Genomic DNA, 105,358 nt, shown 5'->3' with positions numbered 1-105,358 from the left:
TGTGATGTTGGTGGTGCATCTGGACCCATGGTAGTTCAACAGAGGTGCTGGGTGCAACTGGACCACTAATGTTGGACCCTCTGGTATCAGGGGACTGGCTGGAATGTAAGGGGGTTTCATTCTTGCCAAATTATTTTAGCCCTTCTCTAATGTGACAGATATGCAAAAAAAAATTGCATTAAAATATGAAGGTGACTCATGAATGAGACTTACTTAGAAATCATAAAAGCTGTAGTATTGCTGTGAACACATCCAGTCATACAGAATAATAAAAATATTGTTCTCCCAGCTGGAGCAAGCAGAGATAAATGTACACATCTCAGTGCATTCTAACAGGACCCTTCTGCATGATGGCTGCTGCCCTAGTTATGTGTCCTTTTCGGCCTGTGGAATAGCAAATCTTTTAGCCCAGACACCATCCTGTAGAACATCATGTGAGTCTGTCTTGAACTTCACTATTTGCATTTGAAAAAGTTAATAATTCTTCAGAATGTGTTAAATGTCTCCTTGAAAAATACACAGCAGCACTTTTATAAACAGGAGAAAGAGGGTTAGGGTGAAATAAGGAAGCATCTCCAAAATATGTGAGGCTTGGCAGTTACCGTGGGGGGAAAAAATCATAAAAATGTGGGAGGTAAGAAATATGTAGCATGTATAATACTTGCTAAATGCCTCTGGTCTATGGCTTTAGTTTCATGCTACAACACCTATGAGGTTAATAAATTAACAGTTACAGCATGTTGCTGCCAACAGCACTTTATTGAGCAGCAAAAGGGAAATGAGACCTTGCATTTGGTGCTATTCAACATAATGAGGAACATGAAGAAGGATTTTTAAATTTAATTTTATAGTATATAAGTTGACATCTGTAAGTTAATGAATTACCTTTTAAGACAGTGTTCCTTCTGCAAAAAGCAGGTCCCATGGAGTAATGGTATTCTCATGGGTTATACAAAACAGACTAAAACTGGGTTATTTTCTTCTTGGTGTCTAGTTGTTAATTTTTTTTTTTTCTCACCAGAACAATAATATTGAGTTTTGGATCCCAAATATTTTTTCCAAATCTTAATATTTACAGTCTGTTCATTTTAGTATTTCATGGCTTGGACAAGGCAGAAAAATATTTTCTCTCCTCCTACTTTGAAATGTCATGGTTTCATGAATCGTGAAGTTCACAGTTCACACGCGTTGCTTGTGTGACCTTCAAAGTACAGACCACTTGTGTGCTTTGCATTTCATTGGTAGAAACTAAGCAGGTTTTATATATATATATATATATTTATAGTTAAGATATTTTACATGGCATTACTAAGTCAGGTTTTGAAGGGGTTTCATGTCTGGGAATAGAAAGTTTTCTGCAGTGGACCTTGGGGTGTGTATTTCCTTATCACTGTAATGCTTCAGTATCATTCAGTTCAGCCTTGAACAATTCATCTTTGTTCTATGTTGTCTTAGATAGTTATTATTAAAAATAACAGAGTCAATGCCTGTGATAGCACAACAAAATCAAAATTCTATTGAAAATCTTAACATAGGTCTATATTTAAAACATAAATCTTCAAAAATGGGCATTATAATCATGTGTGTTTATATTGTCTGACAGACAACCTGGTGTCCTGTCTGCATTTTATTCTTCAGCAAGTTTGTAGTCTGTCAGTGCTGTGGCTGGCTATGAACATAACCCTATTTCAATACCCACTTGGTAACCTTGGCCTTGAAAAATGTTTTTTTTCTCTGCTATAGGCTGTAGGTGTTATCTCCCAGTGGCTAGTTCAGAGCTGTTACTTTGTCCAGTGTGGGCAGGAACCCTTAGCAACTGAGTAAGTGATTCTTTGTCATGCTGTCTTCATGTCTTTGGCTGTAATTTCCAGAATTTCAGAAGATGGAAGGAGAGCCAAGTTTATGTACAGTTACACTGAACCCTAAATAGCAATAGCCTTTCTTCTTCCTATCTTGGCAGCGTGTAGAAAAAAAGTTTAATTATTTACATGCCAAGTTTGACTGTGCAACCTTTGGGGAAGCATGAGTCCAAAATCCATTGGGATTGACACTAGACTGATGGGTAGCAAGGGCAGAGGTTAATTCTGGTTTTCCTGCTCAGGAGCTCCACATTCATTGCTGTCTGGCAGCTCACTATTCATGTTGGGTAGACTCTGTGAAATGCCCTCCTTTCCATGCTCTGTTACATTATTATTCATGTTAGCTGTTATTAGTAGTTCAGGGATTAGTAAACAGAGAAAAAAGGAGAGCAAGTGTATGATATTAGATACACATGGAGCCATTATTTATGATAATTATTTTTGTTGCTTCTATTACTATGCAGAAATGCTAAAGTTCTCCCAGCTAGTGTTTGAGTCTGAGTGCCCTGAAAGGGCTCAGTGTTAGCCAACAGCATGAGGCAGGCTCTGCCCCTAATCTGGTGTTATCCTGAGGCTCCCTCCTGCCCTCTCTCTTCTTCTTCCAGTGTGTGTATGTAAGGGAGGCACCTCAGCAGGGAGAACAACCAGCTTTCTCTGCAGAATATAAACTAGTGTTTGGTAGCTGCAAATGCTAAGGGAGAAGAAGGATTTTTCTATCCAAGGGTTTCCTATCAGGATGCAAAGCAGGTAGAGGTTGGCTGGGTAGGGGAGTTGTGCTGAGGGAATGCTGGGCCTGGCTCTTCAGTTTCCTCAATATGATACCCACACACTGGGTCATCTGCTGAGGCACCACTGCCTGCCTGTCCCACCACTGTATCCAACACCATGTACATTGACCTGTAATTCACCATAATGGTGCATTAAGCAGAGTAGGGGGTGGCTTCCCAGAGCATCATCAGTTCTAACAGGCCTATTGTCACTTTGGCTTCCATGAGTAAGGCTAAGGTGGGCAGAGAGTGTCCTGGCTCTGTCTGAATGTATGTTTCCTGGAACATTCTTCCCAAAATAACAGTAGTAACACATCTTTTCTTAGAACAACTGGAAGAACTAGCAAGCTTCCTGAACAACTGAGTAATACCTGTCCATTTGTGCTGAGAGAAAGGCTAAATGCTGTCATGTGCATCTGTGAATTTTCAGCAGTGCATATCATCAGCAATGCATTAGAAAAGTGGGTTTTTGGGCTCTCGGGCTGCATGTACTCAATGGCTGAGTGATCTCACTGTGTTTGCTAGGATACCATGGATTTTCACTGTGGTATTTATTTTTTAACAGAAATGTGTTGATTTGCTTTGCATGTTTATTTCTGTGTTGGTGATTTTTCAATAGTGAACCTTTACCTTTAGTTTTGCACTTGGCTGGTTCTTTGTGGGAGGAGTCTGTTGGGAATTTTACAGGCAGTAGTTTGGATGAAAGGACAAAGTAAAACATCTTTTTAAGCAAATAAACCCAGGCTGTCTGTGTTTAAAGAGGCAAATAAACAAATGTGAGCTTACCGAAATTAATCAAGAGTGGAGATGAGGTGCAAGTTCAATCAGGAGGTGAATTCAGCACAGCACGTTTTGGAGGTCTGTGAAAGAGAGATGCCTCTGGACTGTAAAGCTGTCTTTTCTCCATGGGTCTCAGCACTAAGTGGAAACATTGGTGATAGGACTCAGAGAAGCCAGGTTCCCTCAGTTTGCCCAGGCAGCAGCTTTGGCTACGGGCCTAACTGGCAATCGCTAACATTATGCAGCAGTTGCAAGTGTGTGGTTGGCAAATATGCCTGCTACATTTATATGGTTGCTGAAAAAAGTGGATATGGAAGATGAGTCCCTGGGGAATATAGCTTCCAGCTGAGAACATGCTGTCAAAACTGCCTGCCTGTTCATTATGTCCATTAGTAACCCCTGCATTTACATTTCCTGCTGCTTGTCAGAGTGAGGCTTCAGACATCAGAATCTGTGTGCTTGTGAGTTAAGTTAAATCTCTCTTCCAGTATTGTTTCAATGATTTACACTTTCATTTCCATTGCATTAAAGAAATTGCTCAAGTCCTCTGCAGCTGTCATGTGCTTTGGTAATGCCTCCATATATCCTTTTTCCTTGGCCTCTAATGGTCTGGCAGCCAGTGCTGTGATTCTCAGTATTGATTTCCTAGCAGATGTTAACTCTGAATAGTAAAAAAAACCAACCATGAGTGCTTACAGTTTGCTTAGAGTTAGCTCAGAGTACTATTGGCTTTCTGCTTTTCTTAAGAGGAATGTTTGTTAGTCCCTGGTTTTGAGAGCTGTTTTCCAGAGCCTCCTCCCAGTCTGAGGAGACTTTGGAGATCTTAAGTTCTCTCAAAGCTCTTCTCCTTTGGACAGAAACACGTGGATGCTGAGCTAGTTTCTTAAGGGTCTGCACTGCTGGTTACAGTATGTTTTGATATTCTGTTCTGCTCATTTGATCATGGAGGTGTTTCCTTGCTTTAAAACAGTATGAGGCCATTGCTGTGAGAGCTGGGGTTTGGACGCAGTTCTGAGGTCCTGCTAGGGGATTACTCTTGCATTTCTGCTGGCAGATCTCATAGATGAGACAGTATCTCAACTGCTTGTGCTGAAAGCAAAGGAAAAGTCTGGTTTGAAGGCACTGGAAAATTTCATATTCTCCAGAACAAAACCTCTGAAGGTGCTGCTTGGCTGGGAAGGCAGAGCTGTGCATTTGGAAACAAGCTGATAAACGTACAGCAGAAAAAGTTTTGTCTCCGAACTCTGATTTCATATCTGTTACAGAGTTGCCTCTCTTGCAACATTGAAGGTGCTTTGCAGAGCACTACGGGTTTTGCAGTTGTAGGTTGTGATTTGCTGCTTGTTTGGTATATTTTGCCTTGAGCTTGAGTACAGCTGGTGCAGGCTGCTTAATAAAAATACAGGGATTACCTTTTGTAATGAAGCAAATAATATATGACTGCAATGCAGTGCCAAAGTCTTTGAATGCTCTGGTGGTTTGCAGCTCAAATATTTATATTACTAAAGTAAATAATCTGCCAAAGGGGAAAACAAAACAAAACAAAACAAAAAACCAAGTGGTGCTTAAAATAAGAAAAAAGAGGTAGAAACTGTTCTGTGCTTTGCATGTGCCATGTGTTACGTATGCTTATAACTATGTATGCTTATTGCTGTTACATAGACTAGTAGCAATATGAAAATAGCTGATGATACCGATGGTTTCCAAGAGTGGTGTAGTGACTTAAGTCTGGTTTTGGCCTATAGGGATTATTATGGCTAATAAAAGCTGACTTGAAGCACTAATGCTGTCTTACCCTACCCATCTACCCAGGCCTCATGTACCTCGGTGTCACTGTATTAGGAGTTATGCAGTGGGTTAAGGAACTGGTAGATTTGGCTTAAGAGACACGCAGGTGCACACACAGAGATTCATACACGATTGCAAAAATATTGTTTGTTCAAGAAACAAGGCTAAAAATACTCACTAAGAAGCAAATCTTGTCCACATTGATTGCTTTTGAGCTTTTAACTTAAGATAGTTTTAAGAAACAAGATTTCCTGAAACAGGCATTTTCATAGAGTTGAAGGGATCTAAAATAAATACCAATAATATGATTTGTTGCTACCACACTCATCTGGGAGTGTAGATTAGGTTAGGTGGTAGCTGTGAACATTTTGACACTGTAATGTTTTCAGATCTTGATTTTAGGATTCCAAAATAACCATGTGCATGTAAGTGAGATCATAGAATCATAGAATCATTAAGGTTGGAAGGGTCCTTAAAGATCATCAAGTTCCAACCCCCCTGCCATGAGCAGGGAACCCTAGCACTAGACCAGGTTGCACAAAACCTCATCCAACCTGGCCTTAAAAACCTCCAGGGATGGAGCATCAACAGCCTCCCTGGGCAACGCATTCCAGTTCCTCACCACCCTTAGAGTGAAGAATTTCTTCCTAATATCTAACCTAAATCTCCCCTCTGATGCTTTAAAACCATTACCCTTTGTCCTATCACTGCCCTCTCAGGTGAAAAGTCCCTCCCCAGCTTTCCTGTAGCCCCTTCAGGTACTGGAAGGTGCTGTAAGGTCTCCCCGGAGCCTTCTCCTCTCCAGGCTGAACAGCCCCAACTCTCTCAGCCTGTCTTCATAGCAGAGCTGCTCCAGCCCTTTGATCATCTTCATGGCCCCTCTCTGGACCCTGTCCAACAGGTCTGTATCTTTCTTGTCCTGAGGGTGCCAGAACTGTACACAATACCAGATCACTGGTATAAGCATTATTCAGCCCTTGGGAGTCTAATTCATCTTTATATCACTAGTATCTTTAACATGCTGTTTTGTTAAGTTCAGCCTTATTTGCACAAGTAACCCTAACCACAGTGGCATTTTTGCTTCAGTACCTGGTGTGGTCCTGGGGCATCTGAATAAGCTGTAACTTGCTGTTGTGCAGTTCTCCATGTGTTTTGTATCTGATACATCCTCCCTACTCTAAAGAACACGAAGTAGGACTCCTTAAAGATGCTCACAGCTACTCCACCCTCTAAAAGAGAGATACTCAAGAATACTGTAGCTGGTTTCACTGTTGTTTTGCTGCACCTCACCCACAGTTTGTTTGTTATCACTGTCATGAATGATTTACTGTTCCCTTTCTATCATGTTACTTTTTTTGTTGTTGTCTCCAGCAGGAAAAAGCTTTCAAAGGGTCCTTTAGGGTTTAATGTATTGTTTGTCCTAGATATTGGGCATGACTTATTCAGAAATGTGTAATAAATACACAGCTCCTCTCCTTTCTGATTGTTTGCACAGTTGACAGATTAATAGGTGACTAGGTGATGGATGAATTCTCTGTTCTAGATGAAGTTAGGGAGGGTGTGTGGGTGCAGGTGGGATCTCAAAGGTCATGTGTAACTGTTCATAAGCTCATTCAAGTCCAAAGAGATGCACCATTTTATACCAGTGGATAATGTGCTGATTTAATTCAGAGACTTTTGTTCTGAGACATCTTTCCTGGTAGTCACTTTGTGCACTTACCCATGATTTTGCCAATGCTTTTATCTTCAAACATCTATGCTTATAAATGGTTATTTTAGTTTGTAGCTATGCAGTTCTTTTGATTAATAGCACCTACTGTGGCTAAAGAAGGCCCTTATTTTCCCTTCTTGCTTTTTTTTTTTCTGGTGCAGTGAGACAGGGAGTGCTGGGACAAGAGGTTTTGATAGTTTAGTCTCCCTGCTGCAGGGGTAAGTCTCTCAGTGAATCTCTGTGTTCCTGAGGGTGTTTACTCTTACACATTTGATAAAACTTTTTATTTTTTAATTAATTTTCAATTTATAGATAATGAATTATGAGTCTCAGTGCCACCCCTGCTCCCGCCTGCAGTGAACCTGCAGTGATCAGCTGAGTCATACCACTGAAGCTTGAAATGTCTCCTCTTGCAGATGTAAGGGAGGCTCATCACTTGCTCTGCACAGAGTCCTGGGCTGCTGCATTCTGCACCCTGCAAAACATTTGGGTAGGAAGGAGGGTGAATGACTTGGCTCCTACACCTGGCCCTGCAGCGTGCTAATTTTGGTGCAGGGGGAGGCATGTGCTGTGACGTGTGCAGGCAGATCGCTCGCAGCTTACTCAATTCCTGAAGCAGCAGGGAAACCAGCAAAGTAGTGGTGGGCTGCCAAGTCACAACCTGCTAGCTAGATTGCTTGAGAATCAGCACGAACCTCCTTATCCCCTGCTTTGGAGTAAACTGCTCAGTAATGTCTTCTCTTACCCCAGCAAAGGTCTTAAAGAGGCAGTTCTGTAGGTTCCTTCAGGTTGTGGCAGGTTTGCCTGATTTTTGCCTGTTTACTTCAGATCTGCAAACAGTGTTGGGGAGGTCCATCTTCCTACGTGCATGGACTCTACACAGAGCTATTGCACCAGAGGCTGTGCAATAGATTCTTCCAAAAAAACCTGCTAATGAGAACAAGTGAATCTAAGGAGAGTTATTAGTCATGGATTTCCCGTAGCAATCTCTTTCATGGAATGCTGACTAGTGTCTGCTTCTTAACAAATAAATAAAAATGTCAGACGAAATGAAGTCAAAATGTTAAGCCTTTGCTCCAGACCAGCTAAGCTTCAGCCATGTGCTCTGACCAGTTTTTAGCACTTTGCATGCATCACTTCACTGCATTGGAGAGATGTGCCAGAGCAGTGAAAGGCCCCTATATGCCTTAACTCTTGTCCTGTGTCCTACATCTTTCATATTTCTCATGCTAACTGTGCTTAAAGCTTTTTAGAGGGTCTGTCGTTGTGCACAGTCCATGCTAAGATATAAAGGACAGACAGGATTCTGTTCTTAAATCCTGCTTTGAAAATATCTTTGTAATATGTCCCTGGAAGAAACTCCTGGTTTGTTTATTTTGATTTGTCCTTTGGCTGTGGCTGAATGCCCAGTCATGGGCCTGAATCTCACTGGCCAAGTACCAGCACAGAGCAATTTGCAGTTCCATGTAAGTGACTTTAGCTCATTTTGGCTGTATCTCTGCAGCATTTCCCAGAGCCAGCCATCTGTGCTTCAGCTGATTGGGGTGCAAACTGAACTCTGGCTTGCCTGGCTGAGCGTGCCAAGAAAAGCATTAAGTAAGCAGAAACAGCTTGTAGCTGAGGGCAAAGGTGAGCATGCATTAAGTGTCCACATCTTGATACAGAGAGGATGCAGCTATAATCAAAACAGGGGAGAGGGGACCGGGCAGACAGACAGCCGCCTGAGGTGAGCCAGGAGTGCGTGCCACACTGCTTGCTGAGAAAGACCTCTTTGTCTCTCTGCATTATGCCTGCCTGTTTTGAACGAGATGCATAACAAATACAAGAAACCTACCTATGTGGCCTTGATGACATTTTTCTGTTTCTTGGCATTGGTTTGTTGTGCTCACAAGGGCCTTGGGTGTGTTGGACTGTTGTGTATGTCTCAGCCCCAGCCAAGAAGAGAGATTTGTGCAGCTGGCTTTGCAATTCCCCTCTCCCTAATGTGCAGGCTAGGGGATACAGAGGGTGTCTGAATGCTGGAGCACCTTTCTAAGAAAAGAATTCATTGCTGAATCACAGCTGGGAGACAGGAGAAAGAGACTGAAGTTCTTCCTCTGTGTCTAGAAAGTAATGAAGAGCAGAGACTGGGAGACCTCTAACCATCACCTATCTCTTTAGCACTGGCTAGTGTGTTTGCCTGATCCCCTGTCATACAGCATGATGCTATTTGCATTGCTCCCCTGTTCCCATTTAGATTAGAGATTGACCAGTGTGACTTTCATTTCTAGACCATATTTTCAACTCTGACAGAATCCCTGCTGTGTCCATGAGTATCCCTCAAAGAGACAGGACAGTGTTCCTCACCTGTTTTACAAGGAATGGTCTTATTAGACTTCCTGGACTTCACCTGGGTATGCACAGTCCTTTCTTGCCCTGACAAGGCTTTACTGCTTTGGTAAACTCTGTCATATCCCCCCACCATGGGCTATAGATAACATAATAAAATGGACTTGACTTCCAGTTACAATTGTGGTTTTTTTTTTCAGACTGTCTTTCATGCACTGTCAACATGGTTGGACTATGGGCTTTGGAGCTGTAAAACTGACCATGAGAGCTACCAGTCCTGTGTTGCCCTGAACTTTAGCAGCACTCAGAAGGCTAAATTTACAATTTGACCTCTGTATGTACCAAATGCCAGTTAGGCAAAATAGTGTTCTTGAATGGCTCTCCCTGATTCTGGATTCAGCTTGGTGCTGTTTGGTGGGGCTGTTTTACGGGAAGAGGTAACTTCTTCCTCCTGCAGTGGATTCAGGTGCAGCCAGGACCATGTGGGCTCAAAACCACTCCCAGTTTTGAGATAGGCCTGACGTCTGAAGTCCAATTCTGTGTCTTTCTGGAATCTTTCCCATTTCACATTAACTGTGGAGTTTTAGAAGTTGAACAGCAAGCTGCTTCTCTTCAAACCCTCTTTTTTGTTGCTCTCATGTTCATTCTGATTCTAGCTCCCAAAGGGGTCAACCAAATGCCATTTGCAGTTCCCTGCTGTGTGTTACTTTTATTGCCTTCGTCTTGCTCTCTCTCAGAGCATGAACCCAGCTGACCAACTTCTTATCAGTTTAACAGGCTGTCGCTGTTGTCCTGGCCACCAGTGTAGTTGCACTATCATTTTGTACAGAAGGTAGTGAAAGAGGTGCCTCGACCTGTGGGTGTAGCTGTGTGTGTGCATGATATGCCAGTAAGTCACTGGGGTACATGAAGATAAGATCCAAATCTTGGTCTGTATATGTGAAGGATAAAGCAAAAACAAAATGGAGAAGCATGGAAAATTAATAGCTATAAAAGAAGAAATGAGAATGTGTGTAGGAGTTGCAAATGCTCAGCTCTTCTCAGCATTTGATCCGTGTACCCATAATTTAGTGCATTTGTCTTCGAGAGATGCTTGCCTGCCAGCCGCTCTCTCTTTTTTTCTACTCACTCCATTTCTTCCATTTCTTACTTAGGTTTATGGACATGAGGAAGAATAATGCTAGTAACACTTCTGAGTCATGTTTTCCATCCAGACACACCATGCTTAACCCATTCATACACCTATCCCTGTACAACACTGAATACAATTCACTACTCATGTGAACTGATCAGACTGATTTTGTGGAGCCTGTCACAGATTATCTTCTAGGTGCTAACAGAAAGCCCTGCTTTGAACAGTGTACAATCCATGTGGGAGACAAGCAACACCAGATGGAAAGAGACGGGTAGGGGAGCACAAAGAAACTGTGAGACATCATTACTCAGCACATAGGCAATGGTGTCAGCACACCAGCTGCCTAACACTTGGGACAGCTTCTGCAGGCTATGCAGCATGTTCTTGTTTTAGCATTGGATGGTTCAGCCATCAAAGACAATGTGGGATGGGGTAACCAAGATAAAACCAGATCCTGGCTCGTACAGGCTATATGTTAGTTAGGGGATCAGAACATACTCAGGTCTTCTGCCTGTGAGGGGCTTGTAATAAGCCTGCCAGTTTCTGTGCTAAGCAGGGACAGTTTTAACCTGCTGGAATCCAAGTAAGGTGTGGTCTGGAGGCTCATGTGTCCTGTGTTACCTGTGTGGTGGCATGGTGGTGTAGCCATGGTTGCTATGGGGAGGAAGTGATTGGTTAATCCCCAAGCAAGATAATCTTCCATGCTGTTGAATGTGGTTGTTTTATGTAAAAGCTGGCCTTTCTGAACACATATGCCGCTTTACCTCCACAGACATGCACAGAGTCCTGCTCTAGACCCAAAATCATGGGAAGGTGTGTCTGATGTGCTTCTTGTCTTGTTTTGCTTATGTATCTGTGTCCTTAGCATTGGCCTTGCCTGTGTTTGCTTATCTGTGACCTCCAGAGGTCTTGCAGCAGATAGGATGCTCCGCTAGACCTGCCCACACTCTGCTCACATCTGTGTATCTCCAAACAGCCTGGGTCGGGCAGGAGTTCCGTGGGAAGCATTGGGAGGAGAGGCTGATGTGGGAAATTTTTCTCCCAGGAAGGTCTCTAAGGCGATGCATCAGGGCAGGCTGTTTCAGTGGTGGTGGGTAGGGAGGAGGGATATGCTTGTGAACAAGCCCTCACTACTCACCCCTCTCACCAAGGCTCCTGGTGGGAGATGCCACATCTCCTGGCTGCAGGATCGGAGCCCGGCTGCCTAACCAGGAGAGGTTTAAGGATGTTGTGGGATGGAGCTTCTGTCATGTAAAATTCATGGTGCTAGCAGGCCATCTTAAATAAAACATTACCCTCCCTGAAACAGGCAGAAAGTCTTCATTTAATGCTTGTAAAAAAAACACAGAGAAAGGGTGTTTAAAGAATGAGGGAACTCAGGACTGTCATGTGTGCCAGTCTGATGTGACCCTGAGTCTGTTCTTACAGGAGATTTGCATTGGAATGACACATGCACATTACCCTGGCCCAGGTGCAGGACCCTACACTTGGCCTTGTTGAACCTCATGAGGTTCACCTGGGCCCACTTCTCCAGCTTGTCCAGGTCCCTCTGGATGGCATCCTGTTCCTCTGGCATATTGGCTGCATTACCCAGCTTGGTGTCATCGGCAAACTTGCTGAGGGTGCTCTCAATGCCACTGTCAGTATAATTAATGGAGATATTAAACAACACTGGTTCCAGTATGGACCCCTGAGGGACACCATTTGTCACTGTTTCCCATCTGGACATTGAGCCATTGACCACTATGCTCTGGATGCAACCATCCAGACAATTCCTTATCCACTGAATAGTCCACCCATCAAACCCATATCTCTTCAACTTAGAGAGAAGGATGTTGTGGGGCACTGTGTCAAAGGCCTTTCTCAACTCTGAACAGCTTCAACTTCTGGGGTGACTCATGAGCTTCAGTGACACATGGCATTGTGCTGGTGGGCAACAGAGCAGACCTGCACCAGCTCTTCTGTTACAGGACAGCTGATAACCTGGCTCTCATTACACTTCTGCTTTTTGTTTGCCTGCCTGCCTGTGCCTGTTGTCCTGCACTCATCAGTACCTCTTCTGTTATCGAAATCAGACTGTTTTCCTTGGGCTGCTCATAACTCTCCTAGGTGTGTACACTGAAATTTCTACAGGACTTGTGAAAGTCCCATGTACCTTGAGCTAGTAAGGCACGATTATTTGGCCCTTCCTTTGTCACGTGATTTCTTCCTCATATGGGAAGCCTGATAAGTGAAGAAGAAGCTATTGTTTGCTGTTGTTACAAAGGGCTCTTGAGATAAATGGAAATCTGGCACCAACAACTGAGTAATTTCAGGAGGGTAACTGAAATGGCTGGAAAGCAGTTTTTGCTACTAATTAGTGCAGTGAATCATTGCTGCCTTTGGCTCTTTTTCAGGGCTTTATTAATCTGCTGGTTTTAACAATAAGAGAATGCAGTGTCAGTGACTGATAAAGTACGTTTTAAATTTGTATGAATTGGTCCCAAAAAGTATAGTTGTAGAAAATTCTGTGCAAAATCAGATGTGATGTTTTGCAGGTGATAGGTAGCAGAAGTGACCCATGTGCCAGTTATATGTGAGGGATGGAAAAAAAAGGGACAATTGGGGCTGTAAGAAGCCATCTTCCTGATGTTTACCCCAAACCACTGGTTTTCCTGGGAGCAATGTTAGAATCATGTGGCATAGAAGTGTTAGATGATGACACTGTGATGCATGGTTAACCTTCCAGCCTGCTTGTATCAACCAGGCCATTCCAGCAACTTTGCAGGATATGTCCCATGCTCTTAAAACATCCGTGAGCAACCCTGCATATGATTCTCACTTACTGCTCCTGAAACACAGAGCTGAGTTCCCGTGCTGTGCCACACGTAAGAGGGCATAGCTTTTCCTTGTTCATTTGTGCTGTTCCTGTTTGCAGGAAAACCTACAGTTGCCTGCCATGCATGGAGAATGTAGTTTGTGTAGCTTTATCTATAGTATGCACTGTGGCAGCACGGACTTTGCTAGAGAAAGAACTGTTTTTTGTAGTTTGGAAGCTGAGCTGGAGCTTGTCCAGTTGTCTTTGCCTACGTTGTTTCTTTTGAAGTTCTTGTTTCTTTCTGGGGGAGACACCTAGATGGTACCAACAGTGAGTTCAGGGAGGTAGGCCACCTGAGGTGAGAGCTTCAGGGCTTGAGATCAATTAAAAAGGACAGATGAAAACAGCTTTTCTGAATTTGAGTGTATGCAGAGTACTGCTGGATTGCGACAGAGGCAATTGGGACCCCAAAAGTACCCCAGTTCCTGGACCAGCAGTTGCTGGGCAGAGGCAGAAAAGGTGCAGCAAGTACCAGGCCCTCCTAGCCAGCTCAGTCCCTTCCCTTTTCCCACTCTTTCATCCTCTCAGCAGCAAAAGCCAATGTTGCTTGCACAGTTTTGAAGCCAAGATTCAGTGGTATCTCCCAGCCATGCAGAAGCTCTGGGCTAGTGGAGGTGTCCTGGGGATGTGGGCAAGCAGGGTTCCCATCTGGGTCTCCCCTCCTGCTGAGATGACTGATTGCCAGATGTGCAGCCCATAGAGGCATGTGATTCATCAGCCATACAGCTGACCCTGTGCCCTTGCAGATCACATACATCTGAATTTTTTCATGTGAGTGGAAAGTCAGAAGACCTGTGGGCCTGGAGGCTGTTTTCTGACACTTCTTGTGGTAAGTAATTTCTGGTAATTTAGGCTGTGGTTCATCTGCTCTGAAATACATACACTGATGTCTGAGCTACTCATTCTCAATTCCTTCTGCTATTGATGGATAGAATTAGGCAGTGCTGGTATGCTGCTTGACTGGCCTATTTTAGATGTCTGCATTCACTTGAGAGGAAGGGCACTGCCTGTGCCTTTTTTTCTGATTATAAAAGCAGTCTGGATTATCAGCAGAGATACAGCAACTCCCCTCTGAAGACAGGCTGAGGAAATTTGGGTTGTTCAGCCTGGAGAAGAGGAGGCTCCATGGTCACCTTATAGCAACTTTCCAATATCTGAAGGGGGCCTACAAGAAAGCTGGGGTAGGGCTTTTTACATGGGTGTATAGTGAGAAGACAAGGGCCAATGGCTTGAAGCTTAAAGAGGGGAGATTCAAGTTGGACATTAGGAAAAAGTTCTTTCCTGTGAGGGTGGTGAGATGCTGGAATGGGTTGCCCAGGGAGGTTGTGGAGGCCCCCTCCCTGCAGGTCTTCAAGACCAGGTTGGATGTGGCCTTGAGCAACCTGATCTAGCAGGAGGTGTCTCTGCCCATGCAGGGGGGTTGGAACTAGATGATCTGTAAGGTCCCTTCCAGACCAAATCATTCTATGATTTTATGATTCTATGTAGGCTTCATCACATTGGCCATAAAAGTTTAGTAAAAAGATTCACATTCCTAGCACCTGAATTGCCTGTTAACTCACATGCTGGGCAAAGACTCTGGATTCCCCAGACAGGCCAGATGAAAAGCAGGCAGCTGGAGACCTGCACACTGAGGGTTCCTGCTAGGTCTCTGCCATAGGCTCCCTCTCTCCCTCAAGGGAATCCACCCTGGCTTGTTTGTCTGATGGATATTTGTCAGGGTTGTGACCACTAACCTGCTGAATTAAAAGCTGGTACAGGATTTTGTTGCCTTGAGTTGTTTTGTTGGTGCCAAAGAGGTTAGAAGATGTGCTGACTTTTGTCTAGCTGCTGAGATTTTGTGTTTACTCTTTCAGAAGTTATGAAGATCTAAGTGGAGCGTCCTTCAAACTCAATTCCCCACGTCCTGTAACTCCTTGGTATCTTTTCTGCTCTGTATCCTTTTTCTTTGTTACCTGCATCACTGTCTTGTCTTTTCATAACCTTTCTGTACTCTTGTATGGCTTGGTTTGCTCACTGCTGCATGTGCTTTGTTTCACTGACTGCCAAGGCATGCAACCTGCAAAGTCTCGTGATTGAGTCTGACTTAGCCTTTTAAAAAGAGGCCTGAGATCTAAGAACTAAAAAAACAAACCACCCCAAACAAGACAGACAGGAAAATATACAGTGGATCTTTCTGTGCTCTCATAAATAAAAGTCAGACAATCACATGGTTTCCTAAAAATAACACCCATAGTGAGTGTTTCAGTAGGAATAATACTGACCTAGTTTCCATGTTGTCCATATGCAAAAAATAAGTTGGTGAGGAAAATCCAGTTGCCTGATGCAGTGTTTGCATTTGCTGAACAGGATGTGAATTGAGAAGTGGTTAGTTAGATCTTATATTCTCCTCTTGGAGGCCCCTCTGGAGGTTTCAGAGAAGAGGGTAAGGGGGAGTGCTTGCTGGCAGCATGGCCCACAGCAGTCACTTGCCTTCTGCCTGGGCTGGACGTGTGGGTTGTGCCTGTGTGGTGCAGTCAGTGAGGGTCCATATGAGCAGGACTCTTCTGTAGACTCAGCTCGGGATGTTCATGTCTGGAGAATGGGTAGAATATCTTTGTGATCAGAGGACCTGAATTTGTGTATGAGTTTAGCTTTCTGTCTCCAGCTGTGAAGCAGATCCAAACATTTTGGCATTGAAGGAAACCTCCCTTGACCGCCCAGCTCCTGCCTGCCCTAGGGACTGGGTCTGTGCCCCTGCCCTTGTCCTTGCAGCCAGCACTGCAGCATAGCCCTGGGGTGGGAGCTGAACCCTGGGGGCATGAGAATGTCTTACACTAGTCCCTGCCTGCCACCTCCTCAACCCACCCAAGGGGATGCTGCCCAGCTGCTGCCCAGCGTCAGTGACAGCAGTGACAGCAGCCATCAAAGGCATGCATCAAACTGGCATCTCTCACAGGAATACACAACCTCAGGGTCCCCTGATCACTGGTTTGGTGAGCACTATTGGTTAATATGAAAGGTTACTGGACCTGGCTTATGAAGAGGTCTGCTAGGATCTTGGGGAGATGAGAAATATGATTGTAGACAAAATAGATCTGTAGCAGAAACAGGAAAAAAAGGACTTGGAGGTCCTTACTTGAGGGCTGACCAGCCTTTCTGTCCCTCTGAGCCACAAATCACCGTCATTATGCTATGACTGCCATGGGATGTGCTTCCCATTTCCTGGAGAACTGGCATATGGAGAAGTGTCCTGTGTGGTTCACCAGTAGGACATGGCATTGCCTTGTCAAGGCCTCACCAGCTTCCCAGGAATGATGGATGTTCTCTGTGTCTGCAGCTGGACCCCATCACAACCTGGCAGTGTAGGGCTCAGCAGACCTTGCTGGCTCATTTCCTCTTGGCGTGAGGTGAACCAGCAGCCCTTGATCCAGCACAGCCTCACTGCTGGCAGCCCAGGGGCAGGAGCTGCCTCCAAGCTGCCGGAAAGCCACGGGTGGCTCCGGGAAGGCAAGCTGGCCACCCTGCTGTGGGGCTGTGTCCTCCACGGCTTTGGCACATCTCAGCCTCTCCATGGAGCAGTGGCTGGCTGGCCTGGGCATGTGCTGCAATGAGGGCTGGAGTCCTTTCCAGACTCTGAAATGAGAACAGAAACATGTCAGGGAGTGCTTTGTGTGGATGTGGATAAAGCTCTTTTATGACTAACAGATTCCATCACTTTCCCTTAAGATTGTACCCTCTTTCTTTTTTCTCCCCTCTCTCATAAGTGATACATGAATTTCTGACTCTCTGAAGAGCCTTGATTCTGGGAAGTGCTTTCATTCAGGCAGAGAATCTAGGTCAGCTGTTTGCAAGAATAGATCAAGCCTTCATTGAACGCCATGGACGGGCCTTTTTGGGTTTTTTCCTGGCTTGTTTTGTTCATACTAGGCTCTGAAAGTTGACAGGCGTTTTGTGGATGGCAGCTATAGGTTCCTGCCAGCAGGCTAGATGCAGGCATTACTGATTCTGTGCATCACAGGGGAAAATCAATTATATGAAATATTAATTGTGATTTTAAAGTATTTTTTAACCTAATATGGGGCTCTCGGTAATAAAGATCTGTACCTGTGTTCAAGAGGATCTGGTTTGTGAGACGATATCTTATGAAGATGGAGCTTAAATTTTTCCTCTGATTCCACATCTATAAATATCTGCTCTTACATATGGCATCTAATTATTTAATTGTGTATGCAGATTAGATAGTCATTTACATGCTGTCATCAATGACAGCAACTAATACCACTGGCAGTTATTTCCAGGCACATATGGTAATGCTGAAGGTTTTAAATATCAGTCAGTACCTGCCATACATATCAATATATCTTCCCATCTCTTCCTTTCAAAAAAGGTTAGAATAAATATCCCAAGGTACATCTACTTCTTCTTGGAACTGGCACCACAGCAAACCTGTTGTGGTATATATTTTGTCTAAGACTACAGTCCAGCTTAGAGTTTCTGATTTATCTGTATGTGATGGTCCCCTGAGATTGGAAAACAAGGGAAAGAAAATTCTGATATGCTTTTTCTCTATCATATTTACACATGCAAAGGGTGTGGGAATGCAATTGCAGACATGAAGGACGCAGGCCCCTCTTGTACAAAGTGGGATCCATAGCCATTTTGATACAGAAGATATTTTACAGCTCTTCCAACCTAACTGGTTATCCAGGGCAAAGTTGTTAGCAATCAGGGTCAGGGAGTGCCCAGTTAATCTTCTTATCCTCATCAACAAAATGAGTGCAGACTTATTTTTCCTGATTTAAAACAGGTTTTGAGCATGAAAGCTTGTATTTTGCTGCCACTTTACCAATTTTGCCTACCTAAGGTATATTTAACTGTGAGAGACCAAGGAGACCTCAGTGGGTATGTAACCATTATTTATTGGTCTTGGAAACTCCTCATTAAAACCTTGTGCAATACCATTACAAATCCATTCATTCAAATGAACAAGCTCCAAGGCAGCTGTCTTAAAATCCAACGATTCTGTGCTGTGTCAAGATCAGCTATAATAAATTGGTTTGCAGTTTGTGTGATTTTCAGATGTTATTGACTCCAAGGCATTTGTTGTCCTGTAGCCATAGAGCATGCAAACACCACTCCACACCCCTGTTTCCTGCTTACTAAACAGCTGTGTACAGCTAAGAGGCTAAATATTCCTTTGAAACTAAAGGAAATAGCTGCTTAATTAAATTCTTTGCTGGAATGTGGCCTTAATGCTCTTTTATGAGTTGAGTTTCAAGTGTCTTGAAACCTGGTTGAATAACATACGCTGGAGAGCTAAGGTCGTAACAGTGCAGATAACGTGCTGGTACAGGATGGGAAAAAATAGTGGTTCCTTTTTCAATTTGCTTGCTGATTTAGAAACATCCTTCCAAATTACCTAATTTTGGTGCCTGGAGGAGCATATCTTTCTCCTTTGCAGGGACATACTTGCTGTGAGTGCTGAATGCTGGCAGAGTGGTTGCGATGAGGGTGGCAGAGGAACACTGCCAATGTGCTGGCAGTCCATGCTGTGCAGCTCTTGGGAGCTGGGTTAGTGTCTCTGAATCTTTATATAGCTCTCCCTCCACTTTGCTGAGAAGTGGGAAGCAACAGAAAGATGAAATACATCCTGGTACTGGAAGCAGATGAATGCACTACAAATACTCTTCCCTTTCCTTTACCTTGCTTGTGTCTGGTGTCTCTCTCCCACAAGTTTTGCTGACCTCTTGCTTTCTTGCTATTTTTTTCATTCCTGTAAGAGAAGAATGGGTCAGAAAATGTTGAAAGCTCTCAGGAGCTTCCACATCATGTAGCAGTGCTGAGTTTTCTAGTGCAATGTCTCCTCTAAATGCTTTTCTGGTTTTGGAAGAAAACATGGTGGTGCAGTGTAAATGTTTTATCACCATGTATTTGGGAGGCCTGCTTTATTCAGCCTGAACTCATGCTGTTAAAAATGCAATGCTCATGCAGAGTTCCTCCCTAGGGTGTTTTTGAAATTTTTGAAACAGTTTCAGAGGATGATTAGCTGTCTTCTAGAATCCTTTTGGGTTCCTCTTGCTATAGCAAACCCCTCTCTGTAGCTAGCTAGCTCCAGTGTTTAGAGACTGCAAAAGTCTTTCAAAACTGACCTTTCTACAGTGTGACTTGGCACCTTCTTATAGATCCTGAGTTTTACCAGGGCTAGTGACTAAACCAGCTCCCTACACACTGTGGGGTGGGAACCATCCAGAAGTGACAACAGGAGGCCCTAGGTGCTGAGCATTTCTGAAAATGTGATTTATTTAAGCTTCTGTGTGAAAGCTGGTCTCTTTTCTCTCCCCTTCCCTCATAAATAACCTGTCTGCTTGTGTCAGTGTTCAGCAGCGAGGGCAAGGGCCCTGAGTTGTGTTGTTAGTTTACCACATCCCATATAACAACTTCTTTAGCAGTGCAGGTGCATAGGGCATTCCAGCTTTAGTTTGTAGCCAGGGATACCTGCTGTGAATGTTGAATGGAGAAATGGTTGAGTTTTCATCTTGCATTAATATTTACATGTCCCCAGCTCCTACCGGAGAGGTCTCAGGATGTCCTGGAAGTCGATCTGAAGTTAGGATTTTTAGCCTCCAGATGGTGCCTGGCAGATGTGCCTGTGGGGCCATGTCAGTACAGTGGAGATGAACCACGGGAGACTGGAAATTACGCAATCACTGGCCTCTTGTGGCAGCAGGAAAAACATGCAAATGATGTAATGTGGATTTTCAGTCCCAAATCTCTGCATATGCTGCTCTGTGCAGGGCTGTGGGTACAGATGCGTGTAGGAAGTTTCCTGTGAAGTTGTGTCTCAGGTTTTTCCAGCAGGAAAGAATCTATGAAAAAAATGCACAGAAGAATCCTGTCAATCTAAGCCAAATGAAAAGACTAGAATAAAATAATTATATGCTTGTCTGTCCAAAAGGAGATGGTATATTCACAATACAAGCTTACAAAAAAAAAACAAAACAAAAAACCAAAAAAAACCCAAAAAACCCTCTGGATAAAATCATAGATCATCTTGAAAAAAGAGATGGTGGTGGTTGAGGTAACCCATTCTTTACCAAGCTAGCAATCAATGCCCAAAGTTGATTTTTTTTAAAAAAGCTCTTTCCAACCATAGCAAGCTGCATCTAAGTTGTAGTTTTCCTCTGACAGACCTCTTCCTGGAACCTTCTTTGGGTAAATCTTTAGATAGGTTTTAGGATTAGAAACCAAGCTGCTCTTCCAGGGATGTCAAAAGACTGTCAGTCCATAGCACTGTGGTGGTTTCTGAGGCAGAAACACTTCCCTCAGCTGCTGTTCAGGACTTGGGCTTTCCAAGTGCTGAGTTAACAAGGGTGGACCCTGAGTAATGAGATGAGGCGTGAAGGGATATTTTGGGGATATTCTGGAATATTTTCATTTGTGTCTTCCTGATCCCTTTTGAAACAGAGAGGCCAGGTCACCTGTCCTTCAAACCCTTCCTTGGCACAGTATACTCTTGCAGTTTGGCATGGGGTATATATTATTTATATTATATATGGCAGGAGGACACTGTCAGACAGTATCTCTGGACTCTGGAGGCCCTGGGAAAACACAGATTTTGTCAGCCTGCCCCACTTTGTGGCCCTGATGTTTTCCATGCCAGCTGCTTTCCCTGATAACTTATTGTCCACGGAGAAGTTAGAAAATATCCTTCAAACCTCCACAGAAACTTTATGTCCTACCCATCTCACTCTGTAGGAAGCAGCGGGGAGGCTTTTACCAAACTGGGGTGCGTGGGGTGAGGGAATGGAGCTGACAGGCTCCATCCTCTCTCTGAGGTCTGTGGGCCCCCTCCTCTCCCTGTGTCCCCTACAGGTGCCAGTGCCACACTAAGGGCTGCAGACCCCATCCCTCCACACCAGTAATGCCAAACCAGCTGCTGGCTGCTGTACAGTGGTGTGAGGGAGGCACAGAGACTGCCTCCTGCTTCTCCTGGGAGCTGCTATTTTTGCATCTCCCCACAGCTAAGTATAACCTAGCTCCATCCAGGGCCTTGGGATTGATTAGGTATGTGAAAATTAACAAGATGGCTTTGAAATATTTGTGTTTATGCTATTACATAGCACCAGAGTGCTATGTACTCTGGTGGATAAATTTTTCTCCCTCTTCCTTGATGCTGATGGAAAACAGAAGGAAGCTGCAGAAGGAAGTATCCTCAGTCCTTGCTGAAGGCTTGCACGGCAAAATCAGGGAGTGGGAATTCCCTGCTTGGTCCCAGCTTCTTTCCTGAAGACTAAGCTGCTACTTCAGGAAGTATTCTTTTATTCTTCTATTACTACATGGATAGGATATGTTTAATGCAGGGATTTTTAGGGTCATGAACATCCCTATTGCTTGGCTTTCTACAGTCCATCTTGAAAATTTTGTGGGTTGTGTGACTTATATATTCATTACTACTATTGTTGTCATAAGGGTAAATATCTTCCTTAAAGCAGTGCTGGCTTCATTCTGAAAAACAAAAATAAAAAACCTAGAATTAGGCAAAATCCCCAGGAATTAGCTAAAAATATTCCTAAGGAACAGCAAAGTAGGTTACTAATCAAATGAAAATTCAGGTCATTTTGGAATGGGGTCCTCACAAGTGGGAGGAAAATGGAGGCAGCAAAAATTGCACATTGTTTCAGTATTCCGGGCAGGGGAAGGGGCAGCATTCAGTTATTCAGGGAACTTATTCTTAGGGCTTCATTGTGGTCTGCCTGCCTGCCTGCCAGTCCGGCTCATAAAATGAATTCCTCTAGTTTCAGACAAATCCAGAGCAGGAGAGAAGTCTCAGATAAACTGCTGCAAAATGTGGTGAAAATCAGTGGCTGAGCAAAGATGAATTACTCAAGTGAACATACTCAGTGAGAGAAAGGGAGAAGGTTCCTTCTTTCCCATTTTCTCCAACCGTGGCTGCTGGGCAGCAGCGGCAGCTTCGAATTAGATTCCAAACTCACAGCACTTTTGCCCTCAGGGAGGCAAGGGAGTGCAGCCTGGGGTGAGGAGACACCATAGGGTAGCATCTTCATTTCAGCTGTTGCTATAGGAAAAGTGGCTTGTGTCAAATATTTGTGCTGCTTTATTTACTCTTACATACAGACAGGTTAGCTGAGGAGACTAAATGGGGGATTTGGTGAGCAATAGAGGCAGGGAAACTATGTCTGTGTACCTTCAGATTGAGCTGTTGGGTGGATTCTCTGATGTCAAATAAAGGCTGAATTCATGCTGAGTTTTGTTCCTCAGCAGAAGTTCCTCCTCAGCCAGGTATTTTCATGAAGTGTGTAAGGACCTGCTATTTTGTGCCAGCCACTCTCTGTCAATTTTACATTAAAACAAACTTTAAAATTGGTTAAAACTGACTTAAAACCTACTGAAGCGCATTAGGGCAAAGGATAAAATTAACACAGAGATGCACACAACCTGTGGCTGCACTGTCTTAGTTCCTTAGGAGATGGGCATATCTGCAGGAAATAAGAATAAATATATGCTTTCCAAAGAATGCTAGACATCTAATTTTGCACAAATAATTAAGTCACTTCTTGCGTATCACCATCATAGCAAAGCAAGCATCAAACTGGAGGAGAAGTTTGGGTTTTTATGTTTGTTTTCTCTCTCTCCAGAAAGCCTGCCTTGCTTATAATACTGACTGTGCTTTCTTTGGTTGCTGATGAAATCCAAGATGCTGCGTGTGGTTGGAGGAACACATTGTCAGAATACAGCATAGCTTCACCAAGTGCTTTTGGATGGATTTATAGCCTAGGGAACCACCATGGTTCTATGCCATGCTCTGCATGTTTTATCATTGTAATTGATATTATTTTCTGCTATTTTTCATGCCTTACGTTCAGAATGGTGGGGAGTACCAACATGTTCTGGAAAGAGAGAATGAGGTGAAAAAAACCCAGATGTCTCTCTCCAGATACTGCAGATTCAGCTTGCCTGTTAGGACTCAAGTGTATTTCATATAACAGATGCTACTGAACACAAAGTTTCCATTGTATATGCATGACTCCGCTCATGTGGAGTCCCTGCAAAGCAAGCAGGGGCATCACTGCATTCATGGAATTGGAATAGTGATGTAACTGGACTCTTGCAAAGTCATTTCATTTCAAGTGCTAATAGTCTGACTTCATTCGATTAGCATCCAGACCAAACAGTTCTAGTCAGACACACAATCCACTTATTATGGGGAGATTTTATCTATATAGGCAAAAGAAATGGGAAGCAGCAAGATAAAGTGTTAAGTCAACAGAGAAACAATATAAAAATGTATCCGAGATATTCACTGGTTTATTGAAAGGCCTCAAAGACAAAGAAGTTACAGTTTTTCTGAGATAGAAAGATGGAGTCTCAGTGATGTGGGGTGGCTGTGGGCTTTCCCAGGACCTCCAGGCAACGAGGGAAACTCCCCAATGCTGGGGATGTTTCTGGAAGACAAATTGCTCCTCTTTCGCAGTGAGCATAGGAGGGTCAGGGCAGAAAGGAGGGGGAACCCCACAGAGAACATCACACCGTAGATGAATGGAGGTATTGAAACACCAGTAAGAAGGAGCTGGGATGGGACAGGCTTCCAAGAAGGAGGAAGAAGGTCATTTGGTACACCTGACAAAGGACATTGTTCAAAAGCAGAACTGTGCTTGTTCATGTGCTGTGTCCTTGTGCTGCCCTTCTTTCTTCTTGGAAGGACCCCCCTTGGGTGGGCAGCTCAGAAGCCCATAGAAGGGCCAGGTGAAATGTAGCAGTGGTCTGATTCCCATGCTCAAAATGGTGTTTTGGACAGCAACAGTCCCTTTGCATTATGTTAATGCTTGGTGAAAGACCTTTGTTCTTGTTTGATCTTGACACTTGTCAGCTCCTCTGCTGTGAAGGTGTAGGTTCCCTGGGGACTTTGGCTTGTTTGTGCATAAAACCTCTCATGGAAGTGCTGTGGTAGGTTGAGGATGTTCACAAACATTGTCCCTGGTTTGTGAACCAGGTAAAGGTAGAATAGAGGAGCCGTCTGGGTTGTCGGTGCTGCTGAGCTCTGCTGGGGTGTGCCCTGAGGTCACTCTCATCTTGGGGAGCATCTATCGTGGCTTTGATTGCATGGATGGATGGGCCATGGAGCAAGAGATGGTCCTAGCCTCAGGGAGGCTATCCATCTCTGCTCAGTCACTTCCCGCTTGCCACAGGCTCACATTGTATTTGCTTGAAAGAAGCTTTCTGGGAAAACAGAGCAATTCCCATACATCATGTTGCCCCAGTTTAGGGCACGATCTGCAATTGTAGTGTGTTCCAAATCTGTATACTGCAGAGAGTCTTGCCTGCAGGACTGGCACTTTGACATCCAATTTCCTTCCACAGAGAAGTCTAGGGAAATTGTTTTTGTTAGAGCTGGTTTTGTTGGAAATATGCTGATTAAGTGAAACATAAACATATTGTGTTGGAATTTTCAAGGGAAAACACTGCTGAAGCATTTCAGCACGCCTGGAATGTGTCTCTTCAGTACTAACCTTCTCACTCTGTCTTGTACTCATATGTAGTGCAGCTATAATGTTCCAAAGGAAATGTTTTAACAACCAGCTACAAGTTAAGGTCAAATTAAGGAACATAAAGCTTCTCAATTTTCAACTTTTTTCATGACCCAGGAAAATACTGTGTTTTGCAACCTCAGTATTTCCTATTGGCAGCAGCTCAAATGTATGACCACTGCTGGAATTTCTGTTTGACCTTCCAAATGAGATGTATTTATTTCCTCCTTCCTATTGTTACTAATGAATCAAATGACTCAATGATAACATGCTGGTGAAATTAAGCACTGAGCAAAAGAGCCAGAACAACATAACATTTACTTTGTTGCCAAGTAGGAAACTAGTGGAATTTTACTGTCATGAAAATGTAGGAAATCTTGGAAGAAACTGCCAGCATGAAACCCAGAAAGATGAATGCACATATTCGGATTAATCTAGATGCTGTGTGAAAAAATTGCCCCTTAAATTCATACTCCCAAAATAATTATTGAATAGTGTATGGGTTTGGATCAATAAAGCTTGCAGTGGCTAATGCAAGATTCTGTCCTCAGCTGCTGAAAGTCCTCAAGTTGTGATTTCAGGCTTTTAATAATGAGAAATAAAAAACCAGTTTGTAACTCTAGCAAAGAGAACATGGTCAGGACAGCATTTCAACTAATCTCAAAGTGCAGTGTCTTTCTCATGGCAGGGCAGGGGCTTTTTAAAAATCTATTTAAAACACGAGCCCCTGGAGTTAAATGATATTTTTTGAAGTTTATGTTCAGAACTTTTGACAGCCCTGGACTCATTAATGTGAGCCTTGCACTGAGCAGGTGTGCATCTCTTTTCTCTTCACTGCAGATGTTGGCTGGTGAGCAGACCTGAAAAAGAGCATGCACACACACACACACATTAATGGTGGATTGCTGTAATGTTTTGCCATGTGTATGTGTGTGTGTGTGTATAAATATAAAATAATATATAACAGTTTATATAGCTGCTGGAAAACTGCACAGTCCAGAGGCTGAGATCACTCTTATCTCCTCTGAACTATGCTGCTAAACTTAAAACCCAACACTTATTCTGTGAAGCTTTACTTCCCTGTTGGCTTTCTAGGAGGTGGGGAAAATTTGGCTCAAAGCCAGGTGGGATCCCTTTGCCAAAAAAGAGCTCAGGTGCAGCTGGAGCATGTGAGGTGGGTGGAAAGTGATGTGTGCTTCATGGAAACTATTAATAATCAACTCACACTGATAGGATTGTCATCAAAATAACTGGCAGCGCATGGGGATGTTTTAGTAATTTAGAAAACACTGAAAGTCCCACTGGCTTTCCCCCAGTACTTGTGGTTACATCATGTATGAGGTTTTTTGACATTATTTTCCTAGAAGAGACAGAGAGAGATGACAAAAGTGGGCTGGCAGCCTATAAAGATGTCCTTGCCCAGCACAGGCAGGAATCAGGTTAGACTTCTTTGAAGGCAGCTGAAGCCTGTAGCTCTGTGGAAAAAATAAATAATCTGGGGAGAAATGTCTTCTCTGGGAGATAGCTGCTGAGATCACCTTGCACAGAAGCATTTCTAACGTGGTGTGTGTTGTTTGTTTATTTTTCTGATAGTATTTCAAGTTGAACAGAAAGCATCTGCATCTGCTGGGATCATGAGGAAGATGAAGTCACCCTGGGGAGCCTTTGTGGGAAGAGGCAACAAATGGGAGAAAATGGCTGGGGAAAACACAAGGATGCTGCCCAAGACTGCGCACAAGGAGAGCACAAAGCAGGAAGCGAAGAGCAGCAAGAAACTGAAAACCATGGCTGGCAAATTGCTAAAGGCCGTGGCTAGTGGAAAGGAGGCAGTGGAGGAGAAGGCTGATGGTGAGGATGTGGCAGGGAGTTTGCTGAAGATAGCAACCATATGGAAAGAAGCAGAGGGAGAGATGCCTGCAGGTAACCTTGAAGTTACCTCTATCCAGACCTGGACCTTCTTTGCCTTTCCCAGCCCTGCAGGCTCTTGTTTTCATTAGCCTCTGGAGTAGGTGCTGTATGCTTTCCTCCTCCTCATCCTTCACCTGAGTTCTTGCCCTTTCTCAACAGTACTCTTGCTTCTCTGGAAACTTCTGTATTTCACTTTGCTGTTGCCTCATGAGTATTTCTCTTTGCAGTTCTTATTTTTATCCCTGCAAAGACTCCTGATGTGTCTTGTGAGAAAGATGATATACGTGTGACTGACACCCTGTGGAGTGCGAGTGTGCTGTTCTCCACAGATGGGGAGGGAGAGGGAGGTTGTACATGGGATAATTGTGTCAAGTAAACTTTTCCTCTCTGTTGTGTTTGTCGAGGTGGGACGAGTGCAGCTGCTGAACCCCTCCTGAGCAGCTTGCCCATTGCTTTGCTGAAGGTCCTTGCATCAGCCCTTCTCCATTTTGTGTCACATTCCTCCCTCCAGTTCTGTTTGATTTAGTTCTTACTACGCAGACAAGGTGTTTTCATAGAGGAAAGTTAGGATGCAGGTGAAAGATAATGGAAGCTCACACTCTTTCGTTCTGCACTCTACACCCAAAGCTGTATCCTGGATGGATTTCAGAGTCCCACTGCTTTTGACCTTGCTTAACTTTCCCTGGATTCTCATAGAGTTTGATTTTTCCTATGGGCTCTGCTCCAGATACCTTTGGGCAAATCTTGTTAACCCAGTGTTGCTCAATTTTGTCATCTGTAACATGCACAGGAAAAATAAACTGTGCAGCTGTTGTGAGATTATGTTTAACTCTTAGTGGAGGACTGGGTGTAATGGCTAAGATACTTCAGAAGCAAGTAGCAGTGAAAAACTTCTCCTTCCAACTTCTGAACTTTAAAGATTTCATAACTGTCTTGACAGGGTGTCTGGTGACTAGGGCAGTGGCTCACTCATCACAGCTCCTTGCAGCTGTGGAAATCGTGGGGAGTTAGGTGGCTCCCCATTACTGAGACACTGCAGGTAGATAGCCTACCTTCTGATTTTCACCTCTGCATGAAATAGCATGTGTAGTTGTTTGGTCTATTTAAGGAGAAGGCCCTGGGCTTCACCAAGTGGCCTTGGTCAAAGAGGAGAGCTTGCTGGCAGGAGTGACACCCTCTGCACAGCTGTGCCAGACTGTGAACAGGAGGGAGGGACCTTACAAGAGAGTCTGCAGCACTTATATCCTGCTGTGGTTTCTGTAGAGAAGATACAGGATTCCCACTAGGCTTGACTTTCAGCTATTGGCTCTTTTGGAAGCTGTCTTTTCTCTAATGCTTTTATTCTGGACAAAAGATACATTCCTTAAGGAAAGGTTGTCATTAATGAACCTGCATTGCTCACATGGGGAGGTCTACTGGGATGATGACAGAAAGCTGCAGAAGACTAGTCTGCAGGCTTTAGCTGGCCTGGAGGAGAAGGGACAAAATCAAGAAAGAAAGAAATAGGAAAGGAAGGGCTTGCCCTGAAGAAACTGAGAGGAGCCAGTGCCAGACCTTAAGTGAGGTGATCTCAAGTAGATCCTGAGGAATTTTGGGATACATATAAACTACATACTTTGGTACTGAGATAATAAAGTGGTGGTTCCCATAGAGAAGTGAACAAACCTCAAGTTGTCTTATTACTTTCTCTGTTGCAGAGGAAACCATCTGTGGATTAATCGAGCAAGGAAGATTTTTTGAAGCTTGTGATCGTATTTATGATCTGGAGCATTCTGGAAATGATGGTGTGGGAAAATCTGAATCACTTTATACAATACTGGCTGAACAAATGTGGGCTGTGGTGGGAGAAGCTCTCAGTGGAAATGGAGAGATGTTCCTGGAGCTGTTGCAATCAGTGGGGGAATCGCTGAAGTGGGAGAAGCAGAAGGAAGCCGAGTGGCTTGGAAGTGGCCAAGAGACGGAGTCTGTTTCCACCTGGAGTCCAAACTTCTGGAGGAAAGATCTGGAGGAAAAACTAATACAGTACATGACGGCCCAGATTCCTCCCTTTGGTTCCTCTGGTAACACAGATGAGACTGCAGTAAAACAGCATCTGAGTCAGCTGGAAACGACGTTTCTTCCCAGCCTGGAGCACAGAAGTGTTTTCTTCAAGGAAGCAGGACTGCTCGCCACCTACGCCCGCTGCTGTGATGCTTCTTTGTCTTCTCACCTTTCCACCCTCACTGAGAGTAAACATTTCAGTTTCAGCCAATGTCTTTTAGTTTATGAATGGGGCCTTAAAATTTACAAAAGGTATGTTTGAAGGATGTTGTTTGGTTGGTTTTTTCCCCTACATTTTTTCTGTGTCTTTGTTCTTCAGTTCTGAGCACAATTCTTGCTTCTTGTTCACACAATGATGCTCAGGACTCTTGCTGCATTTAGACTTGCCCACTGTCTGTTATATCTTCTGTGCTCTCAGAATCAGAGCCTTTCTTCATTGCAGTACTGCTTTGTTCTAAATCCTTAGTATTGGGCTCAGGGGCTTACTTTGAGATAGGTCTTTTTGGATTTTCACAGTGTCCTGCTTTCCTGAACAATTTATTTTCTGACATTAAGCCTTTTTTTTTAGAAAAGTCCAAAATACTCTGCTTACTCCAGAATAATTTTCTCTTGCCTTTATGTCAGCATTATGCTCTGTGGATTTCTCTTGTTGCCTGTGTTCTTTTTCTGTTTTTTTTCTATATTTCTTGCATTAGTGTTCAGATCACAGGGAAAACATACAGCAGATCATTTAATTCCTGTCCAAGTTTGGGAAAATGGATGTGGCTTTCCCCATGATCTGAAGAGTGACACGTGGGACCTCTTGGCCCAATGAGAATTCAAAGCCTGTGGTTGTCATCAAAGCCTGAAACTTTCTTGTTATTTCTATTTGTATGACAGTGGTAGATGAGGTGTTTGATTCTCTGTGCCCATGATTGCTTTGCTACCTGACAGCTCTGACCTCTTATGTCCTAATAGTTTTCAGCCCTCTCAGGTTACTTGATTGCTTCCATCCAAGCCTAGAGATTCCCTCTTGCTTGTATTAATTACACATATATACCTTTAATTAATTCATAAACATTTAATCTGGTGGGCTTTTTCGCTCATCAGCTCCCAAAGAATGGAGGTGGGGTAATGTGTACACACTGGTACATGCTGTCCTCAGACACACGGGAGATGTGGTCAGGATGCAAGCCTTCTGCTGCTGCTTTTATGGGTTTTAAAATAGCAAAACTTTGGGTTTAGATTAGAGCAATGGATTGATGAAATATTGAAAACTTACATGAAATTGGAGGTTAAGAATTATGTAATGTAAATATCTAAAGAAAAGCTCAAAGATAGGAAAAAATGTGTTATGCAAATGCTCAATTTCTTCAAGAAAAAAAAAAAAGCAAGAACAGCCTGTGATTATATTAGGGTCAGAAGGTAGTGAAAAAAATACAAAATGAGAAGAACAGAGATGCCAGACTTAACTATTTGGGTTTCCCTCTCTGAAGACAATTACAACCTTAATTAAATCTCCTGTGTAAATGTAGTTGTCCTGGTATGTAGCTGCTTTTTATTCCATTTAAAGAGAATATGTGACACTTGTAAAATTGTGCATCCACGGAATTGTGTTTGAGTGATTGTCCAAGCCTGAGAAGGAATTCAGCAGCAGGAATGAGGGAAGGGGAGAGGGAGATGACAAGCAAGAAATGTAGTTTGGGCAGCAAATACAGGAAGAAGGAAAAGAAACAGCGCAAAAGAATAGCTGGAGAAAAGGCACGATAAAGATCATCTTACCATGTTGTGGCTGCTCCAGTTCTGCACACACTGCTGGGTGCTTGCAGGGCACCCTGTTTGCTTTGTTGAGGCTGTGGTGCCAAGCGGGGGGTGCCAGGTGGGCCATGGGCTGTGGACTAGTGGGAAAGGCCTCTGGCTGAGCTCTTGTTTCTGTACGCAGTGGCAGCGAGACATGTCTGAGACCCAGGCAGTCCCCCCAGCACAGCCTTTCCCCTGGCGCACAGTGTCTCCTGTGGATTATTTTGAAGACTGAGGAAAAGTTACTTGCAGTTGCCCGGGTAAGAACTCAGGAGATTTATCCCAATCTGCCTGTTTTATTCCCACATCTTTAAAATAAGGAATGACCTTGTTAAATTAGCTGCTCCCTTGGTAGCTGAGCCAGCTCTGCTCTGGCATGTGTGAGCCCCAAGGTCTCCATCTTGGCCGTGTTTCCTTACAGAACCCAGGTGTGAAGATCCATGACTGTCTTCTGCCAAAGGGATGCTGCCCTGTCCTTGCTCCTCTTTCTTTTCTCAGTGAAGCTTCCCCTTTGAAGAATGCTGCCTCAGCATGTGGAATTCAAACGAAGCGGGGAAGATGCATTGTAGCAACCGGGATTTCCAGAGGAAATAATGCTATTTGGAAAACTCAGCAGGGCCTTTTAAATTCAGCTAAAGCAAAACCACAGCAGCAGGAGTTACCACTCTCATCTCTCTTGCTTTCCCTTTTCACTAGCCCTGGGGAGCAGAGGAGGGGAAATTCCATGGCACATTACTAAATCACCCCAGGGAAAGTACTCAAAGTTGCAGAGAGTTTCCTCAAGACCTCTCCCCTGAAGGAGAACATGAAGGTAGTCACAAATATGGTAGTAGAGGTGCCAGCTGTTGACAATATGCTTAAAATGTACTGATTTCAGTGTTTAACATTAAGCATCTTTATGAGCTGCTTCTGATCATTACCCTGGGGAAGACCACATGTTACTGAAGTCTGTTTTTAGCACGTATTTCAGTGAAGGAAATTACTTAGGGTAGTGCTAGTGAGGTTATCTTAGAGCATGTAACTGAGTCATTTACAAACCCTCACAGATGCTGACTAACAGTGATGGGGATTTTTTTAATTCTCTATTATGTAATAGCTGGAGAAAGCTTTTGTTTAACCATGGGCTTTCTGTTTTCCTGATACACTGTGTACTGAGCAGGCTCATGTAGCTCTGGCAGTGCTTACGAGTTATTGTGCCATGCTGCTCTGAATTGGCTGCATTTTTTCATGCCATCTTGGATCTGGAAGCATCACAGCTCTACATGGTGCATAGAGAACAGAGCTAGAATTGCTGGAGAGTGAGGTGCAGCAGTATCCCAGCTTGATTTAAATCTGGCCAGCTCCAGGTTCCAGCTAATGAGCTTAAGTGCACATCAGCTGACTCCATATGGAAAAATTGTGTATGTCTCTTCAATCAGCTCAGTGGCGTAGCTTATAAAACCTGCTTTATTCCTCTCTTTCTTTTTCCAGGATACTCCAGCCCTTCATTATTCCAAATGTACAGGAAGCTGCTATTGAGCAAACATCCTGTCAGTTACCTCTGATCAATTATAAAAGATAATTGTGACTCTAAATCATATGGCGTGGGTTTTGCCACCTCTATGGATGACTAAATTTTTCTAAATGAGAAGAGGCTGACCAGACTAAGCCAGGGTCTGATTTTACACTGGGCTTGTCACTGGGAGTGCCAGCCTGATATCTGTGCAAACAGAAAGCACTTTAAACAGAAATGAGCAATGAGAAATGTCACCACATTTGAAGGTGCTGAGAGCTCAGGTGCCACGTGGGGTTCAAAACCACTTCCAGACAGCACTGCAGGGAACTCGGCCAGCTCTGCGTGCAGGCAGCATTCCCTCAGCCAGGACATGTCTAGGACAAGGGGCTCTGTGTCTTTCAAGGTTGCAAGGCTGGTGAACTGGAAATGATGGTGGCATTGATTGGGTTGTCAATGCACCACCCCTGCCCTTGCTGTACTGGGGAACTGGACATGAGTGCAAGGAAAACCTTCCAGCATGACACCAGGGTTCGTTCTGGTACTGAGAGGTGGAAAATGAACTGTCTGGTCCCCGCTTCAGCAGCCTTGGCTCAAAACTTACTCTTTGTCCAAAAACAGAAACAGCAGGATCAGACATGCACACATGGACAATAGCTCAAGGAGGGTTTAGACTGACCTGCAAAGGATCATGGACCATGGGGTGCCATATCTTGGTCAGACAGGGAGGGAACAAGAAGGAAACTGGGCCTGTTTGTTACAGCCGAAATTCTAGTCCTCTCCACTTTGGAGCTCTGGTGCCCGAGGTGCTGGTGTCACCACAGGAGCTACAAATGGACAAGCTCGTGGTAGGGGGTCAGACACATCATCAGATCTAAAACAACTAGGTACTCTGGCTCAACAAGTTATTGCCTTCCAGTTATTAACTAAACACATGCTTTGTCACACCAGGGAGCAGGACCTTTGTGTTGGCTTAAGCTGACACATTTTACTGTGCAACTGGGGCAGGCTAGAAGTGTTTGTGCAGCTTGGCTGGGATGTGCTATCTCAGCACATCATGTTCACACGATTGCTCACCATCAGGTGATGGCACTCGGGAGGAAAGGAATTTTTCTCGGGTTGTTTACAACTGCTTATTTGTCTTTGATTAGCACTTTTCAGTGAATAGGGCAGAGCAGTTGTTTTGAATATAGTTTTGATGAAATTCTTCAGTGACAGCCACAGATTTCCTAATTCATCAGCTAGAAAGGAACAAAGACAAAAACGGAAGATCAGACTTTATATTCTATTTCCTTGGAGGAAGATGCAGAAAGGAAAGAATAAATAAGCAAGCCCAACTTTTGAGTTTAAAGCTTCTCTAAAGGTCAAATCATGTTTTAAGCAATGAGCCCTTTCTCTGCAGTGTTAGTTTGGTTTTTACAGCCCATTCAGACTAACATAAGCCAGCCAAGTCTTGGGAAATTTCCCATTGTGCAGCCTCATGGGGCTCATCTCTCCGTGACAGTAGCTCTAAACACTAACCCGACTCCTCTTTGCCCTCACAAGTCCCTGGCTTAAGGGAGGGAATGCTTTTAATTAGCACTGGCTGGTTTATGCGAGTGCTGGCTGGAGCTAGGAAGGGTGGAAAATCTCAGCTACAGTAGCTGGCAGCACAGCCTTGTGTCTCAGCGTTGTTCTGCTGTGTGGGCTCCTTCATTTGAGCTAAGCTAACGAGGGAAGACTGTAGATAACCTGAGCTGACATTGGGATGAAAGGAAGCTGCAAGTCATTTAAACTCAAACAAACAATGTAGAACAAAACAGAACAATGCTATTAGGTTCAGCAGGAAAAGAGCCAGGCTTTGGGCTAAATGAGATGGCAAAAAAAAGAAATAAAGGCAGAAATTCATCTAGTCCAAATGCATAATGAGAGGCCAGGAACCCAACTCATTACGAATGCCATTGCAATTCAGCTGTTCTTTTTTCTTTTCCTTTCTTTTCTTTTAACATTTAGGAGGAAATAGGGAAAGCCCTGAAAGATGCCTTTGATATTGGGAAATCCCCTTGTGCGGATGCTGCAGTCATTGAGGTAAACTGGGCAGGGCTGGGGGACAGGGTACTGAAAAGCTCTCATCCTTGGGGGCAGTAGTACTTTTGTGCACAAGTATGTAGGTATTTGGCAAGACACAGTTTTGCATGTTTTGGACTAAGCTCAGTGTGTCACAAAGCTTGCAGGTCACCTGCAATCTGTTTTGTTCCCAAATCTGTTTTTCTCATGTGCATATGTAAAGGAAACTAAACTAACAAAAAAAAACGATGAGCCTGAGAACAGCTGACTCAAGTTGAAGTTTGCATTTTCATGTATGCACCTGGTTTTTCATATAACCTTTAGGAAAGTTGTGGTGTGTGTTGACCAGTCTGCTCTAGGTGAGTTCTGTAGAGCATCTGGCTTTGCAAGCACAGGCATCTTGCTCCCTGCTTGTGTGCTGGGCACAGCTGCACACCCGTGCTCCCATGGCCCAGGCAGTGAGAGGGCAGTGCAGGAACACACTGCTGATTTGTGAGCAGCACGTACCCTGGCCAGAGGCTGTTTGGATTGAGACCTGCAGAAGGCTTAAAATAAATCCTGGAGATTACATGTGGAATCAAGTGATTGCAGAGATCAGGGGCAGGTTGTGGGCCACCGTGGCTGCATCTTCCTTCTGCTCCCCTTTACACTGCCACTGCCCCCAGTGGCACGTCCTGTTTCAGGTCTTGAGAGAGAAAAGGCCCTGTGGTCCTTTGGGATGGCAGACAACATCGGGCACCCCGGAGGTTGGTAATAGGCATTGCAGAACAACAGCAGCTGACCTTCCTGGTGAGGATACCACTTTAGCTGGCAAAAACTGTCTTTTTTGGCCCAACTCAGACACAGACACTGAGTACAGAGCTCACAGAGGGAACTGCTCCCTCACCTTCCCCGGAGCTGGCTGGAGCAATGACGTACTCAGGGATCTACCTGTGCTGGGATGGCTTTTAGCTGCTGAGCTGCCTTTTTTCCCCCTGCTTCTGGTTGAAAGAGCAGAGGGTTCTATCAAAGACCAGGCCAAAGCCTGGTTTGAATGCTGTGGTCTTCATATCTGCAACATCTGACCGTGTTTCTACATAAGTGGTTTTGCTCTGTTGTGTGTGTCACTGGCAGGTTTGAATGCTCTGGGGTAGGTGATGGAAAAGCTGGATAAACAGGCAAGCCTTATGAAATTACTGTCTCCTCAGTTTTCTGAGGCTTATACAGAGCAGATATAAAATGTCAAGCAAACCCGTCAGCCATGGTTTCCTGACACTTTGGGGTGGCAAGTTTTATCCTGCCCCTTTGGGTGAACTTTTACATCTGTTGTGAAGTGGAAAAAGCCATTCATGATGTGAGTCACCCTTTGTCTCTGGAAGCTGACGCTTCCCAGAGCACGGGGAGCGCACAGCGTACGAGTCCATCTGTCTCCCTTTATCCATCTGGCTCTCCTCCCCTCACAAGCTTTTGTTTCCACAGAGCAACTAATGGGCAGCATTAAATTGCCACCTGCTCACGCCTACCCGATACGGGGTGGATTTTTAGCTGTCTGGCACAGCCCACCTCCTGCAGGCACCTGGGCCACCCAGCTGGGGTCAGTGGGGTGAGGCAGGTGCTGGAGGGGTTAACACACGTTGCGGTGTCGGGCGTGAGTGGCTGGGAGGATGACACCTGGCTTCTTGAGGCATCCCTGGAAGAGACCCTGGCAGAGGCATGGGGCACACAGTTAGAGCTTCCTAACCTTTTAGTTTTTAGCAGCTGCACCTAAATTTATCTGTGAGGGTGAGTCACATAGAAGTGTAGGGCTGGACACGGCTAGCAGAGAGCTTTTGTAGGGACAGGCGTTCCCCTGAGTGCAGGACTTGACTCCAGCCTGTTGACTGCAATGAAAGCAGAGGTAGCAAAGGTGTAGGATCAGGCATTACATTCATGCTCCTAAAAAATACTTTCATTTCCTCAAGGGATGTCAAAACTGAAAGAGAATTTGTTGCCTAGAATAGGCAGAGGGATTTGCAGCAGGGTGAGGGATGGGATGTACTCCTGTTTGTAGCACTGGGAACAAATGGCTTTGGCCTGCTCTCCTCTCATGCTTTGGAATCCACAGATACTAAGAGAGAAGACAGAGGCTGCCCGGTGTGTCAGTGAGAGCCTGAGCGAGAAGGTGGAAGCTGTGTACCTGGAGGAGTGCCTGAGGTTCCTGGAGAGGTAGGAAGGCTGCTGTTTTCCTCCTTGGCAAAGGAATCAGTGCTCAAAAGAAAGAAATCCTGATGAAGCCACTGGCAATGCTGTGTTCACCCACACCTGCCATTGCCCCTCTTTAGTTTGGTGGCTGTTTCCCATCAAGCTGTTACTGGAGAGACAGCGCTTTGCTGCTGTTTATGTGCTCAGCATTTGCTGTAGTGCTAAGGCTGAGGGAACAAAGTACACCTAGACTTGCCTGGACAGGTTAAAGCCTTGGGGAATATTTATTTTGGAGAGGCTCAGATGTTAGGAACAACCAGAAAGAGGGGCAGCCATGTGGCAAGTGCCCAGGCTTGGTCTTCCCTACTGTGGCTGTGCTTCCCAGGCACCATGCTTTCTGCTGGTGAGGAGCTCTGCTCTGTACTGCTTTTCAGAGGAGGATGAATGTCGTCTTTCCATCTTCTGCCCTCTCACCACTTCTTTTGGCTCCCTTTAACGGCTTTTTGTTCTTGGACATCTCCCTCCCTGTATATTCCAAACAGCAGAAAATGCCAGTACTCCTGGTTGTAGGTGTATATTTCAGGAGGAGGTTTGATTTAAGGTCCTTGGCCCTTGACATTATGAGTGGGAGGAAATTCCTATAAAATTGAGTTGTCCAGGAACCGTTTGTGGAACTGAAGCTGTGACAAAACAGCCAATAGACTTTGTGGGTTGTTCATACATGCTGAGGCTTTATTCTGCAGCTTTATCAGCAAAGCCTGAGTTGCTTCCCAGAAGCAACTGTTGTGGCAATGGTAAAAGAACCTCCTGACTCTCGATCCCTAGGAGTGGCACCCAGGCAGCTCGAGGACTCTCCCTATGTCATTCCTGTGCTCTCCTTCCTCACCAGCTGCGCTGGACTGACACTGTCTTTGTCCTCTTGTAGATCCCACCTTGGGGAGTTAAAGTGTGTAGTCAGAAAAGACAAAAAAATCGCAGATTATTTTTCACATTTGCTGCTGGGGTAATGGTATCAGATGCATTACAGAGCACACCACCTTAAATATATGTCTTCCTGTTTTAATTTAGCTATGAAAATGAAGTAAGAAGCTTTATCCAGCAAGATGGCTGCCTGGGGATCTGCAGCAGCTTACGAATCCTGGAGAACTGCTGCATTCTCAGGTTAGAAACCAGGCTCTACTGGCATGGGAAGTGAGATGAATTTTCTTGTCTGATCTTCTAACTCGGCTGTGGGGTTAGCCTTGCCTCTAGCGGATCTGGTCATCCAACCCTGTGCACACTAACCCTTAACCATGGAGGGAGCCAGCTGTGGTCAGCAAGACCCCTTCTGAGCTTTCCTGGCTGCCCTTGCAAGAGGGGGGTGGGCAGGGCTGCTGGGTTGGCAGCACGGTACTGCTGCTTCTTGCCTGCTCCCAGGCCCTGCAGGTGCAGGGGGCATAGCCTGTGGTCCATGATCTCTCTTTTCCTGGGGCCCACGACCCTGAGCAGGAGTCAGGCAGCAGTGCCACACTGCATGTGGGGGACATTATTCAGGCCAACCCTGCCATGTATTATGATGTGGTTCCTATCCCTGGTCTGATTCTCCCTCATTAGAAAAGCCTCATAAACGTTGCACTGAGATGCCTGTTCTAGTGCACTTCAAGCTTAAGTGCTTTGCTGAATGAAACCCAGTTGAACATGCCAGGCTTTCCCTGGGTTGCTAGGAAGGAGGGAAGCAATAAAGCACAGAAGGGTGGGGGAGGCTAATTGCACCTTCGAGCTAATTTCAGAAGTGCTCACAGCGATGCAGAAAACACGGTTGCTTCTCTTCTTCCTGTGTAAAATTAGCTGAGGATCTCTAGAGTCAGCAAAAAGCCCAAATCCAGCATATGCACAGTGCTTACTTGACACTGGAGCCTTGTGTTGAGCTGTTCTGTTTGTTATATTTGCATGTTGCTGATGCTGGATCCTAGATCGAATATTTATGAGACTCTTTTATGTAATTCTTTACAGTGATAGTGAGAATGAAATTATAGACTGAAATTTTCCAGAAAGTAAAATGTCTGATTTCAGACTGGTGATAATTTTAACCAGGATTTGCTGACTTGAAGTCTATTCTGATGGAAGATTTTTGAAAATACTATAACTTTTACTTATCTAATCTCACTGGTGATGGGTGAAGGTGACCTTTGTGTGCATTGAGCTTTTGTGTCCTTCTGGCAGTATCTCAAGGGGAGCTATCCAAAAGATGGGTGCACATATGTGGGTCACTGAGATAGCCCTGGACCTGAGCATGTGTCCATTCAATTACCCAGACAGTTGTCTTGGTTACTGTAGAAAGAGTTGTAGTCTGAGAGAGAATAGTGTGATTTGATCTGATCAATACTTTCCTTTTTTTTTTTTTTTTTTTTTAACAGGGCTGTCTGGCATAAGCTAACATACATGTGCAGTGCCAGCACTGGTCAGGATGTTAAAGTAAATGGATTCCTAGACAGGATGGAAGATGAGATTACGGAGCATTTTCTGCAGACAACCACTTCTAAAGTCAAGGTATGGGAGACCCTCATTAACTTGGAGTATTTCCAGGCTCTAGGGCAGGCACACATTTCACTCTCATGTCCTGATTTGAGAAGGGAGAAACAATAGTTTATTCTTCAGGTCCAGTATCCTCTGCTTTGTCTGAAGCTGTATATTGTCAGCTTCATCTTCTCCAGTTTTTTGGGATCCCATTTCCACTGTTTGTAGTATTTGCTGTTGTGCTACAAATGTGTACCACGTGGTGCCCCTGGGACTGAGATTTCAGGGGATGAACTTCACCTGGTATGTACTCATCACCAGCAGCTGGGCATCTTTCTGGGGCAATGATAACTCACAGAGCCCAAGGCTGTGGTGGATAGTCAGGATGTAGAGAAGGCTGACCAGAATCCCCCTTGGGCAAGTTCCCCTCCCCTCACACTTCCTAATATTAGACTATTAGCCCAGGCACTCACCTTCATATCCTGGGCTCCATGTCTATGTAACACATAATTGCAGGCTCCTAAGATCACGTGGTGTTGTGTGTTTCTTTGGGAAGCTCCCCTGAGCACCTCCAGGCTCATTGCACCAGCTCGGTCAAGCATGCTGAAGGCTGCAAAAGGAAAATGGCAGAAGAAACCCTGGCCACACTGTGCAGTTTTAGAGCTCATAGCCAGCCTGTCCCATGGGTCCATGTGTCAAAATGTGAGCTGGGGGTGGTTCTGACGGGGAGTGTGGACAACCCAGGGGAGGAACAGGAGACCTAGGGCTCAGGTTTTCAGTCTTTCTCTGGCTGTGTCAATGTGGCCTTCGAATCATGAAAGAAAGAGTTTATCTCCTGCCTGCCAGATGATCCTTGTACTTTCCCATTAAATAAAAGGCAGTGGCTATCCATGCTAGGAGTAGGATGCTGGAGCAGAAGGGTACAGAATGGCTGCCTCTTCCTGCACTCCCTATCAATGGATTTATGTTTTAAATAGTGTCTGGGTTACAGCTATTGCCATCTGTTTTCTTTATAGCTTTAGGTCTTCCAGGTTTGGGCTTAAGTAATTAATACATCCTTCCTGAGTTTGAATTGTTTCTTTATTTTATGTTTTGCTTTTCTTTGAAATGAAGGCACAGGATGCTGCAGCTTGTGGAGGAGTCTGTTTCCCAGAACAGAAAGAGCAGAAGCACAAAAATCTGTGTCTTTTGTCTTTGTGGTGTCTTTACATGTGCACCCCTTGACACTGTTTGTCACTTTTCCTCAGGGAACACTGAAAGAACACTTCAAAAAGTGTGACAGTGGTTTTGACAACATCCTTGAATCCCTAAAGCAAAGCTTTTTGGCATTTGGGAAGAAAAAAACAAACATGTATGAGGTAAGAAATAAGTCAGAAAGTAAGAACAAGGTATTACTTAAGACATCACTAAAACTAGTCTTTGAATCTCTGGATTGCACAGTATTTCATCATTAATCCAAACTACAATTTTGTGTGTTGTTTAAAGGGCTTTTAAAGATCTGATGGTCTCAGTGCAATTCCTCTATCCAACAGAGCTGGCTGTCTTCCTCACTGTGACACATAGGACCCTTTTTGTAATCTCATCAGAGAAACCAACAAGTGAAGAAATGTGGAAACTGAAAGTACTTCCCAAATACAGAGTGGGAGCATTGAGCCATCTCTGATCCTACCATTGCCCCAGTGCCATTATATTGTAAATCTCAGCTTCTCATGTGCTTCAACATTAGTTGTAAGGAACAGGTGTCCCTTTGATGGAGAGTGAACACAGAGAGAGGTGAAAAGTCCAGATCCCCAAAGAACATAGTCTGTCAGGCAGTTAAATATGCCAGGGTTGGTGAACAACACAAAGTACCTAAGTCTTTTCACCTTTACAGTAGCCTAAACAATTTGTCTAGGATCTTAACAACACCCTTGAGTCTGTCTCTTTGGCAGTGAGATGGGTACCTGGGACATCCTCTTTTGCATGCCAGTTGGATTTGCTGCTGCTACCTGTGCCACACATCCCTCCATTTCTCTTACCCTTCCAGGTCTGCAGGCTCTTTGTTGGTGCTGATTTTAGTTAACATTAAATGTGGAAAAAGGTAATGAAACAGAAAAAATGAGGAGCTTTTCTGCTGTTGCTCAGAGCCTGTCACTGGACATTATGTCACATTAGTGCTGGGCCAAGCAGCAGCCTGGTGGTGTGGTGCAGTGCCAGAGCTGTCTGTCTCTTGCTTTGTCTCTTTTGGACAGGGCTAGGGATTTCCTGTACCTTTGGACTGCAGCCTAAAGCTGCTCTGATTTCAATTGCTAATGAAAATGTGGTTTCTGTGCAGCAGCCCATCTCCTCTTAGAAACTCTTGCTCTCCCTCCCCCTTCCAGGCACAGCATGGTCTTGGCACAGGGGTTTCTTAGCAGGTAGTGGGTGGCTCAGAGATGCCTTGGAGACTTCTTTGTGCCCAGCCACAACTGTGTGCCTGAGGGTATGACTTTGGGACCTGTCTAGTGGGAGTGCTCCTGGGAGGCTGGATCGGGTTTGTCTGTAGTCAAAGCTGTTCCTAAATAATGTGTTTGTTAGCCTAGGACTAAGCCAAGTGTTGCTGCTGCTCTGGAGTGGGACTGACCTCTGGTTCAGCTAACTGGTCCAATTGCTTTTGGTTGCATATCTCCACACTTATCATCAATGTTTATGTCATCCACATACAGCTTGGAGGTACTCCTTGTGTTAGACCAGGCATTCTAAAGGATACTTAAGCAGAGAAATGGGACACCCATCTGAATGGACACTATATCCTGTGTCTACACTGGTTAGAATCCTATAGGTATGGTCTGGTCCTTGCTCAGTACAGGAAAGTTAATTTGGGCTTCTTTGCTTTGGAACAGGCCCTTGTCAAGGCTGTCCACATCGTCGTCATTTCAGAATATATGCAGACTCTTCTGACCACTTTCAGGAAACCATCTTCTGTGAAGAGGAGGAGGATAGTCAGCAAGATAGAAGAAGATCACAGGATGCTGCAAACCATCTTTAAAGAGTGCTTAGTAAGTCTTTGATATGATTATGCTTTTGTTCTCTGTTGTCAGGAACAGTACCAGCAGAGGAAAAGGCTCTGAAAGCAGTAGAGGAGCTTAAGAGGTCTTACCACAGTGGTATCCAGCTTCACAGAAATGATAATCAGATGTGCTGAGGGCCCTTCTGATCTGCCAGAAGATGTTTGTTTATAGTTTTGAAATGTGTGACTAGAGGAGGCAAGTTTTGCTCTCCTGCCACTGAAATAAGAAGGAGACATTCTCCTCTGAGCTGGTAAGACAGATCCAAAGCTGTCAGCTCCCCCAGGCAAGCCTTTGGAACATGGCATCAGTGTGCAGAAGAGGAAGAGCTGTGTTCCCCTCCCAGTGCTTTCCCTTGAGCCTTTGGGGTGATGAACCCAATCAGCTGCTCCACATTTTCACCTTCTCCATGGATTGCTCCATATGCTGCTCCTCCCTGGACACAGGGTGTATGTTGTTACCTCTCCATCCTTCCGCCCCACAGACCCTTTCCAGCCCCTGAGAGCTGGGCTGATGGCCATGAGCCACTTCCCTGTGCTGCAGCATTTCCTCATGGATGGAAACATGCTGATGCTGTTGTGGCTGGTGATGGGTGTAGGGAGGAGCAGTTCTTCTTGTAGGGGACCTCGCACCATTAGGAGGTAAAGGGACAGCCTAGCAAAAGGGGTAGATTAGGTGTAAAAGCAGAGCCACACCTTTGAAGAAAACTTGCGGAAAAACGCTAGGTCTGAGTTGCGCAAACAACTCTGGAAGCTTAAAAAGGCCTCTTTGTTTAATCTGTAACCTGGTGTAGTTGGCAGTCCAATGCACGGCATCCGTGGATGCCATCAGGCTGTCCCACGTGTTCCTTGATCACCCAGGGGCAAGGGCTGCAGTGCCAGCAGCAGCCCCTCCTGCAGCTGCTCCATCGGAGAATCTCTGCCGCGCGCTGTTCCCTGGAGCTGCTCTTCCACAAGGGCAGGCTGAGAGCCCCTGGGCACACTGCTTTGTAAGAGGCTGGACTGAGCATCACACTAATGGCTGCAAAGTCACGCTGGTAACAGACTCAAAAATTACACAGCAGAGAAAAAACTCCACTTTATTGGTTTTAATTATTTCACGAATTCTGAGTCATTCTTAGGACTTGTGAATTTCAGTGCTAGGGACTGGAAATCTATTTTCTTCCAGACGAGCTGAGCCCCATCTGCCCTATCCCTCCCCCCTGTCCCATTCCAGAAATAATTTGTCAGCAATTCTGACTTTGACCAAAAAATAAAATGAAATAAAAATTGTTGTCTGTAGACTCCTCTAAATACCTCTCAGACCCATTGCAATTAATGCATTAGTTTCACAGTGAAAAGCTGGAAGCTGCCAGTGCTTTTAGCTGAAGACCCACCTCTCCTGGAGTGATCAATCACAGAGGAGTAAATGGTCTGAGCCACTGAGCCACTGGGAACAGGATTCTCTAATCTTAACTCTGAACTTTACCTGTAACGCTGTGCTCAGCATCAGCTTTGGATGTACTGTGCAAGGAAAGCTGGCTTTATGTTGTAAAGGAGATACTGGAAATCTACTAAAACCCTACATCTGAGTGAAAAAAAGTCTGCATCTGGCTAGCACTGTTTCCTTGTGTCTCCACTCTGTTCACTTTCTTACATGGTGAGGGAGCACCAAAACCCATGGGGAGGAAATGCATAAGTGGTTTGCAGTGGACAGCCTGATCCTCAGGCAGATGAGGTACATGGTTATGCATGCAAAATATGTACTCTGCTGCAGACTACATTTATTGTGCAGTTGCTGCACAGGCTGCACCTGCTCCCTGCCCTGCTCTGCCCTCTCTTCAGGCTTTTCCTTCCCCTCCTTCCTCAAAACACTTTAGGAAATACTTTGCTTCCCTCCCAAGAGCAGTGTGTGTCACAGGCACTTAAGCACTGCTGACAAGATACCTCTTTTTTGTCCTTGTGCACTGCAGGCTGCTTACCTCTGACCTTGCCTGTCCTATATAGCACTTAACTAAATCTGACACCTTCAAATTAATTAACATTTTGTAATAGTGAGCTTGCCAAGTATGAAGCTGTACAGTCTTGGTGCCTCGGGAGCTGAGTACAGCTTGTGCATTGTGCATGGCTAGACATGCTGTGTGTCTGCAGTGCAGAGGAAGAGAGAGAAAGCTGTCTTCAAGTATTATGATTATTTTTAATTTATATTCAATGCAGAGGTAAGCCACACTGAGAATGCAGCCTGCTGTTCCTAATGCCCCGTGGAGATCTGGGGAACCTGGGCTTCTCTCGCCCCAGTTTGGCAGCCTGTTCTCCAGGTTTGCTTTGTCACAGAGTCCCTGTTGACGTGATGGCATCAATAATTCAGAGAAGCAATTTAATCGTGTTACTGCACTGATGAAAAATGTGAGCCAGACCTGAAGCTCTCTCTTGGCAGTTCATCTGCATTCTGCTTCCTCCAGCTTTGCTAAAATTGCTGTGTGTTTCTTGATGCATATTTCTTCTGTGTGCTTCAGTTTAGAGGGAGCTGCTGGAATCTACCAACTATGTAATAATATCTTTTACAGTGCCCAGCCTGCTTCCCATATTTTCTGTTTTTCAGTTGGAGGACCTGTGTCCCCTCACCCTCTCCCCAAGGTCACTTTGCTGTCCCTGGGCTTGCTCCAGGGCAGCAGAAATACTGTCACATGTTGGCCAACAGAGCTTGTTTTCACATAGGTAGAGGGCTGTGCTTACCTCTTGAAGGAAACAAACTTCCCAAAGGGCAAAATGGTCTTGGAGTACAGGGGAGGTAAGGGAAAATGACCTACCTTTGCCTGCTTTCCTAAAGGAAATGCAGGAGGGGATTTTGTGCTGCTGTCCCCCAGTCACCCTGGACACAGTCTGTGGTTACACCTCAGTTTCTTTTCTCCTACCCTGGAGATGGACCTCTATACATGCGCAGGCAGTCCTGCAAAGCTCCTAACAACACAGATCCCCAGTCTGAGTCCAGCTCTTAACATTGTGTGCTGCTTCCCTTGCCCTGAACACACCTCTGCTTCTCTCCCCAGGGTCCCTCAGCTAGTCCCCTCAAGGATCCTATAAAAGCAATTTTAGAACTTATTCAAACTTCTGATGCTGAGGGGATGAAAATAGCCCTTCTGCCTGTTCTCAAAGAATTTCCTGATCTAAGGTAAGGTTTTTTCTTGGTTTGACTTCTGTAGTTTCTTATGTGATTACTTGTCACCAGAAGACCCATAGCAGTATCAGTCCTGCAATACTTTCTTTTTGCAGCATGCTGGGCCAGGCACAATGCTTGCCTTTGAATGCACTCAGTGCTGCTGATTCACAGATGATGATTAATATGATTTGTAGCTTTGCCAGACATTAACCAGTGGAGTTAAGTTGTCCTTCTGTAAAGGTAAAGGGTGGATGCAATGGCTGTCATCAAAGCAGGAATGCTGTGGAAAAATGCTGCCTGAATGGACAATTTACAGGGTGCACTGGTGCATTTTACAGGACAGCCACATATGTGTCAAATGTAGGTTTCAAGAACATCCTTAATTCAGGCATTTAATAACTTCTAAACACTTGACTTTGGGCTTTAATACTTCACCAGTCCTTTTCTAGGTGTAACTATTTCCACAAAATTCTAGGTGTATTCAGCAAAAACATACACTTCCATCTGTCACAGATGGATGTCACAGGTGTCACATTCTGTTAATAGAAATGAAACCCAGTGTTTAATAGGAAGATGAGACCTTAGCTAACTGCATTTGTTTCAAAGTCTATGGTTTATTACATCCGTCTCTTGTTCTGATGTCTTGTACTAGTGACTGTGTTTTCCAAGTTAACATGATTACAGAGTAGAGCTCTGTCATGGGATGCTGTGAAGGCCGAAAGGGTGAATAGCTTCAGATGGGGAGCAGACAATTTGTGTTAGTTATTTCAGTGCCTAGTCAACATGACAGTCATGATATAGCCCCCAGTGAAGGGAGTCTCTAAACTGCAAACTGCCAGAAACAAAAAAAACTCCAACAAACCAAACAAAAACAACAACAACAAAAAAGTGAAGAGAGACCATGTTATGCTTTGTCTGGTCTCTATATTATTTTCATAAGCATTTACTACTTTTGAAGATGCTTTTGAGCTAAAAAGCTGATTATTTAATACAGCATGGCAATTGTTATTCTCTTAATACATAAACAGAGATATATAAATAGTGGTCTATTTATACGTCACTATAGATCTGTATTTATATGTTGCTGTATGTATATATATAGTATCAGAAGTGTGCATAGAAGGTACTCAGAAGGATATGATTTTGATCCAGACCTCAAAGGAGGTCATCCTGGTGTGAGTAGATGAACTGTTCTTGATTTCAGCAGATTCCTATGTGTTTAAAACTGTTTGGCTTGGATACGTTTGCCCTGTTTGTTTGTCAGACTAAGTTGTGTCCCCACTCAGAGGAGCAATGCTGGGTACAACAAAATGCCTCTAGCCCTCCAGTTGAACAAGAAGTAGCTCCATTTGAGGGAAGAAAAGATTAAAAATGCTTCCAAATGGTCAAGTGCAGAGTTACCCCAAACCTATTATGGTGCATACAGATCTTTTTCTAGGAGAAAGCTGAGGTGAAGGTTTCCACGGTTTCATTGGAATGCTGTGTTCACTGTACTCAGGACTCATGAGCTCATCCATACCCCACACAAATCCTGTGATGCAGCCTCCTCCTTGTTAGGTGACCAGAGGGTGTCAAAAAGCAGCTCAGCAGCTTCCATTCTTTGGTCTGGTCCAGCAAAACTGCCTGATAGGAAACAAGCTTTTGTCCTTGACTCTTTCACTGACCTGCTCTCATATCCTTTTGGAAAGGAAGGAACATCTGAGTGCAGTGCTGGATTTGAAAGACTCGCTCAGCCGAGGAGATCGAGCTGCTCTCTTGAAGGCATTTCATGATAACTGCAGGGAATCAGAAACAGAAGAAAACTTGCTTTTTGCAGATATAGAAGTAAAACCTAGAAAATATGGACTCTGTGGCTGCCTGTGCTGTTAGCTAAGGTAGGTGTGTGTGTGAACATGCTTGAATGGTACCTGCACAGGCATATGGCTGCAGCATCACCTCCCCAAGTTCCTCATTGCTGTGTAAGGCCAGTTTTACTTCCCTCTCTAGGCCTGCAAATTTCCACATTATGAAGCATGGTGTTGGAGGCAGTGCAGGGTGCCTGACTGACATTACAGCAGGGACAAAGGAGAAGATGGGGCTCTTGTTCCTTGTCCATCTGTGTGTCCCTGCAGCTGCTGCTCCATAGCATCCCCTCCCTCTCAGCTCTTACCATGTGTGCATGGGCAAGTCTCCTGGGCAAGTGCTGCTTCATCCTGGCAGGACATGTTGACTGATTTTCTGCTCCATTGTTCCTCTGCTTTCCTGGAGCAGAGGGGAGGGATATGTCAGCCCCACTGCTGCTCCTCTCCAGGCTCAGTCCTGCCCAGGTGACAGTGCTGTGCCGCAGGTACCAGAGGTGAGTGTGGCCCCTCTGTGCCAGCAGCAGTGTCCGGTGGTGGAAGGGAGTGGGGATAAAAGAGGGGTAACTGTCACTGTATTATCTTAAATCCTCTTGCCATGAATTGCCAGGGCTTGTCTGGAGCACCAGCAGTTTCCTTTCAGTTTCCCAAGTGATTTCTTCACAGTTGCAGTTTGGGGATTTTTGGGGGTAAGCTGCAGCAGATCTTGAAACTAAGCAGGTCATGGTTTAAAAATACTACTTAGTGGAGAACATGCAGCTGTTTACTTCACTTTCAGTAATCTGCAACTTCTTTCTAGTCTGAATTTGTCCAGCTCAGAGACAGAGAATTTTGTTTTATCTTTGCCAGGCAAGATCCCTCAGCTATCAGAAACAGTCTCCCTCTGTTAGTATTTACAGATTGTCATCAGTCACCTTCTGTCAGATAAGCTGGCTAGACTGAGTGTCTCAGGTTGAGAAGCACAGTCCTTTTCCACCTCCTCCTCTGCTCTCCCGTGTCACCATTTATTTATAGTTCCCCATGTTAGCAGATCAGGGATGAGTTACGCAGGGTTCTGACCTGGGGCCTCCAGGCACAAGCAGCCAGTAGGCTACCCTGTTCACAGGGAGAAAAAGCAATTAGAGAAACAATTAATAAGCACACAAGCTTTTTCCTTCATAATGAAAACTGATTCTGATGAACTGCCTATCAGCCACCTACTTTTATATCCTTCTTTAAAAGAATTACCCATGACTTTGCTTTAGAAAAGATATTCAGGAACATACTTTTAAAACACCATAAGTCACTTAATCTCCTATTTGCTGAAGTCCCCTGGGTAAATAGGCTCCCAAATCCTGGAAGGCCTGGCTGTGCCTGCAGTGCATGTGTGCAGCACAGATGGGTAGTCTCACCTGAGCTCAGGGGTAGCAGGAACAGTGAAATCAGTGTTGGGATGTGCTCAAAGGAAGGTCACCTTCCTCCTTCATCCCAGCCCTGTGATTTTGCTGCCACACACTGGGATGTGACCTGCAGGTACACCTGGAATCACCTGCTTTCTCCCAGCCAGGAATGTGGCAGTTGTATTTATTTCTCCCTTCTGTATGAGGAGCTGGGAGGACTTTGAAAAAGTAGCAGCTTTGGTTGCGTCATGTTAGCATGAAATGACTTCCCAGAAGAGGAGCAAGCAGGTTTGGCTAGAGTGGGTGGGGAGCAGCAGGGTTGCTGCCCATGGCTGTGGGCCCACTGCCTTATCCAGAGTAGCCCAGGAACTGGAAATTTTCAGCAGGTAAATGTCAATACAGCTTCATGCAAGGGTCTGTGCATAGGAGGGATATTTTTGCTGTTTGACTCTTGCACGTGTTCTGACAAGTTCTATTTAATTGCCCAGCTTTTTTCTCGCTTTCCCTCAGGCCTCCTGTGAGAAACATGAGGCAGCTCTCCCACATGGCAGCATCTGCAATCACAGCTTCTTGAAAGCTTCAGGGACCTGCACAGCTGGATGCATGGAGAAGCCTGACAGTTATGAAAGACACGACTCCTGCACTTTTGCAGAAAAATCATGTGGCTCAAATCCTAATCTTCTATGCAAATTCTAGGCAGAAGATGAGTAGGATATGGCAAAAAGATATTCCTTCAAAATTTACTGGAGATTGCCAGTTACCTGAGTCCTGGTGGTTCTTCCCAGGATCTGGCATGGTGGTGTGTGGAGGAGGAGAAAGGTACCCCCTCACCAAAGTTCTCTTTCCATCCCTTGTTTCATGCAATCTCCTGTGAAACCATGGACTGCTTCACCACAGAGTGTCCTAGCAGATGACGTGGCAACACCACCTCTCCAAGGGACCCAAGACCCTCCGTTATGGAATACTATGGTGCCAGTGGTGCCTAAGGGTTTGGGCACCACGATCCACCCCCCCTGAAGCCAGACTTGCATCAGGAGGGCATACAGACAGAGCTTCCTCTCCCCTTGTTCCCCAGATACAGAGGCTGTGACCAGCTTTGGGGGCAAACTGCTGTGGCACTGGCTGTGGGACAGGAAGCTCTTCCCATATGAACTTTACAGCTGGCTGTGGAGCAGAGTCTTGCATTCATTTTTATACCTCAGTTATTGGAAATTTCCTCTTGGAGAGGGAGGAGAAAGCCTCATGGGAAGCAGGCAGTGAAAGGAGCTGTTTGTCCCAGCCTCTGGGCAAGGTCTGTGCTGTTTTCAGATGTAAATAGGCAGTTCCGACTGATTTTCTTCCCAGTTATCTATGGACTGGTCACAACCTCCGAGTTGGATTTGGTTCAAGGCCCTTCTTTGCTAATGTGTTAATATAGGCCATTGCAGCTCCTCTCTGGATGTGTAAGCGAGCAAAAAAAAATCCTGCTACCTCAGACGTGCCAATGCTTTTCTGAGTGGCTATTCCCCCTCAAATCTGCTTCTCTAACAGGAAAAGGGGCAAACTTGTGCATAACCTGTGTGTGTGTGAAGCTGGGGACCCTGGGAAGGCGCAGAGCTGGGTGGGTGCTGCCATGCTGTGTGGTGCTGTGCCTTCACCCCAGGGGTGTGGGTATCCTGGCCCACAGGCAGCTTGTGCACTCAGGGCCCTTCCTGCAGATAGGGTCTTGAGAGCTTGACAGGAGCCAGGGCAGGTTTATAGTTGCCATGAGCTTTACTCCTGGCACAGCACTGAGCATGGAGTGAGTGGCAGAGAAGTGGGAAGGAACAGGCTGCTCCATCTCCAGGGAGTCCTCCATGGGCTTTCAGGGCATCGTGAGACCTCGCCATCAATAAACTCCATCTCTTGCATTACTAAAGGGCAGTGAGAATGTCCTGTGGCCTGCCTGCCCCGCCTGACCACATGACTACTTCAAAGGTCCAGCTCCTGTGTCCCTTGCACTTCATAGCTGTCCACTGCAGCTTCAGTGAGACCTTTTCTGGGATGTGGGAAGGCTGGGGGAAACCCGCGGAGCTGCAGCCTCAGAGGTCGGGCTGTGGGGCTGGGTGGATGCCTGCCCTCCAAAGGGTGACAGCCCTGCCAGTCACCCTCCCCTCCCACGTAATTGCACGTTTTCTTCAAGGGCAGGAAGGGATGATGGCCCTGACTGCAACAGCAGGGTCTCTGCTGATGGGGACATCAAGCAGTGAGCATCCTGGAGAAAGCAAGTAAAAGCCCCTCTGACATTTCCGTCATGACCAGGCTAAAAATAAATCCACAGCATGTGGGTGGCTCTTGCCATGTACAGTTGATGGCAGTGTGTGACTCTGCCATTTGACATTTGGAGTCAGACAAGGGTGTATTCTGCTCACAAGCAGCATCTGGGAGCTATGGGGGGCACCAGGCTTGGTGCTGCAGATGAGGTGGCTGAGGGCAAACCCTACACCATCACGGCTACTGCTATGACTGTCATCACTGGGCAGACAGGGAGAGGCAGCACCTCCTGCTCTGTGTGTGTCCATGGACAAGCGGCACTTTCAACAAGGTTTCTTAGTGTCAAGTTTCTCCACCTGATGCAGAGCATCCACTCATGGACAGGGCAAATAAAGACTTTGATTTGTCCATGAAGTTTAGTGCTGGTGGCATGTGTGGGATTTTCTGGAGCCAAAAGGCCTGGGGATGTTGGCTGGGGTGGGGATAGGGGGATGATGATGAGAGGCTGCCTGGTGTGGAGGCAGATGGTGTGGGAGGGATGTCCTTGGCCACCTGCAAATAGCCTGGAGAGAGCAGATGGTGTGTGGAGAGGCTCCTGGTGGCTCCCCAAGAGGGAAGGTGGCAGCAGGTGGGATGCTGGGTCACTACTAGGGGCTATTTGGGGCAGTCAAGGAGGGGAGAGGAGTCTGTGGGGAAAGAGGATGAGGGATTTCCCTTCTTGGGTTCTTCAGGGAGTGGGATTTTAGTCCATTTTGCCATGTGTCCTGACCTTCTCAACTGACCCAGACTCCTTCTTTCTAGCCTTTACCCTAGGCCAGAGTTAAAGAGCTTGTGTGGGATTTGTGCTGCTCTCTGTGGAGGGCTGGGAAGGAGGGTCACACTCAGCATCCATCCTCAGGATTATCTTGTGGCCTCAGATGCAGGCAAGGACAGCACTCTCATTGCCATCGGTGTGCCGGAGCCATCGTGGAGTTGCAATGAGCATCTCCCACTTGCACTCGTGTTCAGCAGCCCCCACAGCAGCTCCACTTTCACGAGCAGGACAGAATCACTTGGAACTTAGCACCCAGAGACTCCCTGCACAAAGACCCTCTCCCACTCGCTCTGCACCTGAGGTTTCATAGGGATCCCCTTGGTGCCAGGGTCACCTCACTGCTGTGCTCACCCACCACCTGGACGTGCCAGCCTGGGGGACGTGGGCAGCAGGGAGTTACACACCACTCCTGGTGGTTTGATGTGCTGGCTTTTTCGGAAGCTGCTTTCTATCCCTTGCCTCTCTGGCTCTGTGCTGGTCTGAGGAGTTGTGTGGTGAGCAATAGTTTGTCACCCATGTCCATCACACTGCTCAGGGCCAGGGTTTGGCTGGTCACTTTGAAGAGATGTGTGCTGAAGAGCCTTGCCAGCCACTTCTGTCATTTGAGCTCCTGTCTCAGAGGGTCACCTTCAGTGCTCAGTGTCGAAGACAGTGGAAACCAGATGCTCCTTAATTATGCTGCAAGGTCTAAGGAAAGACCTGACATTTGCTGAGGTGCCACCTGTGCTTCCCCAGTTTATTTAGTGGCTTTGCCAAGGATATATGACAGTGAAGGGAGGACTTAATGGTGAATCACAGAATCACAGTATGTTAGGGGCTGGAAGGGACCACTGGAGATCATCAAGTCCAACATCCTGCCTGAGCAGGACCACCACAGAATCTAGGGCAGGTCACTCAGAAAAGCATCCAGTTGAGTCTTGAAAGTCTCCAGAGAAGGAGACTCCACAAACTCTCTGGGCAGCCTTGTTTCAGTGCTCTAAAACCGTCTGTAACACCTCGTGTTGAGGTGGAACTTCCTGTGCTCTAGTTTGCATTCATTGCCCCTTGTCCTGTCACAGGGCATGACTGAAAAGAGACTGGCCCCTCCTTTTTGACACCCACCCTTCAGATATTTATAGATATTAATAAGATCCCCTCTCAGTCTTCTCTTCTCCAGACTAAACAGCCCCAGTTCTCTCAGCCTTTCCTCATAAGACAGCTGTTCCAGTCCCTAAATCATCCTCATAGCCCTGTGTTGGATTCTCTCAAGTAAGTCCCTGTCCCTCTTGAACTAGCAACCCCAGAACTGGACACAGTAAAAACAGGTAATCCTGAGGAAGTGGGACATGGTGACTTCTCCTGGAAAGCACATGTGCATAAGAACTATTGCTAAGCCTGTGAGACCTCAGAGAGGGCAAACCACTTGCTGATTGCAAAATTATATAGAAAGCTGTGTTTTGGTCCCTTTCCTCTTTCCTTCCAAGAACAGCCTGTTGATGCTGAGAAACCCATACATTGATTCCAATAGTAACTGGAATAACTTGCAGGTGCCTCTGAGGCTTTCCCCTCCAGCCTGAGCTCTGCCGGCACCTGGCTGGGGAGCAGTGCCCAACCCACAGGTGGGCATGGGACAGAGCGTGGGATCAGCAGCACGGCAAAAGCCCCTTGAGGTAATTCCCCCATAGGGAAACTTCCCAGCACGTCGCTGAAACCATTTGCCTTAATTTTAAGGCTTAAATGTCTGCCTTTACACCAGCACCCCACGGTCCCTGCGGGAAGGAGGAGGAAGCACCGGCATGTGCTGAGGTCTCCTGCTCTGCACCAAGGCCTGGGCTGGGTCCCCTGAGTTTTCCCCAGTGGCCTTGAAGACAGTCCAGGCTCGGAAGGGTGCACACCTGGTGCCATCTAGTGGCACTGGGACACGGAAAGGGCTCTGTCTCTTTTATATCTATTATTTGTATCACTATTATGGGATGTACAGGGAGGTGGACAGCTTCTTTGCTCACAGCACCTTAGCAGGGTGTGAGACTTGCAGGAAAACAAAAATTTGGGAATCCTGGTGTAAATGGAGAGGCACGGAGCATTTGGCAGCCAAATAAGTGGCAGTTTCGGGGGAAGATGCAAAAGAGAGTGATTAAGAGAAGTGCCAGGATGTGTCCTATGTTTTATAAAAGTACCTACAACTTGTGAATGCACAGAGAGGTCAAGAGGCAGTACTGCAGAGCTAGGACCACAGGGACTGGTTTCTTCCCTCTCCACAGCATCTGGGGTCTCTGTAGCAATCAAAGACTTTAGGATAAGGTTTTGGTTGGCTTAAGCTGACCTAAGGCCATATTGACACCAGAAGATGAGTTCCTGCCCTCCCCGCTAGGTGCCTCCCCACCACCTCCATCACATTGGCTCTAGCGGTACACTCCACTTCTGTGACAGCCAAAATACATAGTTCTGCAGGGCTTTGCTTCTCCTCTTCCCTTCTCTGGGACTCTGGGGCAGTTACTTCTCTCCAAGCTCCAGGTGCCAGCTCCACACCTAACTCCCGTCTCCTACTGATATCCCAGACTTGTCTTCTCAGCCGGTTCCCAGCTACTCCCCCTCGAGCAGCCCCCCTTGCCAGGAAGAGCTGGTTCCTCGCTGGGAGTTTGGGTGCTGCAGCGTCAGGGAGAGCGTGGGGTGCGGTGCTGCCTGCCCTGCCCACCCTGCCTCACGCAGCCTCTGCAGGGACCATCGCGTATTGCCCAGATGGGCTGCTCTGAAAGGGGTGCCAGGCTGCCAGTAGTTACAAAAAATGGACTGGGTTTAAAGAAGTTGCTGGGAAAATCCCTATGTTTCAAGGCTGGGACAGAGTTACTTGCAAGGAATTGTGCAGGAGCAGTCTGGAGGAGTTTGTTATATCCTATATCTTTGCAGGTTTTGGAAAAAATGTAAAGCAAGTCATGGTTCAGAGATAAGTATCAGATTTTTTCCTTCGCTGGGTTATACCCTCTGAACTTTTCCACACTGATCTTTTGTGCCTAACAAAATAGGCTTGTGCTATGCCAAATGATGTCATTTTATTCCTCTCCAGACTGCCCACTGCTGAGAAAGATCTGAATCTCCATTCCCAGACAGTAGCTGTAGCTCATGCTGATGCTGCCACGTGGTCCGTGGCCCATTTTACTTGCTACTGGCCAGGTTCTGTGGGTGTCAGCTGGAGATCCATCCAGCACGAGCCAAACTTTCGGGGGGAGAGCTGGATCTGGCCAAGGCAAGGAAGAGCCCATGCTGAGGTGTTGCAGCCCAGGAAGGAGCTTGGGTAGCCACTGTCTTTTCTAAAGCTGTGCTCTTTGTTAAAGCTCTGGGGTGGGGAGGAACATTTCTGTGCCCAGGCTGAGGGCTGTGCTCTGCTTGGCCTGAAGCACCCATGTAAAAAGCTCAGAGGGGAGGAAGCTTTGGCATAGCTCAAACCTGCATTTTGCAATCCTGCCACATATGTCAGTGGCCCCAGCCTTCTTGCATGGATGACAACACACCAGGATTGGCCTTGTTCGGGTGGATGTGCCCATCTGTGTGTGCAGCTCTGGGCCATGGTGACCCCAGGCAGGGCACTCTTGTCTCCTCTGGTCTGAGCTGCTTGTTGCACCTGCAGGTCTTGCCGAGCTCAAGGCAGCCAGGGGTTGGTTTGGAGATGGTCTGTCAGTGGAGTTGGGGGGGCTGGAGTCTGCTGCCTGCCCTGGGTGCTTCTGTGGAGATGATGATGATGGTGCCTGGGCATGAGACCTAGGCACCCACTGCAACAGGTAGGACCTGGCCACAATGGCAGCACTTGTCTGCAATTGGGTCCTCTGCAGGGTGGGGGACTGGGAAAGGGCTGGTCCTCAGCTGTGGTGATCGTGACACCTCCTTTGCACTGTGACCTCTCTGTTTTGAGAGGTGACTTGGGCAATTGCTGCTGAGGTAGCTGGACATCTCCTAACTACCCTGCCAGTTTGTACCTCTTTAGTGTGCGCTGGTGATGCAGAGCCCCTGCTGGGGCCAGCTCAGCCAATAGTCCCGCAGTGATGGCCTCAGGGTACCCATGTTTTATGACCCTTTCATGATGAACCATCTTTTGCAGATTGCACAGGTGCCTGGGACGTGGCCCTAGAATGGCTGCCAGGAGACAGAGGTGATAGGCTCTGCTTGTTCTCCTTCAGAGCAGCAGCACGAAGGGAACTGCAAAGACGAAGACCTCCCTCTGCCAAGGTGCGATGCTGGGCTGGGCGTGCTGCAACCCTCCCTTCCCTGTAACTAATTTCAGTTGTTACCAAGTCCTTCACCCTGCGCCAGAGGCTGCTCTGGCAGAGGGGTTGCCCTCCGCTGCCTGCTTTCGGGCAGAGCCCAGGAGCAGCCCTGCCTGTAGGTTCCTCGTGTCCCCAAAAGTGAGGATGTCTGATTGCCCCAGTCCGGAGCCGAGCTGCGGTCCTCTCCTCGGCTGCCTTCTCCTTGCTGCCAGGAAGCTCGTGTGAAGTTGGGACCCGCCGCTAGATGGGGGTAAAACCTGCGGGAGCGGGGATGCGGTGGGGCTGCGCCTCTGCGGTCCGCAGGGGGGATGCCCGCAGCTCCGGGATGCGGGGGTGCCCTGCGGCCGCTCTCCTGCCGGCCCTGGGCAGGGAGGAGAAGCGGGGTCCGAAGGGCCTTGCCCAGCTTCTCTGCCCCAGGCAGTTCCCTGAGTGCAGGGGACACCAGGCACGGTCTGTGGTGCAAGATGTGGAGGGCTGCTTCTTCCAAAGGCATGCCCAGCGCCAGGCTGCCTCTCGCTCCATCGCTAACTGGTATTATCGAGCCCAGTCCCACCGTCTTTCAGCTTAAAAACACAGGGCAGTGAAGTTGGACTCACTCGCAGAGGCAAATCTGCCTCGTGCTTGGAGCACTGCAAGACTGGTACATACTTGTGTCCTGCCCAAACACCCAGCACGGACCCTGGGGTGGATCCCCGGTCCCCCAGCCCTTGGGGATGCAGACCCCCTTGTCAGCAGGCTCATCCCTGAGTGGCCAGGCTCTGTGCTGAAGCAGAGGGGCCACAATGGATATGCTTCCTTCTGCTGCTGTGCTTACACTTGTTTCCTTTTAAATCCCTCCCAACTCACAATTCTTTCCCCCCTGGGGCCTGAGCCTTGGCAAAAGTGCTGTGCTAGGTCTGTCCCCACCCTGGCCCTGCCCTGTGGCTGAATCTCACCTGAGGCTCCCCAGCTGCAGCCTGTTCCTTCCCTGCCTTGGGGAAAGCCCTGCAGACAAGATCCCCTGCTGCCTTGGGGTTTGCTCACCCTAGGGTTGCGGCTGTCCCGGCTGTCCCTTGGCCTTGGGGGCTCAGCCCTGTGCCAGGTGCATGGCATTTGCTGCTGGTGCTTCAGTCCTGGGGTGATTCCATAGCAGGAGTCTGTGCTGCAAGTGGAGAAATGCCATGAGAAACAGAATGCACTAGGTTGAAACCCAAACCTTTGGTTGTTTCTCTGTAGAGGATGTCCCTGGCTGGTGTGGTTGTAAACAGGGAACTTTCTGTTATATGTCCTGCATGGTAATTGATAACCAGCCCTGTCAGCAGCTCCTTCTTGGCTCCTTTTTCAACAAAAAAGTCCAGATAGGTGGAGCTCAGGCTGGGAGACCGTAATTAAAAAGAGTCATGACCGAGATGTTTTACTCAAGACCATCTGATAGCTGCATGGGCTAGGATTAGAGTGTGGGCACAGTGGGAAGTGTCTCTGCCTATCAGACACTTGTCCAGGGGAGGGAGGACAGGTGACAGTGACTACAGGAGCCAACTGCTCTTGTCCTGTGGGGCAGACAGGGGCTCGAGTGGCAGAATTCTGGCACTGTTTCTCCTGTTGCTTGCTCACAAATAAGAACCCTGGGGGAGCATGGAGCTGCTGGCAAACCATGCCATGTGTGCTGCATTCACCACATGTGAGAAGGCCTTGAGTGAGTGATCAGGGAAGAGACGCCATTGTGTGACCAGGGCTTGGTATTAAAGCCAGTGTGGAGCTGAATTTCCCTGAAGAGAGCCTTGCCTTACCTTCCCTTCCCTCCCCCCTGTTGCATTTCTTTCTAACAGCATTTTTTACCTGTTTGAGGCCAACATTATCTATCCCCACTGCCTTTACCTAAATTATGTTGGTTCCTTCAGTGCTTATTCAGACATCACATTTCTGGACTGTCAGTCATGCTCTTGTCTTTTGGGCTTTGGAGTCCAAGAGCAGACACTGTACAGTAGCTGAGCTCCAACAATGACAGCTGGAGCAGGGTAGTTTATTTCTGTGTTGTCCAGGTGACACTCCTTTTTGTGGGTCCCAGCTAGGGGTTTCCTTTTTCACAGGAATGTGTTGACACAACACATTCATGACCCATCATTACTCCAGAGTGTTTGGGTTTTTGCAGAGTTACTACTGAACGGGCAATTGCCTCCCTTTATTTGTGAAGTTATTTACTTTTGTGTCATTGCCAGATGCTTCTTTTTCTGGTTGAATTGCATCCTATTGATTTTTTTTTTAATTTTATTTTTTTTTCTGGATAACTCCAAGATCAGATCCCGTCCCCTATCCCTGGCCACCACGCTTGCAGTCCCTGGATCTCTCATGAGCATCCTTTGTGTATCAGCATCCAAATCATTAAGTACCTGGCTCAGAGCAGTCTCCTGGGAACTCACACTCAACACCCTATGCAGTTTTGCTCTGATCAGAAATCTCCATCCAATTTTGTGTCCACCTCCCAGACGATTTGCAAGAGCAGACCCACAGCGAGGGCTGTATGCCCAGAGAGATTGCTGTCCTCCCCAGACCTGCACCAAGCCATGGCCAATGGTGACACCCCTCCTGCTCCTCTGCCTTGTCCCTGCTGCCACTGACAGGGGCAGAGCTTGACACTGGCAGGGACCACAGTCCCTACCTCACTTACTTAAACAAGTGATACTTTAGACTGTCAAAAACTTTAGTAAAGAGTCCCAACATCTGCAGCTGCTCTGCTCTCAGGGAGGAGAAACTCCTGCCATGGAGGCAAAGTAAATAGATTTATGCAGAACAAATTTGATTAAAACAATCTTGATGTATTGTCTCAGTATTGTTCTCATGCTTAAAACTCTTTGATTCTACAAGTATTTTTTCCAGCAAATGACCCTAGGGCTTATTCCTCCCACTCTTCTAGGGCCAGCACTGCTTGTCCTTCCTCAGGGAGCCACCTCCCTCTTGGCCATGGTGGTGGATGGCTGCAAGTTGGCTTTGATGAATTCTCCAAGCACACTCTGCTGGGACAAGTTGGGTGGATGAAATCCATCTCTGGAAGCCTATGGTTTATTTAGGTTGCAGTTGAATGCACAGTTTGTCAGCATTACCTTGATCATTTATTTTTTAGCATTATCATTGGCATAAGCAGCCCACCCTGCACGTTCTCCCCTGGTGCCAGTGCAGCTGTCAGGGCTGGGGAGGGAGCAGTAGTGATGAGGGCTGACAGAAGCTGCTTAAGCCAAGGCTGATGCTGGAGCATCCCAGCACTTACAGTTGTGTTCCCTTGGTGCTCCTCATCCCTCAGTATGGCATCTGGCTTTCCAGTTGCTCTCCAGATGCTTGTGCGACAGCTTTACATAAATCTCCTGGAATCTGAATAACTTGTTTTCTTTCTGTAATTCCTTCTTAAACTTCAGTGGATAAAGGAATTTATGATTCAGCTGAATTCCCATCACACTGCTCATCCTCCTTCTGCACTAGGAGATTTTCTTGTGCCTTTCTTATTTCCCGAGGAGCTGCTTGCTCCTCTAAATTCCACTTCCACCTTAGACCGACCTGCCCTGAGGTCTCTCTTGTCACACCCGTGTCTGCTGTAACTTGCCCCTGCTGACTTAATTTTCCCAGCTTTTTCTGTCCCAAGAATTGGCATCTCTCTGGTTTCTCCAGTCCCATTGCCTACCTTCCTCTGCCTGGGGCTGCATCCCTTCTCCCACCCCATGAAGGAGGTCAGGAATGTGGTGCTGAGCCCTGCATACTCAGTGCAGGGTTGAGGAGCACTTCCCGAAGCATCTGCAGAGGCTCAGGCTCATGAGGCATCCCCGGAGTCCAAGCTGGGCAAGGTTGAGTGTCTCTGGAAGGGGCAGCAGAGCAGGGGGCCTCGGAAGGAGAAGGGGGTCTCTCCAAAATAGCAGACTGGGGGTTATAAGAAGTCTGTGAGGGAGGATAGCCCAGAGGCTGAGGCTGCCTCACACACGTGGGTGCTGCCAATGCTGCAAGCTTCTGGGGCAGGGCTGTTTGGGAATGGGAACTACCCTGAGTGAATGAACTCCAGATAAATCACTTCTCCAGCTGAGTTTCAGGCTAAAAGGGCTTCAGGATGCCCAGGGAGACCTTCACACATGGCCCTGGGAAGAGCTGTCAGAGAGCAACATGGTGCCTCAGTTTCTGTTTTTTAAAGCTGTGGTGCTGCTGCCACATGCCCTGCCATGTTTGTCATGTGTGTCCCAGCTGCGGGAAGGTGCAGGGGGTTTGTCTGTCCCATCTTGCTGCGAGGCTGTGCAGGCAAACCCAGTTTGGGGTCTGGTTTGCATGTGTCGTCCTGGTCTCCAGTGGAGGCTGAGATGCCACCCCCCCTGTAGCTGAGGTGTGGGTTTAGGGCTTTCCCTCTTCTAATCCAGCAGAATGTGGGGGTTGGATTTAAGGGCTGGCATGACTGGAAGGTTGCTGGAAAAGCAGCGATTCTGGGAAATCACATCTCATCAAAGCTTTGGAAATAGTTGGGGCTGCCAATATGACGCAAGCGCAGTTTCTACATGCTTTAGTGCCTGTGTCACAGCAAGGCTGTAGCTACTGACTAAGGCAGAGTGTGCCTTGACTCATTTGGCTGGAAAAGCCATACTCTTCCCAGAGGAGCAACTTTGCCTTTAGTTCAGTAATTGCAGAGCACTGCTTCAAAGGAACAGCCTTCTGGGTTCATTTAGATACTCTCTGATTTTAATTTTCATGAACGCAGAGGTATTTATGTTAGCCTCAAATGTTCAGCACACTGCTGGACTCCTACACTTTCAACCCTGATTAAATTCCTCTTTTGCTTGAGGTGACAGGATGCAGCTGGGTACCTCTCTCTTGGCCGTAAGTGAGGGCTGGAGACAAGCTCCTCTGCTGGCCAGGTTCTCCTGGGACTGCTGAGCTCTCTGCGCATAGACAGGGCAGCACTGCCACACCACCGAGGTACTGGCTCTGTAAAGACATAAAGAGCAAAGTCTGTCCTCCAGCCTGGGCTGACACGTCCAGCATCCCTCCCAGGGCTGTGCTGGGAGCTGACAACAGGGGTCTCAGAGACAGGGGCAGCAGACTGTCCTACAGCAGCCACTAGTATTGAAAAGCCACAGTTGTTGGCCAGAAGGCTCTTCTCTGAAGTCATGTCTGAAAACAAGTGCAAGAGTTGCCCGGGTAATGGACACATCGTGAGTGAGAGGGTCCAGTGGAGGGGGTCTAGACAATGTGGCCAATGAACAAAGGTTGCAGAAACTTGGCTTTTTCAACTTGGCAAAGGGGAAGAAGGAGGACCATTTTATAGCAACCTATGTGAAGGGTGGCTATAACCATGTGTTGTGGTTTAGGAAGTTCAGGTTCAACATCAGTGAAAAACTTCCTCCTGAGGAGGTGATCATAGAATCACACAATGGCTAGGGTTGGAAGGGACCTTAAAGATCATCCAGTTCAACCCCACTGCCATGGACCTGGGACACCTCCCACTAGACCAGGTTGCTCCAAGCCTCATTCAACCTGGGCTTGAACACTTCCAAGGATGGGGCAGCCACAGCTTCCCTGGGCAACCTGTTGCAGTGTCTCACCGCCCTCACAGGAAAGGATTTCCTCCTAATGTCTAAGCTAGATCTGCCCTCTTTCCCTTTAAAACTCTTCCCCCTCATGCCATCACTACACACCCTGCAAAAAAGTCCCTCCCCAGCTTTCTTGTAGCCCCTTTAGGTACTGGAAGGCTGCTAAAAGTTCTCCCTGGAGCCTTCTCTTCTCAAGGCTGAACAACTCCAATTCTCTCAGCCTGTTTTCATACAAGAGGTGCTCCAGCCAACTGATCATGTTTGTGGCCCTCCTCTGGACTCACTCCAACAGGTCCATATCCATCCATATGATGCAACCCAGAGAGATAACAGATTCTCCACTTAGAGAGTGGAGAGAGGTTTTGCAAAGCAAAACCATGGGCTGACCTGATTAGTATTGGCTATGGTCCTGCTTTAAGTGGGAGGGTGGACAGGAGACCCCCAGAGCCCTTTTCCAGCAGTACCATCATCCTGTGAGCCCTGTGCCAGGTTAAGCTTACTTGGAGCTTGTCTGAGGGATTATGTGTAACGGATAATCACTTCTCACCTGCTTGAAAAGAAATGGGAGGTGAAGGCTCTGTGGACTTTGTCTGAAGAGTTTCTTCCAAGCATGGTGTAACAGGGAGGTTGTGGGAGTGGAGAGCTGGGGTGAAGAACACTCTTATCATTCTGCAATTTTTAAACATTGATCTATTGTACTTAGAGAAAGGGCAAAAAAAGAGAGGGAAAACATAATTAAGAGTAGACTAGGGGGCTTGCATCTCCTCTAAGTCTGGAATCTGTTTTCTTCACCACACATCATGCCAAGATGGGTCCAGATGGGACAGAAAAAGTCCCTGTCGGGGAGCAGATGAGAGCCGAGTAGAAGGACAGGAATGTTATTTTGCCACTGAATGGTCCTTCCCAGTCCAGAGCTTGCTTGAAATACAATTGGACGACCTACATTTTTTGTATTGCTTCCTGGGAAGTTAGGCCTTCCAAGTGTCTGTGGCAAAGGTGGAATTCCCCTTAAGACCCTGCTTTCTCAAGGCATCGAACCAAGAAGTGATATTTGCTCGGGATGCTTGTTCTTAATGACGTGACTGGAGCATAAACAAGTCCCAGCTGCACACAAGGACATGAGGCAGAGCTCCAGGCTCCCATGAAACCAGAACTCCACAATGAAAAGATCTGGGAGTTTTTGGTGAGCTAAAGTTGACTTAAATTTCCTCTCTTGTAAGAAATATTCTATATTTAACATAGTTTCAGCCTTGTTTTGTTTTTCTGCTGGGTGACAAGAAGAAAGAGCACAGAAGGTACTTTTGGGGACGAACTATGAGAAGGCTGAGATACCAATCCAGACTGCTTTTGGAATTGAAAATGAATGTGGCTGAAGCTTGGCAGAGTCTGAGGGTGACCTTTCACAGAGGCACTCCTTGCTTCTCCTGAACCTCTGGGCACTGCATCAACATTGTTAAAACAAACACAACACTGGGACACTATGGAGCCAAACGACACAAGTCTCAAACAGCTGGGGCAGGCTGTGGTGGGTGCAGGATAGTTGCATGGGTGAAGCCAAACATCTCTGCAGCCCAGAGTCCTCTCCACGGCAGTGGCCAGAATAGATGCCCAGGGAAAGCAAAGGGATGGGAGAAGCATGATCCACCCCCATATCCTCTCCCAGACACCAAAAATTTGTGGCTTACACATTTCCTGAGCCAGAGAAGTGCCTGTATTTAAAAGCCTTTGATGCAGTTTTGTTTGTCTTGCCCCCACTCCAGCCCTGGCTGGCTGCTTTCTACACACAGCTTAGCTTTTAGCAACCTCAGCATCCTGTAGCAGGAGCTGCTGCAGCCTAATTACACCTTATGAGAAAAAAGCTTCAGTTTTCTGGTTTTGGATTGTGCACCTACTGCCTTCATCTGATACCTTTTGTGTAAATTTTTCCTCTTTCTACCCTATTTAGTCTTCCATTATTCTGCAGACCCCATCCTCAGTTGTCCCATTTCCAGCCTGGAGATTCCTGTCCTGCTCACCCAGAAGCTCACCCATCTCTCTGTTAACCCCATGACCCTGCTCTGGATCTTCTGCTCCTCTGCTAGCACCTCTTTAGGAGGGAGGAACTCGAACTATGCACAGTCCTTGGGCTGGGGCTACCATGAGTTTTTGTTATGGCATAATTTTTTGTTTCTGATTTGTTTACTTTTTTCCCTCTTAATAAGGGAATCATCTAAGGGAATTCCTCTTACTAAGGGAATCCTCCATCATCTTTGATAAGTCATGGGTAACAGGAGAGGTGCCTGAGGACTGGAGGATAGCAAATGTCACTCCAGTCTACAAGAAGAACAAGAAGGAGGACCCGGGTAACTACAGACTGGTCAGCCTCACCTCCATCCCTGGAAAGGTGATGAACAACTTGTTCTTGGCGCTATCTCTGGGCATATCAAGGATGAGGGGGTCATTAAGAGCAGTCAATGTGGTTTTACCAAGGGGAAGTCATGTTTGACCAACCTTATAGCCTTCTATGAAGAAGTAACTAGGTGGATAGATTATGGTAGTGCAATGGATGTGGTTTATCTTGATTTCAGTAAAGCATTTGAGACTATCTCCCACAGCATCCTCATAGATAAGCTGAGGAAGTGTGGTCTTGATGATCAGGTAGTGAGGTGCATCATGAACTGGTTGAAAGGAAGAAGTCAGAGAGTTGTGGTCAATGGGACAGAATCTAGTTGGAGGTCTGTGACTAGTGGAGTCCCTCAGGGGTTGGTACTGGGACTGGTGCTGTTCAGTATTTTCATCAATGACCTGGATGAGGGAACAGCGTGTGTCCTCAGCAAGTTTGCTGATTACACTAACCTGGGAGAAGTGGCTGACACACCAGAAGGCTGTGCTGCCATTCAGTGAGACCTAGACAGGCTGGAGAGTTGGGCAGGGAGAAACTTGATGAAATTCAACAGGGGCAAGTGTAGAGTCTTGCATCTGGGGAAGAACAACTCCATGTACCAGTACAGGTTGGGGGCTGACCTGCTGGAGAGCAGTGTAGGAGAAAGGGACCTGGGGGTTCTAGTAGACAGGAGGATGACCATGAGTCAGCAGTGTGCCCTTGCGGCTAAGAAGGCCAATGGCATCCTGGGGTGCATTAGAAAGGGTGTAGTTAGTAGATCAAGAGAGGTTCTCCTCCCGCTCTATTCTGCCTTGGTGAGGCAGCATCTGGAGTATTGTGTCCAGTTCTGGGCCCCTCAGTTCAGGAAGGACAGGGAACTGCTTGAAAGAGTCCAGCGCAGAGCCACAAAGATGATGAAGGGAATGGAACATCTCCCTTATGAGGAAAGGCTGAGGGAGCTGGGTCTCTTTAGCTTGGAGGAGACTGAGGGGTGACCTCATCAGTGTTTACAAATATGTTAAGGGCGAGTGTCAGGAGGACGGAGCCAGGCTTTTTTCAGTGATGCCCAGTGATAGGACAAGGGGCAATGAGTGCAAACTGGAACACAGGAGGTTCCACGTAAACATCAGAAAAAGCTTTTTTACTGTGAGAGTGACAGAGCACTGGAACAGGCTGCTCAGAGAGGTTGTGGAGTCTCCTTTGCTGGAGACATTGAAAACCCGCCTGGACAGGTTCCTGTGTGATGTTCTCTGGGTGACCCTGCTCTGGCAGGGGGGTTGGACTGGGTGATCTTTCAAGGTCCCTTCCAACTCCAAAGATTCTGTGATTCTGTAAGTTCTCACATTTGAGATTTCTTCTCTTTTCCTTACATTAGATAGCATTTCCACAGAGCTATCTGCTCAGGGTCTTATTTGGCTCCCCTGCTTTGTATGTAAAACAAGACTTTTGCATCCCTTTGCATAGATCTCCTCTGTCACTTGAATACCTGCTTGCTCAGCATCATAAGGTCACCTTTACTGCCGTGAGTAATTTGGTATAATTTGCAAAAGCTGTTACCTGCCTGTCCACCTCTGCTCAGGTTCCTGCAGAGACCCCAGTACAACTCTGCATGGAAGAACACCCATCCAATATGAAAATTGCTCCTTATTTCCCATCTTTGCCCTGTTGCTCATCTCTAAGAGACTGTATTACTCATTCTGTTGTTTCCCAGTTTCTTTCAAAGCCTTTGGCATCAGCTTTCCTAAAGTGCCTTTTGGAAACCTTGGTAGGCTTCAACAACTGCATCTCTTCTGTGCTCCCTTGCTCACTCCTTTCTCATCACCATGAGATGGGTGAAGAAGACACCCACCTGGTCCCAGTGCTGCCTGATGAGAGGGGGTCAGGCCCTGTGGGTGTCTTCTTGGTTATTTGGAAACATCCAAGGGCTGCCCTTGCCACGGGGTCTCTGCCTGTTGTCACGCAGACCCTGCCTGTCCCTGCTCCAGTGAGGAGACCTCCGTGGCTTGGGGCCGCAGTACAAATGGGGTAGATGTGCTTTATGCCTTTATGCTTGTATCTTTCCCACTTGAATCTCCTGCAAAAAGAGAGATGTGCCAGGTTTCCAAAGGCTTTTACATGAGCCTCCAAGCATATCACACACCCGTTCTTTCTCCATCCCCACATTACATTTGAGCTTTGTATCTCAGGGTGTCCCTCCTTGATGCCCTCAAGGTTTTGAGTTTTGTTTCATAAGAACTGCAGGGAGGCAGATGGGGACATGCTGGTGAGGCTGCTGCCATATACCAGGGATGTCCCAGCCACAGCCTGGAGGACAACCTGTGGTGAGAGCCCGCTGCACCCATGACGATGGCCTTCCTTCCTCCTTCTGATAACCCTGGAGGTTGTTCACTCCATTTCAAGCAAACAGGATTATAAGTGAAAGCTGGAAGCTCAGAGAGGGGGGCCCAGAGGTAAATCCTATTGGGAGATGCTTTTTTGTAAACTCAAAAATAACTATGTGAGGGACATGTTGTGGCAGACAGGAAGGGTGTCTGTAGAAGAGACACATAGATGGCAACTAAGGGAAACATTCAGAAGCTTTTCTGGGCTTACTTAATGGTAAAACCAGTAATTTTAGTTGCAATAGGGAAATGACACAGTTGTGAGTGGGAGGGGTGCACATGTTTAGGGACACTGTTCATGTGACAGTCATCATTTCCCAGTGTGCCGCATGGGGCTGGCCTCTGGTTGCTGCTGGCTTACAGCAGTGCAAAGCCCATGGGCTCAGGGGAAGCCCTCCAGAGGCGCAGGGAACTTTGGATGCAGGGAAGTGATTTAAATATCAGATTTCCAGGAGAAACGTAATTGCCCCAAACCTGTAGAGTTGTGTCAGGTGGGTCCCAGGGTCCTGGGCAGGTGTGGAGGTGGGCAGTTGCCCTAGGGCACAGGGTGTAGTTTGGGTTATTCCCTCTGCATGTTGCCCAGCCTGGCTTGGATGATTTATTCTCCTTGGCCAAGGACAGTGACTTTTCTCTGTCCCTTTCTTTCTGCGGGGTAAAAACTGGTATATTCCAGTCTGAGAAAGTTAATTTGCAAATGAAGTGAAACACATAGGGCTGTGATTCCCAGCCCTCAGGCAAACTGACCCCCTGCTGGAATACACCAAAGTGCTCCAAGGAGAAAATTCACACCAAAACATAATAACGGGTTGGAGCTCCCCTTTTGAGGAAAAAGACACTGTTTCAAGTCCTAATGGCCTTCCACACCCTGATCCTTTCCCAGCACAGGCAGCTGGAGCATGTTTCCTGGCCCTTGTGGCCAAAAAGCCCATGCTGATTGCATTGCAGGTTCAGCCTGTGTCCAGCAGCGTGGGGGTGGCCGCAGCAATTCCCTCTCAGTGAGAACAGGCACAGCCGAGGAAGGTGAAGAACTTGCTGTTAAATCATGTGAGATTAGTTCACTGACTCTGCTTGAGGTCAGAGGCTTTCAGACAAAGAGGGAGTGAAAAAAGTGAAATGCGTCAAGGCAACAAACAAGGAAACTCAGAGTCACCCACCCGGCAGTAGGTGTCAGTGACCCAAGGAAAGCACAGGGAAGTACATTGCTGTGGCAGAGCCATGGGCTGATGGCACTAAGGAGGTACTGCAAGACTTTGGCATGCTTTCTGATTTCTGTGTCCATCATTTCTATTACTCCCTGGATATGAGTGTTTTTAAGGTGAAGACTCCTTTGGAGGCCTCAGACACACACAACAGTGGGGTGCAAGGCAGCAAGTGCAGAAGGAAAATACTGTATCTAGGTGCCTCTGCAAGGGCAGTGAGGTGTGATTTACCATCCTGGAGCAGTGACTGCTCTTTTGTGTTGTCTCTCCATTTCACCCATAGACCCCATCATGCATCTGATCACAGGTAACAATAGAGGTGCTGGGAGGACAAGAGAAGAACGTGCATTATGTGATGAAACTTAGAATTTTTAATGTATTTATATTATTCGTGGGGTGTCCATTCCTCATGCAAACTGCTGCCCTTGCCACACACACTTTGCAACAGTTAAAGAAAGAAGCAAACCACCACTGCAAACAAAAACCAGCTGCTAGCAGTGGCCAGGGGGGGGATGTGGGACCCAGGTATGCTCCCAGCAATGCTCTCTGCCACGTCCAGCCTCTAGCTGGGCACATCACACACAGGGCCTTCCTGAGCCACAGCTTGCACCTTCTTGCTGGTGCCTTCTGCATCACATTGCCATCAGTATTGAATGTCAGAAGGGAGGGTGGCAGGACCCTCTTCTCCATTTCTGAGCTCACTCTCTTAGCCTGAGGGAAAATATAAGCTGACCTGGTGGCTGAAGGGTGCGTGGCCTCAAGTCCGTCCTGATGGAAGCTCACTACATGTGACCAAAGGCAAGTCAACTCTGGTTTCATCTCCTGGTCTCTAAAATGCAGCACAGCTCTTTTCCCTTCTGCACAGAGAGAAAAAATACTCAGCTCTGGGGTGTGATCCTGGGCATGAGGGGCCATCTCAATAGATGGCTGTTCCAACTGTTCCAAGGAGGAACAAGGCCAAATACCTCTTCCCCCCGTGAAACTGCAGTGTTGTTTGAGTCAATCGAAGCATAATGTGATTTCTGCAGGGTTGTTGCTGTGCATCTGCTCTGAAAAAAAGTGCAGTACATTTCTCAAATAATGTTTTGTCTTGACTGGATTCCATTTACACTGGGAGCTGACGCATGTTTCATGGGGAGCAGGCAAGCATGTTGCACTGCAGATACAAAGCCGAGCAGGCTGTAGTAAAGGCTTTTAAACCCTGCCCTGTATGTCTTATCTACATCATTAAATCTATGCAGAAACAAATGACTCAAAATCACCTGTGTGGTTAAAACTAAATATAGGTGTAAATATGGACTCTACTATATTAACTCAACTTACAAGCTTTTGGTTGAACTACGCAGGCTATTTGCATTTGATTCTCCCGGCCATTGTTAGCTTAATGAGACTTGAGGTTGCTCAGAGTTCTCTTGCCAATGCTTTCCTGTAATGAGAGAAAAATTAAAGAAAACAAACCTGAAGAGGAGAACAATTCAACTGCGTGGAGGGAAGCCAATAAAAATAACGCCTGATGTCCTTGTTTTTCGCGTGGTATGGGATGACCTGGAGGAAACACACATTGTGGCTGTGTCAGCTGGACCAGGGCACTGTGAAATCTGTGCACACTTCTCTGCTGGAGACACTTGACAGCTCCACTTCTATTTGAAAAGCAGGGCTGGCTGGGAAGCAAGGCAGCCTCACACACCATAGCCTCTTCCCTGGAGAGCTACGAGCTAAAGCATATGTGGAATGGGAGAGAAAAGTCAGAGAGCAGAGGGCAGAGGAAACATGAGACTGAAGACTGATAGGGCATGTGCATTCCTGAGCTGATGAAATCACCATCTGTCTTGCTTCTGTGCATGTTAAACACAGTGCCCATGGTCCTGTAGTGGAGGCTGGAGAGAGGCTGAGGACAGCACTTGCCCAGCTGTTGCTCTGGTGGATGCTCAGCTGCTGTGGGCTCCCTGCACACCTCTGTGCTCTGTTTGCCTATGATGATTGCTTTAGGAAGCTCTTGGCAAGAGCAGTTTTTACCCAGATGTGCAAGTGCCACCTGGGGTAAGGCTGCTGAAGTTCTGTCCTCTTCAGATCTGAGCAACCACTTTGGGGTTGTCTCTGACACCTGACTTCAGGAGGCAGCTTGGTGTGCACCACAGTCTTCACCCCAGACCTCCCCACAGCCACCTCCCCATGCTGCACAAACACAGATCATCTCCAGCTTTCCTTTCCCTCCTGGCTCAAGTAGGTTGTTGTCAGAGTTGAGGTAACAGTGCCTGCCAGGGCTAAGCAGGAATGGAGGTGACTGATCACCACTCCATCATGTGCCTGGTGGCCAGCAGAGCTGCTGGAGAGGGATCCATGCCCACTGGGAGAGGCACCCTTGGGACACCAGCAGATGCAGCTCAGAATATTTCTGGCTTGGTGTAAGTCAGGGCCACTTGTCCCATGGCTCCAACATGTAAACACTGTCTTATTCTGTAGTCATCTCTTTCTTCTTCCTGCTTCTCCCTCAACTGATCTGCATGATATGCAGCATTTGGACATTTTGATCTAATTATAAAAGAGGATAAGTTCATAGAATCATAGAATCAAGTTGTGCTTGATGACTTTCCTTAACGAGATTACTTGAATTCCACTGGATGAAAACCAGGCAATGACAGAGAGCAGACACAAACTGAGCAACACATTCCTCTGCCATAAAGAAAATGCTTTGAACTGGGAAGATGGCAGATAAAACTGAGGCTAGGAAAGAGCTCTGGCTGAGCAGCTCAAGGAGAGCTGAAGGCAGGGCAGAGTTTAGGACAAGATGCTGTTTTTGGGACTGGTTGCTTACAGACTGGTGAAGACGTATCTGCAGGGCTGTGGTTCCTGAGTCTGAGGGGCAGCAGAGGATGGGTACAGTGCTTCCTCCTCAAGGTGCCCCCTGCTAATTTGTTAAATTTTGGCTCTGCATATACACCCTGCTGCCTGAAACTTCACCCCTAAAAGCATTTTGGCCTCAGATTGGCTTCTATGTGCAGCGCAGCTGTGGCTGGCAGCACCAAAGCTTGGCAGATTGATGAAGAAACCATGGCTGGAAAAAGGAACCTTTGCCTCAGGTTGGGGAAATGCCACATTATTTCTTGGTTTGTTGGGTACTATATAGCAGGAGGGAAGTAATCCATTCTGTGCTCTTTTTTTTTTCTTCCCCAAGAGAAGTGAAACCGCATTAAGAAGTGTTGACCATGCGAAAACACGGGAGGGTCAGATGGTCTGAACCTCAGCAACAGATCATTTGTCACCGACGGTGCTCGAGTTACCTTTGGCAACAGTTGCCCTGCCTACAGGTCAGTGGAAAACTAGTATTTGCTTCTAGCTAATTGTGTCACTGCCAAATACAGAGCCACGTGTTCTAAGCTGGTTATCTTCTGACCTTGAAGGCTGTGTCTCTCTAGCTTTCAGTCACAGCTGTGATGTCCCTCTGCCCATATCCAGACTTGTGCTGTGTACCAGAGAGCCACCAGCCCCTCAGGAGATGCCTTTGCTGCCCTCACATGTCATGCCTGTGGCTAGGAGTATTTGGGGGAGCTGGAGCACTCTGTTATGGTGCTTCAGCCTCTGATTGTGGGTTTGCTATGTCTTTGGAGGAGGAATGCCATGGTCTGCCAGGAAAACCCATTGCTACCCAGTCACCTCACACTGCCGCCACCCAAGCCGGGTTAAAATAAGAGCACAAGCACAGCCAGATGTTCATAATGTGCTCTTCCATCCACACCATTGCAAATGAAGACTTGAATGATGTGTATGCATTGCTGTTTGCACCATGGCTACACCAGCAAGGCCCCTGGCCCCTCCAACTGCAGTGCTCTGGCTTCTGCCAGCTGGGAGCCTCTGGCAGACTCACCTGCAGGAATGAGCTTTGCTCAGAGACCAGCTCTGTATCCCCCTTCCTGGTGCCAGTGTCAGGTCACCTTCTCCTCCCATGGCACAACAATCCTCCTCTGACGTTGTCCCAGGGCATCCAGGCAGGTTCACCTTCTTCCTGGGATCTCTTCCTGTTCCCTCCTTATCCAGGAGATAGACAGCCCTTTGATTACAGCAATGATCCTTTCCCATCCTTACATACCTGGGTAGGGCTTTCCCTCCTGCAGCGGTTCTCTGACTAGCGGCTCTGTGCTGCCAGGAGAGGTGACTGCCCCAGCCCCTGGGTGACTTCTCAGTCTTTCTTTCCTAGAGAGGAACACCTTCTTCACCAGACCTCATAGGCTGCCCCGATGACACATGGGTGAAACACCTGAAGAGAACTACCACGTAGCTTGTCACTGACTCCCAAGATCAGTCACATCAGCCTCTGGAGACTGATGCTCACCCTCATCCTTTTGGGCATACCCTCAGTATAATTTTCCTCGTCTACCAAAAAGCTTCAGAATTCAGAGAATTCAGAATTTCAGGACTCCCAATTAGTCATTTCTGAATAATGGAAGTAGAGGTAAGATCATAAGACTGTAACATATTTTCTGGTTATTGAATGATTTTGTACATTGAGTGGGAATTACATGAATGAAACACTGAGGTTCTTGTTGACTCACAAGCCTGAAGAAGACAGAGGAGACCTCTGCACATTATTTGTATTTCTTTCATAATACATCAAAGTTCCCAAAACATTGTGAACATGCATGCCCTGAATTTTCTGGTCTTTTCCTTGAAGAGTAAGTTACCAGAAAGACTAATGACCAAAACCCATGCAGGGACTCATCTAAGCAAATGCTGTGGCAGAGCATGGGAAGAGGAAGAAAGTTTCACACACCAGCTCAACCAGCTCTCAGGTCTCAGACTTCACGGTTTGAGTTTGCCAAACAAAATACCCTGATTTGGCCACTTTCTGCAGATAAAATGTTCAATTTCCAGCAGACAGTGGTCTTTGAAGGGCTGAAATTGGACATAAGGTTGGATGCAGAGAGTCTGTAAGAAAAACAGTTGCTATGGTAGAAGCACCTGTGTGGGGGCACTGTGTGCACGTGTGAGCCAGGAGTCTTAGGCTAAGAAATGATCTAGGTATCCATTACTACTCCAGGTATTAGCTCTCAAAACCCTATAGATTTTACTGCCTCCATTTCTGTCTTGAAAGCAGCCCTGTGAACATTCTTTTCTGTGTATAGGGAGAGGTAAGCAGATTGCAGGAATGTGCAGTGTGTTGATTTTCTTAATGAGAATTTGCACATTAACATGGAAGATTTGCTCATGTACTGCTGAAAGCAGAAATGTGTTTTTCAAGTCAAACGATATTGAATGTATGAAAATGGGCAATTAGTATCATTTTGAATAATAAATTGAAGCTTGTGGTATTGAGTTGTTCATATGCGATAGCAGAAACTTCCACTGGAAAGAGGAACAATATACTTGCATAGAAATAGTGTTATTTTGTACAGAAATAGGTTCTTGTACAGAAATGCTGTTACACAGAGAGATGGGCTTTTCCCCCTTGCTCCCAGGGGACACAGAGGATGGGGTTTTGAGGTAGGTGGAAGGAAGGTGGAACCTTTTCTTTTCTTAATTGTTCTTTCCACCACATAGAAGTTGGCCTAAGAGGTTGTCCTGGACACCAGATGAATCTGGTCTTTCTTCAAAAGCTGCTATTGATTTCATGCTGTACGTGCTGATCTGACAAAATGTTTCCCAACTCAATGCAATCTGAGCTCCTCAAGAGAGGCTTCTTAGTGAAATCAAATCAAACAAAAATGGGAGCTTGGGCAGTTCATGCATTCCACAGTAATACTTTAGTCTGTGTGATATTTTATTGGATCAGAAGGGGATGCTGAGCTGGACAGTTAAACAAAGACCAGTAAAAGACTTTTGAGCACAGCCAGAGGCTGGACAGGTGCTCAAAGGCTGCTCTCCCAGTTTCTCTGTTTCTACTTCTACAGCCTAGTTTCTCCAGGGCACCTCCTATGTTTCTCTTACTGATACACAGCAAAGATTGTCTGGATTGCTGCTCCTGCTGTGTTTTGCCAAGATTAACGGTGTTACCTGTGAGATCTTTGAAAGCTGCCAAGGCTCCTCCAGGAGCACGTCTAGCCCACCCAGCCTGTACAAGAGTGACCCTGGTTCGGTTTGCCCCAGTTTTTCAGTAACTCTTATGGATCTCTTTGTCCTGTGAAATCACAGAACTGGTCTGTAGGTCCTATTTGCCTCTCTTGAGTTACCCCAAAGCCTAGTGGTCCCTCGGAGGTGGAAAGGGGTACCCCTTCCCAAGCATCCCAAGGAAAGGACGCAAGGCTCCTCAGAGCTGCTCTCTGCAAACTACCCGTGCCCAGACAGGACAGCGATGACACCTCCAGACGAAGTGTAGTTGATGTTTTCTTCACACCTGCTTCCTGAGCAAGGAACCTCAAGACCAATGTGGTCCAGGAGTGTCTGCACAAGTTTGTCACACACTGCCAGGAATGTGCTGAGTTGAATGCCCCTCTTGGAGTATTGGAAATACCTTTGTTAAAAGAGATTACTGAAGGGAAAAAAAAAAACAACAGTAAAAGGAGAAGTGTTTTCATCCTGGCTCAGACCAGGACACTCCCCACACGTCAAAGAGAGGGAGCGGATAGCTTCAACCAGCCTTTTTGGGTCTACATAGCCCCACGCAGATTCCAAAGGAGCTGTGTCACAACGAGTGAAATTGGGGTTGGGACCTTGCCAAAGGCAAGGGTTCTGCTGTGCAGGACCATGAAGATGACAGTCCCTGCCCCACAGCCCAGATGGATGATACCACTTCTTGTGGCCATGGTGTTGGGCAGAGGGGACTGCAATCACACCAAAGAGCAGAAACAACCCACTGTTAACTATGATATAGCACTGTTAGATTTTTCCTGACATTTTGTCTAATCTGTACACTTGGTTTAGCTCTCAGGCTGCACTGCTCTTGCCAGTGGGACTTGAGGACTGGCCTCCAGCCTTTGGGATAGGGCTCAAAAGCTCTTGGAGACTCCAGGACCAATATTGTTCTACCAGAGAGTTTGTTATAATCTCCTCCCTTTCAGAGCTAATCTCTCCCCGTCACAGGCATTCCAACATTAATGAGTACTTCTGAGAGCTCAGCTTTTCTACTAAGTGATAAGTTTTCCTCTTTTATTAGTCCAGTAAGAGAGTTATTACAGTTCCAGTGCCATGTCCTATTTGGATGAAAACTGCTTAGATAAATAGCAATGAATTCCTCCTCCTCAAATTATGGCCTTTCTTGGTGCTAGCACATGATGTGCCCTGGTGTGTCCCATCAGCTGAATGAAGGGTGGGAGGATTAGGAGAATGTGGTCCAAGGGCACTACTTAGAGGTGAGTGTTTGGAGGGGAGCTGGGGTGGACATCTAACACTTGTGGAGAGGTGAAAGAGGAAACTGAAAACCTCTGAGGGGACAAGACCCAGAGAAGAGATTAAAAATGGTTTTGTAGGGAAGCTTGCAACTTGGTCAATTCAAAAGGATTTTTTTAAAAACTGGATTTCTAAAGGAGAAAGCCCTGGGCAGCAAGGAGAAATGGTGTCCAATAGCAGCAACGTTCACTTCTGTGGGAAAGGTCCCTCTTCTCTCCCCCCACATAAGACTAAACAAAATGCCTTTTAAGCCAGCAAAGCAGGAGTGGCATATTTTTGCTGATTCAGCCAAGGATGGACTGGAACTTGCTCTACCAGAGAAGTCCACAGCAAGAAAACAGCATAAGGGTTATGACAACTGGCAGAAAAAATGGACAATAGGTAAAAGCCTGCCTCTGACAGAGTACCTGCCTGGCCAGTGCTAATTGGCTAATTTGAACAGTGGTACTTCACTTGAACAGGGATTTCTGATCTATAAAAGAGGGCATGTTCTGCAGGCTTTGCTCTCTCTAGGGACGAGACCCTGCTGCAGGACCAGAAGCCGCTGGAACCCCAGCCCCGCTGCCCGGAGGAGCCGAGAGGGCAGGGGGGCTGCCCCGCGGCCGCTGCCCGGAGGAGCCGAAGCGGGGGCACCTGTACCTGCTCCGCGGGGAGCCGGCCCGGCTGGAGCTGCCCGAGCCTGACACCGGAGCCAAACCGGAACCGCAGCTGCCTGCCCGGTCCGCCTGCCGCTCTGCCCCGGGGTTGGAGCTCGCTGCTTCCTCCCCGATGCTCAGTGGTGCTGACTCCTGCCCATTTGGTCCCCCGGTGGAGTAGTTTTTGACCCAAGCTGTGCAAAGTGCAGGCAGGTGATGGGGCAGCACGTGAAGCTGTGATGGAACATGTGGGACCTGCCCCTTGTGTGCCCGAGTTCCCCCAGGGAAGGAGGCTCTGCCATCCCTGCTCATTGCAGGACTGCCTTTCCTTTGGGATGCTCCACATATTGCCAGGCTTTACAGCCTCCTCCTTTTGGATTGTGATTCCCAGATTTTCTGCTATTACCTTTCATACCAGCTAAACTAAATATAAGATTTGTAAATAGAGGTGAGAAAATTTCTGCCACACCTTTTGCTAATATGTAATTGCATATACTCTTCATGCTTTCCATTGATAAGTAGGTGAGGAACTGTGTCACCTGTGCATGTCCCTGTGCATGTCAATGAAGCCAGTACTGTCCACCTCCAAGTGCAGGCTGAATTTGGAAAGGCCTGGTTATCAAAGCACTTTGGTCTGGTGTGTCTCTCTTAAAATCAGCACATCAATAAATCCCGTGCCCTTTAGTCCAGTGCTGCCATGTCTCAGGGGATCTTAGTGAGAAGATCCAGCCTCAAAGGGCAGGAACTGCAGGCATTCTGGTTTGTCAGCTCTTCCCTTCCAGTTCTGGAGACCCTACAGTTTCTTAGCAGGCTCTAGCAGAAGGTTTCTGCTTTTTTTTTCTCTCACCATGCCCACTCTTGGGAGAAGCCCAGAAGCTCTCTGGCTGGCTTCAGCTTGCCCTGCAGCAAGGGCAGAGGTTCCCCAGGTGCCATCAGAGACTTGATGTGCAGCAGATGGTTCCTGCAGGAGCACAGAAGGTGGGTAAGGCCTCAGTCCACACTTTGCTATGCTGTGCTTTGCATCCCTGTGTCTTGTACTGCAAACTGTCAGTCTAGTGCCAAATGATGGAACTGCCTGGTGGGATGGATGGATAGGGAGCAAGGAGTGTTCCTCTGTGTGTGTGTGAGCTCAGTCCATGTCCAATGCAGTGGCTGATGCCCGCTGATGTCCTGGGGGCTCTGATGACAACCGACTTGGTGAGCTGGCAGTGCCACAGCAACCGTGCCCAGGAACCAGCTTTCTTAACTGCTTTATAAAACTGACTTTATTTTTTTCATCTTGGCTATCTACTCTGCCTCCAGGGAGGGGCAGACATCAACCTCAGCAAAAGCTGCATGACAGAGAAAATCCGGCCACACTGGTCTCAGAAAAAGTTTAGTTAGTTTATAGGATTGCCATTTATCAGTATTAATCTAACACTGTTACGAGAAGACATTTGTGCAACCTCCTGGAAGTACCTGGCTATGTGTAATATGCCAGATATAAATAAATGCATTGTAAAAGTCAAGTCATACAGGAAGATAAATAAAGTTGTTTCCTAGGCTCATTAGAGTTGAAAGCTGGGGTTTTGTAGCAGGATGGAGAATTGCACAATTCAGTTTCGTATGGCTTATTACATGTGGATGAAAATAATTTTCTCCTACCCATCCTAATTATGATGTATAAGTAGAATTATTTTCCTTCAAGCACTTACATAGCTGATATTTATTTGTTTATTTGTTTATTTATTTTAAAGACCAGTGTATTCACTGGTAGGATGTATTTCTGTATGCCCTTAACAGATCTCTAAATCAAAATACAATTATTTATAGTAATAACATGACCTTTCACTAACTGAGAAAGAAAACGTTGCACAATAGCTGGCAGTTGTCATGAGTTCTCAAGACTGTTAGAAGTAATTTTGGCATTTGACTTTAGATTGTAGTTGTGATAAGTGTTTGAATAAGGTGTCCTAAGTTTTTTAAATTACGTGTATGTATGAAGTTTCGTGGGAGTATGAAGGTGCTTATGGAAGGCAAGGGGGGCTTGCAGTACTGATGAGGAGGCAGCAGGCAGAAACCAAAGCACTGTTTTTTTTTCACCCAATGTACAATTTGTTGTCAGAGGACTCCTTCTGCATCTGTCTCACAGTGGATGAGACAGCAAAGCCAGAGGTTTAATAGCAGCTACTGGGAGGGTAAAAGGGGGCAGTGGGGCCAGCTGGGGCCAAAGACTGCTGGGCTGCATCTGCTAAAGACTTGAATGAACAGGAGGAGACAAAAATGAGGAAAGGGGATGTAAAATTGCCAGCAATAAGGATGAGATGTATGTCAAATATGTATCTTTTTATTATTCAACTTTGAGACAAGGGTAGCGCTTAGAGGCTGATGTTTTATACCTTGTTATTCCAGATACCATAAACATGGTGCACATGACAGTCCTTGCTCCAGAGAGGAAGGAAAGCCAGGGTATGGGATCCATACACAGCACAAGCAGAGGGTGCCTTGGCATTTCCAGTTTGTCTGTAGTCCAGCAGGACCCTCCCTGCCTGGAACCAGTGGGTGACATTCACCAAAGCAGGCTGGGAGGAGTGGAATTGGCCCTTTGAAGGAGCTACATGTGACAAGGCAGCAAACAACAGCCACAGTCAGAATAGATGAGTCACTTTTCTAGCATATTTGAATACTGCTTAAATACAAACATTGCAACTGAGTAAAAAAGAAAATTGAATGCAAAAATCTACCAATGGCATACTGCATATACATGGAAATACATTACATGGTTTGCACAGTCATTATGTGTCTTCCTTCTGGACTGACTTTCCACAGTCTGAGACAGAAGTTGAAGCTAAGAAAAACAGAAGAGAAAGTTCTCCAACTAAACACATTGCTGTCTCGGCAAGTGATTCACTTCCCAAGAAACTGGGCTGTAAAGTGAAACATAGTTTCACAACAGACCATTTGTGTTTTCATATCCTATCTACCTCACAGCAAGAGGGGAAAGAGCAAGCAAGGGCACGGTGATGGACACAGGGTGCTCAACATGTTTTAGTATGAATTGAGGCCGGTCCCACCACCCACTCCAACCTGTGATGTTAACGGGGTCTGGGAAAGTCACTGCCTCAGTAGGGAAGGCTTAAGCAACATCCAAAATGCTTTATTTGATGTTGGAGACAGATCCCAATAGGCAGTTGTTCCCAACCCTCTTGGCCACTGCCCAGGGACTGGTGGCTACTGGAGGGTGTTCTGCACTCCCACCTCACAGAGGTGAAGGAAGTACATGCTGCTCAGCTGGAATATGGCTGTGAGGCCAGCTCAGCCTCCCTGGGGACAGTTCCAAACCCCCGATGCCCCTGAGTAATGCAGATGCATGGGGCAGAGAATGCAGCTGGGGCCACTGCAGGCCCCAGACCCAGGGGTGCTGCAGGGCAGTGGGACAGCTGGAGTCCTGCCATGGCTGAGAGCAACTCCTCCTGACCTAAAACCTGGTGCTTCTCCTGCCAGCCCAAAGTGGCCACCCCTGCCTGGCCCAGAGGAAGGCAGATGGGGTGCAAGCATGCTCACAGGGGACCTTTCCAACACCTCTAAATTTTGGCTTCAGTTTTTGTTTCCCCACTGTTTCCTTAGAAGACAAAGAGCTGCATAGAAGGTGCCTGCTCATTCTGGGCTGGCTAGGGAATCAGCAACGTGGCCCGTGTTGCACCCTGTGAGGTAGACGGAGATCATAGCACCAGGGCAGCGTCCAGGTAGAGAAGCGGTGGCACCAAGGAGACCTTGGATGGACTTTGTGGGTGCTGCAAGGAGCAACCCCAGTCCTCACAAGCACTGTTCTTTCCATGGGTGCATGAAGGACAATGATTCCCATCGAGACGCTGAGAACTGGATCAGGACAAACTACTTTCCATAGGAAGAAGTGGCAGTGTGTGCTGTGCCTTACTTCAAGAGGTGGTCTCCATCCCTGGCTTAGCCCACAGCCTGGCACACGGCAAGTGCCAAGGAGTGTTTTTGACCTAGGACATACTTATATTGGAGAAGAGCAGGACCCCAGGTGATGTGGATGCTGTGCTGTCTGCCAAGTAGCCCAGGATGCTTTTGCGTTCGCTGTGTGACAGGTTGGCTTTGATGTACAGGAACGCTTCCAGGTGCTTTTTTCTGTGGAAAAGAAATGGGCAGGTGTTATCTCCTGTGCCTGGTCTCCCCACACCACAGCAGTTGCCAACCTGGTGGTTGCCAGCTCAGCACCTGCTGATCCTGCATGGGACCCAGCACTTTCCCAGGAGGCTTGGGATAGGGTAGGGAATCCTCCAGGCAAAGGAGAAAATCAGGCCAGAATTTGGAATATATAATCAGGTCTTTTTTAATAGTTTATTTTTTTGTCTGATAGTACTGGGATTGCTGCAGCCTGGCAGGCAGTCCCCACTCATTTGTACAGTCTCAGGCTATATGAACCTCACCTGTACTCACATTTGACTATTTCCTGGTTCAATTAAAATTCCACATGAATATTTGCAAGCCTGTTTCAGGGCCTCTTACCGGATATCTGGGTATGTTGTTGCCAACGTTGCAACTTCAATTTTAATAGCACCTAAATCCTGAAGCCGGATTATTTCAGCCAGTTTGGGGAGCGCTGAATTCAGCCACATGGCTTGAGACCCCTGCCAGAAGAGGAGAGAGGTCAGCAGGGCATTGTGGAGGTGCCAACCTCCACCCAGCCCAGGAGCTGTGTTTCCTCAGGGATGCTGCCCAGCCGGCTCCCCAGGCTGTTACCTGGTGATTGGGAAGGACACAGCAGTATTTTAGGTTCCTCACTGTTTTCAGTGATGTTTATTGGGTCAGCCTTGGAGAGACTGGATTAGTTTCATGGTGGGTTTTAATCCTCCTTCACAAGTGGTATGGGGTTTGCCCTAAGACTGAGGTTTCCATGTCCACCTTGACAGACTCTCTCTGCTCTTCCCTCCCATCATATTTTCCTTTCCTTGGGTTTCTACACTGCCCAGAGTGTGTAGGAGGACTGATGGGCAAGGTAATGCAGTGCCAGGTGCTGCTCTCTCCCAGCTCTGCACACATCCCTACCTTCAGCAGCTCCAGGCATTGCCAAAATCTTCTCCCTGCCCACTCAGGTGAAAGCCCCACCTGGATCTGTTTTCTGGCTGTTGGACACCCCAAGGTGCCAGCTGCCTGACCTCCCACCCATGCTCAGCAATGCTCAGGCTTGTTCCTTCTCCAGTCAAATGTACATGGGGTGGTAGAGGACAGCACTTGGCTCAGCTTTCTTGTGGGCAAATTTAGAGGTGTGAAAGGAGGGAGGTGATCTCAGAGGACAGAGAGAGGTGTTTCAGCCATGCAGAAAAAGGAGGAGTCTTTGGTGGGGCAAACCCTCCTGTTCCAGGAACCCATCACTGCCCATTCCAGCCTGACCTAAAAGCAGCAGAGTGAGGGAAATGAAGGGCAAGGGGGAAGACTCAGAACCCAGACTCCATGCAAGTTTTACTGAAACCAGAGCAGTGCAGTGTTCAGCTAAATATTCTGACCCTAGTTAGTTAATATAAATCTTCAAAAGTAAACCACTGCCTACAAGACAAAGGAGGATGAAATCAGTGCTTTCCATTCAGGGGAGGGCAGGCTGGTGGCAGGGGAGTCTTCCTGCCCCAAGGCACTTGAAGACCTACTTCTGCCTAAGGACCTGCCTAACAGGAAATTAAGCTGAGTTGGAAAGGTTAATGAGAGGCCCCATAACATTTATTTTCCTGTTTTTCAATGTACCCATGCCCTGTGCTGTTGTGGATAGAGCAAGCACTCACGTACATTGCTGGTGCAAAAGTCTTCCAGGTCGGCAGCGTTCTTGGAGATATTTTGGGCCAGATTTTGCTGTTGTGCTGGATTTTTCAGGCTGACTTTCTTCTTCAGCAGCCTCACGATGTACTCTTTAACCAAACGGGCATGTATCTTCTCAACAATAGCCTGTCGGGAAGGAGAAGTGGGAGTCATCCATCTACCTTTTGCTAGTTTGCTCTATATTTGGGGACAAAACAAACTCTGTGTGTGTGGACGGAGGGTAAAAACATTTTGGGTGTTGTAAAACATGCCCGACCAAATGCCTGCTGCCCATCACATGTGAGGAACAACACAGGTTGCCAACCTCCCCATGACTGGTTACGTGACATCCTAGATGCCGAGAATTTCTTTGTACTCAAACTAATGAATGGTGGGAATTTCCAAATGTTGTTTCCTTCTGGGAAGAGTTGAAGGCATAGAAAAGATCTAATGTGTTAGAGAAGAAGCAGCAGTACTCCAGAGAAACAGGAATTAACACTGCTCCTCCTGTTCCTCTCTCTAATACACAAAACATCTTAATTCTGTTTCAGCTCTTAAGAGGACAAAGGCAGGAAATAAAATATTATTTTATATGGTGATGTTTCACATATACTCCAGCACCACCAGAAAAGTGGTTGTGGCTCAGCTATCTGGGATTTGTCCATCTCCTCTAGTCTTTAGGGCAATCAAAGGAAACAAACACTGTGATTGCATCTGTGTTTCAAGGTTGCAAAACCAATAAAGTAATATTTTGGGAGATCCCTAGAGCACTTTCTCTACACTAAGGGTGGTTTCTCTGCAAACACTGCAGCAGAGCTACAGAAGTCTGACTCTGCTGGAGAAGAGTATGATTTATGTGGTTAATCTACGTGGCATGCTGATGGAAATGCTGCCCGAGAAGGCTCTCCAATGCCAGGCCAGCTCACCAGCTTAATGCTCATCAAGGCAACTCCAGTTGCAGAAGATAAGACCTGGAAACACTCAGCATCCCAGAATTGCTCTTTGACTTACATGGTAGAAAGGATCCTTCAGGGTCCTGAAGTCTGAAATATGTTTGCTGGTGGTTTTAATGATCTCATTCATAATTTCATTGCTGGACTCCCACTTATTTTCTGTAAACCTCTTATAAATTGGCTGAAAAAAAAAGGAAAATCTGCTTAGTTCCCTCAAAACAAATTCTAGGCACACGTATGTTTTGCATTTCTACACATACAGTATCTTACACAGCAACAGCCTGGTGTGCAGTCCTGTCAGGGATGGCAATGACTTACAGGGGCAGGGGAAGAGAGGCCTGTATTGGGTAAGTGGTCCCTTCTCAGTTTCTCATGGTGAAGAAGAATGAGGGCTTGAAAGGGTCATACTGGAGATGTTTTTTTTACTTCCACATTTTTAATGTTTTGTCCAAACCATCTTTTCTGATTAAAGAATTATGGAACCATCAGGGAAAAAAATGAATCATGAGACCTTTTCAGTCGCAGTTTTTCTTGGCCAGAGTAAATAAATATGAAAACAAACAAAAAAGCACCCCTGCTCTGTCAGATGCCTTCCAAAAGGCCCTACAGAGAAAGCAGGAGAGACCATGGCTGAACATTCCTGACTCTTACGCCTTCCCCTCCACCACACTTGCTTAACTTAAAAAGCTTGTGTTTGTTATATATAGAAGAAAAAAGAAAAAAAAAGAAAAAAAAGAAGAAAGAAGAAAGAGTCATGTGTGATTGCTTCCTAGAGTTTGGAGAGTTAACACCTGCAGGTGGAGACTCTCCCTCCTGCAGCAGTTATCTCAGATGTGATCAGCATGTTTTATGTTTGTCTGCTCAGTCATGCCTATGTAGCTGCAGGCTTGAGGTTCAGCTCAAGGAGAGGTGATCCAGAGGTTTCTGACTGATGCTGAGAGGTGACCTGCCCCACAAACCTTCTGAATTTTGCTGCAATTGAATCAGAGCTTTGGGCAGGCGATAGCAGGGCAGAACATGCCCGGCACTGGAGGAGGCTGAGCCATGGGGCAGGAGGGAGTTGGGGGTGTATATAGGGTACCTTCAGCTGTGCAAACAGCTGCTGAAGCAGCACTTCAAAGCCACTGTTTTCAATGTCGCCAAGAGTGCTGAGGATACTGGCTTTATTGTAATCCTTTTCTGCCATGTTTTTCTCCGTGTAGTCTCTGCAAGACAATATAAGCAAGATCAGAATAATCTGTTCTCAAAAGAGATACATACAGATAAATTCACAGGTCTCCAAACCTTCCCCTGCAGGCAGATTGACCTCCTTCTGCCCACCCTGAAGTATTGCCTCGCCTCTTCCACACTATGGTCTGTTGCCTGCAGAGGAAGGTGCAAAGCCTTTGCTTTTGGACCCTCACCTAAAATTCCAGCAGTTGTTAATATTTGCAATCAGTATAGGCTTGTAGAATGTGTGCTTCTTGCCTTTCTCCTTGAAGTCTTCAAAAGCATCCCTGTAGCTGGAGGGGAGATGGGGAGAGGGTGAGAGCCTGCCCAGGGCGCTGGCAGCCCCCCGGCCCCGCGCTGCCCTTACCGCACCTTCTCAGGAAGGCGGGAAGCTCCTTCCACAGGCGACACGACAGCTCCTTGCCCATTGCCACACTGATGTTCTTGGCTTCTTCCTGGCTGCTGTAGATACTCTAAAAAAATTAACAAGCTCACTTTTAAAGGCCATCTGCTCCAAAAAAGGCTGGGTTTGCTGGATAAAAAGGCTACAGATCCTTAACTGCCGTAACCGTGGTCAGCTCTCCTGCATCCCTCTGGGACCGAGACTGTGCAGAGCAGCGGTGCTCATTTGGTGTGCTCCACCCAGTTCTGTGCTCCATTTTCACATGGGGAGAGATGTGAGGAAGAAAGAACTATTAAAGTGCTCGAGGCCAGGTTGGATGAGGCTTTGAGCAACCTGGTCTAATGGGAGGTGTCCCTGGCCATGCAGAGAGGTTGGAACTAGATGATCTTGAAGGTCTCTTCCAACACAAACCATTCAATGCTGATTTTGAAAGAAAGCCTATAAAATAGCTGAGAAAGTGAGGAAAGTGACACTTGGGTTCTTCTGCATTTTTTTCACTGAATATCATCTGATCGCATTAAAACAAACAGCTTAAGCACAGCACCTTCAATACATGAAGGGTTTATTTTTTAAAAAGAAGATCTACTAATCCTCTGCAGCCAGAGGAGGGAGAGCACTGAGCATTTGGAAATAGCGTGAGCATGTGGAGTAGCTCTGTCCCTGACAGTCTCCCTAGGAGCAAGCAGGACAACAGCCCCGCGTTGCTTCCTCGTGTGGCTCAACCTGTCTCTTGTCACTTTGCCGCTACATTATCCAGTGCCTAATGGCTGGGGGTTCAGAAAAGACCACACAGGGAGAAATGAAGGCAGCTTTCTGTTGCTTTGCATCCATCACATGCCAGACAAGGACCATGCCCAATCATGGGTTCAGGCTCCCGTGTACCACCCAACTCTGATTCTCCAGAAGAGAACACCCTCCAGAAGTGACTTGGCCTTTCGCTTTCCTGAATTGACTAGTTAGTCTCCAGTCCTAAACACAAGCAGGATGAAATTGTTTATTTTTTATATATATCATTATTACCTGGATAAGAATTATTGCTAGTAGTTCACTCTGAAAATGACCATTTAGTTTCTCTGGTTCTTTGTCTTCTTTCCATTTTTGTATTTCATCATCTAAAGATTTGCTCAGTGAATTTTTTATAGTAGCCTGTAGGGAACAGAGAACAACAGCATTTACCACAAAGTGTAGGTAGCAGCTCCTGTCTTATGCAGGTTTTACTTGCTCACCCACCATTTGTCTGGCTGAGCAGACCTTTTCCTTGGCCCTGGCTGAGAAATAAAGGCTTTTTCTTAGGAGACGCCCTACCCACCACTTCACAGCAGCAAGGACAACCCCCTCACAGCATCCATCTATTCAATAATGAGTTGATTATTTCAGGGTGGGAATGAAGATCAAGACCTACATCCGTTACCACCATCAGTGGTGATCCCAAGGGCAGGGGAGGGGAGTGGAGGGTAGGAAGGTGGCAGGCATCTTCACACACCAGATCCCAAATTCCCCCCAGCCATGCATTGTCTGTGTGTCACACTCAGAGCTAACCCCGTTTTTTCAGCTACTTCTGATCTCTTACAACTGGAAACTGAAACTGGAAACTGAAACAAAGTGTTCTCAGGTTTTATCTGCTCTGACCCTGCTGGCATGCACACTGTGCAGCAAGACTCTTGAAATGGTCTGTGTCGTGGCTGACATGTACTTCTGACCACCAAGTGCCTTGTTCATGTGCTTTGCAGCCCTCATGCCCACCTCTCCCACCTGCCAACCATCATGGGCTACAGCTGGAACTTGTCTTCTCATTTTCCAGGAATTCCAGCCCAAAATGCCAGAAGCACTAAGCCATGAGAGTACTGTAAAAGTTGCTTCTTTTTTCCATTAAGGCAAGAGTGATGCAAAAAACAGAGCAACTGTTATTTTCAACAGACCAGGTGATTCTCCATCAAAAAGACAGATTTTTCAAGGCCAGACGTGCATGCTTTGCACTCATCCAAGGTGTGGCATCACTGCAGAGACCAGAAGTAATTCTGAGTTCATTCATTGTCTGTGAGAGGGAGCATAAATCCCTCTGGGGATTTAACAGACAACTGGAAAGTTACCCATAAAGATTTGTTGTTAGGTTCCTTTCCGCCTTCCTACCACAAGGTTTGCAATAACAGCGCAGTTCTTTTCTGATGGCTCCTAGGGCAGAAGGCTGAGCTCACCAGAGGTTTGCTCTGCAAGTTCCATCTTAACAGAAAGGGGACCTGTCCCCCAGAAGGAAGCAAAAGCATTTTTGCTTCTCTCTGGAAGGATGTGTGACTCACAGTGTACACACAAGGCAAGTCAGAGCTCCTCCAAGGAGTCTTATGGGAGCAGTAAAGGGAAGAGGAGAGACTGAGCAGATTCTCACCTCTTCACTGTCAAGGTATTTCTTTTCAAGCTCTTTGCTGAGACCTGATGGCAAAAGGCTTCCAAGCTTAACTTTTTCCAACTCCTCAGCTAAAACAGGATCTTTTCTCACATCTCTGGAATGAAAAAGCCAAACAATCACATTTTCCAAGGGCAGTGTAATTCAAGACAGCTGTTGATGCAAATCACTAACACTTTTTGAGGATAACAGTGAAAAAACAGATGGAAATGTACATTGTCCATAGTCCAGACTGGACTTGGAGGAGCTGAATCTGTTCCAGGGGTGGGACCTGTGAGGGTAAGACCTTGAGCAACCCCAGGGAATGGAGTCATGTTCTGCCAACCCCCTGAAAACTGGCAATGGAGCTGGGTATGGGGGACCCAGAGAAGCAGGAGAGACTGGTTCCAAGACACAGCCTCTCTTCATCAATGCAGAGAGGTGATCCCATGAGAATGTGGCATTTCTTGGCTAGCTGGGAACACAGCAGGCAGTTTCATATCCCACTGTCACATCACCACATGGCAGCTGAGCCGGGTGCTCCCAAGCACCTTCAAGGGATTGGACCTGACAGCCATGGGGGTCTCAGGCCACCACTTCTAGGGGGGAACTCATCTGGAAGAAGCCTCCCCCTCTGGAGCTGCAGGTAATAACCCTGAGCATTGCCTGATCCTCATGCTTGCACATGACCCTGCTCCATGGAGCAACACTGCTGTGCTGGAAGCTGGGGTCAGGCTGTTGCAACCACCCTCCTTCTCCTGGACCTGGCCCCTGGGAGCACCCCAAAAAGCAGCTGCTGCCCTGACCAGTGCTGTACCCTGCACCCCGCTGTGCTGCTCTGGCTGAACCAGGCTCCTTGCAGCTACTGATTTCCAAACACATGCTGGTTCAGGCCTGAATATTCTGACCTAAAGCACAGCACTGCCTCTGGAAAACGTCCAGGATCAACACTGACTCATCACACTCTGACAGTGAAACACGAGAAGGAAAAAGTGGAGGTGAAGGTTGAACGGCTTCAGAACAGCGGAAGAGAAACTGCTGGTGTATTTAATGGTTTTCACCTAAGAAATGAGAGCTCTTGATTCTCCAACTGTTACTAAGAGCCACAACAAAGAACTTTTTTCAGTTCTATAACATACAGGGCTTGTACCAATGGAGGTCAACCCTTGGGTGATGATGTCTTCCCACAGGGGCTCACCCTTTGGTCTCTTAATCCAGAGGAGAGCACAGACTGCAAGTGATGCCTCAGCAACATTCTCCGTGCCCAGGATAATTGCGACTCAGGTTGTTCTATTTATTGGCTGCCCTCTAGTCCAGACAGCTGAAGTTTCTAAATTTTACAAGAATGAGACAAAGCTGCAAGTGGAATGGAGATCAGGGAAATGAACCTGCCCAATTTACCCCACAACTTAAGCCCTAAACATCTGTGTGCATGTCTGTTGCCCAGAAGCCTGAATGATGGGGTGAGCTCTTGATTTACAGACTAGCAGCCTTGAGTGTGTCCCTTCCAACTGTCCTGGCCAGCTGGTGTACATCAGCATGATGCCCATGACACTAAAACCAAGCCAGGAACTGGACTGCACTGCAGTGATACCCAGATACTGAATCATAAATCAAGCCAATACCCGGCTTGCAGCCAGTGAGCCTGTGTTGATTACCAGGGATAAACATGTGTAAAAGTCTCACTTACTTTGGATAAATGTTGTGCACCCATGAGAGGAGAAGGCAAATATCCTTGTGTTCCAGCTGAGACTCAGCATTTTCCTGTGCCTGGCAGGCAAAATAGTTGTGGTAGAGTTCTGCATATGTGCTGAACACATTAAACTCAGGAGGATAAAGCTGTTTAATGTACTTTGCAACTACTGTCAAATCTTCTTTCATTGTCTTTCCCATGTGGAGGAGGTTCTGGCCAACTGCAGAGAGCTTCTCAGTTCTGGGAGTACGGCTTGTGTCTTTCATTCGAGTCTCTACAGACTCTTTTACTGTAGCCATCCAAAGCTCCTTCCATTTCCTAGGTCTAAATTGCATGTGTTGGTTAGGTGGATTCTCCAACGTGTAGTTCTGATCCTCTTTCTCTTGCTCTTTCAGTGCCTCTACTGCCTGCTGCAGCAGCTCTGGGTTTATTTTTGCCAGCAGAATGGAGTCTTTCAAGACGCTGAAGACTTTGTGCTTCAGAACTTCGTAGATGGACTCGACATCTTGCTGGCTGATGTTCAGCCCCTCCTCACTTTTGCTAGACAGGCCCCTCTCCAGGACAATCAGATGCTGAGCAGCATCACAAAGTTTGTGCTCTTCAAGAAGATCCATGATTTGTTTGACTGGTGAAAAAAGAACAGTCTTGCTTTACTCAATAGTGAAGATTTAAATTTCTACTTTTTATAAAATGATGGCTCTGGAATACTCTTTAAAAAATGTTTGTATTTCTAGAATGCTAGATCGTAGGCTCCCTCACCATAGAGAAAATCTTTGTGTTTATTTAAAGATCAGATTATTCCTAGCCTGCCTCTAACTGGGTCAATGGTAATTTAAATGCCCATCATTAATGTGTTAAATACAGTCAGATACTAATGTGCTACCCCCAATCTTTACCAAAAATTAAATTTGTGGGGACCATTTATTTATGTATTATTCCCCATCCAATTAATATGACCTCAAGTAAGGAGCTTTAGAAAAAAATGTAGACAGAAAGATGTAGCTAAATAAGATGTGCTAGAGGAAATACCACATGGGTTTTCCAGAAATAGGTTGGCACAATCTGACCTGTGAAATTTTTTTGGAGGACACACTTAGCAGGCAAAAGAAACACAATTGAGTTATCCTATTTGAACTACACCAGCTACTCGATACAGTACAACCTGGGAAATCATGAGTTAAATTGTAGAAGTTATATCCCCAAATAAGTTTTTTAGGTGTGTAAGGAAAACCCTGAGTGGAGAAAGCCTGCATTATTCATGAAGTTCATCTTACTTCATATTCTCCTGAGAGACTATGGCACAAAAGCTGGGAGTGCCCCACTGGCATCTGCTGATTACACAAAGATCAGAGACATTATTGAAACCAAGGGCTTGGTGTATTATACAGGAACAACAGGATAACTTGAAGAGGAAATGGGCTGAAATTTAATAGCTCAAAATATGAGACACAAATTCAATAGAGCAAAAGTTACTTAGCAACAAAGAAGATTTTCTGCTGCAAGCTGGATGTGAATCAGCTTGAGATGGAGGCATAGGAGAGATGCCTGGATAATTAATATTTCATTACTGTGAGATGATGGGAAAAGTGTCAGATATGACCCCAGGATGCATCCAGTGAGGAATGTCCAGCTGAGGTAGGAAAATAAAACATGTTGTACTAGGCATTGGTGGTATCTTATCTGGAATATTTTCTGCAATTCTAGTTGCTTTACAACTGAAAAATACATTGGGAATGGGGCAACACAGCATTAAGAACAAAGGCACGGAGGGCCTGTTTTCAGTAGACTTGGTTCATTTAGCTGAGCAAATTCAAGGCCAAAGAAGGAAAACCACCACTTAGGGAAAACATTTAACACATGGAGAAAGAGGAGGCAATTAGCCAGGTAAAGGCTTGCCTGGAAATGTGATGACTTGTACTCAAACAGTGAGATTTTGGAAGGCCCCCTCAGTAAAGGAGGTAGGACTAAAAAATAAGCTTATTTAAGGTACAACTTGCTAAGTGCATGAACCAGGTATTGAGATACGTCGCCTGAAGAGGCAGGTGAGCCTTAGGAGTGCCAAGGGGCACCTTCTTCTCCAGTTCTGGGTTTCTCTGATCAGGTACTTTTCTACCGCCCTAAGCACCCTGCAGGGACTGTGCCCGCAGCTGGAGGAGCTGTATGTTCAGATGCCAGCCCTGTGTGCTGCTTGCTGCTGTCCCTGGGGAACAGGAGGTATCACAGGGTGATGCCTTCATCGAGGAACAGAGAGATGTGCCTTGGCTTCTCACTCACCCATAGATCTCTGTGCCCCCATAAGATGTAGAAATAAGCGTCATTTTGGACAGAAAATCTGCAAACTGGCAGTTCCTCAAGGAGTGTGCCCTTGGTACCAAAGGACCAGGACTTGAGGTCATGTGTCCCTCCAGCTCTTGTTTCCCCAGGCTTCTTGGGCAAGTGATTTCAATCTGTTGGAGCCCTTGTTTCTCAAGGGGATCATTTTCCACCTCATGTAGCCCCTCTAGAGATAACTATGGCCTATGAGGTGGTGCAAGGAAGATGGAGATGTACTTACCACTGGGTGGCTTGGTCTTTTTAATCTTCTTAAATGCACTTGTAAGGATATCCTTTATTCCTTTCTTCCCCTTTTCAGGGCTGTCCCCAGCAGAGGTGCAGCTCCCGTTACTTGTGATGGAAGATGCACGTGAGGGTCTGCAGGCTGCCTCTGGCCTTTCACTCATCTTCTCCTGGTACCTGGTCCAGATCTCATCTACAGAAGGTTCAGGACAGGTGGGGACTTGCCCAGCTACTGATGTTGAAGGGTTTTCAAGCTGCCTGTTTGCACCAATGCAGCTCTCTGATCCATTGCGCGTTCCAATAGGACCGCTTTGAAAAAAAGGCAACATTTTCATCATTTTCCTTCTACCCTGTAAATTGCAGAAAGAGCTGGTCAGATTATAACAGTTCGTATAAAAACTAACATGGCATCACGTGGCAAGGTGTACTCCCATGGAAAAAGAAAAAAGTGTCTCTGGAATGAGTTGTCCCTAAGTGGGTGATGTTGGGAACGCTACACATGTCTGGCATGAGCACAGCTCTGCAGGACAGCTCCTGAGCAACATCACCTCAATTAACTGAGCAGATGAAAGCTGCCCTCTGGTCTAATAAATAACTTTGGAAAAATTGATAAGTGATTTTAGGGGTGATTCAGATGGCCTGATTTGAGACCTTGAGCTTATCTGGTTACAGGAGAGCAGGGCTCTCCCATTGGGTTGCTGTGGGAGTTCCGATATGAGCGTGGATATCACAGAAGAATGATGTGAGTGGGGTGGGACAAGTGTCCTGTGCCTATTTAAAGGATCCAAGAAACTCCCATACTTTCATATGGCATTGGAATCAATTCCCACCTTCCTCAGGGCCTGTTTTTGCTGATCTCTGCTCATCTGGCTGCAGAGCTGCTTGTGGAAGAACCCATGTAGCTTACTGCAGGTTGAGTTTGCAAGTCCAGCGTGAAAAGCAGTTGAGCTGACTAAGCCAGGTATTGTTCCATCTGTTTATGTTGAAATGTGGGGCTGTGGTGCAGGCTGTGGCTTGTGCAGACAGAAATGCCGGTGAGATAAGGTCATGTAGGGGAGAAGGTTCTAACAGCAGAGACTGGCCAGACTGGACTTTTCCCAGAGCTGCTAAATGAGACTGATGCTAGTGACCGGGGCTGCTGCATGTCCAGAGCACCCCTCACCTGGCTGAGGGGGAAAGAGGAACAAGGCATCAAGAGCTGGGTTGTTTTGCCATGTTTAAACAGACATTATCCTGCCAGAGTCCTGCTCCACCACCACCACTCCTCTGCTTCAAGTAATTAACAATAGAAATTTGTTATTGTAACAACAACTTTTTAGAATTTAGAATTATTTATATACACACAATCACAGAATCGTTTCTTTCAGAGGAGACCTTCAGGATCACCAAGTCCAACCGTTAACCTAGCACTGCCAAGTCCACCACTAACCATGTCCACATGTAACATTTAATATATTACTATAAATTTATTTGCATAATTATATTCATTGATATAATTATTATAACCTTATAATTATTGAAAATAAACAAAGCGAGTCATAGTTTCCAGTCCCTGTTCTTACAACACTTCTTTTTAAGTGAACTTCTGGGAGATTAGTGCACTTCTGTATGAAGAACTCTGAGGCAAGTTCTGATTTACTTCTACTGTGTAAGGGGAGAGGAATTAGGCTGTAAATAAAGAGTTTGGCTGCAGTTACAAGGTCACAAAGTAGTGATTTTCAAATACCCTTGCTAAGTTTATGCTGTTGATATGTATCATGCTGATACAAACTGTGATACTTATTTCTGGGCAAACTGGTTGGGAGACTGTGGCTTTTCATTTTAATTTGGATTCCTCCTTCTGGCTCCCAGCAGCTTGGAGAGCTTTCAAGCATCAAGCTAGTGGCAGCAGCTGGATGGTGCAGAGAGCAGTTAGAGCCTGGTGTCACGGAAAGCTTTTATTCTCTATACTTTGGCTGCCAGGTCACAACAGGATTAGTAATGCTACTGCTTTTAACACACAATGAAGATGAAAACTTGCTGGGGAAGGAGTGAAAAGGGTGTGGGTGGGCACGACCTGGCTGGCTCTCAGCTAGGCTGGTGGTCTGTGACCCAAGGTGAAGTGTGAAGATAAACCTGAGGTGTGGCTGAGTGGGACAGTGGTGGTTCCCAGGGGCAGCGGGTCCCTGTGTAGGGTCCCTGCTCAGCAGAGCCCTCCAACCTCCCACACTTTCTGCGGAGGGAGGAAAACCCCCCACAGTTCTCTCTGCCTACTCCAGCCAGGATGCCTCATGAGAATCCTAAAAGCAGTGGAGAAGAGCTCATTTTTCGTACATTCTCAGTACAAACAAATATCATGGTAACAGGAATTTTCTATTAGTGTTTGGGACTTTCCTAATTTTTGTATTTTCTTAGGCTATTTTCTTAGCCTGCATTTCCCAATATGATGCTGTGTTTAGACTCACTCTGCCAAATCCCTTCCTTCCTGTTTGTTCAAGCACAGACATAGCTGAGTCTTTTCTCTCTCTCATATTATTCCAAACAAATAATGTATTGTTCCCTTTTTTTTGTTTGTTTCTAAACAAAGAAAATACATCTCCCTTTCCTATAGCCAAAGGTGACTTTCAGAGTATTTTGTTTTGATGAATTATGATCAGAAAGGTGGATTTCAACATTGTTTTTCTTCTTCTTTGATACTAAGATGAATTTCAGATATCTTTGAAAACTGCTGAATAGACACTATACATAAAAGAGTCCACAAGGGAAAAATTAAGCTGGTTAAAAGCTTAGATTTTAACAGATGGCAGAACTTTGTCCTGATAATGCTCTAAAAGGGCCATGCACGAGGGCTGGAGATGCCTGGGAGGGAAACAAGTAGCTGGGCATGTGCTGCCAGGGGCTGCGGCCTGGCTGAGCCCCTGCAGTCCCTCTGTGGAGCACACCAAGCCATCATCTCCAGCACGTCCCTATGCCCTCACCTGCCTAAAGAAGTCCCACAACCAAACTAGAAGAAAGATAAACTCAGGTCCAGGGGCTGCACATCAGCAGTGTGAGAGCTGTTGGCAATATTGGCATGTCAGGGTGTGCTTTTTCGTCTTGAACTAATGAACACCAACAGTCACACATCTGAGTAAGGCTGTCAGTGCCTTAGTAGCCATGCTCACATTTGGCCAGCTGGAACACTCACCCAGTGTTACCAGTTTGCCACTGCTGGTTTGCATATGTTTGTATCTGCAGCAGGAAACACCAGTAATCCCCAGCTGCCAGTTCTGCTATGAAATGCAGCCTCAGTCACTTAAGGGAAGTGGTACCAAAACCTCCCCCTTCCTCTCTTCTTTTTATCACTAAATGGCCGAGCACTTTCTGTAAAAACACCTGTAGGAAACTTCCTCTAACAAAAAAACCCCAACTTTCTTACAGAAAAAAACCCACCTTCTACAAGTAACACTCAGCTAAAAGCAGTTTGCACTGGTTATGACTGGAGGCCACAGGCCACGGGTTTAAGGTCAAGACTTGACATAGCTCATTATTATTACTAATTTACTGTTAATTTACTGTTATCAAAATTATTATTATGTGGCACTATAGTTTGTGGTGGGGAGTCATTAACTCAAATTATTTTAAAAATAATATAGTCAGTGTATGGTTTCCAACCAGAAGAGCTGCTGCCCTGTACAGAGGCCCTGTGCCATTAGGTGCTGCCAGGTGTCTGGAGAGGGACCCAGCGAGGTCTCTGCATGGTGCTGATCATGGGGTGGGGTGGGTGGCAAGGGTGAGGGAAACACCTGGAGCAGAGCCCTAACACAGAAGGACACAGCCTGGACTCTGGACATGGTGGCTTCCCATTTTCCCACTTGCCTCCTCAATGGAAACAGCCTTCATGCCCCAAGCTGAGGCATGAACTCAATCATCAGGGGCAGCTCATGGTTTGCCACAGAGTGCTCAAGGGAAAGATTTACTGATTACCCCTATTCTGAAATTTTTGCTGATCTTTTTATTGACTTCTTTTTCCTGAGCTGCTGCCAGTATTAACAAGCATTTGTTTGAAATTTTAGTTCCCTCCAGCCTGCTGACATCCTAGGTCAAAATGATTTACATCTTATTTTAGTGGAAATACCCCATGCTCCCAGAGCCCCTCAGAAATCCAGAGTTATTTAGCTAAGTCTGTTCTCTGTATTCACATCAGCCTTTTCTTCCACACTCACCCCTCCCTGTGATAGTGGGATCACCCCTGCCCACACACAACAAAATCAAAGGATCAAACCATCTTTTGAAGCAGTAAAGCAATGCAGCCAGGCTGTGTTTAGCGTAACTTAAACTATGCAGTGACACCCAAAAAAGCTGGTAATAAATTGAAGAAGAGTCTACAGAGATACCGACCCCCAGTCTTTGCAAGCTGGGGAGCCCTCCTAAGAGGTGGGGTTTTTTCCTACTAATTTTTGTTAGCTGGATTGAGCACTTAATGGAGATGTCATGAAGCTGGCAACTTAGTTCTGCTTGGGAAATCACAGTCCATAGATGAACTGGGCCACCAACACCCTCACCTTGAAGTGGGGGTACTTTGCATATCAAATCCATGCTCCTGTCCACAGACCCTTAGGGACATGCACCACCCCATGTGGTCCAGCACCATCCTGGTGGTGGCCAAGCTCTACTTCTAATGGGGTCAAAACATGAGGGGAAATAAAACCTATGTCTCCAGGAAAGAATTTAAGGCAGGAGCAGAGCATCCCCAGAGCACCCAATCCATGTACCTCAGCAGTGCTGAGCACCCCCATGGGGATTGGGGTGATGGGGGGACCCAAGGAACCTAGGCAAATGGCAGTGGCAGACAAGGCAGAGAAGCCCAGCACACCTCACTTGGCGTGAGGTGCTTAATCAGCATTAAACCATGTTATGATCCGTCTTAAATAATTTTTAAATGAGAATTTGGTTTCTTTAAATTACTGAAGCACAACTGAAAATGGTCCTGCGAACCAGTGTCTCCTGTTGATGGCAAGAAGTTTTCAAACAGCAAAAAAGAAGAGAAAATGACACATATATTGTTATTGGGAAAAAGCAGAGAAAATTAAGTTTAATGCACTCCTTATTCTTCTCACTTCAAATCTGGGGAGTATCATTTTAAACTGCTGCTGCTGAAAAAGAAAGCAGCTGCTGCTGTCTAGGATTTCATTTTCTTATTACCATACCCAAAGCCAAATCCTGTATCCAGGCTTGGAGTTTGCAAAGTTCACTGCTAGAGCTAACAGTGACTGAGAAGATACACAAATTCCCCAGGAGCCAGACCTAGATCTCCTGGAGGGCTCATCTCTGCCAGCTCTTTCAGTCTCTTTGGCTTTCCAAGATTTTTTTACAAAGAGAGTGACTCAAACAAACCTAAACCTGAGCTCTCTGCTCCCGTTTGATCAGCTCAACCAGAATTTTCAAGCCTCAAAGTCCTTTGGTGGGGACAGGCAGTTGAAGGCTTGGAGAATGACTATTTCTGCAGGTTTTCTGCTCTGAACTTGGCTGCTCTGGCAAGAGATCATGGCTTCTCCATCACCCATACAGTCCAGTCACAGAAAGTCTCCTTACTTTCCAGCAGCCTCAAGAAGTCCTATGTTAAACTTGCCAAGGAACCTAACCTTGAGGCTGAAACCCTCCAACTTGTGCTTGAGGGGCTGATGGAGTGGATGTGGGGCAGTTGCCCAAGGATGGGACTGAATTTCAAGAGGCTCTTAGGTGCTCTGGGAAAAGGCAAGTCCTAGGGGCAGTGGGGCTTCCCTGACTGGGAAAAAAAGAGACATCATCACATAACAAGGAGCATGGCAATGCAGAAGTGTGCCAGCTTGGCATGGTGACCCTGGCAGGGTGCAGGGCACAGGATTCAGACACTGAAATGGTGCTTTTCCAGTGCAACCAGGCTGAGTGAATCATAACGCAGTTATATTCCTGTGATTTGGGAGAAAATCCTTCCAGACAAAGAGGAGGAGGTGGGAAGTGCCACGCTGTGAATCAGTGCCTGATCTGGGTTCAGGATGCTTTGGTGCCCTAGCCCTATATCCTGACTTTGGGGAAAGGTGTTAAGGCGGGGGGAGGCACCAGGAGTCACTGCTCACCACCTGTGTTCACACCCTGAGGTCTGGGGGATGAAGAACAGCAACCAGACCCAGCCGTCGCAGCGCAATTGCCAGACGCAGATTCTTGCCGTCCCCAGCCCCGGGGTATGTGTGGAGCTGCTGTCCTCGCAGCTGCTGGAACAGCAGTTCGACTTACTCTCTACTCGGGTGATTGCAAGGTGAAACCGGTCTCCCTGACCGGGAATCCATCCTTTAGCACCTTCCACACGTTTTCCCTGCCTGTCTCAGCACACAACCGCGCAACAAGTGAGCCGGGAGGGAGGCAGAGGAGCGGGAGATGCGGGAGAAGCCCCGGCCCTACAGGGGAAGGGAGAAGCCCCGAGCTCGGCAGCACGGACAGGAGGGACGCGGGACTTACTGTGCGGGGCTCCGGGTCGGGCTGGCGGGGCGGCGGCGCGGGCTGCGGGGCCGCGGGCAGCCCCGGCTATAAGGCTGTCAGGCTGTCAAGGGGAGGGCGCGGGGGCGGGACCCGCTGGCGGGGGAAACCGCGGTGGCACCTCCCCTCCCCAGCCGGGCCCGGGCCAAAGGGAGCCAGAGATCCCTCCCGACGGGGCAGGCGTCCCCGCCGAAGGGGGGTGGCTGGCCCCGGTGTGGTCTCTGCCCCACGTTGGTCCCTGCAGAGGAGCTGAGCCGCGGTGTCACCTCCTGATGGAGCGGGGGGGTGGGGCACCCCGGCCTCACCCCGCCAGGGGGTTGTGTGTGTGGGGTGGCCTTGCAATATATAAAGGGGGCTGCTGAGAAAGAGAGAGAGAGGCTTTTTACCGGAGCCTGTAGTGAAAAGACAAGGGGCAACCGTTTTAAATGGAAAGAAGCTAGATCTGGATTGGATATAAGGGAAAAATGCTTTACAGTGAGGATGGTGAGGCACTGGAACAGGTTGCCCAGAGGTGGGTGCCCTCTCCCTGGCAAGGTTAGACAGGGCTTTGGGCTACCTGATCTAGTGAAAGGTGTCCCTGCCTGTGTCTGCAGTGTTGGACTAGATGATCTTTAAAGGTCTCTTCCAACCCAAACCATTCCATGATTCTATGTGTCTGTCCCCCATTGCAGCCTTGGGAAGCCAATGTTAGGGATGGAGTAGATGCCTCCAAAAGCTGTGCTCCCTGAGCTGGGCATTTCCACAGGTGGGCTGGCAGGGATGAAGTGTGTGCCTTGACCACACAACCTGCTGCAGTGTGGTCCTATATTGTGCCCAAAGTGCCTTCCCTGGAGTGGGCTCATGGTGTTCCCAGGAGACACAGATATCATCCAGAACCTTCAGTATGGTGGATTGAGTCCTTGCCTAGGAACTGGGAGGCACAGGCTTCCTTCCTTACCCCAAAGCCTCTGAACTTTGTAGAAGGGACATTTGTCTTCCTAGTTTCCTAGGCACCCACGTCCCTGGCTGTGGAGGTGGGCCTTTCACACTGTGCAAGCATGTGTGCTGCCAGGGCAGGGGATGGCTGGAGGACGGCCAGAGGACAGCTGAGTGACAGCAATGGCTGTGGGGGGCTATTGCAGAGGGTCTGTGAAGGCTGCCAGGGCTGTGCTGTCCCCTGTCTACATAGCCTTAACATGGAGCATCTTCTGCACCCATGTGGGTGAGATCTGGGCTGAAGCAGCTGCCCTACAAACAGAAAATCAAAATATTGTGGTCCTGCAGAGTCTGATCTCCTCTCTTCTTTCCTGGAAAGCACCTGTGGGACAAGGAGGGGTCAGCCAGCAAGTCCCAGTGCCTGGCTTTTGTGCCCAGGATGATTTCTCTTTGATATCTGATAGTTGTGATCTAATACAAAATGCAAAAATAAAAAGGGTACAGAGACTTAAAGCTGAGTATGAGCTTTCATGGTGCTGCTGATGCCCACACTCGGCACAGTGTAACTGCACAACTTTTGGAGGGGCTATGCAGGCCCAGCATGAGGGCATTTCCCAGCAGCAGACATGGTCTGAGGCCAAGATTTGTCCTGGAAGGATGCACCTGTCTGAGCAGACACGGTGCTGGAGTGCAGATGCTTCTCCTGGTCTGAACCTTTCAGCAGCCAGTGCTGCTGCTTTCCTCTCTGGGATGCTCCCCTAGCAGACCATGGTAAGCATAAAACCTCCTGTCCAACAGTATCTGCCAAAACAGGAAGCAGCAGTGGCGGAGCCGCCCCAATGGGCAAACCCATGATCTCTGGACTCTGGAAAACACTGATTCATCTCAGGCCAGTCTGTGGCTGAGCTGGACAGAGGGTTTCCCTCTGGGATTGCCCCAGGGGTGGGTCCCCTTACTGCCTGACGACTGGTGGCCAGAACAACCATTGTCAGGGGACAGAAATGCTGGGCACCACATCAGTCTGAAAACCACTGGAAACATGAAACAATGTGAGATTTGGCCCTGACATGCAGTAGTTTTCTCTGTGCTTCATCACCTCCTCCAGCATCAGTGTGAAGGGGAGAGGCGAGGCTTGTCATCTGCAGCTACAGCTGGTCTTGGAGTGCCACAGCACAGCTGCAGTTGAGCTTGGTGCTGCACCTAATGACCCTTTGGAGCAGAAGGCAGAGACATGGCTCCTGGAAGGCACCAAGGAGGCAGGTGTGGCCCGGGGGCTACACACACACACACACGGAGCATGGCTCTGGGCACGGCTGGGCAGGCAGCACTCATGGCTGTCTGAAGGCAGAGGATGCTGTTTTGGGGCAGGGAGGACACTGGGGCTGGTTTGCTCCTCACACCCTCAGTTATGTGATCTCTGCAGGATGCAGGGGTGTCTGTCCCCAGGTGCACTGTGAATCTGCAGCAGGAAGTTGCTCAGTGACATATTTCTCAGCCCCGCTGAAATCTCTCTTTAAATATTTAGAGGGTCTTTGTGTTTGGCTCAGCAGCAACACTACTGTTTTATGAGACCAATGTCTTATCTCCAGCTTCACACAGAAGGCCTTGACTTTAGCAGGCTCCTGTAGCAAGCAATATGGGAAAGCCTAAGGGAGTCTGATGCTCAGCTGGTGTTTGCAAACATAGCTGCAAATCTGCAGGCATCCTTAGCTGTTTTCTTGGATAAATGTCTGTCCAGAATCATTTATGCGGGATCCAAAGTAGATTCACAGAGTGGGATCTGTTGCTGGGTCTCATCTTTAGCTACTTCAAGTTAACTTCATGGGGGTCTGCCAGTGATGGTCTTAAAATTCTGTCAGCTGACAGGGGAACAAGAAGTATCTTGTAATTGGGTCTTAAATTAAAAAGCTAGAGCTTAGGCCAGAGCCCTTATTTACCTGAAACAAACCTACCACTACACTTTGACCTTCTAGTGATACAGTAGCACAACATTGCTTGCCTATGTAGCCTGATTTCTGAGATAGGATCTTGTATTTACTTACAGAATAGGCTGGTGGGTAATGAGGGTATACCAGGATGCACATCTTGTAGTGCTGCACAGGAATTTTTCTGTGCTCTGTAACTGCTCAGAGTGTATTGCACAGGGCTACAGTGATATTCTGTGTTTACAGTTTATGCTACCTAAGAAGCTCTCTTAAGTCTGTGATTTACAGAAATCTGGGGTTTTGTGCTTACTTTCCATGATATACATGATGTATTTCTCAGCTGCAACCTATGTTTAAACCAGCACATACTAAAGAGATTTGTAACTTAATTTTTGCAGATGCTTTCTGAAATCTGAACAGTGAACTTGCATGGCATCTTTCACCTCTTCTATGTTGAGCATCAAAGACTTTCTCACTAGCACTCCAGATACACAAATTTAATTGGGCAGGAGTCCACAAAAGGGATGAGTCTCTACTTAAAAAAAAGGAAGAGCTGTGAATCCTTTGCATTAGACAATGAAAAATTTGTCTTATCTGTAAAAATGAAGATATTATAAACAAGAGGTGTTTATGAGGAGATTATTTTTGAGGTAAAGTTCTTATTTCCTGTTTCAGCATGTCGGAGAGCTGTTATTCTTTGTTGCCAGCTAAAGGCATGTCAAGAAGCAGATTATTATGAGGGTAAAGGTTTTCTTCCTGGAATCCTTTAATTCAATATGCTTCGTCATTGACAGGCATTTGAGATTTTTGTTCAAGCTTGTTTTAATTACATTTATTACCAGACAGAGGAACTATCAGTTTTCCTGTGGGATATTCCATGACCTTAACTTATTTGTCCTAAGTAATTCCAGCTGTGCACGTGTCAGTGATAGGAAAGCAGCAGGTCTGGGTGCCAGTGGCTGGCAGCAGCCCTTTGGATTAGCAGGCAACCACCCTGTCACCTTCTGCTGGGGATTTGAGGACCATTTCCTGCAGCTGGTGGGGCACACAAAGAGGTTGACCCAGGTAGAGCTGCCTGAAGTAGAGCTTAAGAGAGTCAGAAAATGCTCTCAGCATGGGACTGGACAGGACTGCAAAACCAGGGTCAGGTATTGTCCAGCAGCTTTTCCACATGTGATGGAGGATGGGGTGTGCAGCAGCTCAGGAAGGGAGTGGAAGCCATCAACCTCCCTGCAGTGCTGGGGGAGGCACATGAAGGAGCATGTGAAGGGGATCACATCTGCTGTGGCCAGAACTACTCACAGCTGCTTGCTTTACTGTCCCTGTGCACAGAAATACCGCTTTTATTTCTGCTCACTGAGGGTTATTTTGACAGAGTGGGGGCATGTGCAAACGGGAGTAACAGAGGAGAATTTGGAGTGCTCATTAAGCTGTGGGGTAAAAGACCAAGAGGTTACACCAGCCACATATATTTGTCTCTCTCCATAAATTTATAAACTTTGAGGTCAGAGAGAGGGCTGAAGGTTTGAGTTCTGAAGACTGATTCAGATCTGCAAGCCAGAGCAATGGCTACCAGCTTGTAAGGGGCCTCAGCTTCCCTCCCTGAGTGGAAGGACGTGGCAGGTCAGTAAGCTGAGGAGGAACTTGCTGGCTCAAAAAGCACTGTGGCTGCTCAGAAGCTGAGGCAAAGCAGCTGGTAACTGGTGGGAGATCTAGAGGAGTTGGATCCAGCTTTCAAGACCATTGTGCATTTTAACTCAGACCACTCAGGTTCTGAAAGGACTACTTGGATGATATGCTCACCAAAATATGTTACTTCTGATGGATTGGGGTGGATTCCTCTCCAGTACTCATATTGGCTGCAAGTAGTGGACAAAAAGCTCTTTTCTTCATCAGTGACTAGGCTCAGAATAACTGTGATGGTATAGTGTGATGATATACCCAAGAATTGGCCTTATAGCATAGGAGCAGGGTAGTTGTGAGCAGCAGGAACAGAACATGGGAAGTGGGAGATGAGGAGACTTGAGTTCACCATGCAGGTTGTGTCTCACGGTGTTAACCACTGTGGGAAAAGTTCCTGTGACAGATGATGGCAATTTCGTACAAAGACATAAATAAGTAGTGGTGAGCAAAGAAGGAAGTCCCAGGACTTCTACTTTCAGAAAATGCTCAGAATCATTAGGATGATGTTTTGTTTCCTCTTGTGGTTTCTCTATGTGTCAATGAACCAAAAACCTCCTAGGTTGCAGCTAACTGGAGTTCTAGATATCCTAGGGCTTCAGTGGGTGAGTGGAGAGTACCTTGTACTGGGACACAAGTCCAAAAACTTTCAGGCTGACAAGACTGTTGTTTCTAGCCATTCTGGGTCATGCTTTAACCAGCGGAGCTGTGGGAAAAGGGAGGCACAGCAAGCAGAAATTAGTGTGTGAGCTCCTAGGGAGACAAGTAAGTATCAAGTTCACCACAGTATTTAGAGGAACATCTAGTTTTTGGATTGGGGTCATGTGTGAGATGAGAAGACGTAAACTGTCATTTTCCATCTTATTTAGTCAACTACTTCCCTGGCCCAGCCTTGTTTTCATTTGTGCCCTGCAAGTCTTGAAAATTATGCATTTACAATGAATTTTTGGTCTGTAGACACCGTTCAGATATATGGTTAAAAGTACAATATCCCTTGTCATTCAAAGTCATCACAGAAACACACTAGGACTTCTGCTGTTCCATTCCATCTGAAAAGTTCTTTGTCCTTTTCAACAATCCTGCATTTGTGCTGTGAAGACTGACCTGCTCAGGCCTTGCTGAATCTAGACATGAAAGCCAGGCAGGACAGCCTTCACCAGCCATGTTCAGCAGCCACAGCCACCTCAGCAGTGTATTATTACACTTCTCTCATAGTTGTGGCTCCCTTCTCTTCCTCCTCAAATGATGAATACATGTTTTTACGCAGGTCTATTTGAGGGATGTTGGTGTTTGAGGCGTGACCCGCTGCAAACCTGTGATTTGGTAGCTTCGAAAGTGTGAACCCCTTTTGAGAACTGTGCTACCAATGGCACAAACCTCATGAGGTGATAGTTTTGCCACCTCTGGTGCAGCCTCTGTGACAGCATCGGCTCTCAACATCTTGCCATGTCTGAACTGAACTAACCATACAGGTTTCCTGGTTTTAGTTTGTACTGGCACCAAAAATCCTACATGTCCAAGTAATGAACTGGGAATTCAAAACTGACAGGAATGTCCTAAATCTTCATTGAAGGAGGGGCCTGTATGCAAGTGTGGTCTACATCCCCACCCTGATATTTCTACTTGAGGAGTGGTCCATAGCTGATGTTGATGACACCTTCAGCAAGATATTTCTGGTGGAGGAGGCATCCATCTCTGAGACCACTCTGGCACCCTCCCCTAGATATTTGTGTGAGGGAGGTGTGCATTTTTGAGGTTGCTCTGCCACCCTCCCCCTGACATAGAGACTGGAGGAGGAGTCCATATCTGAGGTTTCTGGCTGGGCCCAGCTGTCCCTGACATGTTCACAGCAGGCAGGAGACATCATCTGCTGGAAGCGGGTTCTCCTCATCCTGACAGCCTTGGCAGCCGGATGTTCACAGTTTGCTATTCCTGGATCTTTGGCCAAGTAGCTTCATAGCCTGGGACAAATCTCCCTGCCCCTGTGTGAAGTGGAGGTAGCCGTGTCATCCCTCTGTTTGGAGCTGCTTGCAGACTGACAGGCATCCTCAACACCTGCCGTGCAGTGATTTACAGAGGGGCGGCGGGGGCTACAGGAAGGGTGTAGCTTTTTTCTCATCACCATGAAGGAAACTAGAAGTACTTTTTCCTGGTGTGGAAGTCCAGTCATCTCAACACAACTCACCCCAGAGGAGTGGGAGCTCACACTTCCTGCCATCCTGCTCCTATCAGGAAGCTGAGGGCACTATGTGGGGCCACAGCACTGGGCTCAGGTCTGGGACTGGAATGAGGTGCTCAGAGTGGATTTGCAAGAGCTCTGGGCTGGGACAGTTAGGGGGGGGAGGATGTGACATCTGTCTGTGCCACAGATATTTTGGGAAACACTGCTGCTTCAGAGTCTCAGAGATCCTGTGACAGAAAAGCCCCCTAGTTTTTATCACCCTATTTTTAAGGTACTCCAGCACTTGCTGCCCCATAGTTCTTCTTTATTTTTCCCAGCTTAGTCTTGCTTCTGTCTATAACACTACTTCTCTGTTTACAGCTTCCTAGTGCCCCTTGGGAATGGGTAGCATGAACACACAAGGACCAGCTCTCTGTGAAGCTGGACAAGCCTGTATGTGTCTGCTTGCAAGATCCGTGCTGTTTTTCTCACAGTGCTCCTGTGCCAAAAAGGGGTCACTAAGATGGGGCCACTTTTGACTCCAGTGCTCACAGAGGTCAACATAACCAGGGGCTGAGGGAAGGCAAATGGGAACTGCCTCACCAGGTAAGCTGCAATAAATAGTGCAAGAAGCTACAACCCGGGCAGCATCAGTGGCACTCAGCTCCTGTGTCCTCTCCAGCTGCTGATGGCTGTGCTGGGGCTGGCACACAGCTGTGTGCAGTGGTGAGAGGCCTAATTTTAGATCAGGGAATGGAACTCTGGTCCCAAAGGTCATCTGATGGGATGAAACCCCAGCTGGCCCTCATGATGATGGCAGCACTGTGTTTAGACCTGGTGGGGCTAATCAGGATGTCTTTTCACTGCTGTTGTTTTTCTCCAGACCAGGCACCTGCCCTAGGGCTTGCTGCCTTGGGGCATCTCTTTTTACCCAGCAGGAAGGGCTGCCCATAAATTCCCCATCACCACACAATGGAAAGTACTGGGGTGAAAACACAAGGGAAACTGCAAAAGCAGTACTTCTTTTTGAGGTCTTGAAATCAAGACACCAAAAAGTTCTGTTTTAAGCTTCCTTTTGGGTCCTCAAGGTTGCTCATCGTCGTTCTGGGACAGCTTTTCTGCTGGGTTATCCTTGTGTGCCCTAGGAAATTCAGGATGGCTGATTGGCACAGAGGGAAGTTTCCAGGGGAAATCCAAGTGGCTGTGGAGACTCAATAGCCTATGTTTCGAACCCTCTGACTCAGTAAGGAACTAATTGCTTATCCTGCACTGTTGAAATCAACAGAGTTGTTGCTATTAAATTTACTGGCAGTAGAGAGAGGCTCTTTATCTTTGTGTAACTAGTGGTATATTCCTGAATTAGATTTCCAGATCTCCCAAGGACTGAAATTCCCACTGACCTCGTAATAAAACATTCCTCTTTCCTCTGCAAACATCTAAGGAATCCTGCTGGCTCTTCAGGATGATAACCTTTTTCTTTGCCTCCCCCTGCCTTGGCAGAGCCTGCACCACTGAGCTGGGTAAGGTGCTTTGCACATATTTGCTCTCCTGGGAGTTGTCCCGATAGCACAGAGACCAGACATGGATCTTTCCTAAACCTCCCTAGCATCGGATGAGGTTGTTGTAGTATTTCTGACTTCCCTTTCATAGAACAATGGAAAAGCTCTAAAGGAAGTAAAGATGAGTGATCAGTATGCAAACCCATATTGTGATGCCTATGTAACGGCAGTATTTTGGATGCAGTATTTAAGGGTAAGCCCCCTGTGTCCATTTTTAACTCCTTTGGGCTTCTATCTGCCTGCATTAGGAACAGGCAGCTTCACCCACAAGAAGCTGAAAGGGCTGTTACACACAGTATTGAAGTTTACTTTTTTTCACTGTGGAAAATAATATTCCTTTAAGAATTCTGTTCAGTACACCCCATGCAAGCATTTCCCCTGAAACAGAGCTGTAAGAGCAATAATGCAACCATTTTTCATGTTGTGACTGAAACAATGGCATCTACATCCACACACCAAGGTCCAAGGTTAACTGTGGAGACATAGCAGTGGTTGTTTGCAATGTATTTGGAATAACTGGGAAACTGAACAGTATCACTGAGAATTTTGCTGCCTGCAGGCAGTTTTGTTAACTCCAGATTTTCTCCTGCTCTGGATGTTTAATTGAGCAAAACTAGGCACCCATTCAAGTATTCCTGCCCTGTTGCAAGTCAAACAAATCCTTTTTAAAAAATGTATTTAATCTCTCAGAAGAGACAACTCTGAACTGTTTCAAAAGGCATTTTGATGGGAATGCAAAGTCCCAGACCTGAGGACTGGGGCCAAAAGTGGAGGAAATGGTGTGTTCAGGTTCAGCCCCCTCCATGGGCAGCTCTGCAATGTCACAGCTGGGACTCCACCATGGGGGGTCCTGGGAAGGGCTCTCTTGCTATGGCATACATAGA

The 105,358-nt window shown here is 46.7% G+C and overlaps 2 protein-coding genes and 1 long non-coding RNA gene across 3 annotated transcripts; 2 read left to right on the top strand and 1 right to left on the bottom strand.

The window, feature by feature from the left end:
* Positions 1-592: 592 nt before the first annotated feature.
* On the top strand, positions 593-50,676 carry LOC127385782 (uncharacterized). Its single transcript, XM_051621892.1, has 13 exons — positions 593-634; positions 26,347-26,673; positions 28,359-28,953; positions 30,623-30,740; positions 33,965-34,039; positions 36,102-36,202; positions 37,247-37,339; positions 38,575-38,707; positions 39,922-40,032; positions 41,536-41,691; positions 44,729-44,850; positions 46,527-46,712; positions 48,566-50,676. Exons 2-12 carry the CDS (start codon positions 26,388-26,390, stop codon positions 46,705-46,707), a joined length of 1,971 nt encoding a protein of 656 aa, XP_051477852.1. The 5' UTR covers positions 593-634; positions 26,347-26,387; the 3' UTR covers positions 46,708-46,712; positions 48,566-50,676.
* A 19,131-nt stretch (positions 50,677-69,807) lies between these two features.
* LOC127386023 (uncharacterized) lies at positions 69,808-71,155 on the top strand. Its single transcript, XR_007889796.1, has 3 exons — positions 69,808-69,898; positions 69,994-70,126; positions 71,014-71,155. It is a non-coding gene; the product is annotated as an uncharacterized LOC127386023 (long non-coding RNA).
* Positions 71,156-77,079: 5,924 nt separating this feature from the next.
* Positions 77,080-96,282, bottom strand: TNFAIP2 (TNF alpha induced protein 2). Its single transcript, XM_051622104.1, has 12 exons — positions 96,217-96,282; positions 89,759-90,110; positions 87,202-87,829; positions 85,515-85,629; positions 84,152-84,277; positions 83,101-83,201; positions 82,923-83,021; positions 82,601-82,724; positions 81,578-81,700; positions 80,558-80,713; positions 79,286-79,407; positions 77,080-78,904 (listed from the first exon to the last, which is right to left on the bottom strand). Exons 2-12 carry the CDS (start codon positions 90,096-90,098, stop codon positions 78,763-78,765), a joined length of 2,076 nt encoding a protein of 691 aa, XP_051478064.1. The 5' UTR covers positions 90,099-90,110; positions 96,217-96,282; the 3' UTR covers positions 77,080-78,762.
* Positions 96,283-105,358: the final 9,076 nt, after the last annotated feature.

Source organism: Apus apus, chromosome 5, assembly GCF_020740795.1.
Source record: "Apus apus isolate bApuApu2 chromosome 5, bApuApu2.pri.cur, whole genome shotgun sequence".
Classification (NCBI taxonomy): domain Eukaryota; kingdom Metazoa; phylum Chordata; class Aves; order Apodiformes; family Apodidae; genus Apus; species Apus apus.
This window is presented reverse-complemented; position numbering and strand designations above follow the sequence as displayed.

Bases quoted from the DNA above. Each gene is read 5' to 3' on its own strand.
- LOC127385782 (XM_051621892.1), top strand. From the start codon at position 26,388: ATGAGGAAGATGAAGTCACCCTGGGGAGCCTTTGTGGGAAGAGGCAAC. The intron at 30,741-33,964 runs GTAAGAACTCAG...TTTAACATTTAG, and splicing joins AGTTACTTGCAGTTGCCCGG to GAGGAAATAGGGAAAGCCCT. The intron at 34,040-36,101 runs GTAAACTGGGCA...TGGAATCCACAG, and splicing joins CGGATGCTGCAGTCATTGAG to ATACTAAGAGAGAAGACAGA.
- TNFAIP2 (XM_051622104.1), bottom strand. From the start codon at position 90,098: ATGATGAAAATGTTGCCTTTTTTTCAAAGCGGTCCTATTGGAACGCGC. The intron at 83,202-84,151 runs GTAATAATGATA...TAATTTTTTTAG, and splicing joins TAGCAATAATTCTTATCCAG to AGTATCTACAGCAGCCAGGA. The intron at 80,714-81,577 runs GTAAGTCAAAGA...CCTTCCCGACAG, and splicing joins TGAAGGATCCTTTCTACCAT to GCTATTGTTGAGAAGATACA.